Below are 144,179 nucleotides of genomic sequence, written 5' to 3' on the forward strand. Positions count from 1 at the left end.
CCCTGTGCCCAAGAACACTAAGGTAACCTGCCTAAATGACTACCAACCCGTAGCAATCATGTCTGTAGCCATGAAATGCTTTCAAAGGCTGGTCATGGCTCACATCAACACCATTATCCCAGAAACACTAAACCCACTCCGATTTGCATACCATACCAACAGATCCACAGATGATTGCACTCTATTGCACTCCACACTGCCCTTTCCCACCTGGACAAAAGGAACACCTATGTGAGAATGCTAATCATTGACTACAGCTCAGCGTTCCACACCATAGCACCCTCAAAGCTAATTTATAAGCTAAGTACCCTGGGACTAAACACCTCCCTCTGCAACTGGATCCTGGACTTCCTGACAGGCCTCCCCGAGGTGGTAAGGGGAGGCAACAACACATCTGCCACACTGATCCTCAACACTGGGGCCACTCAGTGGTGCGTGCTTAGTCCCCTCCTGTACTCCCTGTTCACCCATGACAGCACGGCCAGGCACGACTCCAACACCATCATTACGTTTGCTGATGAAACAACAGTGGTAGATCTGATCACCGACAACAATGAGACAGCCTATAGGGAGGAGGCCTTGTGGTGCAAGGCTAACAACCTCTCCCTCAACCGTGATCAAGAGAAGGAGATTATTGTGGACCACAGGAAAAGGAGGGCCCAGCATGACCCCATTCTCACCAACGGGGCTGTAGTGGAGCAGGTTGAGACCTTCAAGTTCCTTGGCATCCACATCACCAACAAACTAACATGGTCCAAGACAAAACCTGTTCCTCCTCAGGAGACTGAAAAGATTTGGCATGTGTCCTCAGATCTTCAAAGGTTTTACAGCTGTACCATCGAGAGAATCCTGACGGTTTGCATCACTGCCTGGTATGGCAACTGCAAGGCCTCCGACCGCAAGGCACTACAGAGGGTAGTGCGTACGGCCCAGTACACCACCGGGGCCAAGCTTCCTGCCATCCAGGACCTCTATACCAGGTGGTGTCAGAGAAAGGCCCTAAAAATTGTCAAAGACTCCAGCCACCCTAGTCAGAGACAGGTCTCTCTGCTACCGCACGGCAAGCAGTACCGGAGCGCCAAGTCTAGGTCCAAGAGGCATCTAAACAGCTTCTACCCCCAAGCCATAAGACTACTGAACAGCTAATCAAATGGCTAACCAGACTATTTGCATTGCCTGCTGCTACTCTCTGTTATTATCTATTCATAGCCCCTTTAATAACCCTACCTGCATGTAAATAATTACCTCAATTACCTCGAGACCGGTGCCCCCGCACATTGACACATTGACTCTGTACCGGTACCCCCTGTATAGATCCCCGCTTTGGTTATTTACTGTTGCTATTTCATTATTTGTTATTCTTATCTCTTACATTTTTAGGGATTTTCTTAAGGGCTTGTGAGTAAGCATTTCACTGTAAGGTCTACACTTGTTGTATTCGGCACATGTGACAAATACAAATGTATTTGATATACTCTCATCCTCTAAGTATTCCCCCCCCCCCCCCCCACCGAAGTTCCTGCTCAGTATTAGACGTTTACAATATAGGCTTTATCATTTACAACCCTTAAAAATAATCTCTCCCTCTCCCTCTCCCTCTCCCTCTCCCTCATTCTCTCTCTCTCTCTCTCTCATTCTCTCTCTCTCTCTCTCTCTCTCTCCCTCTCCCTCTCCCTCTCCCTCATTCTCTCTCTCTCTCTCTCCCTCTCCCTCTCCCTCTCCCTCATTCTCTCTCTCTCTCCCTCTCCCTCTCCCTCATTCTCTCTCTCTCTCTCTCCCTCTCCCTCTCCCTCTCCCTCATTCTCTCTCTCTCTCTCTCCCTCTCCCTCTCCCTCTCCCTCATTCTCTCTCTCTCCCTCTCCCTCTCCCTCTCCCTCTCCCTCTCCCTCTCCCTCTCCCTCATTCTCTCTCTCTCTCTCTCCCTCTCCTCTCCCTCATTCTCTCCCTCTCCCTCATTCTCTCTCTCTCTCTCTCTCTCCCTCATTCTCTCTCTCTCCCTGGCCCTCTCCCTCTCTCTCTCTCTCTCTCTCCCTCTCCCTCTCCCTCATTCTCTCTCTCTCCATCTCCCTCTCCCTCTCTTCCTCTCCCTCATTCTCTCTCTCTCCCTCCCCCTCTCCCTCTCCCTCTCCCTCTCCCTCTCCCTCTCCCTCTCCCTCTCCCTCTCCCTCATTCTCTCTCTCCCTCCCCCTCTCCCTAATTCTCTCTCCCTCTCCCTCATTCTCATTCTCTCTCTCTCTCCCTCTCCCTCTCCCTCATTCTCTCTCTCTCTCTCTCCCTCCCTCAATCTTTCTCTCTCCCTCTCCCTCTCCCTCTCTCCCTATCCCTCTCCCTCATTCTCTCTCTCTCCCCCTCCCCCTCTCCCTCTCCCTCTCCCTCATTCTCTCTCTCCCTCCCCCTCTCCCTAATTCTCTCTCCCTCTCCCTCTCCCTCTCCCTCTCCCTCTCCCTCATTCTCATTCTCTCTCCCTCTCCCTCTCCCTCTCCCTCATTCTTTCTCTCTCTCTCTCTCTCTCTCCCTCTCCCTCTCCCTCTCCCTCATTCTCTCTCTCTCTCTCCCTCTCCCTCTCCCTCTCCCTCATTCTCTCCCTCTCCCTCTCCCTCTCCCTCTCCCTCTCCCTCTCCCTCTCCCTCTCCCTCTCCCTCTCCCTCTCCCTCATTCTCTCTCTCTCTCTCCCTCTCCTCTCCCTCATTCTCTCCCTCTCCCTCATTCTCTCTCTCTCTCTCTCCCTCTCCCTCATTCTCTCTCTCTCCCTGACCCTCTCCCTCTCTCTCCATCTCCCGCTCCCTCTCTCCCTCTCCCTCATTCTCTCTCTCTCCATCTCCCTCTCCCTCTCTCCCTCTCCTTCTCCCTCATTCTCTCTCTCTCCCTCCCCCTCTCCCTCTCCCTCATTCTCTCCCTCTCCCTCTCCCTCTCCCTCATTCTCTCTCTCCCTCCCCCTCTCCCTAATTCTCTCTCCCTCTCCCTCATTCTCATTCTCTCTCTCTCTCCCTCTCCCTCTCCCTCTCCCTCATTCTCTCTCTCTCTCTCCCTCTCCCTCAATCTTTCTCTCTCCCTCTCCCTCTCCCTCTCTCCCCCTCCCTCTCCCTCATTCTCTCTCTCCCCCTCCCCCTCTCTCTCTCCCTCATTCTCTCCCTCTCGCTCTCCCTCTCCCTCTCCCTCATTCTCTCTCTCCCTCCCACTCTCCCTAATTCTCTCTCCCTCTCCCTCTCCCTCTCCCTCCCCCTCTCCCTAATTCCCTCTCCCTCTCCCTTTCCCTCTCCCTGTCCCTCTCCCTCTCCCTCTCCCTCTCCCTCTCCCTCTCCCTCTCCCTTTCCCTCTCCCTAATTCTCTCTCCCTCTCCCTCTCCCTCATTATCTCTCTCTCTCTCTCCCTAGTTCTCTCTCTCCCTCCCCCTCTCTCTAATTCTCTCTCCCTCGTTCTCTCTCTCCCTCCCCCTCTCCCTAATTTTCTCTCCCTCTCCCTCTCCCTCATTATCTCTCTCTCTCTCTCCCTTGTTCTCTCTCTCCCTCCCCCTCTCCCTAATTTTCTCTCCCTCTCCCTCTCCCTCATTCTCTCTCTCTCTCTCCCTCTCCCTAGTTCTCTCTCTCTCTCCCTCGTTCTCTCTCTCCCTCGTTCTCTCTCTCCCTCTCCCTCTCCCTCTCTATTTCTCTCTCTCTCGCCCTCATTCTCCCTCTCCCTCTCCCTCATTCTCTCCCTCGTTCTCTCTCTCCCTCTCTCTCTCCCTCTCCCTCTCTCTCTCCCTCGTTCTCATTCTCGTTCCCTCTCCCTCATTCTCTCTCCCTCGTTCTCTCTCTCTCTCTCCCTCTCCCTCATTCTCTCTCTCCCTCTCCCCCGTTCTCTCTCTCCCTCTCCCTCGTTCTCTCTCTCTCTCTCTCTCTCTCCCTCTCCCTCTCCCTAGTTCTCTCTCTCTCTCCCTCGTTCTCTCTCTCCCTCGTTCTCTCTCTCCCTCTCCCTCTCCCTCTCTATTTCTCTCTCTCGCCCTCATTCTCCCTCTCCCTCTCCCTCATTCTCTCCCTCGTTCTCTCTCTCCCTCTCTCTCTCCCTCTCCCTCTCTCTCTCCCTCGTTCTCATTCTCGTTCCCTCTCCCTCATTCTCTCTCCCTCGTTCTCTCTCTCTCTCTCCCTCTCCCTCATTCTCTCTCTCCCTCTCCCCCGTTCTCTCTCTCCCTCTCCCCCGTTCTCTCTCTCCCTCTCCCTCGTTCTCTCTCTCTCTCTCTCTCTCTCTCTCGCTGCAGATGAATTGTTTATTATTATTGCTATCCTGGTATGCAGCTGTGTGCCTGTAACTGTACAGGCAAGACACTGTGCATTGCCTACATGCTCTCCTCTCTTTTCCTGCCAGTACCTTTCTGTGTGTTGTTTCCATTCAGTGGTAGGTGGCTGTATACAGTGGGGTCCGGAATTATTGGGTCGATTGATAAAGCTGATCAAAAAATATTGTATAAAATGAACAATACAAATACTGAGCTATATTGTATGCTCCAAAACATGGAAAGATTAGTATTATATTATATATTATACTAATACAATTCCTTAGAGAATTATTTTATTTAAGAAGTAAAAAATATATAAAGAGATCCCCTGTTTTCAATAATCCAGCACCCCTCCGCCGGCGAGGATAATGACACTGAGACTTTTTTGAAAATGGTTTATGATATTGGAGAACACATTGGGAGGGATCTTAGACCATTCCTCCATACAGAATCTTTCCAGATCGTTAATATGCTTTGTCAACGCTTAGGGACTGTCCTCTTCAGTTCAAACCACAGGTTTTCAATGGGGTTCAAGTCCGGAGACTGAGATGGTCATTGCAAAAAGTTGATTTTGTGTTCAAAGGCTCAGTGTCGTTATCCTCGCAAGGGTAGAGTGGCGTTGTATTGAAAATGGGGGATCCAATCATTTAGACCCATATTACTTCTTAAATCAAATATATTTCTCTGATGAATTGTATAATATTATATTTCCATTTTTTTTAACAGGGTACGGTTGTAGGTGCCAGGCGCACCGGTTTGTGTCAAGAACTGCAATGCTTCTGGGTTTTTCACGTGCAACAGTTTCCCATGTGTATCAAGAATAGTCCACCACAGAAAGGACATCCAGCCAACTTGACACAACTGTGGGAGGCATTGGAATCAACATGGGCCAGCATCCCTGCTTTTGACACCTTGTAGTGTCCATACAATTCAATATTAAGAAGGCAATATTAGGAAGGTGTTCTTAATGTTTTGTACACTCAGTGTAGCTAGTGTTCATATTTGAACAGCTTTAGTAATGACAAAATGAGATATGCCTTCTCGTGGGGATAATCCACTTTTCAAACTCACACCATTCCAGATAAGAATATCTCTATGGACCGAGCAAGGCCCAACACTAATCTGCACTTTAATTAGAACTATGAAAGGCTTTTTAGAAGCATATTTTCTCCTCTTTGCATACCTATTTCTCACCAATCCCCCTTCCATCCATCCTCCATCCCTTCCTCCCACAGCCTCTTCGCACAATAATCGCAGTAACTTGCCCTACTACTGTCATCTCAGTGGCTTCCTCCTCTAGCAGTCACAATCCCTGTAGCTGGCTGGTGTATTAACCCAACGACGGCAAGCAATAATCAGTGGCTTAAGGCTCACTTAAAAAGGATGAAATAATATACATTAAAATAAAGAAAAGATAGATTCAAGGAAGAGGAAGAGGGAACCAAGGGATGTCAATTGTTGTCTCATCCTCATGTGGCTATGGGGGGGGGTAGGAAAAGGTAGGAAGAGTGTGAAGTAGCAAGAGTGTGATGAGACAGAAAATGAGAGAGAGACCAACAGAGAGATGGAGAGAGACAGAGCACATGTGCGAAAGGGGAGGAGGGAGAGCGAGGGAGCAAACAGCGGTGGAAGTGGGTGGCGTTCTCTGCTGCAGGGATCTGTCCAGGAGCAGAGCTAGACAGCGGCAATACACAGTAGTACAGAACCGAACAGAACAGAACAGCACAGACGCAGGGCTCCAGCTATAAGCAGCCCAGAGAGGACCAGGCAACAGAGAGAGAGAGATTGAGAGAGAGGTATATAAAGATAGAGAACCCGCTGTCCACAGAGCCCTCAAGGGGAACACCCCAGAGACTGAGGGAGAGAGAGGGGTGATCAAAAAGACAGAAACACAGAGGGGAGGAGAGAGGAGAGGACACAGGAGAGAGGAGAGGACACAGGAGAGAGGAGTGGACACGGCATCTCCACGGACACAGAGAACTTTCTGCAGCGCACGAATCTCTCTACGATGGTCTGCATTCTACGCCTTCCTGAGCCACTCAATTATTAATCTTTCCCTTCTCATCTGATGTTGAAACATAACTTTTCCTTTTAAAAGTCTGAGAGACCGACGTCTGGGTATTTCTTACCTACCAACATATATTTGTTCCTGATATTGCTGGCTGTTTTTCTGTCTGTGGAACAGAACAGGCTTTGGGTCTTACCAGTGTGCCTGAGTGTGTGTATAAGTTGGTGAGTGTGTGAGTCGGTGAGTGTTAGTGAGAAAGTGTGTAACTGAGCGTTTGAGTGTATAAGTGATTGAGTGAGTGTTAGTCTGAGTGAGTGAAGGGTTGAGTTTTGGATTCAATGTAAGAAAGGCCGGAAGACAGGTACTGTACCTCTAACTTAAAAGCAACTTCATCTTTCCTCACAGTTTTCCCCATGAGGATTCTCTAAATGGGACTTTGAAATCTCTTCTCTAAGGGCCTCATCAAGAAGATATGTGTTTTCACACTGGATCATTTTAAAGGGTACATCTTCTGCGTGTAAGGAGCCAGTGAAGGAGACATTTCTCCACCTTAGGCTCCTGTCAACTCTTTGAAGGAGGCATTCCTGTCACATATAATGAACCTTTGAGAGACACTTTGTTTCTACTCTTCTCTACCCCATCAGGAGTGGGTGAGGAGGACAGTGGCAGATCAGCTCCAGTGAGGCTCCAGTGGCCACGTCGGCCCGTCTCTGTCAGGATGGCTGGCTGTACCTGCCGCTGCAGACAGGGGGTGCTGAAGTTCATTCAGTCTCTACGCAGACTTGTCTCTGGGACGCTTACCAAAGGTACTGCACCCGCCTCATCTAACACGCCTTTACATCCTCTGTTTTCTTTCAGTTCTCTTGTTTTCCTTGGCATCCTCTTTTACTCTCACGCCAGCTATGTACTGTAGATATGATATTGTAAATATTATGCGCGAAAGGAAGTAACTACGTCTGGTCATTTCCATGTAGAAGGACACATGAGCACCAACATGTGAAGTGTATCGGAGCATATCAAATTGGGTGTCAAATGACAGCTAAGAGACTATATATTTATTTTCTTTTAATTAAGGTATATATAACATTTTCAACCATTTGAAATTGTAAAAATGTAGAATAAGCAAAGGTTTAGATTTCTTGTCAAAGACATTGAAAAGGAGGTTTAGAAAACGGGAAAAAGACTAAAAATGTATTACAAATATAGTACCAGTCAAAGGTTTTGGACACACCTACTCATTCAAAGATTTTTCTATATTTTACTATTTTCTACATTGTAGAATAATAGTGAAGACATCAAAACTAAGAAATAACACATATGGAATCATGTAGTCACCAAAAAGGTGTTAAGCAAATCAAAATATATTTTAGATTCTTCAAAGTAGCCACCCATTTCCTTTATGCCAGCTTTGAACACACATTCTCTCAACCAGCTTCACCTGGAATGCTTTTCCAACAGTCTTGAAGGAGTTCCCACACATGCTGAGCACTACTCTTGTTGGCTACTTTTACTTCACTCTGCAGTCCAACTCATCCCAAACCATCTCGATTGGGTTGAGGTTGGGTGATTGTGGAGGCCAGGTCATCTGATGCAGCACTCCATCACTCTCCTTCTTGGTCAAATAGCCCTTACACAGCCTGGATGTGTCTTTTGGTTCATTGTCCTGTTGAAAAACAATTGATAGTACCACTAAGCGCAAACCAGATGGGATGGCGTAGTGCTGCAGAATGCTGTGGTAGCCATGCTGGTTAAGTGTGACTTGAATTATAAATAAATCACTGACAGTGTCACCAGCAAAGCACCCCCACCCCATCACACCTCCTCCTCCATGCTTCACGGTGGGAACCACACATGCGGAGATCATCCTTTCACCTACTCTGCGTCTCACAAAGACATGGCGGTTTGAACCAAAAATCTCAAATTTGGACTCATCAGACCAAAGGACAGATTTCCACCGGTCTAATGTCCATTGCTCGTGTGTCTTGACCCAAGCAAGTCTCTTATTATTATTGTTGTCCTTTAGTAGTGGATTAATGTCAGCAATTCAACCATGAAGGCCTGATTCACGCAGTCTCCTCTGAACTGTTGATTTTGAGATGTCTGTTACCTGAACTCTGTGAAGCATTTATTTGGGCTGCAATTTCTGAGGCTGGTAACTCTAATGAACTTATCCTCTGCAGCAGAGGTAACTCAGGGTCTTCCTTTCCTGTGGTGGTCCTCATGAGAGCCAGTTTCATCATAGTGCCTGATGGTTTTTGCGACTGCACTTGAAGAAACGTTCAAAGTTCTTGACATTTTCCGGATTGACTGACCTTCATGTCTGAAAGTAATGATGGACTGTTGTATCTTTTTGCTTATTTGAGCTGTTCTTGCCATAATATGGACTTGGTCTTTTACCAAATAGGGATATCTTCTGTATACCACCCCTACCTTGCCACAACACAACTGATAGGCTCAAATGTATTAAGAAGGAAAGAAATTCCACAAATTAACTTTTAACAAGGCAATTGAAATGTGGCAATTGAAATCTGTTAATTGAAATGTGACTACCTCATGGTGACTACCTCATTCCAGATGACTACCTCATGAAGCTTTTTGATAGAATGCCAAGAGTGTGCAAAGCTGTCATGAAGCAAAGGGTGGCTACTTTGAAGAATGTCAAATGTAACAAAATATTTTGCTTTGTTTAACAATCCTTTGGTTACTGCATGATTCCATATGTGTTATTTCATAGATATGATGTAGAAAATAGTAAAATCGCAAAACATGGTTGGGTCACCTGCTACTGTCCTACCGTCCACTGCCATACTGTTCAGCTGATAACTGTTTTCTTTCTCTTCTGGTCGTCTGGTGGTCAAAGTAAGAGTATGAAAAGTCTGGACAACCCCTACCTCGCGCTCTTTCTCTTCTCTCTCCCTTCAGTTAATGTCACCTCTCCCATCTCTTACTGACACCTACCCATGAGCCCCCTCTCTTTCCATTTACTTTAACCAGCATCCTCACCCCCTGAGCACCGGCCAACACAGGATGTTCATGGACGTTGAAAAGTTGTTTAAATTTGGGCCGTCCGACCTGGCCTTGATTTCAACGTCCACAGACGTCGCTTTTTGGTCCTTCATTTGGCCCAAACCAAATCTGAACCAATTATAGATGTCTGTATTTCACAAGTTTGGACAGCACAGTACAGTACTGTACAGTACATTGATTTGATGACAGTTCGGTACAGTACAGAAAAGTAGAGTATAGTTCATTACAGTACAGTCCTATACTGTACTGTACTGTTAATTAGAGTATAATATAGTGGAGTAGAGTTCAGTACACAGCAGAGCAAACTAGAGTTGAATACACTATAAAGTACTGTCATGACGTTGGCCCGGGGGGTAGGTTTATGACAGTCATAAATACCTCTTCCCCCCTTTTTCCTCTCTCTACTCTACTGAGGTTAGATTTGCAAAACCTTTGGTTAACATAGAGATTCTGGGAACATCAGAAGGTGGGGGGAAATTAACTATATTCTGGTAATCCGAACAATGGAACATATACGGTGGTACTTAATGAATATGATGTCAGTTCGGTTGTCATCTGAGACATTCTCGTCAATGAAACTTTGACATTAGCTAGGTGCTGGGTCAAGCCTGAGGCTGACAGTAGAGAACAGCAGTATCACATCAAGCCATTGATGCCACTATATGACCACTCTGACTAATACAGCTCCTCTTATCACATACAGTCTATTGTCCATTTCATCTTTGTCTTTCTCACACTGTCCAATCTACCCGGTGTCCTCAGAGGGCTAAGAGACTGGCTGTAGGCATGGGCTCAGGATCCTCAGAGGACTAGGAGACTGGCTGTAAGCACGGGCTCAGGATCCTCAGAGGACTAAGAGACTGGCTGTAAGCACAGGCTTAGGATCCTCAGAGGACCAGAAGACTGGCTGTAGGCACGGCCTCAGGATCCTCAGAGGACTAGGAGACTGGTTGTAAGCACAGGCTCAGGATCCTCAGAGGACTAGGAGACTGGCTGTAGGCACGGGCTCAGGATTCTCAGAGGACTAGGAGACTGGCTGTAGGCACGGGCTCAGGATCCTCAGAGGACTAGGAGACTGGCTGTAGGCACGGGCTCAGGATCCTCAGAGGAAAAGGAGACTGGCTGCAGGCACAGGCTCAAGATCCTCAGAGGACTAGGAGACTGGTTGTAAGCACAGGCTCAGGATCCTCAGAGGACTAGGAGACTGGCTGTAGGCACGGGCTCAGGATCCTCAGAGGACTAGGAGACTGGCTGTAGGCACGGGCTCAGGATCCTCAGAGGACTAGGAGACTGGCTGTAGGCATGGCCTCAGGATCCTCAGAGGACTAGGAGACTGGCTGTAGGCATGGCCTCAGGATCTTCAGAGGACTAGGAGTCTGGCTGTAGGCACGGGCTCAGGATCCTCAGAGGACTAGAAGACTGGCTGTAGGCACGGGCTCAGGATCCTCAGAGGACTAGGAGACGGGCTGTAAGCCCGGGCTCAGGATCCTCAGAGGACTAGGAGACTGGCTGTAAGCACGGGCTCAGGATCCTCAGAGGACTAGGAGACTGGCTGTAAGCACGGGCTCAGGATCCTCAGAGGACTAGGAGACTGGCTGTAGGCACGGGCTCAGGATCCTCAGAGGACTAGGAGACTGGTTGTAGGCACGGGCTCAGGATCCTCAGAGGACTAGGAGACTGGCTGTAGGCACGGGCTCAGGATCTTCAGCTTCAGTTTCTTCAACGAAGACTAATGAAGTCATTCAGCCTCTGGCAACTGGTCTGTGTTCTCAATGATCTCACCTGCTGAATAAGGAGGAAACAACCTGTCCACTTTCTCTCTTACTCTGGGCTGGAACATCTACACTACAGACAATCCATCAGTGCCAAATGAACCAGGCATTATTAGATGGCAGTTCAATTAAAACCCAATTGTGAACCTTTCACTGAAGGGATGTCTAATCAAATGGGGGCCATCGCTCTCTCCCAGAAGTTCGGTTGGTGTGTAAAACCCCTGAATTCAGATTAGCAAATAGGTGTGAGGGGTCCCCAGGAGGGATTTCTGGCAGAGCCTGATAAAACTCACTGGTAGTGTGTCAGGGATGATCATTTCTTCCCTCTCTCTCTAGGTGCCACGGTCGGTTACCATGGTGGTGTGTCTGTGTTGGATGGTGTTTTACGGTGAGCGAAAGCGAGGCTAGCTCTTATTTATCACCCTGGTTTACAGCTCTGTGTGACAGTAAGCTCTGGAAGATAATGAAAAAGTGCTTGCCATTTTCAGAGAATGACAGTGCGATCAATCTGGCTGTTTTGGGAAGGGTACAGGTGTAAAACCACTTCCCTCACGCGTTGGATAAAGCATTGCGTGTGTGAATGTGTGGGTGTGTTTCCTTGTGTTTGAGTCAGTGTGTGTGTTTTGGATTCTAAACCTGAATTCATGCAGGACTAAGACCTTCCTCTCCCTGCCCTCTCCTTGAGGCTGAAGCAGCAATTGAAGTGTCCGTTTACAAAATGTGCCTCACTGCTTCCATTTCAAGGTTCTCTTTCTCTCCCGCTCTCTCCTTCCCACTAAGTACCATTACCTTGTTTACTGTATCCTCTGTCCTTTCATCCTCTCATTACAAATATTCCAATTCCAGCCAAGATGATTCCTTCTTCTCTCATATAGCACCACTGGAATATTCTGGTGCCAAATCGTCTCCGGCAGAGTCTTATGTAAATGTAACATTAGATCCAGCAAGCCTTTATTCAGGCCCACCACACTAGCACGCAACCCCCCTCCCCTCTTCTACCTCTTATCTTTCCTCCCATAATGAGCAAATAATGACTGCATGATGATTATGTGTGTGTATATTTCTGTAGGTTTTTGTGTATTTCTGCAAGAGTGCCTGTAGGTGTATGCCTGGGATGCATCGTAACCTCAGGCATAAGCACAAGCAATGCTGATAGGAGGTATCTCAGGTCAGGTCCTATCTGCAGGCTGCATGGGCCTGGCTGGCGTGCCATGGGACTGCTGCTCTGCTACACCACTCATCCAGTCATCCGCTCAGATACACTCAGAGAGAGCATGGGAGAGATGGAGTGAAAAAAGGAGAGTGCCCTGCCTTCCTGGCCTCTCATGGACTGTATTTGGATTGCTATATATGACGAGTATTGGTGTGTGTGTGTGTGTGTGTGTGTGTGTGTGTGTGTGTGTGTGTGTGTGTGTGTGTGTGTGTGTGTGTGTCTGTGTGTGTGTGTGTGTGTGTGTGTGTGTGTGTGTGTGTGTGTGTGTGTGTGTGTGTGTGTGTGTGTGTGTGTGTGCGAGAGAGAGAGAGAGAGAGAGCCCTTTCTAATCACAGCAGGCCCTAAACAACAGTAAAGGTCTATGTTTTCTATTCAACCCTTTGAGGGTTGTTTGGACCATTAATTAAGGGCATGTTTTTTTTCTCCGTTTAAATGGCTGTATGATATGCAATCTATATATATATTTTATTTTTTTACTTATTTGATCACTTAATTCTCTCCATGTACATTGTGAAGACAAGGTGTAAATATTTCCTGGAACATTATCCAGTGATTGCTGGTGTTCTGTACCTTGTGTTTGGCGCATAACATCCCAGTCTCAAGGTGTTTGTATGAGCAAATGTGTCCATTGGACTGTGGCAGATCTGATTTGTTCAGGCATATCTAAACTGCTGAATTAATAAATAAATAAATGCCAAACTAATTACCATAGACATGTGAGTGAGCTGTAGCAGTTACCATGGTTATGGTTAACAGTTATTTTTTGAAAGACCTTTCAGGGGTCTTGAGGGGAAACTTGAGGGAGTGAAGCGAGACATTGAAGTGAGAGTGAGAGCAACAAGAGAGGCGCTGCTGACTGCACCTTATGCCCAGTCACTCAGCTCTCTCCCAGAGGATTATGGGTAAAGTTGGGCGTCTCTTTCTTTTGAGAGACCAGAGGAGCACAAACTGAACACACACTCACACACTTGGACGCAAACAGAGACAAAGACACATTCTCTCACGAACATGCAAACACAACAAAGAGTCTTACGCACTAATACACACAGATACACACACACACTCACAGAAAAACCCACACGACACACTTCAAATGGGCCCACACTCCTTAATACGGGCACATCTACGTTCCTATAAAGGTTATAAGGTCTGATCACGCACATTGGCATACACTCGGGTGAGTTTAGTTAGAACATCTGGACCCAGGTCCCCACTGGCTGGGGTGTGGGGCCACAGCAAGGTCATTTGTCCCCCTCCGTTATATCCTAGCCCTGCCCCTTACACCCTGGCTAGACTGGCCACATTGCGTGCAAGAGCATTGCACCATAAATGTATGCGTATATGTTATTCAATCATTTCATCTACACTGCTCGCGCACGTCAATGAGCATCTGCGTTGCTAAAATGTAACTCATTTCAATTTGAGACGCTTGACACGCAGCGAGTACTGCCTCTCCCATCTCCTTATTGGTTTTCACAAAGATCCCACGTGGCTGCTTGAAAGATGAACAAGGAGAGATTAATCAAAGACAACTAAATAACAACTCAAATCTGTGGATGAATCATTTTAATAGAGAAACACACAATTGTGTTCTACAAAGAACCAGCTAAAAAGTGGACCATACTGTATGCATGTCAGATATAATAACAAACCAATATTAATCTCCCAGGACAAACTAGCTAGCAACCGCTAGCTAGCTAAATATACATGAATGTTTCATGTGTGCTTCGACCTGCCCTAAAATGAATATAATTGATTCACAGTTGGTTTTGGTATTTTAACTTGATGGTGTCTGGTGAGGCTAGACAAAATCCTCATGTGCACGATGATGTACACGGCATGTTGAACCAAGGTGTTAGGTATTTAATCCCCCTCTCTCTTACCCCCAGTTGCTCTCTGCAGCATCACTCTTCCCCCTCACCATCATGACCATGCTCTCCCTCATCTACCACCGCAGGTACAGTGACATTCTTTGACTCTTCATACTCACTGTGACTCAACCTTCTCTACAGTACATACACCTGAACACCCTGCTCACTTAGATGTACACAGGTGACTTTCCTTTCTTCTCCTCCACTTACACCCTCTCTCTCTCTCTCTCTCTCTACCTCTCTTTCATTGTAGTAGATTGAAGCTGACAGTGTGCACGTCACCACTTTTAATTTTTAAATCCTTTCTCCTCCCTTTTTACGTAATATCATTCCCTCTCAGTTTATTTATATATCTGGCCTCCTCTCTCTCTCTCTCTCTCTCTCTCTCTCTCTCTCTCTCTCTCTCTCCCTCTTTTAAACACTGCCCTCATTTCTATCTCTCTCCTATACATCTTGTTCTTTCTCTCCGTCTCTTTGGCCTATCCTCATTTGCCATCAGTATGGTACTGTATATTACAGTACAGTTTGGTATAGTGTAGTATGGTACGGTACATTACAGTACAGTTTGGTATAGTGTAGTATGGTACGGTACATTACAGTACAGTTTGGTATAGTGTAGTATGGTACGGTACATTACAGTACAGTTTGGTATAGTGTAGTATGGTACGGTACATTACAGTACAGTTTGATATAGTGTAGTATGGTACGGTACATTACAAAATGATATAGTATATAATGAAATAGAGAAAAAATCCACTCTTTGTTTTTTACAATTTCAATAAACTGTATGTACGTCTGGTATTCCATTCGCTTATAAGGAAATGAGATGGCCCTGGCTTGAAGTGGTGGTGACAGGAAGACTACTGTAAAGCTACTGAAATTGTGTGCTATGCTGCCCTCTGTTGGTCATGAATTTGCACCACAGCAACGTGTTACTACAGTAAGTGCGTGTTTTGTGTGTGCTCGGGTGTTTGCATGTGTTTTTGATGTGCTAAGTATGTATGCTTGATTGTAATACAACTCGTAGAATCTCAACAGCTTTGGTAGAGATAAATTGATCTGTTAGAGATGCAACTCTCAAACACAGAAAAATAACCTCTCTGAGTTGACAAAATGTGAAGAAAATGCTCTTTTGCTGTTCTTTGGTGATCATCTCATTTCTATCTCATTTTACCACAGATGGAAATGTGCTCCTGCTCTATCAGGGGCCATGGAGAATGGAGAATGGCATTGAGTGAGAGACAATATCTGAAACAGAGTGAAACCAAACAGAATAGAATACGGAATATGGGGTCATTTGAGTGTATGCTATAGGGTGAGTGTATGCTATAGGGTGAGTGTATGCTATAGGGTGAGTGTATGCTATAGGGTGAGTGTATGCTATAGGGTGAGTGTATGCTATAGGGTGAGTGTATGCTATAGGGTGAGTGTATGCTATAGGGTGAGTGTATGCTATGGGGTGAGTGTATGCTATAGGGTGAGTGTATGCTATAGGGTGAGTGTATGCTATGGGGTGAGTGTATGCTATAGGGTGAGTGTATGCTATAGGGTGAGTGTATGCTATAGGGTGAGTGTATGCTATAGGGTGAGTGTATGCTATAGGGTGAGTGTATGCTATAGGGTGAGTGTATGTTATGGGGTGAGTGTATGCTATAGGGTGAGTGTATGCTATAGGGTGAGTGTATGCTATGGGGTGAGTGTATGTATGTGAGAGAGAGTTTGAATTGGATAGGTGTGAAAAACAAAATGTTTCGACTACGAGAGAGAAAGAAAAAGAGAGAGAGAGAGAGAGAGAGAGAGAGAGTGAACATGAGGATGTAAATAAATGATAAGAAAAAGACAGGAAGGGGGAACATAGAGAGAGCGTCGGGCTACGGGTGAATATTTATGAATGGAGAGCGGAAGCCTAAGTGTACTGTCCCACTCTTCCTGTAGTATTTAACGATTAACCTCCCATTAAAGTGTCTGATTAATCCTGATGGATTTAACTCCCTTAAAATAAAGGTCAAATTAAATTAAATATGTAGAGGGCAAAGACTCAGGGAATCTTGGTTCATGTCTCAACAGTAGTACGTCTGGATGCCTTGTAGAGAGAGGGCAAAGACTCAGGGGATCTTAGTCCATGTCTCAACAGTAGTATGTCTGGATGCCTTGTAGAGAGAGGGAAAAGACTCAGGGGATCTTAGTCCATGTCTCAACAGTAGTACGTCTGGATTCCTTGGTTCTTTTCTCTCGTTCATCCGCTCAGGTATTCATGTCTGATATCACTATTGAATAGCTAGAATCATTCAGAAAGAGTCATGATCCAATAGTAGAGACTAGTAGAGAGCACCGTCATTATAAACCAATTACAGACCCTCTCCTCCTGACTCACCTCTGCTGGTTGGTTTCCCTGTCCTCACTGTCCTCGGGACCCAGTGTGAAGAGAGGGACAACGTGGGCAGAGCAGGAGGGGGAGAGATGTTAAGGTTAAGGTGAGAGCAAGAGGAGAGCGACGGAGAGATGAAAGGACAGATTAAAGGGCGTTTCATGGAGGCCCAGAAGCACTAAGGCTTTGTTACACATTTGGCCTCTGACAGTACCATCCACGTAGACAGGGAAGAAATGAAAACGCTCATATTTCCTCCCTGATCTCTAACACTCCCTCCTCTCTTTGAGGCTATTTTCTCATCTAATCATCGGTTTCTTTATCCCCCTTTCTCAGTCTTTATCTCTTGCCCTCATTGAAATAGTCACTACCAACACATAACCTTTTCTCTCTCACAGCATTACACCACCAAAAGTGAACCAGAGACATGGTCTCAAATGTTATCGGTTTATCCTCCAAATAATCATTGTTCAGTGCGTTCAGGTGCACTCCAATCTGTATTGTCCTGGTGTGTGGTCATCTCTCTGTTCTCACCGTAGGGGGACATCGAGTCAGTGATACAGATGAACACTCCTCCTTTGACCCTCCTCCCAGGGGATTGTAATGAACTATCTCATTTCATCTCTGCTCCGCTCTCTCCTTGGTGTGTGAGGGCCACCGAGTGTGTGTGACCCTGAGAGGTCCATAAAATAGCTAGTGTGGGGCAATGTTCATTGGCAAAGGGTAGAGGAACTATTTCTGTGAAGACTTACAAATGAGCATGTGTGGAGACAAACGACAGGACATGGGCAGGAGCGAGCGTTCAAGGATGTGTTGTTAATTAATCTGCTCACAACTTTTTGTTAGCGCGTCACACTTTAGTGTGCTGCATTTGAATGAGCATGTTACCCATTTGTTTCCAAGTATGTTGTGTTTATTAATGCCGTTGACTTTTATGAATGACAGACAGGCGACAGGAAGGGATGAAGGGTTCTCAAGAGGGAAACTGTGAAGAGAAACCCATTGATTTATCACTCAAATAAATGTCCCCTTCAAGTCTTCAGGGATTGTGTGAGATAGAGGGTAATGGAGAATTGAGGCGAGAAGAAGAACATATGTAATCAAATGTCAAATGTCCCACTTAAATCACAATGTGTGACTTGGCCTGTGTGTGTGTGTGTGTAACTCCCTGTGGACGTGTGACACTTTTATCCATAACCTCCTCTCCTCACTCCCATCTCTCCCACTTATTGCCGTGTGCAACACACACAGCCCTCTTTATCCACAACATAGAAAGTAGAGGAGGAGGAACTAGAGAGGAGGATTCAGAAAGTAGAGGGGGAGGAACTAGAGAGGAGGATTCAGAAAGTAGAGGAGGAGGAACTAGAGAGGAGGATTCAGAAAGTAGAGGAGGAGGAACTAGAGAGGAGGATTCAGAAAGTAGAGGAGGAGGAACTAGAGAGGAGGATTCAGAAAGTAGAGGAGGAACTAGAGAGGAGGATTCAGGGAGCAGAAAAACAAGTTCGGAGAGAGAGGGGGAGAGAGGAAGAGCGAAGATCACAGCATTTTGAAACAAAGACCATGGTTTACCGCAGAGAGAAGCACACACTGGTGTAAGAGAACAGCAGGGGCTGAGACCCGCCTGTAGAGGGGTAGAGAACAGCAGGGGCTGAGACCCGCCTGTAGAGGGGTAGAGAACAGACTAACAGCGAGGAACTCGGAAAGACAGTGAAGGAGAGAGGTCGAGAAATCCAAAGTCTTGAGAAGAGAAGAGGACCTAGACATTGAGATGGGGGTTGTGCTGGGGACTTTCTCCGTGCACACCAAACAGGTCGACTACAGAAGACGAGGTATGAGAACACCTGAACATATGTGTGTGTGTGTGTGTGTGTGTGTGTGTGTGTGTGTGTGTGTGTGTGTGTAGACACATGAGGAGTTCTAGACCAAGTCAATAGCACAGCACTCTCCAAGAGATGCATTTCAGAGGTTTATTATAACCTGTTTACCTATTGATTGTTCATTGATGTTGTTTATGAGGATTCAGCACATCAGTCTTTAAACACATTACAACTTTGATGTGAGAGCACTGTGTGCATTTGTTTTAGAGGAGTTACTTTGTGTTAGTGTGTTTAATGCCGTATGAGGCTGCTGAAGAGTACAGAGCTGGTTACCAAACCAAGCATGTTTTAGGGCAGTTCACGTGACTGTGTGTGTGTGTGTGTGTGTGTGTGTGTGTGTGTGTGTGTGTGTGTGTGTGTGTGTGTGTGTGTGTGTGTGTGTGTGTGTGTGTGTGTGTGTGTGTGTGCGCGCGCGTGCGTGCGTGCGTGCGTGCGTGCGTGCGTCAAGCAATGGTGACACACAGGACGGTGTTAGGAATTAGTGGAGAAACACTGATCTATTGTCAATACTGAGATGCATACAAAGGGCATCTGACAGAGCCCAAGGATAACCAAAACACCAACTGATTTCATGGGAATGCATAATATAGTAGATATTGGCTATTGGACCGCTTCTTATCATAGTTATCAACATCCCTTCCACAGGAATAGAATGCATCATATAACCGTTTGATGTAAATCTGCACTTTGTTGTTGCCCACTTACTCTCTCTATTCTCCAAGCCTTCCAGTCTTTTTGCTATATGAGAGAGAGAGAGAGAGAGAGAGAGAGAGAGAGAGAGAGAGAGAGAGAGAGAGAGAGATCCTTTCAAGTATGAAGAGAAAGTTGAAAGGGGTGTAGAAAAAAAGAGAGGGGATGCATTTTTAAACGATGGGAGGCTTTTTTAGAACACTGACACGCAGACACACGCAGAAAGAGAGAGGTAGAGAGATGTACAGTGTTGGTACAGATCCAATGGGATTAGAAGTTCTGGGCAAAAACACAAAATCCCTCAGAATGTTTGAAGCCCTTTTTTCAAAACCACAAGAGCTTTCTGGTGGAAAATGTCCTGTCCTACTGTAACTCTCTCTGTATGTCTGTCAGTGTCTCAGTCTCTTGCATAGGCAGGAAGGAGATAGGGGTGCTGTTGAATGAGTCCTGGATCCTGTGTAGACTGGTTATGGTTGCTGGCTTTGTTTCTGTGTATGTCTGGTTCAGATGAACTCTTATACTGTGGGGACTGACTCTGATGGCCTGCTTTCAGGACTAAATAAACCAGGTTGGTGTGGTGTGAGAGGACTGGCTATGAATTGAGTAGTAAGATGCAGACACAGCTAACTATGTATTGGCAGGCTCTGAATGCTCTAATATTTATCTTACACCTAATTAAAGCCCAGAGGGGATTCTGTCTGTCTAACTACTGAAGCTCTCCCTATCCCCCCTCTACTTCTCTTCTCTCCCTATCCCCCCTCGACTTCTCTTCTCTCCCTATTCCCCTCTACTTCTCTTCTCTCCCTATACCCCCTCTACTTCTCTTCTCTCCCTATCCCCCCTCGACTTCTCTTCTCTCCCTATTCCCCTCTACTTCTCTTCTCTCCCTATCCCCCCTCTACTTCTCTTCTCTCCCTATACCCCCTCTACTTCTCTTCTCTCCCTATCCTCCCTCTACTTCTCTTCTCTCCCTATACCCCCTCTACTTCTCTTCTCTCCCTATACCCCCTCTACTTCACTTCTCTCCCTATCCCCCCTCTACTTCTCTTCTCTCCCTATTCCCCCTCTACTTCTCTTCTCTCCCTATCCCCCCTCTACTTCTCTTCTCTCCCTATACCCCCTCTACTTCTCTTCTCTCCCTATAACCCCTCTACTTCTCTTCTCTCCCTATACCCCCTCTACTTCTCTTCTCTCCCTATCTCCCCTCTACTTCTCTTCTCTCCCTATTTCCCCTCTACTTCTCTTCTCTCCCTATCCCCCCTCTACTTCTCTTCTCTCCCTATCCCCCCTCTACTTCTCTTCTCTCCCTATACCCCCTCTACTTCTCTTCTCTCCCTATCCCCAGTCTACGTCTCTTCTCTCCCTATCCCCCCTCTACTTCTCTTCTCTCCCGAAACCCCCTCTACTTCTCTTCTCTCCCTATTCCCCCTCTCTATTTCTCTTCTCTCGATCAATCCCCTCTCTGAATACCAATTGTCCCATCATCATACTAAGGCAGTAACATATATATTCTCACAGCATGTAGAACACTGAGAGTTATGCAAAAAATATTCACTACTCAAATGCTACAGAGATAGGGTTGAGTAGAATCCCGCCATGTGCAGAGGAAAGACTGTATTAGTCTCTAATAGGCCGTTCTGTGCTCTGTAGCCAGAAATCCAACATAATTGGGACGAATCGGAATCTCAGTTCCTGAAATAGTTTGTTTTTCTTATAATTAATTAGGATGTGAAGTTTTGATTTAACTTCAGGAAACTCTCTCTCATCTCAAACCTCTCAGTTAATGAGAGCAAACATCAGACAAAGCAGGGAACGAAAACAAGCAGCTATTTATACAGACCATTAGAGACAGAGGAAGCTCCAGCAAAAGGAACTGGGCTCCGAGACACACAAACACAGCGTGAGTTTGTGCATGAGTGTGTGTTTGTGCGTATGTGCATACGTGCTTACGTGCATTCACAACTATGTGTGGGTGATGGGATTTTGTCTACGTTTTTCTACATAATTCTAATTTCCATCATTATCTTTTTTTCTCCTGAAATGGAGAATCCACATCTCCTCTACTCATTCCTCCTCGCTGGCACTGACATGTTGTTCTTCGGGAAAATACACATGCAACAGCAAGGCAGGACCCTGCCATATGTCAAAGCAATCATGCATGAAGGGAAGCAGAGGGGTATTTTAGAGGTCATCGTGTGTGTGTGTGTGTGTGTGTGTGTGTGTGTGTGTGTGTGTGTGTGTGTGTGTGTGTGTGTGTGTGTGTGTGTGTGTGTGTGTGTGTGTGTGTGTGTGAGAGAGAGAGAGAGAGAGAGAGGGGGGGGGGATTTTCCTTTACACCCAGTCACTATAAAGATACAGGCATCCTTCCTAACTCAGTTGCCAGAGAGGAAGGAAACCGCTCAGGGATTTCACTATGAGGACAATGGTGACTTTAAAAGAGTTCAATGGATGTGATAGGAGAAAACTGAGGATGCATCAACAACATTGTAGTTTCTCCACAATACTAACCTATTTGAGAGTGAAAATAAGGTACAGTATAACACATATTCCATAACATGCATCCTGTTTGCAATAACTTTGCAATAATAAATACTGCAAAAAATAAGAAATTAACTTCATATCATGAATACAAAGCATTATGTTTGTGGCAAATCCTACACAACACATCACTGAGTAGGTTAACACGCCGTCATTTATTTTGCCTTGTCTTCCATGAACATTTTGTGGGGTGAGGCTTTCAGGACTGTTGCCGACTCAGCCTTTCTTTTCCTAGGCCTCGCCTTTCTGTAATCCTTGGCCTATTACCTCTGACGCTGTTAGTCGTTGTAGAACTGGTACTTTAAACAAAAATAAACAAACAAATAAACAACAACAAAAACTCATTGGTTCAACAAACACTTCTTTCTAATCACTCTATATGTTACTATATGTTTCAGAGAATTTGTGATGACGTTTTTTTTCTTGCCAACGTTCGGAGCAAGGTCACTGGAGACCTGTGGGTGCTGGCTAGGCTGTGGGGTGGAGGTTGTGGCAGAGGTTGTGGCAGAGGTTGTGGTAGGGGTAGAGGTCATAATGAGGGTGAAGCCAACAGCTCAAACCAGACAGTTCTTTGTGGGATACGGATGGATAATTCTGGGTCTATGCCTGCCAACCACCTTTCTTTACTGAATGCGTTATGGATTCCTGTCCTCTCCGCCAGGTCAAAGGCCAGTTTCCGGACAGCCGAGGGCTCTTTTTATTTCTGGGATATGACTCACCAGGTCACATTCCGAGACGAGACAAGCAGGTCAAAACCCTGAGGCCCTGCCGAGACAAGCAGGTCAAAACCCTGAGGCCCTGCCGAGACAAGCAGGTCAAACCCCTGAGGCCCTGCCGAGACAAGCAGGTCAGAACCCTGAGGCCCTGCCGAGACAAGCAGTTTAAAACCCTGAGGCCCTGCCGAGACAAGCAGGTCAAAACCACCCCAAATGGCTGTGGCCTTGGGTTCTGACCTGCTTGTCTTGGCAGGGCCTCAGGGTTTTGACCTGCTTGTCTCGGCAGGGCCTCAGGGTTTTGACCTGCTTGTCTCGGCAGGGCCTCAGGGTTTTGACCTGCTTGTCTCGGCAGAGACTCAGGGTTTTGACCTGCTTGTCTCGGCAGGGCCTCAGGGTTTTGGGTTTCACATTAAAAGCATGTGCAGTAAATGCCCTGCCCTATTCTGACCCCTAACAATTACCGCTATTCTGACCCTAACCTTCTAACCCTAACCCCTATTCTAACCCTATCCCCTATTCTCACCATAACCTTCTGATCCTAATCCTAACCCCTATTCTGACCCTAACACTTACCCCTATTCTGACCCTAACCTTCAGACCCTAAACCTAACCCCTATTCCTTACAATAGCCCTAATATATTCTCACCCTAACCCTAACCCATATTCTGACAATAACCCTAACCCCTATTCTGACCCTAACCCTAACACCTATTCTGACCCTAACCCTGGCCCCTATTTTAACTCTGACCCCTAACCCTAATTCTAACCCTGCTAACTGGGGGTTATCTGGCTATACTAGCAGACATTACCTTATGCTAACTAGCTGGCTAGTATTTATTTCACCTCAGATTGACTAAATTACTGCTAGAAACAAATGATCAACCATAAGGGGGCATCTCACATCCATTGTGGGGGGGGGGGTCCTCTTGACCCCATCATACTAACCTAAATGATATTTTTCTAAGTGGCAAAACATTTGATAAATGTACCTCAAAATCGTTTAGATGGAATGACTTCAAAAATGTTGATGAAACAGAGGTCATTTATAATTGATCAAGACTAGTGGCAGCTAGAGGAACTGTATAATTATTTTAGGGGGACATCTTGTGGTTTTTCTGAGAATTACGGGACACACACACACACCTAGCACCATAGTACCTTACCATTTTTCATTTTTCAAGCATGGTGGTGGCTGCACCATGTTATGGGTATTCTTGACATCGGCAAGGAATAGGGAGTTTTTTTGTCATAAAAAGAAATGGAATAGACCTAAGCACAGGCTAAATCCTAGATTGAAACCTGGTTCAGTCTGCTTTCCAACAGACACTGGGAGACAAATTCACCATTCACAGGATAATAACCTAAAACACAAGGCCAAATATATACTGGAGTTACTTATTAAGACGACATTGAATGTTCCTGAGTGGCCTAGTTACAGTTTGGACTTAAATCTGCTTGAAAATCTATGGCAAGACTTGAAAATGACTGTCTAGCAGTGATCAACAACCAAGTTGACAGAGCTCGAAGTCATTTTCAAAAGAACATGTGCAAATATTATACAATCCAGGTGTGCAAAACTCTAAGAAACATATGAAGAAAGACTCACAACTGTAATCGCTGCCAAAAGTGATTCTGACATGCCACTCAGGGGGTTGAATACTTGTTTTTCATATTTTCATTACAAATGTTAACATTTGTATTTTGTGTAGATCGTTGACAAAACAGATGTCAATGAAAACCATTTTAGGGGTGTGAATACTTTCTGATGGTACTATCTAGAGAGCTCTCATTTAGCAAGATGAGAGGCCACATAGCTTTAGATATTCCACCCTGTCATAGAGTAGACATGGAGGGAAGGTACGAAGGAGAGAAGATGAAGTAGCATAGTGAATGTGGGTAGTATGGATCACTCTCAGCCTGACATACTCTACATCCATGCCATTCACTAGTCTGGAGGTGTGAGCACAGCAACAGTTACTGACACCGCATAACAACAAGGTATGAGGAGAGAGGGAGGGAAGGATGGAAGAGGGAGGTGGGGGTGAAGAGTGAAAGACAGGGAAAAAGAGAGTGGGGTGACCGAGGAGTGAATGAGCGCAGGGTGGGAGGGGCATGGAGAAGCAGGAGCAGCTTGTGTGCGTTTGGGGAAGGAGAATTTGAGCCATTTTTTCGCTCACTCAGAAACGACGGCAAAAGAACAGGGGCACCACCATAGTGAGGCCCGGCGTGGACCCGACAGAGAAGAGACAGGGGGAGGGCAGAGGTATAGAGAGGGAGAAAGCCATAGAGAGAGGAGGACTGCTCAGTCCTCAGTTTGTTTGAACAGGCGGGTTTCCACGTCGACAACATGGGCGCAGTGGTCGGCACGTTGACCATGCAGACTAAGCAGAGGAGACGACCATCCAGAGGTATGTCAACTACAGTGCATTCGGAAAGTATTCAGACCCCTTGACTTTTTCCACATTTTGTTACGTTACAGCCTTATTCTAAAATGGATTAAATACATATTTTTCCTCATCAATCTACATAGAATACCCCATAATGAGTAAGCGAAAACAGTTTTTATTTTTTTTATTTTTTACAAATGTATTAAATAAAACATGTAAATACCTTATTTGCATAAGTATTCAGACCCTTTGTTATGGGACTCTAAATTCAGCTCAGGTCTATCCTGTTTCCATTGATCATCCTTGAGATGTTTCTACAACTTGATTGGAGTCCATCTGTGGTAAATTCAATTCAATTGAGACTTGATTTTGAAAGGCACACACCTGTCTATATAAAGGTCCCACAGTTGACAGTGCATGTCAGAGCAAAAACCAAGCCATGAGGTCAAAAGAATTTTCCGACACGCTCCGAGACAGGATTGTGTTGATGAACAGACCTGAGGAAGGGTACCAAAAAATGTCTGCAACATTGAAGGTCCTCAAGAACACAGTGGCCTCCATCATTCTTAAATGGAAGAAGTTTGGAACCAACAAGGCTCTTCCTAGAGCTGGCCGCCCAGCCAAACTGAGCAATCGGGGGAGAAGGGCCTTGGTCAGAAATGTGACCAAGAACCTGATGGTCACTCTGACAGAGCTCCAGAGTACCTTTGTGGAGATGGGAGAACCTTCCAGAATCTCTGCAGCACTCCAGCAATCAAGCTATTATGGTAGAGTGGCCAGACGCAAGCCACTCCTCCGCTTGGAGTTTACCAAAGGCACCTAAAGAACTAAGACCATGAGAAACAAGATTCTCTATTCTGATGAAAACAAGATTGAACTATTTGGCTTAAATTCCAAGTGTCACGTCTGGAAGAAACCTGGCACCATCCCTACGGTGAAGCATAGTGGAATCAGCATCATGCTGTGGGAATGTTTTTCAGTGGCAAGGACTGGGAGACTAGACAGGATTGAGGGAAAGATGAACAGAGAAAACTACAGAGAGATCCTTGATGAAAACCTGTTCCAGAGCACTCAGGACCTCAGACTGGAACGAAGGTTCTACTTCCAACAAGACAACGACCCTAAGCACACAGCCAAGATAACACAGGAGTGGCTTCGGGACAAGTCAGGAGTGGACCAGCCAGAGCACGGACTTGAAACCGATCTCGGGAGAGACTTGAAAATAGCTGTGCAGCGACACACCGCATCCAACCTGACAGAGCTTGAGAGTATCCTCAGAAAAGAATGGGAGAAAAGAATGGGAGAAACTTGCATCATTCCCAAGAAGACTCAAGGCTGTAATCGCTGCCTAATGTGCTTCAACAAAGTACTGAGGAAAGGGTCTTGCATTTATTTAAATGTGATATTTCCAAACACTTGTAGAAACCTGTTTTTGCTTTGTCATTATGGGGTATTGTGTATAGATTGGTGACGAGAAAACAAACAATTGAATCCATTTTAGAATAAGGCTTTAACGTAACAAAATGTGGAAAAAGTCAAGGTGTCTGAATACTTTCAGAATGCCCTGTACATCAATCAGACAGACCACAGAGAGACAGAGAGAGAGACAAACTCAAAAGACAGACACATAGAAGTCGACAATGACTGACAAGCAGGGACACCCTAACTGGATAGAGAACCTGAACTACACTCTCATGGTTATGACTGAATAACCATGGTCCTTAACCAGCAGCTAATGATCATGAGTTTGGCTGTGACATGTCTTAGTCTCTATGGGAACTCTAAGATAGCATGTACAGGATAATGCTATTATTATTAGTAGTAGTAGTAGTAGTAGTAAGCAACTTACTTCAAACTGCACAGAGAGACATAAATGGTATCCACAAGTTCATCTGACTCTGGGGAAGTAGATAAATGGCCTCATTGCCAACATCCCAAAGCATCCCTTTAAAAGCATGAGACCTTGCGATGTTTTATTATCAACTAATAATATATTGGATCTTTCTATGTCTTTGTTTAAATCTGATGGTCAACGATGATCGATTCAGATCATAATTCACCATAATAAGATGATAATATGGCAATGCAAGGGAGACATTTTTGCTTAGAACAAGTCTTAGACTGCTTTATTGCAGCATTATAGTGCATTAGAGTTGTGGGGCTCAGGTCAAAGGTTACCTTCTCTAATATGTCTGATAGCTAGAAAAACAGTTGATTCAGTAAAGTGACAAATTAAGTGCTAGGGGGCTACATAAATGGATAACATTATTGTTGAGGAGCAATGTCCCCTCAGACTGCCCTAATGGTTGTGTAGTAACAACAGTGGACAGGAAGATAAGTCAAGGGACAGAGCAATAGAGAAACTGAAAGAGTGAGAGTGACAAAACAGAAAAAGGAGATAGAGATGGATAGCGTGACTGACACAAGTGAACGCAGAGGAGAGCGAGGAACAGTGACCAGGGGAGGACTATGTGTGTGAAATATGTGCCGTCTTTCCTGAGGTGCACATTGCATGCTGTCCCACAGGCACGGTTGAAAGATTGTTGTCATATATAAGGATGCCCTTGAGAAAGACAGGGTTCAGAATCCTTGCTCCTGACTCAAAGGCCTTTTATTACAGTTGGTGTGTGTCAGAGGAGGCTGGTGGGTGGAGCTACGGGAGGAAAGGTTCATTCCAATGGATGGAATGGAATCAATGAAACGGAGTCCACGTGTTTGGTACCATTCCATTAATTCCATTCCAGTCGTTACGATAAGCCTGTCCTCCTATAGCTCCTCCCACCAGCCTTCTCTGGTGCGCACGTGTGAGCATGTGCGTGTGCGCTTGCTTGCGTGTGCACAGATGCACATGCATGTGTTCTCAAGAGAAGCAGAGTGAGAATGTGCGTATGTGTTTTGCATGTGAGCATGTGCATTGACACTCAGCTCACATCTCATACCTCTTCCTGTCCGTATGCTTGAAAGGCTGTTGTCATGGAGACTGCAGGGTTGTGGGGGCATAAGAGGGGAATGTGAACAATCCTCTGTGTTGCCTGATGGATGGATTATGAAGTGATGGTACTATGATATGAAGTAGACACTCCAGGGACTACTGCAATGAGTCACACTGTGTGGTATTACATGAGGGGCACCACCAGAATCATGTTAGGCATGGCTTTCTACAAATACCTCACATGTAGTGGGAGGTTGTATACTGGAGGGATATGGATATTTTGCCCAGACTTATTCTCAGTGATGAAATTCTCTGAATTGTTTGTTTTCTTGTTTTAAAATGGGGTAGTTGTTTAAAATGTGTTTATATTAATGGTAGATGTTAACAGAATTCCAATATACTGCATGTTCTTTTTCAATTAAAAAACCCATTTGGCAATCTTAAAACTGTTAATAGCAATATGAGTTATGGCTTGTGGGTGAGGGGGGAAATTCTGTATTCATACATCATCGCATTGACAATCAATTAGGAGGATTGATCTCCTTGATTAAAATCCTGACATTAATTAAGGCTGACGTTAGTTTTAATCATGTGACCTTGCTTCCCACAGATTAAATGTATTGATATACGCAGCAGCAGGCGGCTGTTGGATTCATCTCAAAAATCACTTGGCAACTCTGGGAAAATTATTTGACCATCACTAACACATCCAATCCCCTTCAGCGGTTTGTGAGAGAAAAATCTCCTTCAAACAGCGTGTTTTCTGAAGAGGAGAGACGGCGTGTGTTTTTCTCCTGGAGAGGAGAGACGGCGTGTGTTTTTCTCCTGGAGAGGAGAGACGCCGTGTGTTTTTCTCCTGGAGAGGAGAGACGCCGTGTGTTTTTCTCCTGGAGAGGGGAGGCGGCGTGTGTTTTTCTCCTTGAGAGGAGAGACAACGTGTGTTTTTCTCCTGGAGAGGAGAGACGGCATGTGTTTTTCTACAGGACAGGAGAGACGCCGTGTGTTTTTCTCCTGGAGAGGAGAGACGCCGTGTGTTTTTCTCCTTGAGAGGAGAGACAACGTGTGTTTTTCTCCTGGAGAGGAGAGACAACGTGTGTTTTTCTCCTGGAGAGGAGAGACGGCGTGTGTTTTTCTACAGGACAGGAGAGATGGAGCGATGAATAGATGGAGTGTGTGACGCAGAGGTTCTGACAGCAGTGTCAGATAAAGAGACATTCCACCTTGGGGATCTAAAACTACTAAACTCAGTGCCTCCTCCTTCACCACTCTCTAAACAGCCATGTCAGAACAGGTGCTGATGAATATTCATTGGATGAGAAACCATGAACCAATTAAGTACTAACCTCAGACAATCTCTCTCTGACTGTCTGATTTGCCCACTGGCCTACGTCCCGTCTGGACCTGGCTGTGACTCATGGGAGATGTCTCCTAATTGTGACTGACTCCTTAAAGACCTATTTCCACAGAGGATGTATCTGGTCCTGATCATCATGGGACTGAGTCACAGGAATTGTTGTCTTTCAGATAATTGGGTTTGTTTTGCAGTGATATGTGGTATTGAAGCTCTGTCCAAAGGCTGTTGTGCATACGTAATCAGACTGTAGTTGTGGCAGTATTCTGCGTATTATAAAAGTATTGAGGCCGTTAGTATTGAGAGGCCTGGTTTCTCTTTGTACCCAGGCTGAGCAGAATGTGGGTATGTCCCTCAACATCATGCTGGGTTTGGTTTCATGGGGTATCTCTTTTTTTTACTCCAATTTAAATGAGGTATGTGTCTAAATCTTCCACCCGCTTCTCCTTATCCCTCCCTGTGCCCTCCAGACATCATCTGGATGCCTTTATTCTTCTCTGCCTCCATGTGTGTTTGTTTGTGTCCTCCTCTCTCTCACTCTCACTCTTTCTTCATCTCCTTTTCTCTTCATCACTTCAGCCTGCTGCCTTTTCACACATTCACTCTATCCTACCACCCACTATCTCCTACCCGCTTTTCATCCTCTATATCATTCCCACCTTTTCTATCTCCCCCTCTTTCCCTAGCTCTTTGTTGAGGACTCTATAGCAGTGAGGGGCAATTTTGATGGGTGTGTGGGCCACAAAAAATCTGAACTCATCATGAGGGGCTTCAGTGGCTTGGGGGTTTGTGTACGGACATCCATACCCCCACATGCAATCATAGCCTTTTGGGGTAACTAAATGAGAAAAAATTGAAGTTTTGGAGTTCATCTCCTGAATTTTTTTTTAAAGTTTTTTATATATCAGTCGGTAAAATCGACCATGATTACTACATGTTTAGATAGCTGGCTAGACTAACTTACTAATAAAAAAAGTTTAGCTGACAAGGGCTAATTGAGTGACTGTCAGTGACTGACATAACATATAGTGTGTGGGTGTGTGCGCGCGTGGGTGCGTGCGTGCGTTACATGTACAGTATCAGTCCAAAGTTTGGACACACCTACTCATTCAAGGGTTTTTCTTTATTTTTTACTTTTTTATACATTGTAGAATAATAGAAGACATCAGAACTATGAAATAACACATATGGAATCACGTAGTAACCAAAAAAGTGTAAAACATAAAAATATATTTAATGTTTGAGATTCTTCAAAGTAGCCACCCTTTGCCTTGATTACAGCTTTCACACTCTTGGCATTCTCTCAACCAGCTTCATGAGTTAGTCACCTGTAATGCATTTCAATTAACAGGTGTGCCTTAAGTTAATTTGTGGAATTTCTTTCATTCTTAATGCATTTGAGACAATCAGTTGTGTTGTGACAAGGTAGGGGTGGTATACAGAAGATGGCCCTATTTGGAAAGAGACCAAGTCCATATTATGTCAACAACAGTTCAAACAAGTAAAGAGAAATGACAGTCCATCATTACTTTAAGGCATGAAGGTCAGTCAAGGTAAAAGAGAAAGATATATCTCGTAGTTAGTGAGGAATGAGTGTCTTTGTGAGAGTCTGTGGGTGAGTGTGTGAAGTCTGTCTCCTGTAGAAGAGCCGTCTAGCCTGTATGTTTCATCTCATCATCTATAATCCAGATGATCATAAACCTGGAGGGCTGTCCTCTTCATCTGCATGATCAGTGTTGGTACTGATACGTGATCTGAATTGACTGACAATCATTTAAATCAGTTCAAGGATGGAATCAAACGAAACCATGTCCACCTGATACAGTAGAGGACCTAACCCTCTAATAACCAAAACACAATTTGTGAAGTTGATCGAATGTAAGGATTGCGTGGAGGATCAAAAAGAAGAGAACACAATTGAATATAAGCTGTACTGCACAAAGGGATTCAAATGATAAAGAAAAGCCTATCCAGCACGGGTGTTCGGGATGGCGGCGAATACACAGTGTGTTCAGGGACCTATTACCATGGAGATGCCAGCAAGAGCTAGGCACTCTGGATCAGCTGATTCAGCTGTAAGGGGATTGAAGCTTTGGGCAGATTCTGTTGGAATGATGTATTATACCAATGAGGTACAGACAGACAAGAACACTCAATGTGATGTAGTAAGATCTGTGAAGTCTGGCTCATTAGGAGTTACAGGTGGGATTTGATCAGTACATCAGTCAGTCGTGTCTCTTCAATCTGAATGATTGGGGGGGGGATCAGTGTCTCCCTCTGTGAATTAAAATGTCAAAAATGTCAAATGTAATTGCCAGCTTCCACTTCCTCTGCAACAGTCCCTTCTTCATTTTAATGTCCCTCCCTTGCACCCCTTCCCAAAGCCTCAGTGATGCTAACACAGTTACTGCTGGACCTGCAGGGTAGGGTGTGTGTGCGTGTGAGATTTGAATATTTTCCAGGTATTTTACAAATGTTCCATCCCAAGGATAAATCACTTTTCTCCCAGGTAACCCAGTGTTTCCCGCCAAACAGGAAGTGTCATGTAAAAGCATTATAAAGCATATAAATAGGCCTGTCTGGATGTGTTTGGAGATTTGATTAAAAAAATCCAAGCCTGATGAGCCCTACATTAAAGACATTTAATGAGCCCAAGCTCAAAAAATACCAAATGATTGGGGGCTTTTGATATATGATATAGGCTACTTATCAGGAATCAAGGTAAGACCCAAATGCAGACTGTGTGAAGTAGCAATGTTTATTGTAACCACAGGGACAGGCAAACGACAGGTCAAGGCAGGCAGGGGTCGATAATCCAGAGCAGAGGCCAAGGTACAGGACGGCAGGCAGGCTCAGTGTCAGAGACAGGCAGTAGTCAGGCGGGCGGGTACAGGCTCAGGACAGGCAAAGGTCAAAAACCAGGATGACGAGAAAAAGAGCGAGTAGGGAAAACCAGGAGCTGAGACAAAACGCTGGTAGGCTTGAACAAACAAGTCGAACTGGCAACAGACAGACAGAAAACACAGGTAATAATACACAGGGGATAATGGGGAAGGTGGGCGACACCTGGAGGGGGGTGGAAACAAGCACAAGGACAGGTGAAACAGATCAGGGCGAGACACTACATATTATGAAAGGTGTGTGTATATGCAGAAGGCTTTCACTTCTCTTCACGAAGATTGAATGGTTAGGGGTCTGAATAAATAACTGCTATAGCCTACCACCACCACACGTTCGCTCTTCTTTCAAACTACTTCTATTGGCTGCTGTATTTAACATTCAGCAAACAAGAGTTAGCGTCCCTCTTCGAATAGTCTACTGATATTAGAAGTGATATGACGTCCAGCAAGCTATTCTAGTCTAGCTTTTCCTGCATGGGACTTCAAGATCTAAGGAGTGTTTTTTAAAGAGTGGGGTCAGCAGCGCACAGGTGTGTGCGTATTGCGCAAGAAACAGAAGTTAGAAGCTTATTATGAAAAACCCATAATTAATTAGCTAAATATACAGTAAGGCTAATACTGCATTGAATGTATTACCTGAAAGAGGTAGGCTAGGAAATCTATACAGTGCCTGTATTCAGACCCCTTGACTTTTTCCACATTTTGTTATTTTACCGCCTTATTCTACATTGGATTCAATTGTTTTTTTCCTCATCAATCTAAACACAATACCCCATAATGACAAAGCAAAAACAGGGGTTTTAGAAATGTTGGTTAATTTATTAAAAATATCACATTTACATAAGTAAATGTACTCAGGACCCTTTACTCAGGACTTTGAATCACCTTTGGAAGCGATAACAGCCTAGAGTCTTCTTGGGTATGACGCTACAAGCTTGGCACACCTGAATTTGGGGAGTTTCTCTCATTCTTTTCTGCAGATCCTCTCAAGCTTTGTCAGGTTGTATAGGGACCGTTGATGCACAGCTATTTTCAGCTCTCCAGAGATGTTTGATCGGGTTCAAGTCTGGGCTGTGGTTGGGCCACTCAAGGACATTCAGAGACTTGTCCCGAAGCAACTCCTGCATTGTTTTGGCTGTGGGCTTAGGGTCGTTGTCCTGTTGGAAGGTGAAACTTCACCCCAGACTGAGGTCCTGAGCACTCTGGAGCAGGCTTTCATTAAGTATCTCTCTGTACTTTTCTCCGTTCATCTTTGCCTCAATCGCGACTAGTCTCCAAGTCCCTGCCGCGGAAAAACATCCACACAGCATGATGCTGCAACCACCATGCTTGACCATAGGGATGGTGCCAGGTTTCCTGACGCTTGGCATTCAGGCCAAACAATCAAGCGGGCTGTCATGTGCCTTTTACTGGTAGAGTGGCTTCTGTCTGGCCACTCTACCATATAGGCCTGATTGGTGGAGTGCTGCAGAGATGGTTGCCCTTCTGGAAGGTTCTCACATCTCCACAGAGGAATTCTAGAGCCCTGTCAGAGTGACCATCGGGTTCTTGGTCACCTACCTGACCAAGGCCCTTCTCTTCCGATTGCTCAATTTGGCCGGCCGGTGTGCCTTTCCAAATCATGTCCAATCAATTGAAGTTACCACAGGTGGACTCCAATCAAGTTGTAGAAACATCTCAATGATGATCAATGGAAACAGGATGCAACTGAGCTTAATTTTGAATCTCATAGCAAAGGGTCTGAATATTTATGTAAATAAGGTTTTTTATTTTATTACATTTGCTAAAATATTTAAAAAACAGTTTTTGCTTTGTCATTATGGGGTATTGTCTGTAGATTGCTGATGTTTTTTTTTTTTATTAAGGCTGTAACGAAACAAAATGTGGAAAAGGTTAACAGGTCTGAATACTTTCCGAAGGCACTGAATATAGGGCTATACATCAATCTAGAACAGGATTATCTATTTTGGGGTTCATGGAGAGAGACAAAGACTGCGAGAGAGTGCTTGAGCGTGCCCTGATTTAAAGCAATGATATTCGATTGATAGGCTGTTTTTAACTCTGCAGATGCAATTAAAAAAGATATATCTTTACAATGAAAAAATAAGGTGACTCCTGAAAGCCATAAATTTGACACTCATTCAGTTTTTATATTACTGTAGCACAGACTATGCTGCAGCAAATGTAGGCCTACCTGTCGCAATAAAAAAAAGTTACTGTGATGAGATAGATGACAGGTCTACATGCATTGTGAACTGCGTCCCATATCGAGATGGGCTGTCTGTCCCCACCCTGAGCGTTGATGATTCATCATGCAGTGGCCGTAGAGATGCCACATTTAGACATTGCTTATCATTTAACAGTTCCAATTTACGCCATGCTGTTCATATAAATCATTTATTATAATTTACCTGTTTCTCAAGGATATTTATCCTGATTAAAGGGAGTGGTTTTGGGTGGTAAATCCCGATAAATTCTGCTCATAGTATAGTTCATACATGCATAATCTATGACACATCCAGCACAAAGCTTGTGTGTGTGTGTGTGTGTGTGTGTGTGTGTGTGTGCTTGCATGTGTGATGGGTTGATGATAGACTCCTTTCATGATATGCAAGAGTCTGTGTTTTGAAATAGCGACGTGTATTTGTGTGTTTTAGTTCTGAGAGGAGCACGTCTGTGCATGTTCCCTAGTCTCCTCCAGTGGGCCAGAGGCTGTCCCTCCCCCGCCCCCTCCTGAGAGGACGCTAGCTCATCACATCATTACCCAACATTCATCTCTCTCTGGCACCCAAAGCACAAAGTTACCATCCGTAGAGTTCCCCAAATCCATAACGGGGAGACCTCTAATCCTCCCTCCCTCCCTCCCACCTCTTCCTCCATACAATCTCCTCTCTTCTGAAACCTTCTCCCCTGGCTCATTTCTGTATTCTTCCTCTCCCAACATCATACTCCCCTTTTCCTCCTCTCATATTGAACTCCTCTTCTGTTTGTTTAACTTGCCATGCCTCATCTTCCTCCATTACATCCCTCTCTCTCTCTGCTCTCACAATCTTCTCTAGAATTCTTCTGTAGGCTTCTCTTAACTTTCCATATGTTTTGCTGTCTGACTCTCTCACCACCTATACAAAGACTCGAGGCGGGGTAACTTTAAAGCTTATTCTTTCTGGCAACAATGATATGATGTACTGTGAAATAAACTGTGATGTTTAAATGATGATGCATCTGTGACATTTCACGCTGGTTTATTTACATAAACACACAATTAATATCTATCTCCCTCCCTCCCTCCCTCACATACTCCCTCATTCCCTCCCTCCTGCCCTCTCTCTCTCTAGACAAGATTGATGATGAGTTGGAGATGACCATGGTGTGTCACAGGCCAGAGGGTCTGGAGCAGTTGGAGGCCCAGACCAACTTCACCAAGAGAGAGCTACAGATCCTCTACCGAGGCTTCAAGAATGTACGCACCTCATCCTCCCTCCTCCCTTCCACTGTCTGTCTTTCTTCATCTTCCTCTCTCTCTCTCTCCCTGTCTTTCCTCCGCTATCTCTCTCCCTGTCTTTCCTTCACTATCTCTCCCTGTCTTTCCTCCGCCATCTCTCTCCCTGTCTTTCCTCTGCTATCTCTCTCTCTGTCTTTCCTTCGCTATCTGTCCCTGTCTTTCCTCCGCTATCTCTCTACCTGTCTTTCCTCCGCTATCTCTCTACCTGTCTTTCCTCCGCTATCTCTCTTCCTGTCTTTCCTCCGCTATCTCTCTACCTGTCTTTCCTCCGCTATCTCTCTACCTGTCTTTCCTCTGCTATCTCTCTCCCTGCCACTCTTAAGTATACATTCCTGCCTATGTTGCCTCTCTTCTTTACAAGTGTTAATGTCAAAGCACTCTTATCTCTTACTCCGATAAGTACAGGCATTCAGCCTCGTGCCGTCATCACTTCATATGCTGCTAATCAGTTTGTACAGGCATGCAGCTAGAGGAACTAAGTCTGTCATACACCATAACAACAATTAAATGCTGCGTTACCCATATACACCCAATGGGAAAATATAGGTAAACATATATTCTCTACACACAAACATGCTCAAACACCCACCGACACATTGACACACCCCCACATACAAGTTATATACAAATTGCTAGTTAATTAGCTGTTAGATTTGATTGTCATGTTAACTCTGTAACCAAGGGTGGTGCCATTTGAGTGTAAATGATTGGTTGATCTGGGCGCTCACCAGAAGAAGCTGCATTATTTCGTTGTTTGAAGTAATGTTCTCACATGGTTTCCACAGGAGTGCCCGAGTGGAGTGGTGAATGAAGAAACATTTAAACACATCTACGCCCAGTTCTTCCCCCACGGAGGTACAGTAAACCAGACACCGCTCATTTAGACACATAACATGCCCTTTCTTGTTTGCGACACATTTACAAGCACTCTGGGATAAAAACAAATCTCCTGCCCGTATCTGGTTGTGTTGCAGATGCCAGCACTTACGCTCATTACCTCTTCAATGCGTTCGACACGACAAGCAATGGATCCATCAAGTTTGAAGTACAAACCGCACACCACCACTATCACTCAGAGAGTGCTTTAAATAAAACATGTCTTTATCTTATTTGTACTGGTGTTATCACTCAGGCCGAACTCAGTATTTTGGTGACTTTAATCTCTCTCCCTATGTGGTGACTCACTCAGGAGTTTGTAATGGGACTGTCTACACTGCTGCGGGGCACTCTGAGAGACAAGCTGGAGTGGACTTTTCATCTGTACGACATCAACAACGATGGCTACATTAACCGAGAGGTCTGTGTGTTTATTTACATGTCAGTTGCATTGAAGGATTTACATATGACGCACTTGTTAATACAGCGTTTTGTATTTCTGTGTTAAAGGAGATGACTGAGATTGTGAGGGCCATTTACGACATGATGGGGAAATATACCTACCCTGCACTCAAGGGAGATGTCCCGAAGCAGCATGTGGATGCTTTCTTCCAGGTGACTTTACCCGACGTCATACAGTACAATGTAATACCAAAACAGATGCTTAATGCAGAGGGTTATGAAACCCTTAGGTGTGCGCAACAGTTTAGACCACATAATAACAATTTCATACGTATTGAAAAAAAATCATGTACAATTCTCTCACCTCTTCCCTCCCCACAGAAAATGGATAAAAACAAAAATGGAGTTGTGACTTTAGAGGAATTCATTGTCGCATGCCAGGAGGTATGTATAGTACAGGCGTATGTTGATACATTTCGATATTGCTGTCGGTGTCTATGTAAGATGCTATCCCTATTTCATGATATGCTATGAGTTCCATCATTGCCCCCCCCCCCCCCCCCCCCCTCTATGGCTTACATAAGAGAACCCTCTGTCTGGCGTAGTGTGAAATGGGGACATCCTGTGGTAAAACAAATGATTTTGAACATTCTGTCTTTACCGTCTTTCTCCTCTTCTCCCCTCAGGATGAAATGATGATGAGATCCATGCAGCTCTTCGAAAATGTGATGTAAAAAGGGCGCCGGGCGGAAGGAAGGAGAGAGTGTTGAAAAAAACGAGAGAGAATTCTGCTTGTGTGCTTCAGTCTGTGCGCTCCTGTGCGTACGTCCGAGCACGCGTTTTGTTTATCTGTGTGTGTCTGTCAGAGTGGATGAATGTGTAAGTATGTCTATCTCTCTCATCCTCTCATCTAACTTGTCAGCGTCCATGTGTTTGCCAAATAATGTCTCTGCCTGGCTCCATGCTGTTCTATGGATCAGATGAAGCCAGAACCGCTCAAATGACCAGCTGAGAGCAACAAGATCTCACAGTCTCACTGCAGAATTAGACATTCATCCACGTTCTCAAAACGTCATATTTCTAAGTGTTTTTGTTGCTCATGCTGCTCTGTATCGTTCCATTTCTCCAAACATCAAATTTAGAAGTTAAGGGTTAAGTTTAGGCACTCATTCTGAATGGTTAAGGTAAGGGTTAAGGTTTGGGATAGGGTTCAAATTAAAAATATAAAACCTATATCCACGACTGTGATCAAACACGCAACCTTCTGATCCAGAGTCACGGGATTTACCCAAGCCTACTTGATGGTAATAGCGCTCTCTGTTGCCCCTAGCGGACAGTTTTGAAGGCATTTCCTAACGTCCTCAAGTCATATTTCCACGTCAATCTTGAACGACCTGGCTGCTGAGAGACCCCTGTTCTTGATTGTCATATTGCTGAGCCCGGGAGCATGCAGGTGAATTATCTGGATAATGCTTCCTGCCTTTTTATGTGACATGAAGGTTTGTAAATCAGATGATCATACAACACAGACTGAAGTGTGAAACAGCTGAGAAATCTCAAACCTATAAGCTGCTCCCAGCTTAATATGTGGAAACCCTACCTCCGGAAACTACACTGGGCTACTTTGGGTTCTTTTGACTTTGTTCTTTTTGCCAAAATAGATGCATGCTTGACCCAGAGGGATCCCTCCCATAGAAATAGAATTGTGATTCTACTCTATGCGCCCGACCATCCATGTGCTTGACCGGGACATGGACCTTTAATAACCTCTTGACCTCTGTATTTAACTCATGCGTCCAGTGAATGATTTATGGACCAATATGATCTACTTATCTACTTGTTTATTAACGTGTTTATGCTGTAAAATATGAGGTTATCCGAATGTATTATTTGTTTGTTTTAAGTCTCATATGTCGTGTCCGTTTTACTATTGTCGCGGTGACCTCCGTACCTCTGTGTTGGCTTTGCTGTTGCTCTCCCGTCTATTCCTGTAGTTGTCTGTCTGTCCCAGACGGATGGATGCCTGTTATAATGTGTGCTTACAAATACACCCAATAGACTTGGTTTATGACTAGGATGATACATAATCTTGTATGTTGGCTGGATCTAACTAATGATGGGAAATGACCATCTGCGTAATGCAATGTGAATGGTGTGACTTATCTGTTGAAGTGTGCATTTACAGTATATATGTGTCTAAACCCATTGAGGAAAACAGAAATGTGAAGTGTTATTATGGAGTGAGGGAATGTGTCAGTAAAACAAAGGTATGGAGAGACACTGAGACACAGTAGTTAGCTATAAAAAATATTAAAAATTATCACAGACCAACGCCACCACTCTTCTAATGTCGAACAATTATTATTTTTCTTCAAGGAATTACTCATTTGTGTTGACTTTGTCGGTTCCTCCTCAGTGTGCAAGATGGTAAACATATTGAATTAGTTTAGCTCCGGGTTTCAAAGGGGCAAAACCAATATGAATATGAATACAAAATGTAAGCAACAGGTGCACCTCATACAAAACTCTATCTCAGACTGGGACCGATGGAAAGATTTAGATTGGAGAGAGTTTCAGCTTTCATGTTATGTTGTACAGTGCAAATGCTATCAATAAAATGTTTTAGAGAATATGTTATGTTCATTCTCTCTGTGTGTGTATGTGTGTGTGTGTGTGTGTGTGTGTGTGTGTGTAGAGAGAGAGAGGGGAGAGAAAGGGGGCTCTCTGAATCAAATAAAACATTAAGATAATGATTGTATATATTAATAAATACGCCTCTTTCCGTCAAAAGCTGTGATGAAAGGACTAGACTAATAAAAATCTTCCTGCATTCTAGAAAGAAGATGTGGTTGGAACAACCTTCCTGAGTTCCAGGAAATGCCCAGTGGGGGTTAAGGGGGTTTGAAATAGGAGGAATCAGGGCTGTCCAGCAGCTCTCTTATGTGGAGGCAGTGCAGATAGTTTAAGGAGTGAGTGGAAATTAGGAAGATATGGCAATGGGATGCCCTGCAGCCTGCAAGAACGTCTTATTCATCAGAAATACTGACAGTGAAGAAAGTAGATTTATTAGAATAGTTTCTGTATTCTGTAAGTGTGTCTACCACAATCCGTGCGCATATTCAACATAACTCACAATCAAAACTTTGAGCTGTGAATATAACATTTTACACAAATTAAACCATAATCTGTGAATGTAAAAATATTTCCCAAATTAAACCATAATATGTAATATTCACGATTAATCACAAATTAATCCATGATCTGTAAATATATTCAACATAGCTCAAAAATAAAGCTACTATTTGATCAAATGTATAACTGATTAGAAATCCCGAACATTTACAACTGTGGAATGTGCATTTGCGCATTCAAAAAGTGCTTGTGGAGCTGTAATTTACGCTTACATAATTTTTTGACAAACTTTCCGTCTGTTGATGTATTACTATCTACAAATCTGTGTTCAAATGAGGGTCAGCTATCTCCATTCATTGAGATAATCTTTGTGTCATTCTCATTCAGTAATTTCTTGGGAGAACACTTTCTAGCTAGATAAACTTCATCAAATGTGAGTATAAGGACGATTATTGATTTTTAGTTTCATTAAATAGTGGTATATAGGTGTAGGGTTAGTTGGTGGTGCACTTTTTTACTTCTCCCCTTCCTTTTGTATATCCCAAAATGTAACGTGATTGACCACACACTACCGCACAGTAGGTGGTGGCATGCACAAACAAAGTGTGAGAAAGCCAAGATACCAAAGAAGGAGAAGAAGAATTTGAGTATAACATTTATTTATTCAAAAAATGATGTTAAAATGTTCAATAAATTACTTTCATATGAATGTTAAATTCGATCATTGGGGCATGCAACACAGAGAGTGTGCTTTCGACATGAGCCCACTAGCCTAGTCTGATTCATCAGGTTGTAATACACCATTAATTGGTATATACAGGCTGAAACATTTGTGGTGTAAATGTTCCTTAGAAGCCAGAATGTTGAATAAAATAAAATGTGAACTTGCTCTACCGGTTGTCTGTGCTGTTTGTCCTTCTGCTGCGGCAAATTTTTGACTAAATATCCACAGAGTAGGGTTATCTAGTGGTGTGGGGGCTGTGCTTTGGCAAAGAGGGTGGGGTTATATCCTTCCTGTTTGGCCCTGTCCGGGGGTGTCCTCGGATGGGGCCACAGTGTCTCCTGACCCCTCCTGTCTCAGCCTCCAGTATTTATGCTGCAGTAGTTTATGTGTCGGGGGGCTAGAAGAGGACTGGCCACCCCACATATGCTCTCTCTAATTCTCTCTTTCTTTCTCTCTCTCGGAGGACCTGAGCCCTAGGACCATGCCCCAGGACTACCTGACATGATAACTCCTTGCTGTCCCCAGTCCACCTGACCGTGCTGCTGCTCCAGTTTCAACTGTTCTGCCTTATTATTATTCGACCATGCTGGTCATTTATGAACATTTGAACATCTTGGCCATGTTCTGTTATAATCTCCACCCGGCACAGCCAGAAGAGGACTGGCCACCCCACATAGCCTGGTTCCTCTCTAGGTTTCTTCCTAGGTTTTGGCCTTTCTAGGGAGTTTTTCCTAGCCACCGTGCTTCTACACCTGCATTGCTTGCTGTTTGGGGTTTTAGGCTGGGTTTCTGTACAGCACTTTGAGATATCAGCTGATGTACGAAGGGCTATATAAATACATTTGATTTGACTAAACCTCTTGAGTGTAGGGGGCAGTATTTTGATGTTTGGTGAAAAACGTACCCAAATTAAACTGCCTATTTCTCAGGCTCAGAATCTAGAATATGCATATAATTGTCCGATTAGGATAGAAAACACTCTAAAGTTTCCAAAACTGTCAAAATATTGTCTGTGAGTATAACAGAACTGATATTGCAGGCAAAAACCTGAGGAAAATCAAACCAGGAAGTGGCCTCTATTTTGAAAGCTCCATGTTCCAAATCAAATCAAATCAAATCAAATTTTATTTGTCACATACACATGGTTAGCAGATGTTAATGCGAGTGTAGCGAAATGCTTGTGCTTCTAGTTCCGACAATGCAGTAATAACCAACAAGTAATCTAACTAACAATTCCAAAACTACTGTCTTGTACACAGTGTAAGGGGATAAAGAATATGTACATAAGGATATATGAATGAGTGATGGTACAGAGCAGCATAGGCAAGATACAGTAGATGGTATCGAGTACAGTATATACATATGAGATGAGTATGTAAACAAAGTGGCATAGTTAAAGTGGCTAGTGATACATGTATTACATAAGGATACAGTCGATGATATAGAGTACAGTATATACGTATGCATATGAGATGAATAATGTAGGGTAAGTAACATTATATAAGGTAGCATTGTTTAAAGTGGCTAGTGATATATTTACATAATTTCCCATCAATTCCCATTATTAAAGTGGCTGGAGTTGAGTCAGTGTCAGTGTGTTGGCAGCAGCCACTCAATGTTAGTGGTGGCTGTTTAACAGTCTGATGGCCTTGAGATAGAAGCTGTTTTTCAGTCTCTCGGTCCCAGCTTTGATGCACCTGTACTGACCTCGCCTTCTGGATGATAGCGGGGTGAACAGGCAGTGGCTCGGGTGGTTGATGTTCTTGATGATCTTTATGGCCTTCCTGTGACATCGGGTGGTGTATGTGTCCTGGAGGGCAGGTAGTTTTCCCCCGGTGATGCGTTGTGCAGACCTCACTACCCTCTGGAGAGCCTTACGGTTGAGGGCGGAGCAGTTGCCGCACCAGGCGGTGATACAGCCCGCCAGGATGCTCTCGATTGTGCATCTGTAGAAGTTTGTGAGTGCTTTTGGTGACAAGCCAAATTTCTTCAGCCTCCTGAGGTTGAAGAGGCGCTGCTGCGCCTTCTTCACAATGCTGTCTGTGTGAGTGGACCAATTCAGTTTGTCTGTGATGTGTATGCCGAGGAACTTAAAACTTGCTACCCTCTCCACTACTGTTCCATCGATGTGGATAGGGGGGTGTTCCCTCTGCTGTTTCCTGAAGTCCACAATCATCTCCTTAGTTTTGTTGACGTTGAGTGTGAGGTTATTTTCCTGACACCACACTCCGAGGGCCCTCACCTCCTCCCTGTAGGCCGTCTCGTCGTTGTTGGTAATCAAGCCTACCACTGTTGTGTCGTCCGCAAACTTGATGATTGAGTTGGAGGCGTGCGTGGCCACGCAGTCGTGGGTGAACAGGGAGTACAGGAGAGGGCTCAGAACGCACCCTTGTGGTGCCCCAGTGTTGAGGATCAGCGGGGAGGAGATGTTGTTGCCTACCCTCACCACCTGGGGCCGGCCCGTCAGGAATTCCAGTACCCAGTTGCACAGGGCGGGGTCGAGACCCAGGGTCTCGAGCTTGATGACGAGCTTGGAGGGTACTATGGTGTTGAATGCCGAGCTATAGTCAATGAACAGCATTCTCACATAGGTATTCCTCTTGTCCAGATGGGTTAGGGCGGTGTGCAGTGTGGTTGAGATTGCATCGTCTGTGGACCTATTTGGGCGGTAAGCAAATTGGAGTGGGTCTAGGGTGTCAGGTAGGGTGGAGGTGATATGGTCCTTGACTAGTCTCTCAAAGCACTTCATGATGACGGAAGTGAGTGCTACAGGGCGGTAGTCGTTTAGCTCAGTTACCTTAGCTTTCTTGGGAACAGGAACAATGGTGGCCCTCTTGAAGCATGTGGGAACAGCAGACTGGTATAGGGATTGATTGAATATGTCCGTAAACACACCGGCCAGCTGGTCTGCGCATGCTCTGAGGGCGCGGCTGGGGATGCCGTCTGGGAGCCTCTTGTTTTAGTTTCTGTCTGTAGGCAGGGATCAACAAAATGGAGTCGTGGTCAGCTTTTCCGAAAGGGGGGCGGGGCAGGGCCTTATATGCGTTGCGGAAGTTAGAGTAACAATGATCCAAGGTCTTTCCACCCCTGGTTGCGCAATCGATATGCTGCTAAAATTTAGGGAGTCTTTTTTTCAGATTAGCCTTGTTAAAATCCCCAGCTACAATGAATGCAGCCTCCGGATAAATGGTTTCCAGTTTGCAAAGAGTCAAATAAAGTTCATTCAGAGCCATCGATGTGTCTGCTTGGGGGGGGATATATACGGCTGTGATTATAATCGAAGAGAATTCTCTTGGTAGATAATGCGGTCTACATTTGATTGTGAGGAATTCTAAATCAGGTGAACAGAAGGATTTGAGTTCCTGTATGTTTCTTTCATCACACCATGTCACGTTAGTCATAAGGCATACGCCCCCGCCCCTCTTCTTACCAGAAAGATGTTTGTTTCTGTCTGCGCGATGCGTGGAGAAACCCGTTGGCTGCACCGCCTCGGATAGCGTCTCTCCAGTGAGCCACGTTTCCGTGAAGCAAAGAACGTTACAGTCTCTGATGTCCCTCTGGAATGCTACCCTTGCTCGGATTTCATCAACCTTGTTGTCAAGAGACTGGACATTGGCAAGAAGAATGCTAGGGAGTGGTGCACGGTGTGCCCGTCTCCGGAGTCTGACCAGAAGACCGCCTCGTTTCCCTCTTTTTCGGAGTTGTTTTTTTGGGGGGGGGTCGCTGCATGGAATCCACTCCGTTGTCCTGTTTGTAAGGCAGAACACAGGATCCGCGTCGCGAAAAACATATTCTTGGTCGTACTGATGGTGAGTTGATGCTGATCTTATATTCAGTAGTTCTTCTCGACTGTATGTAATGAAACCTAAGATGACCTGGGGTACTAATGTAAGAAATAACACGTAAAAAAACAAAAAACTGCATAGTTTCCTAGGAACGCGAAGCGAGGCGGCCATCTCTGTCGGCGCCGGAAGTACCATAGCCTGCCTTCGCTCCATTTAAAGGGGTATTAACCAGATTCCTTTTCCTATGGCTTCCCCATGGTGTGAACCGTCTTTAGACATAGTTTCAGGCTTTCGGGGGGTTAGGGTCAGTTTGTTATATCTGGAGTACTTCTCCTGTCTTATCCGGTGTCCTGTGTGAATTTAAGTATGCTCTCTCTAATTCTCTCTTTCTTTCTCTCTCTCGGAGGACCTGAGCCCGAGGACCATGCCTCAGGACTACCTGGCATGATGACTCCTTGCTGTCCCCAGTCCACCTGGCCGTGCTGCTGCTCCAGTTTCAACTGTTCTGCCTGTGATTATTATTATTTGACCATGCTGGTAATTTATGAACATTTGAACATCTTGGCCGTGTTCTGTTATAATCTCCACCCGGCACAGCCAGAAGAGGACTGGCCACCCCTCATAGCCTGGTTCCTCTCTAGGTTTCTTCCTAGGTTTTGGCCTTTCTAGGGAGTTTTTCCTAGCCACTGTGCTTCTACACCTGCATTGCTTGCTGTTTGGGGTTTTAGGGTGGGTTTCTGTACAGGACTTTGAGATATCAGCTGATGTACGAAGGGCTACATAAATACATTTGATTTTGATTTGATTTTGATTTTCTCTCTCTCTCTGAAGAAGCTACATTCCCGGTTGATATATTATCGATTATATATTGTAAAAACAACCTGAGGATTGATGATAAAAAACGTTTGACATGTTTCTACGAACATTATGAATACTATTTGGAATTTTCGTCTGCGATGTCGTGACCGCTCGAGCCTGTTGATTTCTGAACATAATGCTCCAACCATATGAAGGTATTTTGGATATAAAAATAATCTTTATGGAACAAAAGGAACATTTATTGTGTAACTGGGAGTCTGGTGAGTGCAAACATCCGAAGATCATCAAAGGTAAGCAATTTAATTTTTGCTTTTATGACTTTGTGACCAATCTACTTGGCTGCTAGCTGTTTGTAATATTTTTCCTACTGAGAGAGATGTGCTTACATAAACGCTTGGTATGCTTTCGCCGAAAAGCTTCAGCCAGCTAATGATAAATGTTCAAATCCTATTTTTCAATATGTGATTTGTTTTGCAGGACGAAGCACTCTTTCCCGACTGGTGTGGAGGAAAGAAATTGTACTGTTATCTGATTAAAAACGTTAGAAATTCAGCTAGCTAATTTTCTGTTCCATTTCGGCTTGCTTGCAAGCATTGCCTGGTTTTCAAACCACATGCAACAGCTTGTTAGCCACTCTCAATGCTTTGGGACTGTGCTTTGTCTCTTGAGTGTTCTGACTTCTGAGAAATGGTTTACCGTTTTATTGTCGCTACAACACACTACTGTCAACTTGGGGTGAAGTAGCTAGCTAACCAACAACAACTGGAATGCCACACTCAGCCTTCAAGTGCCTTTTTAAAATATGAGTTTTATTTAACCTTTAACTAGGCAAGTCAGTTAAGAACAAAGCCTTTATCAGCACTGCAGTCAAGTAAACAAACTCACAAATTGCTTCCTTATGTCTAAAATAGCTGGACAACCCATCATTTTTAAATTGACTACTATTTCAGACAACAAAGACTATAGCTATTATTACACACAAAACAAAATACTATAGCTCGTGTGCCATTATTGATTGCATGCACACCCCCTGTTAACCTACAACCAAGCTTACCTAGTTATGAGCTGAGCTGGGGCTAAGTGCTAGCAACCTCTGGCCCTGAAGATCATCCCTCCATGAAGATGCATACATTGTTGGCTAATTTTTAGTTTCGTTTTTTTGCATTTGTATAATTGTTTCTTCCTAAGTTATAGAACAATTAGGGGCCGGTGTGTAGGGGCCATTTTGGCCTGTTTATGAGTTGTGTATACTTTCTTTCAAGGGTTATTTTGACCTGTTTTGTACACTAGAGGAAAGGGTTATCACAACATATGTTGGGGTCACTGGTCTCATGTGTGTATATAGGTAGCACAGGTGACCAGGAAGGGTTATCACAGATGAGAGGAGAGCACATACAGTTGTTACTGTATCACATTGCCTTAACTCCCTTATCTTACCTCATTTGCCCTCACTGTATATATACTTTTTGTTTTCTTTTGTTCTACTGTATTATTGACAATGTTTTGTTTATTCCATGTGTAACTCTGTGTTGTTGTATGTGTCGAATTGCTATGCTTTTTCTTGGCAAGGTCGCAGTTGCAAATGAGATCTTGTTCTCAACTAGCTTACCTGGTTAAATAAAGGTGAAATAAAAAAATAAAAATAAACATATATAGCTCATGGAACGCATCTCTGCACCTTTTGTATAGGAATGTGTTTTGGAGCTATTTATATACGCAATAAATGGGAACTTCGTCCCAAAAGAGTAACGTTAGGAAAGCTGATTTTTGTGGACGCATTATGGAGAGCTCTTCTATGCCAGTGGCAGTTCATATAGAATCGAAACTACGACACCTAATGTCATAACTCAAAGTGGATAAGAAAGGTTTGCTGAAAGAGGTTCTCTTGCAAAGCAAAGACCCTTGAGCAGATTGCTGTATTGTACTCTAGGGTTTTTTCTGGACCACACGATTGTTTTACTGCTTGAGCGACCTGTGTCTGCCTTAAATTATGCCGAATCTTAAAGGGCGGCTGAGCTTCCGGATTTGCCCTTGTTTTAGATTTGGTTCATTAAGAAACACTAGAGGCCATGAGTGAATTCAAAAGTGAATTAATTTCAGGGTGTAGTTTGTCGTGGGTGTTCGTAGGTGGAAAGAGTGCATCACGTGACAAAGTATATCCAAATGAATGGACTGGAGAATTGTCTTATGTTTTATTCTGTAAGCACATAATTGTTTTTATTTAGTTAACCATTATTTCACCATGTAAGTTGACTGAGAAGACATTCTCATTTACAGCAACAAGCTGGGGAATAGTTACAGGGGAGAGGAGGGGGGATGAATGAGCCAATTGTAAACTGGGGATGATTAGGTGACCATGATGGTATGGGGCCAGATTGGGAATTTAGCTAGGACACTGGGATTGACACCCCTACTCTTACAATTAATGCAATGGGATCTTTAGTGACCACAGAGAGTCAGAACACCTGTTTAACATCCCATCCAAAAGTCTGCACCCTACACAGGGCAATGTCCCCAATCATAGCCCTGGGGCATTGGGATATGTTTTAAGACCAGAGGAAAGGGTGCCTCCTAATGGCCCTCCAACAACACTTCCAGGAGCATTTGGTCTCCCATCCAGGGACCAACCAGGACCAAACCTGCTTAGCTTTGGAAGCAAGCCATTTGCTCACATTGTTCTGCATTAGTTCAAATTGTAGTTTTATTCATGAGCTATGTTGAATATATTTACAGAGCATGGATTTATTTGACTTATGGTGAATATTTTTATTTAACTAGGCAAGTCAGTTAAGAACAAATTCTTATTTACAATGACTGCCAAACTCTAACCTGGACAACGCTGGGCCAATTTGTTCGCCGCCCCATAGGCTTCCAAATCCCGGCCAGTTGTGATAGTCTGGAATCGAACCAGGGTCTGTAGTGACACCTCTAGCACTTACACGCAATACGATTTGATTTATCCCTAATTTCCCCGTGTTTATTTTTTTTGCGTTGAAGTTCCCCAGTTTTTCACCCTACATAGTAGGTGGCAGCATGCACCTCTGTGTGTTTGCGGAATGCCATAAATACAATAGAAGAAGAAGAAAGAAAGAAGGCGTGGCGATTGAGCCCGGGTAGTGTGTCTGCGTAGTGAGGGGGCCTGTCAGTTTTTCCATTATCTTCGAAGTGCCCTGTCTCAGCAAAGAAAATGAATGGTCTGGACGAGGAACAAATGGGACCACAAACCTTTCTCTATGGTGAGATACTCTATTTGAACTGACAATAGTTTTTCGGAATCACTTTTATTTAAATAAACATATCAGTAAGCTAGCTACTGTATCGAGGAAAAAACGCTGTTCATCAGACACAAGCAACACGAGGTACAGCAAGCTAATATTAGCACATTTAGATAACGTTACCACTAACGTTAGTTGTAGCTCTAATGGGGGACATGTCGGAGTTTTATCAACGTATGGCCTAAATACCATTGCATTACACTATTTGGTAATGGAACTTGCTTACCCAGTTGTCAACTCTAGTTTATCCACGAGATATCAACTTAGCTAACGTTAGCCAGCTAGCCGATAATTAGCACATGTGAGCTAATTCTAGTTGGCTAGCCATCCTAGCTAGCTAGTCAAGCATCTTGAAACCACATTTGTTGCTTTATATTTTGAAGGTCTTGGTGTCCCGGTTCATTTGTATGTGTTTAACGTTAACTGGGCCAGACATATTTGTGATGGACATTAGCTTCTCACTGGGTACCCCTCCATGCTTATCAAATTTCTCAACACGTGCTTTAGGTTAAAGATGGCGCACAAGGCCCTCTCGATAATGTCCATGCAGCGCAACACGAATTTGTGAACATTGCCCAAATTTCTAGTGTTGGCTAAAGTTATGTTTATCTATAATTATTCCCCTTCATGGAGGTAGTATATTTGAAGTGCATTGATCATGGCATGCTTTGTCAGGGATTTGGGGTTAACCGTTCCAGATTGAAATTGAATGGACACGTTTTTTAAATTAAACGTGGTATGTCTTTGTCAATTGTGTAGTTAAGTGAACCAAAAACGTGTTACTTAAAGGCCTGTCTACCTACCTGTTTGGCTGGCTAGTTTCATTGACATGGTGAGGGTGCACGTGCACATTCAACCACGTGGGTTGGTGACCCACGTTTGCCTCACCTCAGTCTACCTTTTTAAGGAGATCCAACCAGCCAAATAAGAAATCAAACGGATTTAAAAAACAGACTTCTATGGAGTCTTTTTGTATCGGCTATTTAACTGTCTCAAAAAAAGGCCTCAAACCACACCATGGCATCCCACATGTTGCACACCCCAACGTTGTACCCCTTTACTGATAGCAATGCATCATTTTCTCTTCCAACTTTTGTAATTTACTATTTTCCTCAACAGGGTGTGAGTTGAAATCTGGGAAGGATGTTGTCTTCAACCCAGAAGAGGATGACTTTGAGCACCAGCTAGACTTAAGGATGGTGAGTGTTACAGCTGTCTTTTTGCAGAATAAAATATAAATTACTTTCCAGATATCTGTTTTTCCTCATAGGAATGAGAAACAATTTCTAAACTTGGTGTCTCTTGTTGATTGCTCTTAGCTGTGTGTGGACCTCAGCACCAAGGATGAGCTGCACATCGTGGAGGTGGAAGGACAGGACACAGAGGGTCAGAAGGTTAAGGCTGTGCTGGCTTCACTCAAACCTTCCACCCTGCCAAGTGTGAGTAGTCAGACCTAAAGTATCATCAATACTTCTGTGCCATTTCTGTGTGAGAGATTGTGGGTGTATGGCCTGTGTAGAGTTCATGTTAAGTAACAAGTTAATTGTCTTGCAGGTGTGTCTTGGTGGGTTCGCAATCACACCCCCAGCAGTTTTCCGTCTCAAGGCTGGATCTGGGCCAATCCACATCAGTGGCCAGCATCTTGTCAGTGAGTATGACTTTGTTATAGGACAGTGTTCCCATGGTCTCTTTAGTGATGCCATGGCATCTGTTGTCGAAGATGATATTTGTTGTGCTGATTTACTGATGCATTTTCAACACTGCTTACCAAAAGACTGAGACTGAAGATAACCATTCCCTTGTATGGAGAATGTAGCTTGTCTACTCAAAGTTAACTGAAATCATTCTACCAGTGATGGGGGGAGATCAGTCTTTTGATGAGGATGAAGATGATGAAGAGGAAGAAGAGGTACAAACGTCCAAAAAAAGGCCTGCGTCAGCACCGGCTCTTAAATCTCAGGTTAGTCCCGACTACTGGCCTTCAAGCCAACACACTGTCTGGATAATCACTTGTCACCGTGTACATGTCTGCTGTGTTACTGTTGCGTTGGCCTCTGTAGTCAAAGATGATATTTGTTGAGCTGATGATCCACTGAAGCATTTTCAACACTGCTTACCAAAAGACTGAGACTAAAGTCGGCCACTCCCTTTTCTTAGCATGTTCCCAGTCTTTGCTCTTGCTACACACATCCTCACCTCGTCCTTCCCTTTCTCCCCTTCACAGAAAAAGATGAAGATGGATGTTGGTGACGAGGATGATGATGAGGAGTAAGTCTGTTTGACTAAAGCACCTGTTCCTCGCTGAGGTTTTATAAAGAGTTGAGTTGTAACATGTGACTCCTCTTTAGGGATGATGATGAGGATGAAGATAGTGAGGCTGAAGAATCTCCTGTTAAGGTGAGTGCGTTTTATTTAAGCCTATACTTATTCTGCCCTTGAGAAAGCATAGAAAATGTCACAAGAAACCTCGCTGTTTTTATCAGGCTAAGAAGACTCCATCCAAACCTCAGACTCCTGCCCACGGTGGAAAAGGCTCTAAAGCCAACACACCAGCCGGAAAACAGGTTAGTCCTCTTACACATATTTTGCCCTACTGTAAATTGGCATCTCGTCGAAGATGATATTTGTTGAGCTGATATTCTACTGATGCATTTTCAACACTGCTTACCAAAAGACTGAGACTGAAGATGGCCATTTGTGTTTCTGAGAGCATTATTGTAGTGATGCATGTTCTCATGTTGCATGTCTTGTCTAACAATTTGTCTGGTTTTCACAGATAAAGACTAAAAATGGACAGACCCCCAAAGCAACTGGCAAGACCCCCAAACAAACTCTCCATGTTTCTGAGCTCAAGGTCAAGATGATGGCGACTGTGGAGAAGGTTGGTGTCTGTTAGATTATGAGAAACTTAAAGCGTATGATATAATCTGGAAATACACAGGCCTTCAGTAATTAGCTGATCTTATCTGATGTATGCTAAAGAACTGTTAACCGAAAGACTAGGGACACTTCTGAATATCTAGACTAATGTCAAGTCTTGCTATTTCAGGGAGGGAAGTTGCCTAAACTCCAGTCCAAGTTTGAGAGCTTTGTGAGGAACAGCTTCAAAGTCACAGAAACCAAGGTATGTTAATGCTGCTCCAGGACATCATGGTGTTTGTCAAGAACACAGGTTAAATGGAATGTTTGGGAAATGAATGACTGTAGCGCTGTCAGGGAATCGAAACACCCCTAAAGAGCAATGAAGACTATTTTGGTTTTGATCAGCAATGAGAAAAAACACCAATACCTCTAAGAAGTTCTGAGCTCTCATCAATGACATGTTTTCTAACAGTTGCGCAGTTATGATTATGCTTTAGTAAATATTTTCCCCCCAATCTTTTTCAGACCGTAGAGGAACTGTGGCAGTGGAGACAAACTGTTGAAGACGGCAACTAACTTTTTTCTTAAACTATTTTTAGCCATCTCATCAATCCCCCCCCCCCCTGCCTGCCTACTCTGCCCTCTCTTGGCCCTTCCCATGTCTGAATCAATGCTCTGTTACGCTACACTGCTGCAGCATTTCATCTCCAGTGCCCTGCTAGAGTGGAGCTAATGGCACTGAGCCCCATCACCCCTGGCCCTACCAGCATCACCCTCTCCAAGAGGACGGGAGGGGTGGTACTATTCCAGCTTTCATGTGGACGGACCTGGGGAAACCCATTTTCAACTTTGCATTTTGTAAATGTGTAAATTAAATCCTTGCTACTGTGTTGTACGTAGCATTCTGAAGTTTGTCAGAACTGTCCCTCTGGCATTTTGGAAGATATCTGTTCATGTTTGTTTCATTTTGAATTATTTAAATGATGGGTAAAGTGAAATGGCAAGTGTTGTCCATCCATAAGCTGTTGAATTTGTCGAAGATTGTCCTTCCCTTCTAGGTGGTAGGACAACCCAGGTCTGAGACATTAACTTTTGCCCAAGTATTGTATTGAACGGTTTTAAGAAATTCTCAAGTTTATATTTTTTGCAGTAAGGGTAGAGTGAAGCAGCTAGTTCCCTGGTGACATGAATGTCATTTTGAAAGTAAAAATGTTCCTGTTTTATTAGACCTGCATCTCATCTGTTTTAATTGTTATACATGAAGTATATGATCAGTTCTCCATCCACAGAAATATTCTGATCCACAATTAAAGGTTATGGGGAAGATTGTCTCTAAGCTTTGTTATTGATGGTAGAATTTCAGTGTGAAGCCTGTAATGAGATCCTTTACATGAGCCTCTACAGGACATTTTATCCCATAATATAGACCCCGAAGTGTGAACTACATTGTTACATGAAATTATGAAGGTATTTTGAGGATATACTTTTGGTCTACTCTGATTAAATAGGCGCGAACATGAAATAAACCTGGATGTCTGGTAGACATCTGCTTTGCTGTTGGCCCACTGTCTTAAACTATGAGGCGGCACTGTTACTCCTTGTGCAGGCCTGCACGCTCCATGACCTGTCCATTGTTGACAACTCGATAATGCTACGATGCAGAGAGAACTACAGCTGCAATGTGAACTGCACTGTTAAGGGCTTGTAAGCATTTCACGGTAAGGTCTACTCTTGTATTCGGTGCATGTGACAATTGAAGTTTGCTTTGATTCACAGAAATGCAATCTATACTTTTGCATCTCGGACTGCGCTCTGTCATACCTGGCTCCTACCAGGTGACATGGACAGGCCAGTGTCCATACCTTGCCCTCTCGCTGTATACATGTTTTCTCATCTCGAGGTTCACTTAAGTTACTATAAAATTTCATGGGTTAACTATTTAATCTTAAATCAGCCATTACCCCCCTACTGACAGGTAATGGAAGCTTGTGTGCTACAAGGGAGGGTAAAGAAGACAAGCATGACCCTATTGGAGCATTTCTAACCTATTGATCTATGGGTAACTGGGTCAATGTGTAATGCTTAACACAATGTATGCTACCCAACTTGAATGTTTCAGCATTTACACAAACTGAGGGACATAACTTCATGGACTCACACCCTAAGTATGGTTTTATCCCTGTTCAAAGTATCTGACAGGGAGACCTGTTCTCCACTGCATCACTCTGACAAATACAAGACACCAGCCAGTAAACCACCTACCACTATGCATCTTCTTTATTGCTTTGGTCCCAAATAAGGTGGACAGGCTCAAGTCAGTAGGTTTGGAATGTCACCCAATCTCATTCCCCTATGAGTCACTATAGACTCCGGCCAGCAGAGGGGGCTGGTGTATAAGTAAGCCCTTTCCTGACAGTCTTGGTTGTGTTGTATCCCTGAGGGGTGATCTCATCTCATCCTCCCTCCCAGATCTGGAGCAGGTCCAGGAGGTCAGGAGACTTCCTGTATCAATTATCCTGAGCAGAGAGGCTTTATTAATGGCTGCTCTCCCTAATGGCCTCTCAGACTATCAGGAAGAGGGTTCGTCCTCTTGCACCATCACGTCTGCTCAGCTCTAGTGTGTATGAGTATGAATAGGCCTATCTAAATAGCTGTTGATGATTCTGCAGCTTTATATGGCGATGCTGAGATATCTTTTGTGATGTCACATTCTTCACCACATTCATAATGGACACAGCACTGAGACCTATCAATCTCCCCCCAGGTCAGCTGAATGTGAGTCAACAGCACTCAGTGGGGTGGGGGTGGGGGGCTTTAATGGGGAGAGCCTTTTTACGGTCTCTGTGGATCTCCCCCTGTAAGTGCCTTAGATCTGTCGTAGGCTAAATCCTCCCAGGTCAATGTGTTTGTGTGCGAGAGAAGGTTAGTGGTATTGATCTTTCTGCTGCTGTTTTGTTTGCATTGTATTTGAGTGTAATGAGCATGTTCTGCAGACATTCCACTTTCTATGTAAACAATAAAGTAGCTATGGAGACCAACAGAAGGGCATTGAAAAATAAAGAGTGGTTCAAAGCTAAAACAAGAGAATGCTTTTTTTTTATTATTAGGTTTTGTTTAGTTATTTACATATTTGTCAAATATGATACACGGGGAGAGATGCTGTTATCATCCATCTATTTCACCGCGTCAAATATTCTCAGATGACTCATACAACAAAGTCCTTTACACCACATTTGAACTAAGTCAACCAGACTCTCCACCTCTCAGGTCTGATATACCACCCTCATGCACCACACTTCCCAGTAAATGGGTCCAGCCTGGCATGAATAAAACAACACTATAAATAATTAGCTTCCTCTTTTACTGGATTGCTTCTTGTCCCACTGGCAAATGTTATTATTCTAAAATAGCCCTTGAGCTGTGTATTAACCCTTCAATGAGTTTTATATATATATATATATATAGAGAGAAAAAAAGTAGATGTCTTGCTAGTGTTCTGGGTGGCTCCTGTTTGAAGAGGTAGCAGTTATCTGGTTTGTCCAGACATCACTAAACACTTGCCCAATAGAACAGCAAGCAGTTGATTCTACAATATCTCACTTGTGGCTATCTGGTTTTATAGTTTGCCTTCTTATTCAAATGTAATTATTCACCCTAATTGAGCTTTAGAGTGTTAATAGATTGGAATCAAAGCGTGTAATACATTCAGTGGCTTTTTAGGATCAGTGTTTGCCTAAGTCTGTCTCCACCCAGTACAAAAAACATCCTGCTAACCAGCAGTCTAAAGAGGAAACAATTAGATGGAATTCAAGATGGAAAATGAGAGGATGATGAGAATGATTCCATGCAACAACGACATTTTATATATTCTCAGAACATTAGTGTATTCTCTCTCTCTGTTTCCCATCCATTTCTCATCCTTTGCAGACTGGTCGGCTCTGAGATGCAGGGGCACAGAGCTGATAGTGTAACTGTAGTGGTGAAGGAACAGATGGGACGTGGGAGAAACAGATGAGCCAATCTGTGCTGTGTCAGTCAGTCAATATGTCAGTTTGGAATTATAGGGCTGGCTCAGTGACGTGTGTCACGTACATCGCCACAGCTCATAGGCTACCACCCAGGATGCGTCTGACACAAAGGACCCAGCAAACATTCTGCATGTCCAGATCATATCAGGGTACTTAGGAACTGGAGTTTTTGTTTAATCTTCAGACTCCCTCAGACACAATTTGGCTATGTTCTGGATGGACAATAATAAATCATTCATTTCAATTTGCTCACGGATCACCTTTGTGCAGTTTCTTGGATATCAGTCCGAGTGTGTAATGTCCAGAGGGCCCCACCCTGTCCCTGTCACACTAGAGCGGTGACACGGCCCATCTTTGCTGCTTCCTCAGAGGCCCACGGCTGCAGGTTCTGCAGGGCGAACAGGGAGGAGTTGTGGATGCAGAGTGGATCGGACGGAACCGAGTCACTCAAGGACTTCTGGAAGGCATCATGCTGCAGCTGGATCATCAGCCGATTGGCCTGCTGCCGCTCCGCCTCCCTCTCCTCAGCTGTCTGTCGCCTGGCAACGAAGACAGGGCGGGTAGGGAGAGGACAGGGACAGAACAGACATAGGCAGGACACTTATTAAGATCCACTGTTAGAGGAATTGGTTACACAGACAGAAAATGTGATGCACCCAGAGACATGGAGGCCAACATCAGAACAAGAACACTGATGACGACCACCTGTCAGCAGCTATCACATGGTTGATTCAGTAGAGCAGGAGAGACACCACACTGGCATGAGCCATAATGAACCATGGGAGAAACCAGAGAGGACACTGACCTATGTTGCCAAACAGAACATGATTGCACATTATTGCACTCAAGATGGAGCAACTCTTGCAGATAATATAGATAACAGAACCTTCTGTGTACATTTTATATTTTGCAGACACCACTATAAGAAATACTATTATTATTCATTCTAAAAATAGTAACGTGTTGATTATTTGCAAACGTGTCAAATTGTTAATTTATTATTCGTATTTGACCTTTGACATTTTCCAGTGGCAACCTGTGCAGTAGCTAGACTAGACGACAGTATCATCACGTAAGCACATTTTTCTGGAAATATAAGACAGTTCAGTGTAATTTCAGTGGCATTAATCGTGCACCAAATTGTTTCATAACAGGCTGCAATGTTGCATGTATTTACGTTTGATAAATTTGTACTGAGCCTGACATCTTTTTTCGACCGTGTGTAGGCCAAAGCTACTGTGAGCGCAACAGTGTGTCCACAGCTGATGACCTGGCAAAATAAATTCTTAGCCTATACGGTAGGTTAGGATAGGATACGTTTCATAATGATATTACCCACTGGCATATGCCTCCCCCTTTCAAAATACAAAATTATCTCAGCCTCATTGAAAAATGTGTAGAATAGCATGAGATTAGCTATAAAACTGCAAATGTCTCTCTCTGCTCCAAATGATACTTGAATGTAATGAAATTCCAAAGATCTGGAAATCATCATTTGTCCTACCACTTATAAAAGGGGGAGATCCAACTCTTTAAATAATTATAGGCCAATATCAAAGCTGTCACCCCTGGCGAAAATACCTGAAACCCTTGTTAGTGAGCAGCTAAAATAATTTTTATACACTAACTCTATTTTATCAATGTACCAATTCAGCTTCAGGAAGAAGCATAGCACAATTACAGCAGCCATGAAGGTTTTAAATGATACCACTGAAGCCCGTGACAAAAAACAGCACTGTGTTTCACTTTTTATTGATCTCTCTAAGGATTTTGATACAGTTGATCATGCTATACTGAGGCAGAGATTGTCGAGCGTAGGTCAGTTGCATGGTTTGCTAACTATCTGTCTGACAGAACTCAGTTCACTCAATTTGATGGGTTCAAGTCTGTTAAATTGTCTGTCTGTAATGGTGTGCCCATAGCTCTGTACTTGGTCCCCTCTTATTCACTATTTATATAAATAATTTAGACAAAAATGTGCAAAATGCGCAACTTCACTTTTATACTGATGATACTGTTATTTACTGTTGTGCCTCGTCTCTCACAAAAGCTTTACAGAACGTGCAAACTGCTTTTTATACTGTTCAACACACTTTGTGTCAATTGAAGCTTATCCTCAATACTGACAAAACTAAACTAACTGTGTTTTCTAAAGCAAGAATAGACCTCTGAACCTTTCACCTATTACTACCTGTCAGGACAATGAGATTGAGACTGTAACCTCATATAAATATCTTGGAATTTTAATTGATGACTGCCTCTCTTTTAAATGGCATATTCAACAAATGACAAAAAAATTGAAGCTGAAGTTTTATTTCAGGAATGAGGCCTGTTGTTCTTTTGAAGCCAGAAAGAGGTTAGTATCAGCTATATTTATGCCTTTACTAGACTATGGGGATATTTTATATATGAATGCTTCCACTCAGTGTTGAGATCAATTGACACCGTTTACCAGGGAGCATTGAGATTTATTTTAAACTGCAAAACCCTTACGCACCACTGCACTTTATATACAACGATTGGCTGGCCTTCTCTAGTCAATCGTAGGCTCAGTCACTGGAATACTTTATTTACAAAGCCATTTTGGGTTTACTACCATTTTATTTGGGCATTTTTATTGTTCAGAAATGTGGTGGGTACTCTCTTCGTTCGCAGGACTTTATCCTGCTAAGTGTTCGAAATGTCCGAACTGAATTTGGTAAAAGGGCTTTTATGTACTCTGCGCCATAGACTTTTGAGGAGGATTTTGAGGCTGATTCCCTGACCTGTCAATGTTTTTAATTAGCTGTTTTATGATTTTGTTATACTCTGGTGAATTCTATGTTGTTTTGTTTACTATATTACCTGTAGTTTTTCTGCAGGTACTACTAGATTACCTGATTTCCTGTAGTTGTTGTCTGTTTGTAATTGTGTAATGACTTGGTGCTGCCTATCTTTTTTTATTTGTGTTTATTTATTTCACCTTTATTTAACCAGGTAGGCTAGTTGAGAACAAGTTCTCATTTGCAACTGCGACCTGGCCAAGATAAAGCATAGCAATTGGCCAGGACGCTCTTGAAAAAGACATTTCAAATCTCAATGAGCCCTTCCAGGTTAAATAAAGATTAAATATATAAAAATGGCAACATGTGGAATTGCAGGAAATTATTAAAAAACTGCAGCCTTTTCTCTCAGTGTCATGGCAAAATGTGTAAAATAACATGAGATCAGCTATAAAACAAATCTTTCTGTTTGCCCCTTAGCAAAGTGTGTAGAATTTTGGAAAGTTAGCTGTCCCTCCCTTCTCTCAGACCTTGCGGAAACTGCCGGTACACAGCTGATATTACCAAAGTTGTAGGCTAGTTGTACACTTTTTGGCTATATAACCTATGGTTTTCTTCATCAAATAAATGCAGATATTTGTGTCAACATAGCTCACATAGATTTAGCCTAGTCCTACATAAGACAAGCTAATTCATTTTTGTTATGAGTCAAATGATAAGCCTACGTCAGTAGGCACATCTTAATACTGACCCAATCCAACACATATGACACCAGAGCCATGCCTGTGCAATACTCATAAAGCTAGCTCTTTCAAACTAACTCTCTTAACACTGTTTATTGTACTCAGGCTTATTGCTCCAAGAATGCTCCTTCGTGATATAACATCACAATTTATTTTGTGTCCCTACATTACATTTGATTGTGTGGGTGTGCAAGCGATCCACTTAATACTTTATAGGTTAAGCTATTACATCTGAATGTTTTATCTCCGAAACTGTCAAGCCATGTTTTACATATGTCACAAGATCTTTGATCCAAACACCTTTGTCCAATATTACTGATACTCTATAGAGCTGAGTGAACGGTGTTAGGAAAACCATAATCCACGAACTGTCCCTAGACTTGTGTCCTGACTGCAGAGCGGAGTGGGCAAACTATGGTCCGTGGGCCAGATCCGGCCCACAAGCTCATTCAATCTGGCCCGCTCGAGGTTTGAGTAAAGAAAATATGCCATGTTGGGTTAGAAAAACACTCCCGGCCACTCTTCAACGTCTAAAACTAAATAGAAAGTATGGAGAAATTATAATGGACTTTTATATATTCTAATGACTGCCCTTTTTCTGGCACGCAAATTGATTTTGACAAACAGTGCGGTCCTCTGTTGAATTTCGAAATCTCAATGTGGCCCTTGAGCCCAAAAGTTTGCCCAGCCCTGCTGTCGAGGGTCATGGTTGTGTTTGTGAGGCTGAGCTGTCCAGTAACATAAAGCGGAGTGAATATGCCTGTTTGCGTACCTGAGTTATTGGGTACCCATTAGCATTGATGCACAATTAGCTCGGGACCTAACACACCTCTATAACATGTATTAGAAGTCAAAGTTACTGCGGATATTGTATTCAAGCTATCATTTCTAAAATTGAAAATTAACTTCAGAAAGTAGTAACTGATTATATGTTTCTCTGCTGACCACTCTAGAGTAAAATGTAGACTAGATCCTCATCTTTCTCCAGAGAAAGCACTCAGAAAACAACTCATCTTTCCCCTCCTACCCCTCTCCAGCCCAGTGTCTCACCTCCACTTGGTCCTGCGGTTCTGGAACCAGGTCTTGACCTGTGCGTCGGTCATCTTGAGGGTCTTGGCGAGAGCGGCCCGTTCAGCGCTGGCCAGGTACTTCTGTCTATGAAAGCGTTTCTCCAGCTCACAGATCTGCACCCGGGAGAAAGATGTCCGCGGCTTCTTCCTCTTCGGAGGGGTGCGGTTCTGATAGGGGTGACCAATCCGCCGGGTCACTGTGAATGGCGTCAGTGCAGCTGTGTGTGTGTGTGTGTGTGTGTGTGTGTGTGTGTGTGTGTGTGTGTGTGTGTGTGTGTGTGTGTGTGTGTGAGAGAGACATTGGACAAACAAAGAAAGCAGGTCATGAACAGGTTCACAAGATCTTATGTTGTGTTCAATTTGTTGAAGGACATTGTAGTCCGCATGAGAATCTCTAAATTGATACTATAAAAGAAATGTACAAGCTCATTGGTTTGACCTATATACCACCCGTCCCTCTCTCTCTCGCATAGAGGTGGAATGTTGGAGTACAGCTGAATATGTTTTATAGGTGTTTTATGGGTCTTTAGAGGCCATGTTTTTTCATTGAGTAACTCTAATCTAATTCTAATCAACGCAAAATCCAAGTTGAGCATATGTTTAAATTATTCGTATTTATTTTGAAACATGGCTAAATGATCAATTCAGTGTTAGTCCATGGTTAGTTGATAAAAGTACTGCTCAAAAGATTGTTGTATTATATTTCCTCCGACACAGTGGGTTATTGCCTAGTAGTAGCAGACCTTGCTGTAATAGTCAGGAAAATAAGATGTGTTGACAGTCAATAAGGCTGATGATGTCGATGAAAAGAGTCTTTTTCCCCATTCAATTCTGATGTGGAGAGTTTCTTCCTTTTGTCACAAAACACTGACAGGCAATCATCTATAACCCTTCTGCAATATTAATGACACTTTACATAGTGCCCCCCGGAAGATAAACAAAGGTTCTGATGCATGTTATAGGACATCCACTGAGACAGACTGGGAAAAATTATTTACGTTACAGATTTACTTTTTTTCCTGAAGTGTCCCATTTACAATTATTTTATTACAACGCGACAATGGCAAACAGTAGGCCTACCATAAGTATTGGCCAATTATCTCATTTCTGTCAATGTAGGAATACCTTAGTAACTTTCAAGTATTTTCTACTGTTAATTCATTTAGATGTTCCATGTAAACATTTAGTTTGAATAAATAGAAACAGAAAGGCTTTAACCCTTCTAGTACCCCAAATTATGGTTTACAATACTGCAATAACTGTATATGTTCTGTGGAAATAATAATAATAATTATTATTATTATTAACTATAGGCCACATTTGAGTAATAATAACAATAATAATAATCATCATCATAATACACTTAGCATTATAATATGTCCCGTTTAGCAAGACACACACACACACATAGGATTCAAAATCCAAGCAAAAACTGTTCCTTCAGTAGTAACAAAATTAGGTCGAGTTGCTAAAGACAAGTGATGTAGCTAATACCCTACGAAGAAGTCTGAAACACTTGTGCAACGTATCTGAGCACTTTCGATTACAGCACACCCCTCCTATTGATCTAAATCGAAATATTAATTCCACATTTGGATAAAATGTGTTTATTTTCATAAACGGTACTAAATTGATGAAAATGTAAATAGTTATAGTTTAATGCGAGTATACAGTTTTGGTCTTCCGGTGAAATAGGCCTGTGTTTATTTATTAGAATAACACGGGTTGCATTTTTATATTTGTGATCAGTTCATATTTTCTTGTTCAATTGTGTGGTAAAACCTGTATGAAAAGTGTGCTTATTGTTATATTGACATAGTTTTAATGGTGCAGCTTGCAAAGTATCGTTGTGCCCAACGCATCGCTTTGAGAGAACGAACCTAACTCGGGTAGTATTTCTACCGCATGTTTTAAAGTTGTTTTCATGTTAGTCTTTCGCCTTTGAGTTAGGCTAAACCTTACTTTGAAATATGAAATAATATAGTATAATGAATAATTCAGTGTTTCCTTATTTGGATCTGTTTGCATTTTCTTTGCATGCTATGTTCCTGTTGATTTTATTTATATCCGTGTTTTCCCTCAATAGAAAGCTTTCAGAATTAGGCTACAATTCAAGTTAATCTGGTGACCTGATTCGACTAGTCCTGTATAATTTATTTGTGGAACTGGGTAAATCCATGTAAACTCCACGAGTGAAACGAAAATTCCCCTTTGAAAAATAATAGGCTAAAACTTATGAAAACACTGAATTTACCGAGTTGAAATGGAAATGACCACAGCCTGGTGATGATCAGGTCTGCTGCAGTACATCCCAACTATGTGATTGTAGGGCCGGTTCCCCAGTCCCAGATTAAGCCGCCCCTGGACTAAAATAGCCTACACATTGAATGGAGATAGTTTACCTGTGAATCTTTCCTTTGCGAATCTTTGGCTGCTCTCCATCCAGGGGAAACTGATGCTGCCTAGCCCTGGTACCGCGCTGGCTATAGGAGGAGGCACTGCGGCGGCCAGCGGCCTGTGCGCCGGGACTCGTATCACCCCTCCTGGGGTGAAAGTCAAGTTCACTCCGTATGCACTTGATTCCTCGTATGATGATGCGATTCCATGGAAAGAACCGGAAAGCGAAGTGAAGGGCGCTGCACTGGCTCCACTTGGACTAACGAGGTGGTAACTTCCTCCACTTGTGAAGTTCCCAGTATCCGAACCACTCCGGGTGGTGTTCTGTGAACCGTCCTGGTCGGTACCACTGAGAATCTGGTCAATGCCGAAACTAATAGGTTCATGCTGGGGAGGTTGTGAGGGCTGATTTACGCCGCTGGGGCTTGAGCTTGGCGCCCGCTTCATTCTCGCTCCCAAAACCTTTCCAGTACCTTTACGCAGTCCTCGGACAGAGCCGATGTTGCATAAGGTTATGATGTAGCCTAAGAGTAAAAATGTGTTATGTTGAGTTAAGCATCCAGCTCTTTCCCGATTAAATCTCGTGTTGGATAGTTTGCATTCTATGGCTTTCTATGGCAGCGAGTTTTCCACCATCCTTCGCGGCTCTGACGGATCCGTCCATTTGCGATTTGCTGATGTTTGGCACACTGACTTTGCAGGGCAATCGCAGTTCGGATCAATTCTATTTCGCCCACTACACCCCACAGAACGCAATAGTGTTTCCTCTGTCCCTCTTCCGATTGGTTAGAGTAGCTTTCCTGCACCTTATTGGTTGAAGTTTTAACTTTAATTTGCTGAATTGAATGGGAGCTGAGGGAACATTCCAAAGTGACATCATTTCTTAAAAAGCGCTCGCAATGAGCGGATTCATTATTATGTTGGCTGTAGGCCTATTGTCTACCACCAATGGTGTGTTGTTATAGTCCAACATAACCACGGCTTATGAAAAAAGGGAATGCTTTCAGAGATTTAATGACAATGCTTTGATAGGCTTAATGATTAGCATGCATATTCCAATTTAGCGTATTTCTACATCAGTGGCAACCCAATGGGCACAGACAACATTTCAACTTCTAGTTTTGATTTACATTTGGTTAAGTTGTCAACTAACATGAATTCAAAGTGAAATCAACAAAATACGTCAGCATGTCATTGGATTCAGGACACAAGTTGGGTGAAAAAAAGATTAAATGTCTTTAAAGATGACTAAGCAGAAATCGCTCCACCATTTCCTTGTTGCTACAATTCTAATACTTCGCTTAATTTCAGTGTATGTAACAAAACAAGCAAGTACAGTGTAGAGAATAATTGTACCATCTAAACCACTGTGAAATATATTTTCCATAAACAAAGATATTGTATTTTCAGCTGTTTGAAGCTGGTATACAAAACCAAAAGTGTACATAGAACATATCTACCACATTTTAGACGTGCTTTCAACGAGAATGACAGATCTATAACACACAGTCTATGCGAATTAGGTTGGTTCATTCAAAAAGTTAAACATTGCAGCTTTAAATTGATGACTTTCTCAAATCCAATCAGTTTTCCACGTTGATTTAATGTCATCACATTGCATTTTTTTTATTAAACTGACCTGGAAACAACGTTGATTCAATGTCATCACATTGCATTTTTTTATTAAACTGACCTGGAAACAACGTTGATTCAATGTCATCACATTGCATTTTTTTGTTAAATTGATCTGGAAACAACGTTGATTCAATGTCATCACATTGCATTTTTTTGTTAAATTGATCTGGAAACAACGTTGATTCAATGTCATCACATTGCATTTTTTTTGTTAAATTGACCTGGAAACAACGTTGATTCAATGTCATCACATTGCATTGTTTTTGTTAAATTGATCTGGAAACAACGTTGATTCAATGTCGTCACATTGCATTGTTTTTGTTAAATTGATCTGGAAACAACGTTGATTCAATGTCATCACATTGCATTGTTTTTGTTAAATTGACCTGGAAACAACGTTGATTCAATGTCGTCACATTGCATTGTTTTTGTTAAATTGATCTGGAAACAACGTTGATTCAATGTCATCACATTGCATTGTTTTTGTTAAATTGATCTGGAAACAACGTTGATTCAATGTCGTCACATTGCATTTTTTTTGTTAAATTGACCTGGAAACAACGTTGATTCAATGTCATCACATTGCATTTTTTTTGTTAAACTGACGGGGAAACAACGTTGATTCAATGTCATCACATTGTTTTGTTTTTTTGTTAAACTGACGTGGAAACAACGTTGATTCAACCCGTTTTTGCGCAGTGGAAATGAGGGAACTGAGACTTGCAGAACTCCTCATCAACAGCCACTCATTTGTTGATTGGACACAACCATAGACTTTTCACCGGGGCCGAGGTAAACTTGATTCAATTCAGAGTGGAAGTTCGATGGTTTTCATACAACGAAAATGAACTGATTTGATTTACTATAAAACATTAAGCTCTATTATTATTATTATTATTATTATTATTATTATTATTGCTATTATTATTATTATTATTATTATTATTATTATTACTGTTATTATCATCCTATTAGGCTGTTATTAATTATATACATAGCGTAGAATATTGATTCGATGAAGAGCTGAGATGGTTTTCACGTGCCTTATACGGTTGATCTGAAGATGGGATATCATAGGCCTATTTTGTAAAAAAAAATATATATATATATATATGTGTATATGTTTCATTCACTTAAACTGTCGATTCATATCAGTAGCGAATTTGAGCTTTGATCTTGGAACCCAGATTTGTATAATGCCTTATACGTCGGCTATAGCCTAATAGTAGATCAGCTACTTCTAAATTCTAAACTCCATGCACTCCAACGAAGTAGCTGGTCGTTTCAATGCTAAATATTAGCCTGAAGGGCACGGGCCTATTTACTATTCTGTGTGCATAAAAGCCATGATTTCTTTTTGTTTTCAAAAGGCATGTTTTTCAGATTCAGTGAAAACAACTAGCTTATTAAAAATCACACGCATCGCAACGGTTTATTATGCCAATGTTTCAGGTTAGGATATAGGCTAAAATTAGACCTGGTATTTGTTCAAAATGATGAATTGAAAATATTGCCATTATTAGGCCTATTAGTTCGTTATACGAATTCATGTTAAACAGGGCTCAAGTTCAGTTTTTAAAGATTTTGTGGGGTTACTTTGTGCTGGCGGTCAAGAGTGGTACGGGGACACCGTTTATTTATACCGGAGGAAAACAGTTTCCACTCCACGCGCTAACTGAACGGGGAGCGCCAGGACACCGGATCTGCTGACATGGGATCTAAGTGGTTCCTTGTAATCTGCCGCGTAAAAGCGATTATGCTCCTAGGGCCTGGCCACCGCGTTTGATTAGCTTCAGGGGATTCAAGCTGACCGAGGAAAAATCCGTTTACTTTGAAGTAGTTGATATTTTAATAGACCATTAGTGAGTGCTGATGCTAGGAAGCACCATTCCACTGAGACCTGCGCTCAGCCAGTGGCTGAGGACACTTACGTCATCCCATGGCGCTTAGTGGTGAACATGGATAACCCTTCACGGCCAGCCCAGAGCCCTCTCTGACCCTTGCTTAATGTGCATGTTTAAAGCATCTATTGTGTCCAATGCATATTGCATAACCCCCAATTATTTATATTTTATTTATTAAAAAACGTAAAATACTGCACTCATTCGCCATCCTCATCACCATCCCCATTAGACCTATGCTTACTATTGGGGCATTGACAACGACCAGAAGACATGAAGAAAACTGAAGGACTAGGAAAAAACATGCCATATTCTGTATACTCGACCATTGATCTCAGATCCCGGAGTAAAATTTGTCAGTCTGCCTGCACACCGCAGAAGGCGCATATGACGCACAATGTAAACCAAATTAAAAGCAGCTCCATTAAAGCCCAGAAAATAATATGGTAGAGAACGACAAGAAAAACAATGGCAAAATATGAAAGGGCATTAAGCGTTAGAGCTTTATATAAAAACGTAGTTAATATTTCATAAGAGGAGACAAGAGTGGCAAAGAAAAAAAACGAGAGACGGTAAACTTTCATTAAGCAGGTTATTTCGCTGGGAGGGAATTTCGGCGTTTTTCTCTTCCATTCCTTTTATTGCAATCATACTGATATCTCTCTCACTCCAACCCCTCCTCATTCAACCCATTTCCCCCTCCCCGTCTCCCTCATTCTCGGCTTTTTTTAAACGTAGTAATAAAAATATACTAGATCCTTTTTAAATGCACTATTACTTATCATAGCCTTTTCATATTGTACCATCAGAGGCGTTTTAGAGGCGCTATAAAAGCGCATCATTTATTATTCAAAAGCAGCATCGTCTTTTTGCATATTGTCTGCTGCGCTTTAGCTGCGAGCCTGCCAGACTTCCCATTACCCATGCATGGCGAAATTGATAAAGGCAGACACACGCAATAAAAACAGCACCAGGGGCGGTCCGGCACGCGCACCCTCATATGCAGATCGCAGTAATTACTCTAGCATCTCGCATGCCTCTGTTTCTTATCTTTTTTTGTGGAAGATGGAGGGATTTCATGCTTTCATTTATTTTGGGTCAATCCATCGGTTTGATCGCCCATTTCTCAGTGGGTTTCAAAAGTTGTGGAGGGAAAATAACAGTCTGTCTCACAAGCACACCCAAGGTTAAACACTTTGGCATGCTGGAGGTATGAGGCAACTTCAATGTGTGTTTTAATCATGTAAAGTAATATGTGTTTGGCCTCAACTCCGGATTACATCCAACACAATGGCATACAGTTATGTAATATGGAGTCGCTGGCACAGTAATAAACCTAAAAAAGCTCAGTGCGGTGTTTGTGTGAATATTGCCTTTCTTACCACAGCTTGTGTTAGCTTATCCCATTGGTGGCCAGTGTCAATAGTACAATATTGATAATTGTACAGAAGAAGTAGTGAACAAAGCAGTCACCAGATGAACAATGACATAGAGAACTGATTAGATTGAACGTTGCTGCATTTTCTAAATTTAACCTTTATCATACTAGGCAAGTCAGTTAAGAACAAATTCATCTAGGAACAGTGGGTTAATTGGCAGAACAGATTTGTACCTTGTCAGCTCGGGGGCTTGAACTTGCAACCTTCCGGTAACTAGTCCAACGCTCTAACCACTAGGCAACCCTGCCACCCCATTTGAGGACCAGGTCGCTCTGGATAAGAGCCTAAAATGTCATATGTAAATCTAATGAATGAAAGTTTGTGTTAATGAACTACAATTAGCTGCACACATGCGCACCAGCACCTGCACAAACATGCACAAACATGCACACACACACACACACACACACACACACACACACACACACACACACACATCCTCCCCCACTCGCCCTTCCTGAGGTCATCAATCCCAAGGATGTTTTCTCTATGGCCATCAGTCTGGAAGTATCTGCTGCTGTTGCAGACTTTCCATTACCCACACATATGCCAATGGACTCACTCAGAGTACTCACAGCTGCACAGACATTAGCAGAAAATAGACATACACACACACAAATGCACTTACATACCGACATATGCACGCACGCACGCACAGTTGTTCAAACAGCATCTGCTCTTAAAACAAGGCCTCCATTACTTATTAATGGACTGCAAATGACATGCAACCAGACACACTCACACAATTTAAAGCCAAAACAAACACATTCACGGCATCAATTGTCCTCCAGTTTTATTAATTGATTCATATTTACAGTAGTCTGCAAAAAAAAAAAAGTAATTTATGGTGTTTTTCAATTCTAATCTTATGTTGCATCTGCCGCTGAGATGCTGAGAGTAAAACAAATCTAATTGCCCTGTTTACAGAGGGGTTTAGAGGGTAATATGACACCTCAAGGATATGTAGGACCTCAGAAATGTTCACACCAATCCTAGAATCTCCAGGAAGAATAAATAGCAGGCCTACCCTCTCATATATTGAATTGTATAAATGTCTCCAATGTATATGCAGTCCTGTTAGTTATAGCTAGCAAAAATGCTTTCATTTGTGTTCTGAAACATTCATTTAGTAATTGTATCACGAATAAAATATAATTGACATACAATGGCTGTAAAGCATAAGGGAAGGATTTAATACAAACACCAGTTGTGTTGTTTTACAGCTGTTCGGTCAGTCTGATTACCTGTTTATACAGGCATTGGACACCATTCAAGTTCATTTGGGAAATTAGGGACATAGTGCCATGTTGTTGTACTGTATGAGTATAGTTATAAAGTGTTATAAAAGTTACAATTAGTCAACTAAGGGAATTAGAATTTAAAGGTAATGTAAACTGTCAATGTGTTTCCCAATGTGATCAAATTGATTTTGAAATTTTAGCGTGAAAGGATGAACCCAACATTAAACTTTTCTCAAGAAAGCAGGAATGTGATTTAGATTAGCAGCAAGTCTGTTTTCACCGGGGCACAATGTTGACCATTACCCTGGATGTTTACAGAGTAATTCAACTACAGTGACGGTGATGGTTCAATGGACAAAAACGGGTAAATGTGCCTCGTGGTCTTCTAACTCCGTCCCAGGGGTGAGGGAGAGGAGGAGGAGAGACGGGGAGGCAGAGGAGGAAGGAGGAATAAGAGGAAGCAGACCTCAGCATTTGCGGCCTCCAGCAGAGTCCAGTCAGACAGTTAGGGTTGCAGAAATGCCTGCTGCACTTGATTATGGAGGCTGAAAGAAAAAAGGGATGGCTAAACACAGTGGAGGGGAGACAGATAATGATAGTGAGACTGACAGCTGTTTAAGACAATGGTCCCTGCTCCAGAGTAACCTGCTAGTTGGGAGTATTTAAGGAACAAAGAGCAGAAAGAGGGTCTGCCTGAGGGAGGAAATGTATACCCTCTCTGCCCACTACCCCCTGGAGAGATGCTCTGCCTCTCTCTCTCTCTCTCTCTCTTGCGACAGGGTACGAGGGCTGGCGGGGGGGGGATAGACGCTCAGACAGGCAGACAGACAGTAACATAGCAATCATGTTCACAGGGCTGAGTGTGTGTGTATCACATTACCAGGCTGGACCCCCCCCCCCCCCCCCCTTGCCCCGCTCAGCAGAGCCACGCTTGATTGAGCCGAGTTTAACGCGCCACGCTCTGTGGAGACGAGCTGCAATCGGAAGCGATCTCCTTGTCTTCCTCATGGTTGATTGTGTGTCTTGTAACCTCACTAAACAGAGGGGTACAGGGCTTTGGTTTCACATAACGGCCCGGTCGCGTGAGAGGGCTTAACATGTCATGCTCTGCAGATTGACGACACTAACGCAGGGTTGGTTATGTCTCTTGTCCGGATTTGGATATTGAAGTTTGTCTTCAGTCCTTTTCAGCTTGTTGTCATTGTCGAAGAGGGTTTAGTGTCCAAGAGTAGTGTGTATACTTGGGTAGAGTTTGATACTTGGGTAAGTGGAGATTAGTTTTAAAATGCACATGTTTGAGTGTCTCTGAGCTCTGTAACACAATAGAGCATGATGGGGGAGAGAGGGGAAGGGTGTTGGGTCTGTAGGACAGGGTTATGGGACAACAGTGATGGAAAGGTGAGAGGCATGATACGAGAGGTACGGTGTTGATACGAAAATAAATCCTTGGATCACATTGTGTGTGTTGTAGGAAAAGGCTTTTACATGAGAATGAAGGATTCATTCGTTTTTTGAATTTCTAGATTTGGATCATGTAAAGAGTAGTGAGGTGGATTTAGGTAGAATGTAGTTCTCGATGATAGGTCCGTGAAGGACATGACGCAGATCGCTGATGTTAAGTGCTGTGGAGTGCAGAACCGCTCCCCTGATGGTTGAACGCGTGGCTGCTTACCACGCTAATGAAAAACAAGGAGGAAGGGGTGAGGGGTCGTGGGGTGGGGTGGTGCGCTGAAAAGCATACGAGGAGATGGGTCATAATGACAGATATGGAGCAATAATGTGTGTTATTGTGTGTGTGCTTGAGTGTGTGCACGAGTGTGCGTGCTCGTGTGTGAGTGTTCATGTGTGTCTGTGTGCATTCGTGTGTTTGTGTTTTGCTCACGCCCACCCGCGGGGCAAGGGATGTCTGTGTGTGTGGTGTCAGTGTCGGCAGCACTGTAAGCCTTGTCAACGGCACTCAATAAAAGCCGATTATCCTCTCTTGTCGCTGTGCCTCCCTTTGTCCTCCTAACGACTGGCTTTTGACCTTCTCACCCTGCCTGCTGCCTGCTGGTGGGGGGGAGCCAGGACCAGCTGCCACCAGCAGTGGCCTCCCTCTCCTTGGCAGCAGCGTTACTTCAGCCCCCTGCTTTTTCCTGGCCTGCTGGGCCCTCAGGGTGGAGCAAGCTGTTGAGCCACCAGTTTCCCCCTGCTGTCCCACCTGCCCTGCCTGGGGGCAGTAGCCCAGAGCCCTGCCCTCTACCTCTTCTGGCTCCATCCCCTCTCTGAGTGCCTCGCCTGGGGCTCCCAGTAGCCCACAACCTCCCTCATCTATCCATCTCTTTCCTTTCTCTCTCTCTCGCCCTCCATCTACTCATAAACGCTCTCTTTATTCCACCCTTTTAGCGCTTTGTTTGTTTACGATAGGCCTCATCCATCTCTTTCTCTCCCTTTTTCTCTCTCAATGCTCCCCTCCATTTTTCCTCTTAGCTTGAAATATCCCTCAGAGAGAGATGGCTAATATATCTGATAGAGGTAACGTCAGTCCATCCAAACACTCTGGATTTTGGATCCTGTGTGTGTGTGTGTGTGAGTGTGTGTGTGTGTGTAAGAGTATGGGGGCTAGTCACCTAACCTGGCGCAGAGGTTAGTGAAGGGGATTTGTGACTGGGAATATTCTTAAATAAGGGGTTTTGTGAATATCATCATACTAAATGGATGGAGTAGTCATTAAAGCCCAATACAACCAGCCATGAACTCCACCGATAATGTTTTGTAAATGCAGGATATCATCAGCTATCACCTGCTTATTGCGTTTGAGGTTTGCAGGCACACACAAATGTACTTTCATGCGTACATACCACAGGAGGTTGGTGGCACCTTAATTGGGGAGGACGGGCTTGTGGTAATGACTGGAGCAGAATCAGTGGAACGGTATCAAATACATCGTTCGCTCTGTTCCAGCCATTATTATGAGCCGCCCTCAGCAGCCTCCTGTGGTACGTACACATCACTTTTTCAAAACACAGACACTTTCATATCAGGAATGGAGTCGACCACAACCCCAATGACACACGCAAGCAGACACACGTGCACACGTGCACACACACACGCACGCACAGACACACACCGCCCACACTTGTTTTAGTCCTGTCTCACTCTCCTCCCCTCCCTCTCTCACACAAGCATGATGGATGGGTCTCAAACACACACTTTATGAGCTCTGGATTCATCTGGAGTCAGAGCACTCTGGTAGAGGGAGAGAGGGAGGGAGGTAGTTGTAGCTGTGAATGGAGGGGTAAGGACTTAGGAAATAGCCTGAGATATTAGTGGATCAAATGTAGAATACCTTTTTTTGAAAGTTCACAAAAATGCAGAAAAATGAAAAAAACATGTTTCCCTTTATGTTGACTATTTGGACTCATACATAAAAATGCTATCCTAAAGAGTACCTACTGTACTTAGACTAGCCATTTCCCTGGTGTGTCTGAGGCAGTGTGTAACTTGGTTGACTTATGTAAATTTGACATTTTAGTCATTTAGCAGATGCTCTTATCCAGAGCGACTTACAGTTAGTTAGTGCTTTCATCTGAAGATAGCTAGGTGGGACAACCACATTTCACAGGCATAATAAGAACACTTTTCCTCAATAAAGTAGGTATCAGCGAAGTCTACACTAGAAGGGGGGGGAGAGGGGTCGAGGTGAGGAGGGTGATTATTTAAGATACTGTTTGAAGAGGTAGGGTTTCAGGTGTTTTTGGAAGATGGGCAGGGACTCTGTAGTCCTAGCTTCAAGGAGAAGCTGGTTCCACCATTGGAGTGCCAGGACAGAGAAGAGCTTGGACTGGGCTGAGCGGGAGCTGACCTCCGGTAGGGGTGGGAGGGCCAAGAGACCAGAGGTGGCAGAACGGAGTGCTCGGGTGTAGGGTTTGAGCATAGCCTGACGGTAGTCAATGGCAGGTCCTCTTGCCATTGAAACCTAGGTGGGCTGCAGCATTCTGAATAAGTTGCAGGGATTTGATGCCACAAGTGGGGAACCCAGACGGGAGATGACAAGTGCCTGGATTAGGACCTGTGCCACTTCCTGTGTGAAGTAGGGTCGTACTCTACGGATGTTGTAGAGCATGAACCCTCAGGAGCGAGTCACTGCTTTGATGTTTACAGAGAATGACCATGTGTTGTCCAGCGTCATGCCAAAGTTTTTTGCACTCTGGGAGGGCGACACTGTGGAGTTGTCAACCGTGACGGAGAGGACTTTGAGCCGACAGGCCTACCCAGGGAAGAAGAGGAGCTCCGTCTTGTCGAGGTTGAGCTTTAGGTGGTGGGCCGACATCCATGAGATATCTGCCAGGCATTCAGAGATGTGTGTCATCTCCTGGGTATTAGAAGGGGGAAGGGGGAAAGGAGAAAAGTAGATGGGTATCATCGTCATAGTAATAATAGGAGAGACCATGTGAGGATATGAGGGAGCCAAGTGACTTGGTGCATAGAGAGAAGAGGAGAGGGCCTAGGACCGAGTCCTGGGAGACACCAGTAGTGAAAGTAGTTGGTGCAGACACAGATCCTCTCCATGTCACCTGGTAGGAGTGGCCTGCAAGGTAGAATGTAATCCAAGAGTGTGCAGAGCCTGAGACGCCCAGTCCTGAGAGGGTGGAGAGGAGGATCTGATGATTCATGGTGTCGAAGGCAGCGGATATATCTAGGAGGATGAGAACAGAGGAGAGAGAGTCAACTTTGGAAGTGCGGAGAGTCTCCATGACACAGAAAAGAGCAGTCTCGGTTGAGTGACCCGTCTTGAAGCCTGACTGGTTAGGGTCAAGAAGATCGAGCTGGGAGAGATAACGAGAGAGTTGATCAGAGCACGCTCAAGTGTTTTGGAAAGAAAAGAAGGAAGGGATACAGGCCTTGTTTTTTACGTCAGATGAGTCGAATGTTGGTTTCTTGAGGAGGGGACTGGGGCCATTTTTAAGTTAGAGGGGACGTAGCCAGTGGTCAGGGATGAGTTGATGAGGGAAGTGAGGAACGGGAGATGGTCTCCAGAGGTGTCTGGAGAAGGGAGGAGGGGATGGGGTCGAGCGGGCAGGTTGTCGGGTGGCCAGACCTCATTAGTCACAGGAGGGGAGAAAGAGGTCAAAGCATAGGGAAGTTATGTGTGAGTGAGACCCGTGGACTCAATAGGCTGAGTGAATGAGGAGTGCATGTCATTAACCTTCTTTTCAAATTTGTTGACTAAGTCATCCGCAGAGATTGGGGGTAGAGGATTGGGGGTAGAGGATTAAGGAGGGAGGATAAGGTGGAAAAAAGTTTTCTAGGGTTAGAGGCAGAGGCTTGAAATTTAGAGTGGTAAAACACGGATGGATTTAGCAGCAGATACAGAGGAAGAGGATGGTAGAGAGGTGGGGGAGAAAGGATGATAAAGTCTCAGGAAGTTTAGTTTTTCAGCAGCCCTGTTCTATAAACTAGCAACAAGTCACTCAGCTATGGAGCAGGAGGGGAGTACTGAACTGGCCAGGAGGAAAGGGGATAGTGCGAGTCATAGGATGCAGAAAGGGAGGAGAGTAGGGTCGACATTGCATGACTCTTCAGTCACTGAGCCACTGAACTTTGCCTGAACAAAGTTTCATCTAGTCTCCGCCATCACTGGGTCTCAGAGACACGAACAGGCAATGAAAACTCAGTTACTGTTGGTTACAAAGGACCTAAGAAGCCTGGGTCTTAAGTCTGCTGCTGATTCAACGTGTGTGTGTGTGTGCATGTGTGTGTGTGTGTGTGCACGTGTTTGTGTGTGTGTGTGCGCGTGTTTGTGTGTGTGTGTGGGGGGGGGGGGGGGGGGGGGTCTCTCTCTCCTCTTTCCTTTCCTCTTTTATTTCTCTCCCTCTCACAGCGATTAATGCCCGGAGGAAAAGACAATAAATCCAGGACGTGCTGAATGAACGCGATTCATCATATTCATTTTCCTGTCGATACAATTATGAAAAGCCTCTGGCCTTTCTCTCTTCCTCTGGAACTCAATTCTACTCTGGGAAAACGCAATTAGCGCAGTATGAGTGGGAGAGGGCTATCTCAAAATCCCTCGCCCTCTCCTCCTCCAAAACTATGTCCTGTTCCCTCTCTCTCTCTCTCTCTCTCTCTCTCTCTCGCTCTCTGTCTCTCTCTCTCACTTCCTCAAAAATGTGAATTCAGATATTCCATATTGGTTGGAAATACATTGTGTAAATATTGTCAGTGCATATTGTTTGATGCTGAGTTTCTCCCTCTGTCCCACCAGTGTCTGCCCTTCTCCTGAGAATATGTGGAGCAGAAAAACTGAGCACTGCCCCAGACGGACTGACACCCACTGGTCCTCTGTAGTATTGCAGTAAGTGCTAGGATTTCCTCTCTAAGGCACGTCAATATTAATTGAGCGTTATGTGGATCTCTGGCTGTGCTTCTCTGTCAGCCACTGCATCCTAGCTTGTCAATTAGTGTGTTTGTTAATGGGTCAGTAGATCTCTGAGCGTCTAAGTGATTATCACCCAGTAATGGCCTGAGTGATCAATACCATCTTAATCCACAGAGAGAGAGAGAGAGAGAGAGAGAGAGAGAGAGAGAGAGAGAGAGAGAGAGAGTCCAGCTCTCTGACCACTTACCATACTTTATCACTTGTTCATGAAGCTGCACTTTACCAAAGTATGATGCAAGTTGCGTTACAGTTACTGTGAGATGCAACACATAGGAACATATTACTGAGGTAAAATAAATCAAGGAATGGATATGGAGGAATTCTGGAAGTCCCTTTGCAAGCTAAATTATTCATCCCTTGCTTTCTGAAGAGAGAGAGAGAGAGAGAGAGTGGGAGAGAGAGTGAGAGAAAAGAGAGAGAGCGAGAGAGAGAGAGATGGGCCAAGGTGAGAATGAAAGAGGAGAGGAAAGATAGATGGTGGAGTGAGAGAGCGAGAGATGGACAGAGAGATGGAAAGAGGAGGAAGCTGGGCGGATGGGTAAGCAATAAGAGAGGCGACTCCAGGCCCTCTAGCTGTTCTCTGAAAGACGATTTAACATTCATTAACACACATCTTTAACTGGTTTCAATTGTACTTTCAGCAGCAATAAAGACCAAGTGTTCCTTAAGCCATCTCTCTCATGTTCACTCCTCCGCTGTCCTAAAGTCTTCCTCTCATCTCAGGTAATTCATGAGGTCCACACTCTGACTCTATACTTCAGTTTTATCTCTCTCCCCTCTCATAATATGTTCCTCTTTCATACCATTATTAATGAAGACCGAGATGGGGGGGGGGGGGGGGGGGAAATAGGGAGATTGTTAACCATTGAAAAGACGGATGAGAAAAATAAGATCATTAGAGAGGGAGTATAAGACACAGTAGTGATAGAACTGGGGGGAGAGGAGAGGAGAACAGATGGGATCAGGGAGGAGAGGGAGAGGACAGAAAGAGAGAGAGGAGGTTGGATCACAGGAAAGTGAGGTGAGGTGCTGCGTGGAGGCTTTGGGGGTGCTGGAGTGAGACAGTGTCCAGAGACAGGGCCATGTGTGGGGACAGTCGTCCTCTGTGGGTCCTTGCCCCCCTCTCCCCATCTCGTCCACCCCCCTCCCGGTGCTAATTGATTCTGGCTGGGCAGGGCTGATTGGTGTGAGGACTCCTGGGGGTGGTCGGAGGGGAGAGACAGCTGTCCCTGAGTAGGGTGGCAGGGGACGTCTCCCTCACTGTGACATGGCCACACCAGCGCCCTCTATTGGGCTGGAGCAGAACTGCCCCAACCCCAGATCTGCCCCAATCCCAGAACTGCTAGACAGACAGACAGACAGACAGACAGACAGACAGACAGACAGACAGACAGACAGACAGACAGACAGACAGACAGACAGAGAGTGAAATAATAAAAATTAGAATGAGAGAGAAGAGAATAAGAAGAATTTAAAAGATCTTGTTTGTGATGATCTGAATAGTGACTCAGACCTTGAAACCAACTAAATCCACTGGAGCCACCTGTGCATAAACTAAACGGTCTGGTAATAATGACAGTGATTATAGAGGCTAGACAAAAATGAGCAGGTTAAACCAGATGAGGGTTATGTTATGATGGAATCCGGTAAATTACAGAAATGGGGTACCGCAAACAAGACCATGTGAATGATACATTTGATGCCTTAAATTGAGTTTATCAATCAATCAAATGTATTTATAAAGCCCTTCTTACATCAGCTGATGTCACAAAGTGCTGTACAGAAACCCAGCCTAAAACCCCAAACAGCAAGCAATGCAGGAATAGAAGCACACGGTGGCTTCTAAAAACTTCCTAGAAAGGCCAGAGGAACCAGGCTATGAGGGGTGGCCAGTCCTCTTCTGGCTGTGCCGGGTGGAGATTATAACAGAACATGGTCAAGATGTTCAAACGTTCATAGATGACCAGCAGGGTGAAATAATAATAATCACAGTGGTTGTCGAGTGTTCAACAGGTCAGCACCTCAGGAGTAAATGTCAGTTGGCTTTTCATAGCCGATCATTCAGAGTTTCTCTACCTCTCCTGCTGTCTCTAGAGAGTTGAAAACAGTCCGGGACAAGGTAGCACGTCCGGTGAACAGGTCAGGGTCCCATAGCCGCAGGCTGCACAGTTGAAACTGGAGCAGCAGCACGACCAGGTGGACTGGGGACAGCAAGGAGTCATCAGGCCAGGTAGTCCTGAGGCATGGTCCAAGGGCTCAGGTCCTCCGAGAGAGAGAAAGAAAGAAAGAAAGAGAGAAAGAGAATTAGAGAGAGCATACTTAAATTCACACAGGACACCGGAGAAGATAGGAGATATAACAGACTGACCCTATCCCCCTGACACATAAACTACTGCAGCATAAATACTGGAGGCTGAGACAGGAGGGGTCGGGAGACCCCCGGACAGGGCCAAACAGGCAGGATATAACCTTTATTAGCTATGTATAATTGTTCTGTGGGAAATGTCTGAACATGACTGGGAAAGTATGGGTTGTACGTAGACACTCAGCTTCATCTCCAACAAGGTGTTCAAATCGCATCATCAGGCAATAAAATGAACTTGTTTAAACCGGTTGAAATCAAAGTATGAACAGATCAGTTGATGCGATGGTGTGTACCAAGTGAATCAATGCATGGAATTCACAAGTGTGAAAGGAAACAAAGCAAAACAGAGAAATACAGAGTGCGTGTGTGCTATTTGTCTGGAGATTGTTTGTGTGTGTGTTTAGTAATTGGCTGAATATGGAAGATAGTTTTGGTGCTGCCCTCACTAACATGGCAATAAAGCCCAAATAAGCAGCATTATTAAGAAACACCCAGTTGAAAGGCACAGAGGGGGTGGGAAAGAAAAAAATAGAAAACGGAAAAGTATTGGACTTTTTCTTTGCTCATTTTTTGTCTTTAAAAGTCCAAATGACCACTCAAATTGGGTAGTGCATCATTTCCTGTCAAGCTGGTGAAAGGGTGGCGGACAGCCCTAATTCATCATTTAGTGATTTAATAGCTCAGAAATATATTAAAATAATAAAAAGAAGGCTGAAATGCCCTGGATCTGCGGTGATAAATAGCCCTCCCTGTACTGATCGGATTAGGGGCGCTAACAGATATATTGCGGTCAGGATTCACGCAGGCACGCGCAATTGTTTTCCAATAAAAAGTTGCATATTAAATTCCGACACAGAAAAGGAGGGGAGAGGTCCCTCCATCTCCAAAGCCGAAAGGAAAAGAGAGGGAAGGAAGAGAAAAGAAAGAAAAAAATGACGAAGTCAGTCTTCAAAAGAATGTGTTGGTTATGTTTTCTCACCATCTTGTGCTCACGCACACTCTTGTGCGTAACGTGTTGTGTGTAACGTGTTGTGTGTGGTCTCACGCCAGGGATACTCTAATTGTACACAGACTCATCGGGATGAGCTTAATTGTAATTAATTAGTTCATTTGTTTATGCAAATGTACGCAATTAAGTCGTATTGTTTACTAAACAGATCATTGTCTAAATCAGGGAGGTATGTTGTGAATCTGAAAGCAAATTATGTTCCGGTAATTAAGCCCATTAGTCCAAAAGTGTAATTAACAGTTCCTAATTAGGAAAATCTTCAATTCTGAGGATACCTAATATGTATGGACTCCTCAGTTGGCAGCTGACAGACAGAGAGACTGTAAAGATAGCCAGGATTGGAAAGTAACCAAGTACATGTAATCAGTTACATGCTATCTGATTTTTTAAAATGTATTATCAGATTACAGATGCTTTAAACAAAACTAGATGATTACTTCTTGGATTACTAATTCAGAAAGGATGTTTGTGAAAAAAAGAAAGAAAAGAAAGTACATTATGACACATTTCTGTTTTTGAAAATGACATTCAATTCAGGATTGAAAAAAGGTGCCAATTTGTTACCCCTGAGCGAGTCTGACCACAAGTCAGAGACCACTATGATGTCAGAGACCAATATGATGACACATCCAATGTGTTTGATGGATCCTTCTTGTCTTCTTCGTATGGCTCTTAAGGGGAAAGCCATCCAAAAGTAACTGAAATTAATCAGATTACATTACTACAATTTGGTAATCCAAAAGTTACGTTACTGATTAAATGTTTGGACAGTTAACTTGTAACTGTAAGAGATTACATTTAGAAAGTAACCTACCCAACCCTGAAGTTAGTTACAAAGAAAGAGGGGTAATCCTGACGTTTTCTATGCCAAAATAATGCATATTTTGCTCTTCATATTATAGTTAAATAGGAGATGAAGAGTAGTATAGTGTGTGTGTGTGTGTGTGTGTGTGTGTGTGTGTGTGTGTGTGTGTGTGTGTGTGTGTGTGTGTGTGTGTGTGTGTGTGTGTGTGTGTGTGTGTGTGTGTGTGTGTGTGTGTGCATGCTTGCATGCATGTGTGTGACTGAGGTCAGAGGTGTTGGCCACATAGGGGTTAAATCATTTTCATTATTACTTCTGAGATCGGCCTGAGGGGATGCAAGTATGAACGATTAGAGGAAGACGGAGAGAACGAGAGAGAGAGGGAGGGAGAAAAAGAGCGACTGCAGGGTCTTATAAATCATAAGAATCATAACCCCGGGACACACGATGACAAAGAGGGGGGAGACGAGACACAGTGCAGGAGGAGAGGACGACCCAGAGAAAAGAAGGATGGATAACGGAGAGAGCAGACAAAGACCGGTGTGTTTTAGAAAGAGAAGGGAAAACAACTGGGGGGAGAAAGAAAGGCAGAGGGGAGGGTCTTATGTCTAAGGGATGCCAATTTGGGTGTAGACCATTCATCTGGTGTTGGTGAATAATCAGTAATATAATCTGAGTTGTTCAGCTAGTCTGTGTGTGTGTGTGTGCATGCGTGTGTGTGTGCGTGCGTGTGTGTGCGTGCGGGTGTGTGTGAGAGAGAGGTGCTCAGATATGAGCTATTTCATGCTTCAACTCAATCTAACAGATCTTGATAAAAATACATGTTTGAAAAGCACAAAGAGAATGGTGTTAGTGTGTTGTGGCTTACATTCTGTGTGATAAACACTGAACCTGCACAGTAGGGTGGACATAGAGAATGACATTTAACACTGTGTGTGGAGTAATGTTTGTGAATATCTCGGAGAGTGAGAGCGAGCACATTATTAGACCATGGAACATGAAATGAAAAATCTTCACATCTCTTCCTCATAATAACAAATGAAATCAGGACGACAGTAGGCACAGCTTAAGACTGGTAGAGAACATGCTGAACGTAGACTTCGAGTCAATTATTTTTACCGCTCTCTCGTAAGACTCGTTATACCAGACACCATCCACATTAGGGAAGTGAAGAGCCCAATTTGTTTCAACGCAAGGACTTTGAGAAGAGTGGAATGGAAATGGGGCGAGAGGGGGCAGTTGAAGAGGAGAGGAGAAATGAGGAGTAAGGATGACTTGTTTTGGGACAGTGAGCGGCCCTAAAGGAATTTAGACAGGAGGATTTCATGTGAGAAACAAATCAACAACAAGTTAACTGTTATGGAAACAGTTGACAGACGTGTAATACTGAGCGAGGATAAAAGAGGTGTGTTTGTGTGAGTGTGTGTGGGCGTGCGTGTGTGTCAGTCAGTGAAAGGGTTTTGAGAGTGACAGGGAAGATCAATGTGGCGATATGAATGGTCAGGCTTGGAGGGAAGGGTTTGATCGTGGTGTCTTACTCAAATTGGTTTTCAGTTTTAATCTCTTCATGGTTCAAACAACTAGGGCAGTTTGATTAGCACTAAGTAGGCTGCTGTAATACGTTTCCGTGACCTGCAGGATTCCTCATCGCTTGAGTACAGGCTACCTTGCTATCTTAAACTGCTATTAAGACCATCTCTCTCTCTCTCTCTCTCTCTCTCTCTCTCTCTCTCTCTCTCTCTCTCTCTCTCTCTCTCTCTCTCTCTCTCTCTCTCTCTCTCTCTCTCTCTCTCTCTCTCTCCCTCCCTCGCTCTCTCCCCCGCTCTCTCTCTCTCTCTCTCCCTCTCCCCCGCTGTCTCTCTCTCTATCTGTGTTTGTGTATGCCTACTTGCGGACTTGTCCCTTCCCACTTTCTCTCCCTCTCTTAAGACTAATGAGCTAATGAAAACAGCAATTTGTGAGAGCAGCGTCTTCATTGCTATTCCCATCATCTCCGACCAACCGGGGGGTAGGAGGGGAGGAAGAGGAGGGTAGAGGGAATGAGGGAGAGACAGCTTATAATGAGATAAGAGGAGTCATTAGAAACTTACATTAGTGACTACAGTCCTTCTCAGTGTACATCTTCAGTTAGCTACAGTGATATCTCTTCATTCTACATCCTTCAATCTCTTTATTTGCATGTGTTTTTTTCCATATGTATTTTTTCTCATATGAACACTTCATCCAAGCTAGTCATCTATGTATGAACAGATGGGGCGGTAGGTAGCCTAGTGGTTAGAGCATTGGACTAGTAACCGAAAGGTTGCTAGATCAAATCCCAGAGCTGACAAGGTAAAAATCTGTCTTTCTACCCCTGAACAATGCAGTTAACCCGCTGTCATTGTGAATAAGGATTAGTTTTTAACTGACTTGCCTAGTTAAATAAAGGTACAATTAATGTTTGACTCTGAAAGATGAAAGCTCACTGTAGGGATCTCATCTGATGTGTTACTCTGTCTCCCTCTGCTGGTGATTTTAGGATAACACAAATATCCCTTGCAGTCAGTCATATTTCTCTGAAATCACGTCATTAAATGATTAATGTTTTTACTCTCCATAAATAGCGAACTTGAAAATGGGTGGAAAACGTGGTTAAGGTTAGTTAGGTGAGTTCATGCTTGCTGTAATTTGATTATTCAATTTGAGTTCAATTTGTAATGACAAAAGCAACCTTTTATTTAACTAGGCAAGTCAGTTAAGAACAAATTCTTATTTCAATGACGGAACAGTGGGTTAACTGCCAGGGGCCAGTGGGTCAGCTCGGGGGTTTGAACTTGTAACCTTCCGGTTACTAGTCCAACGCTCTAACCACTAGGCTACCCTGTCACCCCTTAAGAGGTGATGCTGCATAACAGAGGGACAAGTAGAGTATGTAAGGGTGAATGAACTAGAGAAGGGAGGAAAATGGGAAAAAACTAACAGAAACTAAGGTAAGAAAAAGGAAACGGAATGGGACAAGGATGGAGAGACTGGAAGAAAGTGAAAAAATATTCAATGAAGTAGTAGATAAGAGAAAATAAAAGTTTTAAGTTGATTGGGATTGCCAAGACAAGCATTTCATAGCACTCACACAGCAGAGTTCCTCTCAGGTTTTAGTCCTGCTCTGGTGAGAAGCGTCGGTTGGTGTTGTCGATGAAATCTCTGAACACTGACACACGGGTGTAGACAGACGGATTTGCTCCCCAGCCTCTTACAAAACTTGAAATCCTGGCCAGTACAAAATGGCAGTGATTTTGACAAATCAGAGGTCCCCCAGAGTCTCCCTGCAAATACAGTATAACACACACACCGGAAAATGAAAGGAGAATAAATGCATTGCATTGGTATCGTACCTATACATTGGACGCAATTACTGTAATCACTGTATATTTTATGCATAAGAAATACATGCCTTTCTCTCCTCAGTAACTATCAATCAATCATTTCTCCACTGAGTGATAGACTAACAAAGCAGATGCCATTCCCCATCCGTCCAGCACACATTATGGATGGTGTGACTTCAGGGTGTGTCCTCAAACAGACATCATTGGCCTCAAATAGGGCATACTCTTCTTGAAGAATGTTTTGGAGGTGTCAAAACGACTGAAAAAAAATAGGGAATAACAAATGTTGAAGAGAAAACCTATGACGCCTCATAGGTTCTTATTTTCTTTTGTCATTGTGTAGTTTCTGTTATTGGTACTTGCAAAGCACATTCAATTTACAGACAGTGCTCAGGTCTCTGATGTGCTCTGAGATACAGTGTCACTGCTGTGTGGAGAGACGGACCAAGGCGCAGCGTGCTCTGAGTTCCACACCTTTATTTTTGTGAAACTTACAAAACAAAAAGGAAACAAACAAGGAACTGTAACATAAGCAGTGCAACATGCACTAACTCAAAACAAGATCCCACAAAACACAGTGGGGAAATGGCTGCCTAAATATGATCCCCAATCAGAGACAACAATAAGCAGCTGCCTCTGATTGGGAACCATACCAGGCCAACATGGAAATAAAACACCTAGATAGGAACACCCCCCCCTAGTCACACCCCGACCTAACCAAAATAGAGAATAAAAAGGCTCTCTATGGACATACAGTATACCTGTCACTGTGTTGTCCCTATCTGTGTCTTGGGATACTTTCGTAGATTGAAACTTAATAGTACCATAATAGTAAACATAAATATACCAGTTTACTACACATACTGGAGTCAATATTCAGCCTTGGAGATGCAGTAAGAGATGATGAGTACTGTAGAGTCAGAAGGACAACAGGTGAGGGAAATTAGTGCCATTGTGGATGTTACAAAGAGTTGAACGGTCAATATGGAGTACTATAACAATAAACATGCTTTCTCGACAACCCCCAATCACGTAGTTTTGACTGGTCTTTAATTTAAAAATTAACACATACTGTTGTGTGTGTGTGTGTGTGTGTGTGTGTGTGTGTGTGAGTGAGTGAGTGAGTAAGTGTGTGTGTGTGTGTGTGCGCGCGCGAGAGAGAGAGAAAGAAAAGATTGAGATACTTTACTGAGGAATCAAGTGAATGCAACACCAGTTACCACATAACTGATCATGGTCAACTATCACGCTGATTAATGCAAAATAGGTGTAGATATCAAAGACCAAACTGACTGTGGTGGTTGTGGCAGCTGAGACAGCTGAGAACCACGATGTACACTTCATTTTCAGTAAGCCGACACAGCAATGTTCATGCAGTAGCAGTGGAGGCTCCTCAGAGGAGGAAGGGGAGGACCATCCTCCTCAGTGAATTTCATAAAAATAAAAATAGTAAAACATTAAAAAAGTTATCCTTTTTAGATAAAACTATACTAAATATATTCACATGTCACCAAATAGTTGATTGAAGCACACTGTATTGCAAGAACGGTCTACAGTAGCCTCAACAGCACTTCGTAGGGTAGCACCATGGTGTACCCGGAGGACAGCTAGCTTCCGTCCTCCTCTTGGTACATAGACTTCAATACAAAACCTAGAAGGCTCTTGGTTCTCACCCCCTTCCATAGACTCACACAGTAATTATGAAAACTTTCAGAGGACATCCTCCAACCCATCAGACCTCTTGCAGCATGAACTGACATGTTGTCCACCCAATCAAAGTATCAGAGAATGAATCTAGCACTGAAAGCATAAGCTACAGCTAGCTAGCACTGCAGTGCATAAAATGCGGTGAGTAGATGACTCAAAGAGAGAAAGACAATAACAGTTGAACAGTTTAGAACAAATTAATTTCTTAAAAAATGAAGGAGAAGCGAGAGAGAGTTATTATTTTTTTCACTTTCAGTTTCACTTAGCTAGCAAATGCAGCTAGCTAGTTTAATCTACTCAAAACACCCTGCTCAAACAGAGGGATGCTAAGTTAGCTAGCTGGCCATGACTATCCAACACAACACGGGTACTCTTCCAAGTCAAGGTAAGCTTTTAGTTTTATGAAATTATTGCCACAGGGGTCTGCCAGTTTAACCGCTAAACTGCTTAGTAACTGTAACGTAACTGCATGATTGCAGCGGATCTACTAACGCATTAGTTCTATTAGCTATGTTGACTAGGACGTTACTTTAGCTAGTATGGTGACAACGATGTAGGCTGTGTGTAGTGGTTATGATATGGTTTGGCTTGGAAAGGTTTTTTCACCTGGTTACATAGAGCTGATGTGCTGTGCATTGAAGTCCACAAACAAAGGGAAAATGTGAGAGCAGGAGAGAGCATAGATGTGAGAAGGAATGCAAAGTGGTTGCTATGAAAGTGAACTCTGTTTATGCCTGATCAGGGGTGTATTTATTCCACCAATTCTGTTGAAAACATTTCTTAAACGGAAGCAAACAGAAAAAAACACGGATGAACATACAGCTAGAAGAGGCAGTATTGAATGTGTCACTGTCTTTCCACGTGTCACTGTCTGTAACCTCAAAATGTTCTCCCGACCTGTGTGCAACGACATTGTAAACTCTCATTTATCGGTTGTAACAACCTCATGATGGGTGCAGGGGAAATTAGAGTATCACGTAGTAGCCTAAACCTATCGATGTTACATTGAACTGGGTGAATAGAATATGAATGACAGTCATCTAATATGCTGTAATAGAAATAAGGCAATGCTCATGAGAAAAATGTTGTCCTCCCTCATCATAAACGGCACTGACCGCCACTGTTGAAATCATAAACAATCACTTCAGATGTTATTAGATGCATTGTTAAGCCATCATGAATTGACTTAAAATACATAAATCCCATTATGATTTTTTTTTATTCATGCACTCAAAAACAAATGTATCAGTTTCTACATATCATTTTGTTTTTAGATTCGTCTTAGAACATGGACAAAACAATACTAGACAATCTTATTTCCAGCAAGATCCATGCTGCTCTGTACTTTTTAGACAGGTATTTTGTCTCTGGTGAGATAAGCTTTGTTTCAGCAAACAACTGAAAGTGACAGCAATCAAATGTATGGGACAATGCACTATGCAACCTGTATTATGTACCAGTATTGTTTATCAAATCAAATCAATGTCTAAAGCCCTTTTTACATCAGCAGATGTCACAAAGTGCTTATACAGAAACCCAGCCTAAAACCCCCAAAAGCAAGCAATGCAGATGTAGAAGCACCTTTTTGCATATGATCCACAGAGAATTGTGAGTGAGAAATACAGTACAACTTTTGTTTGACTTAGTTTTTAAAAATCTACATCAAAACATCTGTATCTTAGGACCAGGTCTCCCAGTTTCCCGTGCTTTGCTCTTCACTATCTGGGTTTTCTCTGTTTTTTCCTATCCGCATGTGACATTTTCTCTGTTTTCCTTTCATCTAGTTGTGTGTTTTCTACTTTTTTTCCCTTTGTTTTAGGTTTGTCCTCTATCTTTGTGTTCTCTGGTTGGGGCATTGACTTCTTGGACCTTCGTTTGAGTAGCACTCTGAAAAAGGAGAACAGAGCCCCTACAGAGCCCAGTGGGATGGTCAGTAGTACAGCCAGCACATAAATACCAGGGCATGTTGTAGGCCTCAGTACGGAGGTGGGCATCTCCTTCGTTCCTGATCACATACTCCACCCAGAAGGCAGCACGCTCCAGGGCGTGGAGAAGCTGGTCCCGGTTTAGGGTGCAGAGTCTCTCCATGCTGCGCTGGTAAGAGGGGTTCTTCTTGCAGCGCCTCCAGGAACTCCCATTCAGTGAGCATGGCTGCATCCAGCAACCGGGCCGCACTGCTGGCCTTGCCAATGCACCAGGTAGTCCTGCTGGTCAAACAGGCAGGCCCAGCACAGGGACACCTTGGTAAATGGCCTCATAGACACCGTTGGTGCCTCCATGGGCCACAAATGCAAAGGTCTTTGGGTGGCCCAGGAGGTCATTCTGGAGGAGCCGTCCAGCAGTAGGATGTTGTTCCCTAGAGAGGACAGTTTTTCTCCCATGAACCTCCACACCACCTCCTGTGGCAGTTGGGCGAAGGCGGCAGCGACAGCCTCAGTCACCTCCTTAGGCTGGAGCAGAGATGAGGGTTCCCAGGGACAACCCAACCACACCCTGCTCCCCAGAGCTCTGTATGAACCCCCTTATGTAGACCACATTAGGCATACTGGGCCACAGAAACTCAAACATAAGTCCACCCTCATCAGCCACACATCAACCATGCAGCAGGTCACTCCCTCGGGGGAATATTGATCCAGTATGTCACTGTAAATGGGTTGGAACAACAGGAGGAGGTTGATGATGTAATGTAGGAGGTTCTGTGATCTCTGGAGGAGACCCATATTGTCAGTGAGCCCAGAGCCTGGTACAGGCACATACGAGATAGGAGAGGAGGCTTTATAGAAATGGTCCTCTCCAAAGCTCATTCAGTACACATTGTAGAGCATGGTTGAAGAAATTCGCTAAGATGAAACCAGCATGCATGCCAAGGTCTGTGAGCATGAGGTCAAAGCTTGAGTCCTTGAGCTGTGCCATCAGGGCCCGGAGAGCATGGTTATGGTGGCGCTGTCAGCAGCTCTCTGATCTGGATCAGGCCTGTGTCCCTCCAGGACATTACGCACAGCCTGCTCAAAAAGGTTGAACTCTGTATCCTCCGGCTTCACCGTGACTGAGGTGTAGTGGGGTGAGGTCTCCCTGACAAAACCAGCTGTCAGCCTGTCGTATGACAGTCATCTGTTGGCCCCGCCCATTGAGTTCCTTCACCAGCACCTCCATGTTGACCCAGTGGCTACCATCCATAGGGAACACCAGGATACTGCTGCCATGGCAACTAGGGGCTGGTGTGAGAAGGAGGAGCAACAACGATAGGAGGAGCCAGACAAAGACACGCTCAGACATTTCTTTCACCTGAATAGAAACAGTATCGTAGTCATGGGAAATGGAAATAATTTACAGAAAAGTGTAAAAAAAAGAAAAAAAATCACAAAAAAAATCCCCCAAAAAAAGTACAGTATTTTATGGTGTAGAATATATATTTGGAAGGCTGGAATGAGTTGTAAATAAACTTTCAATGTTTTATATCATTCTTACAAATGAATGATTACATTCTGTATGTTGATTTTGATTGCTGTGTTGTCAAGGTTTTTCTAGCTAGGACAGACTTGCGGGTGGCACACAGATGTGCACCTGAAAAGCAACCAACCAAGCAGGGCCATGAGCTCCAGTAAAGGCAGACAGGTACTCTATCTAAACTCTCCCAAGGTGGAGTAGGCAAAGCAAGGACAACACCAGAAACCATAGAAACCTACACAAACAGTCAGACACACCTCATCAACAGAGAGAGCAACAACAATACCACTCTTTTGAGACACAAATAGTTTTGTAACTCTTACTACAAGGAGTAAAAACAGTCATAGCCTGATCGTGTCTGTTATTCATCAGTGTTGCAGTGGTGGCTTTGTGAAGGATACTCAGAGCATAGGGGCTGATGGGATATGATTTCCAATGGATACTCACAGGAAGGAATGTCCAGACAGCAGTCGAAGAGGCCAGTATTCCAGCCCTTCAAAGAAGGTGCTGCCACCTGCTGATGAACTATGATATTTGCTGCATGGTGTTTAGACCTGCCTGCAGACACAATGACACAGAAGACAACACTCTTAATAGTCCTTTTCTTGTGGGGGAAAATATGTCTTGTAATAACGCAGAAGTAGCGACATACAACAGACTTTACATATGATGCATATTGTTGGCTTTTTACTCGTGACCCAAGGATTTTGTTTTTGTTTACATAGCATCAGCATGGTTGAGGGAACAACAATGGATGGGGTTGGAATGCTGTTAACAAGCCTAAACCACTATTATTAACCACAACTATTGCCTCAACATGCCTCAGCAGTATGCTTCCTCAGGCTCTAAATGTCAACTTTGTATTGTTCTCTGAGCTCTAGCAGGACATACCTGGCATCTTGTGGGTTGGTTTGGCTTTTTAAAATGGTTTTTCAGCGTCAAGTTCAAGCCTAATTATTGGCTGCGCTGTAAATCATTCAAGGTGAGTTCCACTTCTTTTTGAACTTCACCTAACATTTGTGTTGCATGTAATTCACATTTGACCAACACTTTTTCTGAGTCAATGAGACAAGTTGGGAAATAGCAAGTGATAGACAGATGACTGATAAAAAATAAATACAGTTTTCTACAGTTCAGTCATGGTCCAATCATGGACCAGATGGAGGGTTCTGTCAAATCTATCCAACCAGATAAACAGGTGCAAAAATATCACTAATAATGAGAACAAATCCCCATTCTTGCTCTTTGGTTAAAAGCATCATATTTCAACTGATATCTATGTTTTGAATTGTAAATGTTCCTTAATTATCAAGTAAATTGAATAAAATAAAGTACTTGCTGAAAGGCACAATGGGCAATATGTTTATTAAACTCATGTATCTTAAGCCAACATAGCATTTTAAATTGCGAGTCTTGGTAAAATAAACTTGTTCTGTGAGTAACTAGTTGCTAAATCCTATTTAGTTCGCACCCCTCAGAGTTTTTTTTTTTTTACAGTGTACAGAAGTAAACTCATAAAAATGTTGCCAGGAATGTATAGCAGCGTGACACAATTGTGGCTTCCTGTTTACTCATTCACAGTCCAGCTGTAACCCTGTAGAGATATGACCAAATCTTCCACAAAATAACTGCACTCTTTTTACACTATTATCAATTATTTATAGATTTTATTATAAAGAAACATTTTTGGATCTATACCAAGCTAGCACATTTGGTTCCTTGGAAGTTGTGGGAACGTGTGTTTTTGGTTTCACATTGCTTGTGGGAACGAAGCCATAAGCTTCCTGACTGGTAAAACTGAATTTATATATTTTTTTTTAATCTGAGAACAGAAGTGAACATTTTGACTGTTCTGGGAACGATTATTTTTTAGGTTGAATGGAGGTTCTGAGAATGTTTTACTCTTGTTACTTGAAAGGTTACTAGGAGGTTTTTATTAGCACTCAGAGAAATTCAATTATGGGTTATGTGGAGGTTAAAACCTTCACTGAATGCTTCAATAACACTTTAAATAACACTGCTAGCTTATTTTGGGTTCACTTTTTTAAAAACCAAGCACAGATAGGACACATGGAAATGCATTTCCTTGGGCATTAATCATGTGAACACATTTCTTTTTTATTGTGACACAGCATCAGTGAGATTCAAACCTATGATGTTCTGGTCTCTATCCATTGAATTAGTACACTGTGGCACCAGGATTAGTTGATGCTGAGAACGGAACACATATGTTTTTAAATAGCATTCTTAGAACATTCTCAGAACGCTCGTTAAGTTTTCTTCACCATCTAAAAATGGAATTTAAAGCTTATTGATGTTTATGTGCGCACTTCTATTTTGTAGAACACTCCCCGAATATTGCTATGAACTGACATAAAAGAGAACCATACATTCTCTGAACGTTCTGAGAACGTTCCCAGGATTTAGTAAAAATATGACAATAAATTGAACCACATGGGAACTTGTGTGGATTGTGGTAAGAAAATGTCAGTACTTACACAGAACACTCCACACACGTTCCCATGTGGTTCTACTTAAGAACGTTGTTTCTTAAAGTTCTCTGAACAATTTGAGAACATGACTTTTAATGGAACCATGAAGAAGCCTGTAGGAAACGTTATGCTGAAGTCCTGAAATTCCCACAGAACAATGTTGTTGTTTAAAGTTCTCTGAACAATTTGAGAACATGACTTTAGGAGAATATTCCATCAACGTGGTTGCCATGTCGCTTGCAATGTTCTCAGAATATAAGATCATGTTCTAGACACGTTTCGTGAGAACATTGCAAAGAACATTCATGTTTCCAGTTTTCTGAGGGTTAGAAGAATTTTCCATCAACGTCCCACCAAACATGGTTGAGGTTTTTGCTTCCATACATCCTAACTAATAGAAAACTGGACACTCAAACATCTGGGGAACATTACGGGTTACGGGTTACATTACAAATACATTCTCTCTCCCTGGAATTGTTAGCTGGGATGACAGGAGACGAATTTGACTTAGTCATGAAGCACAATACAATATGTCTGGAATAACTGCAGGTATATATGTCTGGAATAACTGCAGGTAGATATGTCTGGAATAACTGCAGGTATATATGTCTGGAATAACTGCAGGTATATATGTCTGGAATAACTTCAGGTATATATGTCTGGAATAACTGCAGGTGTGCAAGCTACTTAACGGAAAGCTCACACAAAAGCTGCAAAACCTGAATGAGGGCCTTTCGTTTTGATTAACGGAAAACAAAAGTGTTACAACTGGAATTAGGTTGGTGCTTTGAGTATAAATGTAGAAAAAGTGCGTTTACAAATAAAGTTCAGATCAGTTCAGATCTGTTTAAACTGAGATAAATTCAAATGTAGTTTGATTGAGAGGGCATTGTGGCAGTGGAGATTAACAGCAGACTGGGCCAATGACGGATATATACAGTATGCCTTGACTCAAGCAGCATTCACACTATGCCTATCTGCCCGCCACTGGGAACAGACGTCAATTCAATGACTATATCACGTTGGTTCAATGTAATTTCATTGAAATGACGTGGAAACAACATTGATTCAACCAGTGTGTGCCCAGTGGGAATCATCTGAGGGGCCAATGTGCTGCTCTGGTCATTGGATTACTACTGTTGTTTTCATAGTAGTAGTAGACTACCTGTAGGTTATCTGCCACCATGAATGTCTGGATGACAGATTAAGTTATTTCTCCATGAAAAGGATAATTCAAATGATCCAACAGGAAATACAGAAAGGATCAGTTTTAACAAGGCCAAAAGACGGAACCAGGGCCGGCATGAAAATACTATGCAAATGAGAGGGTTGAGTTGAGTAACATAATGACATAGCCAAGATGAATACCAACTCCAAGGCAATGGAGAGAAACATACATTTTAGAGAGGTGGAGAAACAATTTGTTTTACGCCTCTAAGGTGTTATGCAATCATTGTCACAAAATGGCCCCCCTGGACAGTCAGAACAGACATCTTCCTGCAGATACAGACATACATACCTACAGTTGAAGTTAGAAGTTTACATACACCTTAGCCAAATACATTTAAACTCAGTTGTTCACAATTCCTGACATTTAATCCTGGTAAAGATTCCCTGTCTTTAAGAATGTGAAATGTCAGAATAATAGTAGAGAGAATGATTTATTCCAGCTTTTATTTCTTTCATCACATTCCCAGTGGGTCAGAAGTTTACATACACTCAATTAGTATTTGGTAGCATTGCCTTTAAATTGTTTAATTTGTGTCAAATGTTTCAGGTAGCCTTCCACAAGCTTCCCACAATAATTTAGGTGAATTTTGGCCCATTCCTCCTGGCAGAGCTGGTGTAACTGAGTCAGGTTTGTAGGCCTCCTTGCTCACACAAGCTTTTTCAGTTCTGCCCACAGATTTTCTGTAGGATTGAGGTCAGGGCTTTGTGATGGCCTCTCCAACTTTGGAAGTATGGTTGGGGTCATTGTCCATTTGGAAGACCCATTTGCGACCAAGCTTCCTGACTGATGTCTTGAGATGTTGCTTCAATATATCCACATAATTTCCCCTCCCCATGATGCCATCTATTTTGTGAAGTGAACCAGTCCCTCCTGCAGCACGGTTGGGATGGTGTTCTTCGGCTTGTAAGCCTCTTCCTTTTCCCTCAAAACATAACGATGGTCATTATGGCCAAACAGTTAGATTTTTGTTTCATCAGACCAGAGGACATTTCTCCAAAAAGTACGATCTTTGTCCCCATGTGCAGTTGCAAAAGTAGTCAGGCTTTTTTATGGCGGTTTTGGAGCAGTGGCTTCTTCCTTGCTGAGCAGCCTTTCATGTTATGTCGATATAGGACTCGTTTTACTGTGGATATAGATACTTTTGTACCTGTTTCTTCTAGCATCTTCACAAGGTCCTTTGCTGTTGTTCTGGGATTTACTTGCACTTTTCACACCAAAGTACATTCATCTCTAGGAAACAGAACGCGTCTCCATCCTGAGCTGTATGACAGCTGCATGGTCACATGGTGTTTATACTTGCGTACTATTGTTTGTACAGATGAACATGGTGCCTTCAGGCATTTGGAAATTGCTCCCAAGGATGAACCAGACTTGTGGAGGTCTACAATTTATTTTCTGAGGTCTTGGCTAATTTCTTTTGACTTTCCAATGATGTCAAGCAAAGAGGCACTGAGTTTGAACGTGGGCCTTGAAATATATCAACAGGTACACCTCCGATTGACTAAAAAGGATGTAAATTACCATATCAGTAGCTTCTAAGGCCATGACATAATTTTCTGGAATTTTCCAAGCTGTTTAAAACTTGTTTTTCAACCACTCCACAAATTTCTTATGAACAAACTATAGTTTTGGCAAGTCGGTTAGGACATCTACTTTGTGCATGACACAAGTAATTTTTCCAACAATTGTTTACAGACAGATTATTGCACTTATAATTCACTGTATCACAATTCCAGTGGGTCAGAAGTGTACATACACTAAGTTGACTGCGCCTTTAATGACTCCAACCTAAGTGTATGTAAACTTCCGACTTCAACTGTATGTATCAACATGGGTTACTTACACAGTGGCACTCCACTCTAATACTTAAGTTAATCATGAAAAGATGCAGCCTAACAGCAGGAGGGAGAGACAAACACATTGATATTTAAGTCTGACTGACTTAATGAGAAACTGACTGACAGGCAGAGACAGTCATTACTGAGCTGCAAACAGAGAGACTGATATACTGTACACAGACATAGCTGACACACAGGGGTTCAACCTAAATTAATTTGATTTGTTTCATACTGATCTACACAACCTTCTCCACATATATATATATATATATATATACACACACACTACCTTTCAAACGTTTGGACACACATTCTCATTCAAGGGTTTTCCTTTATTTTGACATTATTATGATTTCTATCATTTAGGGTTTAGGCATATAGCCTGCAGTTATTCCAGTTGTGTTATCCAGCTAGCGTTATACTAATAATGGGGCTTGCTAATACTAACAAGCTAGCTAGTGTTTACATTGAAAATGAACTACTCTTAATACTAGTGTTGACACAAGTAGCTAGCTAGCTAGCTAATGTTAACATGCTGGGTGTGTCTTATGTAACACCCTTGCGTAAAGATACCCTGAGAACAAGGTTCAGGGAAGATAAGACCATTGAGGCCAGTTAGTGTTATATAAATATTCATACACATAGCTCATATAAATAAAGACATTCCGTCGTAAGAACACATACACCAAGCCATAAGACTGACCCCCTCTTCCTTATATAAACACACATCTCATCTCCCTCTAACTGGCCGGTCCCAAGCGCAAAGGACTTTTGCTGTGCACCAATGGGGCCCGCTCTGGCTAGAGCAAGGCCCGCCTCCAACCCTCCGACCAGTCAAGAAGACCGAAACGACAAGACTCCACCTACTGTATTCTATGTATAAAAATGAATGTAACCGTAGTATAAGGCCTCTTTTTCACCTGGCTCCTTGCCGAGTTATGTGAACTAGGTCCGTGCACGTAAAACTGCGGGACAAGATATCTCTGACTCATTAAAACTGTCTTTTGTTACAACTGAAATCCACTCTGTCCAGCGTCCGTGATTTGGTCTCAACTCTCCAGAATTTAAACACTAACATTAGCTAACCTAGCTAGCTAGCTAATGTTAGCGGTCAAGGCATAGAAAGTATATTCTGTATGTTAAAGACATGCTCCGGAATTTAGTTCATACATGCGTAATCTATGAGCAGAATTACTGTTTTACCTCACTTAGCCACAAAATCCCTAGTTTGAAAGTGACTGTTTATTGGAAACTGTGTGGCGCCATTTTCCCCCACATGGGACAGCCCCTAGCAATTTGAGTTCCAGCCAATGAGATTCAGCCCCTCGACATTTGAGTGACAGCTAGCAAGATGCACATACAGCAGAGCGAGAGAGAGCAATGATGTGGTGCACGCATGTGATGTGGTACGCAATTTTGGGACCACTTTTGGCTCATGAGCACTACTTTCAGAACTACAACCTCTTTAACTAAGTTAGCTAGCTAGCCTAGTTGGTAGGCCTACCAAAAAGAGCAGCTAATGTTTGCTAGCTAGCTTGGGTATTATGCTGGATGATTTAACTTAAGTAGTTCGCTAGCTAGCTAGCGTTTGCCAGCTAGCAAGCTATTGTTCGTTAGCTAGCCAACCCCAGACTAGATAGCTGGCAAACGCTAGCTAACTACCTATAGGCTAAATCATTCAGCACAATTTCTGTATTCGAAAAGCCAAACAAATTGCATCTATCTTTGTGGATATTTGTGTCTCCTCTACAACACTCTCTTTCATGACAATCTCATGTCTGGATTTTGCACACTGTCACTATGCACGATCAACATAAATTGTGGGCACGTCATCGTTATTTTGAGCATGTTGCACAGATGAGCAGATCGTGTCGTGATACCTTATTTCCTGGGATAAATATATAAGTGCACCAATGCATCCCATCCAAGAGTGAGAATGTTCCTCAACCGTGAAACCCTTGCAAGGTTCCATGATGAAATAAGAGGTTGTCTTATGACCATTTTAAGTACATTTATAAACCGTTATTCAACCAAGCTTAATAGGCTCACAATTTGTCAAGCACTGAATGACTATCTCACAATTTTAGCCATACCTGTTTACTAACGTGTTAAATCTTTTTGAATTACGCTTAACCCAATGAGTCCCACCGTATTGCCGGTGCGCTTTGGACTTATAACTCCTTTTAAACATTGTATGGTTGAGCTACCGACTTCTGGGTTGAACAATTGGATGTGTTTATCCCTTCCGCATCCATAGATACCATTAGTCTGTGTGATTAACGAGGGTAGAGCTGCGTTTGGGAGACAAGGGCGGAATCCGAAGGAGACCGAATGGTTTGAGCTACAAACTCTGGCGAACATGCACATGTAACAAGCTCACATAGTTGCTGTCACGAATTCCAAACTCCACACAGTTCTCACTGACTGGTTGGATATTCATTTCCCAGTGGGCAAATCATGTCTGTACTTACAGCATTCATATACATTTACTTTATCAGGTTTTTGCTTTATTTATTTTATTTTTTTTACATTTTATTTTAATTTGAACTTTATCTGTCAATAAAACGTATGAATGCAACTGTTTATGTCAAAATGTTTTGTGTTCTACTTGTAGCCCTGGTTGTCCTGAAAAGAAAAGGGTAAAGCCATAGCTGCAGGAAGACGTTTTGAGTAGAGGGTGCTGAGTGCAAGGGAGATGTTTTGAGTAGAGAGTGCTGAGTGCAGGAAGATGTTTTGAGTAGAGGGTGCTGAGTGCAGGAAGATGTTTTGAGTAGAGGGTGCTGAGTGCAGGAAGATGTTTTGAGTAGAGGGTGCTGAGTGCAGGAAGATGTTTTGAGTAGAGGGTGCTGAATGCAGGAAGATGTTTTGAGTAGAGGGTGCTGAGTGCAAGGAAGATGTTTTGAGTAGAGGGTGCTGAGTGCAGGAAGATGTTTTGAGTAGAGGGTGCTGAGTGCAGGAAGATGTTTTGAGTAGAGGGTGCTGAGTGCAAGGAAGATGTTTTGAGTAGAGGGTGCTGAGTGCAGGAAGATGTTTTGAGTAGAGGGTGCTGAGTGCAGGAAGATGTTTTGAGTAGAGGGTGCTGAGTGCAGGAAGATGTTTTGAGTAGAGGGTGCTGAGTGCAGAAAGATGTTTTGAGTAGAGGGTGCTGAGTGCAGGGGGGGAAATCCTCTTTATAATGAAGTAGTTGTAGGCTAACAATGAAATAAAATTCCTAATGTGATGAGTAGCCTAAGCATAGGACAAAATTCGGTAACAGTTTCACTGCAACCTAAAGCAAATTGAAATAAATTTGCCAAAATGATATAGGCTTAATTACTCTATACAGAAATAAATAATAATTCAAAGTACTTTTCCAGACAGCATGATTTCCACCGCTTCTTTTAAAGCAGTGGAATTTTTCAAGCCTATATGCCTAGTTGGGAAGCCAACAATTTGAAGCTGTCAATGAAATGCAATGCATCTAATATATGTGTGAAGATAATGTGTCTTGAGTATATTTTGAAATGGTACTTGAACTCCGTGAAGCTTTTATTTGGGCTGCAATTTCTGAGGCTGGTAACTGGAATGAACTTATCCTCTGCAGCAGAGGTTACTATGGGTCTTCCATTCCTGTGGCGGTCCTCATGAGAGCCAGTTTCATCATAGCGCTTGATGGTTTTTGCGACTGCACTTGAAGAAACTTTCAAAGTTCTTGAAATGTTCTGGATTGACTGACCTTCATGTCTTAAAGTATTGATGGACTGCCGTTTCTCTTTAATTGAGCTGTTCTTGCCATAATATGGACTTGGACTCTTATGGACTCTTTTACCAAATAGGGCTATCTTCTGTATACCTCCCCTACCTTGACACAACACAACTGATTGGCTCAAATGCATTAATTAAGAAGGAAAGAAATTCCAGTTAAATGAACTTTTAAGAAGGCACACCTGTTAATTGAAATGCATTCCAGGTGACTGCCTTATGAAGCTGGTTGAGAGAATGCCAAGAGTGTGCAAAGCTGAGGCAAAGGGTGGCTATTTGAAGAATCTCAAATAGAACATATTTTATTTTTAACACTTTTTTGGTTACTACATGATTCCATGTGTGTTATTTCATAGTTTTGATGTCTTCACTATTATTCTACAATGTAGAAAATAGTAAAAATAAAGAAAAACCCTTGTGTTCTAAAACTTTTTACCGGTAGTGTTCACTGAGTGTACAAAACATTAAGAGCACCTGCTCTTTCCACGACAGATTGTCCAGGTGAATCCAAGGGAAAGCTATGATCCCTTATTGATATCACTTGTTAAATCCACTTTAAATCAGTGTAGATGACGGGGAGGAGACAGGTTAAAGAAGGATTTTTAAGCTTTGAGACAATTGAGACATGGATTATGTCTGTGTGCCAGTCAGAGCGTGAATGAGTAAGACAAAAGATTCAAGTGCCTTTGAACGGGGTATGGTAGTTGGTGCTAGGCACACTAGTTTTTTCACACTTAACAGTTTCCTGTATGTATCAAGAATAGTCCACCACCCAAAGGGCATGCAGTCAATTTATTATTTATTAGGACAGTGTTTTTTGTGTTGTACACAGTAATTGGGCCAAAGAGGGGGGGGGGGGGGGCAACTCAATATTAGGAAGGTGTTTCTTTAATGTTTTCTGCACAGTAATTGGGCCGGACCCACACTCATTTGATTGATTTCATACAATATTGCACTTCACTAGCGATAGCAAACGTTAAGACAGATAGAAAGGGAGCCAGACAGGAGGAATATAGATTAATGTGATTTAAAGAACCTGTATTTTCATCAAGATGACGCTTGAACAGAAGGGGAAACTAACAGAGTCACTAACAACCAAAACGAAACAGGAGGGGTTCTGAAAGACACTCGGGGGTGTCCACTGAAAGTTGACGAGCAACAACAACTGTAACCTAAGACACCCACCATGAACGCCCACTAAATCTGCCCAAGTAGAGGCAACCAAAATAAAACCCAAACAATTTAAAGACAGGAAGCAAACAAAAAAGGAGAGCAAAATGAAAACAGAGATTTTAGAAATCAAATAGGGAGAGCCATCCACTCTTAAATATCACCTGTGCCAGTACAGCTGAAACACCTTCTGACTAACGAGATGACAAGCTAGCACAGATGTAATACATATTGACTAATGAGGTGATGCCAATCGGTGTGCCCAACGTGCTAATGTTCAACCTCTAAATATAAATGGTTAAATCAAAGCCTGTAACAAGGCCTACTGCAAAATTACAACGAGAGAGAGATAATGAGAGGGGTGTTGTAACTAAGATTGTGCCTATTGAAACTCGGCTTATCCATCGCGGCGATCCATCACGGAGAAAAGCGCTCACCTCAATCCAGCACCAACGGATGGATGGAGATAAGAGAAGAGGAGAGAGATGGAGAAAGAGATATCTGACTTAACTCAAACTAAACTGTGTTAAACTGAGATAACAGGAAGGAAAAATGTTAGCATTTGTAAATATATTTATTTGACATATATATTTTATAGAATAAAACATTTATAATATATGTCCTTATTGGGGGCATAATAGTTCATAGAATGACGTATATACATCACTTTAAGCATGCATAAATATTGTTTTAATATACACTGTTTACAATGACTTCTTGTCAAACAATCTGACAATTCGGGCATGTAGGAATAAATATACATTCTATAAACACAGAAACATGACTCTGAAAAAGGTTATGGCTGTATTGGGATGACTACGGTGATATTGAGGTTATGGTAACATGTTGGTCATCCGTTCCTACTTCCTAGCACTGACCAGGACAATGGGGATGATGCGGCTCTTCATCTCTCTGGACATCTGGCACCAGACACAGCAGTTGCAGCAGGTGGCGTTCACACAGTCGTTACAGATAGTGCCCTGGAGACAAAGAGTAAGGGTAACATGACATAGTAAAAGCAAATCACCAGAACTATCACACCACACAGGATGACACAAAATCGAAGCTAGCCATGTTCGATGGAAATTAAAATGAGGAGTCCTTTCTGTTCCATTCAAACGGCAGGCTAGGAAGTGTGGCTGGAATGGTGCTCAGCGGGTTGACCGGCTACACTACAGCCATCAGAAATGTATGTTCACTGCCTGAGTAAATTCGGGAGGACTATAACCTTCTCAAGGAGCGGCTGAACCAGCTTTTTGGTCAGTGGAACCCCCCGTCCACAGTCAGAAGGAAGTTGGGAGAGCTTTGCCAATCCAAGGAGTCGTCGGCTGAATTTGCAGAGGAAGTGCGCTGGCTGGTCACACTTACCGATCCTGGTGTAAACTGTCATGGCCAAAAATATTAGATGCAATGGTTGTAAAGGTGGAGAGAGGTCTGTTCGTAATCAAGAGATGTTCTACTTTTTTGACACCACACTCCACAAAGCAAATCCAGCACGCTCCAGTTTTATCTTGTCTTGATAACTGTCCAGTCATAAGGTCAAGTGCTGCAAAGAAAGACCTAATTAAGCTGCAGCTGGCCCAGAACAGAGTGGCACGTATTGCTCTTCATTGTAATCAAGGGGTTAATATTAATACTATGGATTGCCAGTCTCTCTTGGCTAAGAGTTGAGGAAAGACTGACTGCGTCAAGTTCTTGTTTAAATTAGAAACATTAATGTGTTGGAAATTCCAAATTGTTTGCATAGTCAACTTACACACAGCACTGACACACACACTTACCCCACCACACATGCCACCAGGGGTCTTTTCACAGTCCCCAGGTCCAGAACAAATTCAAGGAAGCGTACAGTATTATACAGAGCCATGATTGAATGGAACTCCCTTCCATCTCATATAGCGCAAGTGAACAGCAAACCTGGTTTAAAAAATAATGAAATAACACTCACGGCACAATGCCTCTCCTTCCCTATGTGACCTACTTGTTGTGTGTATGTACTGACATGTATGTGGAACTGATAGATGCGCACACACACACACACTACATGTTAATGTTTTTGAACATATGTAAATTGTAAAGTATTTTGTCTGTAATGTCTTTTTCGTTATATGTCGGACTCCAGTAAGACTAGCTGTCACCGTTGGCGTCGGCTAATGGGGAGCCTAATGAATCAAAACAAATCAAAAACTAGATCTGCGAGATCAACTAGCAACCAACGCATTCCCCAAGGGCCTCAGGAACCAGAATGTGGCTTATGAGGTAATGAATCAAGATCCCAGCTCACTTGTGGAGGCTTAGACTTGCAGAAGATGAATAAGCTACAGCTAAAGCTTGAGCAGGCTGCCGCTGTGGACCACAGGATCCAGGAGTTGCCAGAGTACTCTCTCAGGCAGTTCGAGGGCAGCAGTCTTGAGAGTCAGGAGAGGAGACAAGGACGTTTAGCACTGCAGTAGGTTAACAGGACGAGAGTCCGCTCATCAAGTCCCACCCGCACTGCTACAGGGCCGTGTTACCAATGTGGTGAGGAAGGACACTTCCGGAGAGAATGTGTGAGGCCCCTCAGCCTAACCCCTCCCCATACCCGTGGTGGTAAAGAACTTGGCCAAGCTACTTCTGCAGGTGGGCTTGTCAGCCAATGGAGCCAGTCCCCTACTGTACAAGTCAGCTGTTCTACAGAGCTGTTCTACAGAGATCAGATATCTCTGACAGTCAACGGCATCCCAGTTCAAGCTGTTGTAGAGACTGGAGCTGAAACAACAATCCTCTCTGAGAGCTTTACCAGCAGTTCCCTGTGAGTGAGCAGACAGCACTCAAGAAGAAACTCCTTTGGAATGCTGAGTCGGGGAAAGACATGACTGCCATGGGTGGACTGAAACTTAGATTTAAGATCTGCACCAGGAGCTTTGAATGGGAGGTGTACATGGCCCCTATACATGACACTTTCCTCCTCAGCCTGGACCTGTTGAGAGCTGCAAATGTAACTATTCATGCCAATGGAAGAGTCTTCATCGAGGGGGAACTTTTGCCTGACAAAATCGTTGGAAGCGACAGACCAGACTACTTCGTAGCTCGGGTGCTCCTGGAGAAAGACACAACCTTCCTACCAGAATGTGAATGTTTAGTCTGGGGTGAAGTTGACCATCCAAAGCCCGGTGTCTCTACTGTACCTGAGCCTCTAAGTATCAACGAAGCAGTGTCCTCCAGAAGTGTCGTCACAACCATGGAGCAGAGGGTGCCTGTCAGGCTCTGCAACCTTTCGAGCAACAAGGCCACTCTACCAAGAGGAGCTTGCCTTGGTTTCCTGGTCGAAACATTCACTGATGACCCCTCCAGTCCATCTTGTCCAGCTGAGCAGAAAGTGCCCAGCGACCAGAAATGAGAAGAGTGACTGCTGCCACAGACCTACCTGAACATCTCCGGGCCATGTTTGCTGCTTCATGTAACAAACTCAGTGGGGAACAACAACACAGGATGATTGAGCTCCTGCTGGAGTACAAGTCCCTTTTTGAAATGACCAACACTGACTTAGGTTACATGTCTGCTGTCACCCACAAGATAGACACTGGAGTGGCTAGGCCAGTACGTCAACAGGTTCGACAGACAACTCTTGGGTTCCAAGGAGAAGAGGAAACGCACCTCAAAGCCATGCTGGAAGCAGGTGTCGTCACACCATCCTCCTCAAAGTGGGTATCCCCCGTCATCTTAGCTTGTAAGAAGGATGGTGGAGTCCCCTGGTGTGTCAATTACCGCTGCCTCAACAACCTGACAGCCAAGGATGCATACCCCTTGCCCAAGATTGAAGAGTGTCTTGACATCCTTGTTGGAGAAAATGTTTTCTCCACATTAGATCTTCAATCCGGGTATTGGCAGATAACAGTCGATGAAAAGGACCAGGAGAAGACGGTGTTTATCACTAGATATGGGCTCTACCAATACACCTGTATACCATTCAGCCTTTGCAATGCCCCAAGTACGTTTCAGAGGGCCATGGAGCTCGTCCTCTGTGGACCCTAATGGGAAACTCCTACTGCTCTATCTGGATGACACCATCATCCTGGGGAGAAGAGTTGACGAGAGCCTAGAACGGCTTGCAGATGTCTTCCAATCCCTTCACAGCTACGGACTAAAGCTGATGTAATCTAAGGATCAAGTTACCCTGGAGAGCCCTGCACTAAGAAAGTACTGGCTGTGCTGTCCTCAAGTTGAACTATGCCAAGGTGTTCTCTACTACCACTGGGAGAAAGCTGGTGGACTCAGCCCATCTTCATTGTTGCTGGTGCCAGCCTCAATGCAGACTGAAGTGTTGCAGGCTTGCAACGACCTGTCAGAGCTTGCCACGACCCTTCTCCACCAGAGCTACCACTTGTATGGAATGGGAGGAGATGTCCACCTGTTTATAGAGAGATGTCAGCACTGCAATTCTCATAAATCTGCAGGTCCCATTAAAAGAGCCAAGATTCAAACTAACAGCTGGAGCACCTCTGGATCGTCTCCATGTGATCATGCTAGACCCATTTCCAGGATCCAGTTCCGGAAACAAGTACATCCTCAACATCATCGACCAGTTTACTCTGTGGGTTGAATCTTTTCCTGTTCCTGACAAAGGAGCTTAAAACAGCTACTAAGAGACTGGTATATTACTTCAATGCCAAACTCGAGGTGCACACAGACCAAGTTTTTGGTTCAAGAGTGTGTGCAGGCTCTTGCAGATCTCAAAGACAAGGACAACCCCCTATCATCCGGCTTCCAACGGTTAGGTTGAGCGGTTCAACCGCATACTACTCCAGATGATCTGCTGCTACGTGGACCAGAATCAGCAAAACTGGGATGAACACTTGCAGCTCCTGACATCAGCGTACCCCAGCTCCCTTTAGGCAATCACTGGGTTCACTCCAAACCGACTGATGCTTGGAAGAGAGATCCATCAACCTCAGGATATCTGGTCTGGTGCAGCAGAGGTAAAGTATGACAGGATGGAAGGCCCAGCATTCCTCTACGACCTGGAGAAGGTCTAAAGGAAGCACAAAGAACTGCAAGGGAGCATTTCCGAGCAGCTCAGCAGAGTCAAAATAAAATATATGAGAGAGGACTTACACTGTCGGAGATCTTGTCTACAGTTGAAGTTGGAAGTTTACATACACTTAGGTTGGAGTCATTAAAACTTGTTTTTCTCCACATATTTCTAGTTAACAAACTATAGTTTTGGCAAGTCGGTTAGGACATCTACTTTGTGCATGACACAAGTAATTTTTCCAACAATTGTTTACAGACAGATAATTTAACTTAAAGTTCTCTGTATCACAATTCCAGTGGAAGAAGCCACAGCTTGCTTTCTTCCGTGGAGTTTCCAGTCAAGTTATAAGTCAGAGAGACTGTGGACTTTGTTTATTTATATTTATTGTTTAAGCCAGTCTACAGCAAGTTTAGACCGTAATGACGGTAGTTATGCCATACTGTAGGTTAAGGAGTTCGGGTTATGGCATTTGTGCCCAACCTTCTTTGACTTGAGATCTACTTTTTCATTTGCCAGCCTGATGAGATCTACCAGTCTCTAAATCTAAACCAACCAACAAAATGTATGAAACGCAACACACCACTGAGTATGGACCTGCTGCTATGATACCTATTTGGTACCCAAATATAATTTGGACCAATAACATGTTTTCCACAAATAAGTGCACTCATTTAATTTCCTACCTTAGTGTGACTTTTGGCATTGTGTGGAGGCAAGTAGGTTTCATAGTCAGGGCTGTAGCAGCTTGTTGCAAGTCCCATGCAGGCCACAAGGTGGTCACCAGACATAGTAGGTCTGTACTTAGACTTTATTATCTTCATGTGAGAAAATGCAGATTCACAGAGGTAGGTTGATCCAAAAAGGGCTGATACGTTGAGAGCACATCTTCTTATGTTGGTATACTTCTCCTCTAGCAGTAGCTCCCTGAACTCTTCCTTTCTCAGTGGTTGCCCTGGATTTCAGCTGAATGTCATTTTGAAGGGTGAGAAATTTAGTTTCTGCTATTGTTGTGTCCAACTGAAAAGGTGATTCCATTTTGGATTCAATGACCTCCAGATTTATGTCTGTGCCAAACGGAAAGCACATATACTGTAAGTGGCAATAGGCTCAAGTGATGCAAAGTCAGTGAAACGGCTGTCAAACTCAGATAAGATGCTCTGGACTTGCTCCACATAACATGCACTGTCAAGCTGTGCTGTGTCCTTGCCCTGACGTTCAAGTTCTGAATGTATGTGTTGAAAGAAGTGCAGGTCCTTATGTTGCAGCTTTCTTGTGAGCAGTTGTAGTTTGCATTTAAAAGTGTTCACAGAGCAGATCATGTCGATTACGTTTGCCTTTTCCTTGCAGCTCTACATTTAATTCATTAAGCATGTAAGTTAGGTCAGTGAGAAAAGCTAAATCCAGGAGCCACTGTGTGTCCTCTAGCTGTGCATATTCTGCATGTTTGGAGACCTTGAGAAACTCCTTGATTTCAGGCATCAAGTCACTGAATCTCCCTAAAAATGTATCTCGGCTCAGCCACCGCACATCTGTGTGGAGCAGCAGGCCTGTGTGCTCCGCTTCAGTCTCTTCTAAGTGAGCCCGAAATAGCCTCCGCTGTAGGCTTCTTGCTTGAGTAGAACACACAATCTTCATCGCAACATCCATCACTTTTTTCATGTTTAACATCTTCCTGCACAAAGCTTGTTGATAAATTACACAGTGATAACTAAGGAAATCCGGGAAAGAATCATCCTGTTTGCACAATGCAACGAACCCACTAATGCGGCCAAGCATAGCGGATGCCCCATAGGTAGGAATGAAAACTAGCTTACAAAATGGGCATTTGGAATTTATTAGCAAACCTCATAAAAGCTTGAAAAATATATTTGCCCCTTGTGTGCTGTGCCACCAGAGACTCTGGGTTTGAGCTCAGGCTCTGTCGCAGCCGGCTGCGACCGGGAGGTCCATGGGGCGACGCACAATTGGCCTAGCGTCGTCGGGGTTAGGGAGGGTTTGGCCGGTAGGGATATCCTTGTCTCATTGCGCACTAGCGACTCCTGTGGCGGGCCGGGCGCAGTGCACACTAGCCAGGTGTACAGTGTTTCCTTCGGGCTGGCTTCCGGGTTGCATGCGCACTGTGTTAAGAAGAAGTGCGGCTTGGTTGGGTTGTGTTCCGGAGGACGCATGGCTTTCGACCTTCGTCTCTTCCTCGCCCGTACGGGAGTGGTAGCGATGAGACAAGATAGTAACTAATAACAATTGGATACCATGAAATTAGGGGGTAAAATTGATAAAATAATAATGATTTAAAAAAAATGCATAACTGTGCCACATCTACCATATCTGTGGACTCGTCAAACTGGAGGGAATAACACTTGCAGTTGTCAGTTGATTCTAGAGGTTCTCTGCTATTCCCTCACATCTTCTTGTCACCGTTTTTCTGGACAACTGAATGTCATTGATGGCAGCCTCAATAAATGCTTCATTGATTGCCTCCCCATCTTTGAATGACTTTTTATGCTTAGCAAGAACGCGACTCACACGATAAGATGTTGCCGCCTTCCCAACTGCTGCGCTGTCAGTTTTTTCTTTTTTTTGTACCTTTCTTCTTCGTAATTCAGTCTTTGCTGGAAAATCTATTTCCTGGGTTTTGTGTGGTTTTAAACTGTTGTTCTATGTTACTTTTCTTTGGGATAACGATGCTATTTTGGCAGATGAGACACACACATTTTAATAATAATAAAATAAAATAATTATTTGTGGAAATGACCCATTTTCTGTTTTTTCTTTGTATTCTTCCCTTCACTCATTATTGGTGCTGTCGACCACACAACTTAAGAACAATTTAACAACGAATCTGACTACAAAGTTTGCTAGCTAGCTACCTGCCTGGCATCACTGTTACCTCGACTTGGAGTTGGCGGGCGGCATCTGACCGCGCTAACTAAGCATACGTAAATAAGTGGGCAGGGACGGGTCCTATTTTACGTAAATCACGTGACTTTTCAGACATTGCTGTGAATGGAGGATTGTCGAAACATTAAAACAGAGATTATAGGCATTGTGTGGCTGAATTTGAGTAGATATATAATCATCTCACGATCGACTGGCAAGCACTCCACGATAGACCAGTAGATTGCGATCGACTGGTTGGGCACCCCTGGGTTAGGGGAAGGGATAGCTAACATGCTAAGTAGTTGCAAAGTAGCTAAAAAGTTTAAAGTAGTTGTAAAGTTGCTTAAATTGTCTGTGATGAGATTCGAACACGCAACCTTTGGGTTGCTAGTCGTTCGTGTTAAATATCATACTAATTTGGGTGCCCCTGATTTATGTTTACTATGTTGCATCTATTCTTAAGGCTAAGCAGGTAGCTTAGCGGTTTAGAGTGCTATACCAGTAATTGAAAAGTTGCTGGTTCAAATCCCTAGATCAACTAGGCACTTAACTCTAATTGCTCTTATAGGTCACTCTGGATAATAGTGACTGCTAAATGATGTAAAAGTAAAAGAAACCAGACTGGGTAACTAGTCTGACCTAAGAACAATGTCCAATTGCTGGTACAAGTATGTTGTTTTTAGAAAAGGGGCGTACCAGGGCAACTGATTATAAATAAATGTTTCTAAATGACCAAATATTTGATCAACTTACCTCATAATAATTTTATTAGAGTGACTTAAAAAATGTTGATTAGCATTTTAACTCTTGTGCACCCAACATGTTCAGGAAGATATTAGGGTCACAACACCAAAACACTTCATTGCATTTCCCCCTTTTATCGACCTCTCATTTCCAGGAACTGAGGATGTCCAGGAAGGACATTAATAATGGAGATGTGATAATCAAACATAGAACTGTCCTACTACTTTGACAAATCCTTTCACACGTGGGCTATAATTGAAGCAGGGGAGTGAATGGACAGACATGTTGGACATTAGTGTGTTGCAACAACAACAACAAAACAGCTAGTCCTGCAACGTACTACACCAAGTCTTTCCAACATTCTCTCACCATGCGAAGCAGGATATTACCTTCATCAGAGAAGTTTGATGACTCATACAAACAGAAAGACCAATTTAACACATCTAAATGAATAAGGCCAGATGTCTGAACAATGTCTCTTCTACCTCCACCCAGTCAGCTAAATGGAGGCACTTGTTTAATGCTGTGACTATGATCAGATTCACAACCTCTTTAGTCTCTTTATTATTTGCCTGTTTGTAATGGAATTCCATAAATACGAGTGTGTGAGTAATCTCATACTCATACATCGATTTTTTATTTTATTTTATTTTACATGTTGCCACAATTCCTGCAACTTCAATTCGTTCATCATGACGCTATCAGGTGCGGGTTTGGGAAATCCCGGATTGTAATAACGCATTTATCATTGACGGTCTACACCTTTAAGACGTCGAAACTGTGCGTACTGGGAGTGGGCATATGTTCAACTGTAAAATCACAACAACACATCGCAATTGGGGGGTATGTGAAGAGGACTCTCTTCAGTGACCACTAGTTATTTAAAAGGTTTGAAATAATGTACACCAATATTTTACCAGATTAACTGAAAAGTGAATCATACTGAAACAATATTGATGGGGAAATGCATTTGGGATAAGTTTTGCGCAATGGTCGAGCAAGCGTCTTGGTCTGCAGACGTCAACACATTTAGTGTGACAGTTTCACGAGCTGATATTTTTCGTTTTGATTTGCCTCTAGAATGTTGTAATTTAATAGTCTGACATTTATGGCATAAATGTGTTGTGGATCAGCAGGGATACTGTGCCGGCAAAGTGTGAACAATTTATTCAGTTGATTTTTTATGAGTTTTGTTATGTACCACATTCTCCATTTTAACTACGTCTTCAGCCAAGAATAACGACATTTATCTCATCAACACTAAAATATCTGCCGGTATCCTGCATGCTGTACTGTTGTGGAAGCAAGGACAAGGAGAAGCAGCGCTCGGACGCTGCTGAGGTGTCGAGAATTCTAGAGACAGAGAAAAACCGAAAGAACCGTGAAAGCGCACCTCAACCACTGGAAATGTACGGAATAGCGGGAATACCCGAGTTTCTACCCCCCTCTGGCGTACTCCAGCCCAGCTCAGTAATCCCACTCGAGTCTGGTGAGGTGCCTGGTTTGGGGAGTCGATTCAACAGGGGTGTGCTGAGCTTTGACTCCCCCCAGCGGAGACGAGGCCAACGGGCCCCGAAGCTAGGGCAAATAGGACGTTCGAAGAGAGGTGAGTGCGGCAGATGAAGCAAGCAAAAGATAAGGAACGAGAATTGAGACGAAAGAAACTGAAAATATAGTTGGTCTAAAATATAGTTTCATTCTAGGTTTATCGATAAAATAACTAAGTTAGTCTGACCAGAATATGTACTTATTTTAATTGTATGATTATACAGAATCAGACGAACCTTGCATGTCTTTTCTCCTGCTTTTAATATATATATATATATATCATGTTTTTTTTACAGTGGTGATAGAGGATGAGGACTTGGATGACGTCATGAACAACAATGGCCTCCCCATATCAATCAATATCTCTCCTGTTGCCTAAACACTGTCAGACTGTCCAGACCTCAAGAAGCTATCGTGCACATTTGTGAAATTCTGAGGCGAGTACCACTTGTTCTGGACCATACCCAGTTCAGGTGCCCATTGCAAAGTTTACAATAGCAGCATGCGCATCACCAGTAGTTTAGCTCTTCCCGGAGGGAAGGTGGGTGTCCCAAGGAAATAGAGAGAACACGGTGCATCTCTGCTGCTGTTCTGGTTTTGAACGGGAGGGGAGCAAGTTGGATAGATTTGGAGCCAGACAGTCTGAAACATAAGCACACACGAGAAGGCCCTACCCATCAAGACCTGCCCCTTAAAAATGAGTTGACCTATGCTTTTTCATTGTTTCACATATTATTTTGACAAATACACTTTATTTTAGCCTTTGATGGTCGACAACACTGTCTCGTTTTGGTGCAAGTGAAGTGTCTGTAAAATCTGTTCTAAAACATGATAGATAGATACACTGATAGACTTTCATTTGTCATGCACATCCTAATTAGAAACTTAGTAAGCCTATACCCTGCCTATGTTGTAATGTATTTCATTTTTACCCTTGAGTTACTAGACAAAGGAGTTCTCACTGTGAACTAGTGAACTTCTATGTATCCCTGAATAGAGGTGTAAAGACATTTTTTTTTTGAATTAGCTTCTTGTCCAATGTCCTTCACCAATCACCATAATAATCTAATCTGGTCTAAAAAAAAAAAATCGTATGACATTCAGACAAGACCTCTGCTCTTGGAGTATGGAGTATCATTCATTTTGGTGGTTCATGTAAAACCCAGTTACGAATCAGAATGATGAAGTAGATCGCAACATGGAGGAGAAATGTGGTATTTGGTGCATGACTGACCGAGCTGTGAGGAATACATTGTTTTGATATGGAACCATTGGTCAGTTTGGCTCAGACTTTTTCCCGATAGCTGTAAAGTTATACAATTATATCACTAAAAGGGTTAGGCCTACTTCAACTCCAGTTACAGTAATTCAATTCTCATTAAAACAAAAATAAATTATATGCTTGGACTGATACTAAAGTGAGTGTTTGTTTTTTTACTCTTTGCATGAAAGAGTGGCATGTGTTATTGTAAAACCTTGATTATACTTCTTGGAATGTGATATGCTGTTGTACAGTGATAGTACCACAAGATGGAGATAAAGTCGAATGAACAGTGCTCTGCCCAGAACTTTTGTCTCACTCAACTAGTACAGACTTGTAATTCATTTGGAATAAAAACCTGTTTGGGTAGTCTTTGGAAATGAACCTATTTTTGGGTAGTCTTTGAAAATTAACCTAAGTCACAAGATCACTGTTGAAGACAATGAGAACATTTTTGGTTTGAGGAGAAGTGTTATTTTGGCAAAATTGAGATCTGAGAGAACTTTGTGGATGTACCCTCCCCTACATATTTATTTGGACAGTGAAGCTAAAACATTTAACTTGGCTCCATATTCCAGCATTTTGGTTTTGAGCTCAAATGTTTCAAATGAGGCGACAGTACAAAATGTCACCTCTTATTTGAGGGTATTTCAAATCAAAGTTTATTGGTTGCATACACAGATTTGCAGCTGTTATGGCAGCAACTAAACTAGTGGTTAGAGCGTTAGGCCAGTAACCGAAGGTCGCTAGTTTGAATACCCAAGCCGACAACGTGAAAAAACATTTTGATGTGCCCTTGATCAAGGCACTTAATCCTAATTCGCTCCAGGGGGCGCCGTACTACCAAGGCTAACCTGAGAATACAGTATATACTTAAACAGTGAGTAAACAACAGAATATGAGGTGTATGACTCTGACTCTCCCCATGACTCTGTAAATGGGGAATTAGTCTCAAGGTGCAGGGCAGAGTACCGGGCAGGCAGCCGGCTAGTGATGGCTGTTCAACAGTGATGACATGGAGATAAACTGCTTCTTTCAGTCTCTCGGTCTCTGCTAGAAGGGTGACTGAGGTCCTTGATGATGTTATTGGCCTTTCTTTGACACTGAGTGCAGCGTGCACCCGGTGATGCGTGCCCCCGATGATGCATTTTTTCATACATACACTATGTGACCAAAAGTACATGGACATCTGCTCTGAGAATATCTCGTTCCAAAATCAACGGCATTAACATGGAGTTGGTCTCCCCTTTGCTGCTATAACAGTCTCCACTCTTCTGGGAAGGCTTTCCACTAGATGTTGGAACGTTTCTGCGGGGACTTGCTTCCATTCAGCCACAAGAGCATTAGTGAGGTTGGGCACTAATGTTGGGCGATTCGGCCTGGCTTGCAGTCGGCGTTCCAATTCATCACAAAGGTATAGGGTTAAGTTCTTCCACGCCGATTTCAACAAACTATTTCTGTATGGACCTCGCTTTGTGCATGGGGGCATTGTCATGCTGAAACTGGAGGGGCCTAGCCCGAACCATGAAAAACAGCCCCCGATCTTTAGTCCTCTTCCACCAAACTTTACAGTTGGCACTATGCACTGGGGCAGGTAGCATTCTTCATGCGTCCATTGGACTGCCAGATGGTGAAGCGTGATTCATCACTCTAGAGAACGTGTTTCCACTGCTCCAGAGTACAATGGAGGAGAGCTTTACACCACTCCAGCTGAAGCTTGGCATTGCCATTGGTGATCTTAAGCTTGTGTGTGGCTGATCGGCCATAGAAACCCATTTCTTGATTTGTTGGAAAGGAGGCATCCTATGACAGTGCCAAGTTGAAAGTCAGGGCTCTTCAGTAAGGCCATTCTACTGCCAATGTTTGTCTATGGCGATTGTATGGTTGTGCGCTCAACTTTATATACCTGTCAGCAACAGGTGTGGCTGAAATAGACGAATCCACTAATTTGAAGGGGTGTCTGGATACTTTTGGATATAGTGTATCCGTTTACAAATCAAGCACTTTATTTATCTAGTCCTCCCATCTGAAGGTGTCATAGATATTTGGACAAATTCCAAATACTATAAAGCAGTCAAACGTTCAGTATTGGGTTCCATATTCTTAGCACACAATGACTACATCAAGCTTTGAAGTTTGTTTTGGTTGCGTTTCAGATTGTTCCCAATAGAAACTAATGGTAAACAATTGTATTGTGTCATTTTGGAGTCACTTTTATTTAAAGAATAGGTTTCTGAACACTTCTCCATTAATGTGGATGCTACCATGGATACAGATAATGAATGAATCGTGAATAATGAGAAAGTCTGAGGAACTAGAAAAAGGGACTCCAAAATGACAATACATTATTTACCGTTCATTTCTATTTGACACAATCTGAAACACAACCAAAACAAACTGCAGATGCATCCAAGTTTGTAGTCACAAGCATGACATACTGCTAGGAACAATGGGACCAAGTAGGCCTGTTGTAAGGCAGGTCCTCACCAGACATCACCAGCAACAACGTTGCCTATAGGCACAAACCCACCGTCACTGGACCAGACAGGACTGGCAAAAAGTGCTCTTCACTGACGAGTCGTGGTTTTGCCTCACCAGGGGTGATGTCAGATTTGCGTTTATTGTTGAAGGAATGACCGTTACTCTGTACACTGTACTCCATTTGGAGGTGGAGGGTCCATCATGGTCTGGGGCGGTGTGTCACAGCATCATCGGACTGAGCTTGTCATTGCAGGCAATCTCAACGCTGTGCGTTACAGGGAAGACATCCTTGTCCCTCATGTGGTACCCTTCCTGCTGGCTCATCCTGACATGACCCTCCAGCATGATAATGCCACTAGCCATACTGCTCATTTTGTAAGTGATTTCCTGAATGACAGTAATGTCAGTGTTCTGCCATGGTCAGCAAAGAGCCTGGATTTCAATCCCATTGAGCACGTCTGGGATCTGTTGGATCAGAGGCTGAGGGCTAGGGCCATTCCCCCCAGAAATGTCCGGGAACTTGCAGGTGCCTTGGTGGAGGAGTGGGGTAACATCTCACAACAAGAACTGGCAAATCTGGTGCGGTCCATGAAGAGGAGATGCACTGCAGTACTTAATGCAGCTGGTGGCCACACCAGATTACTTTTGATTTTTTTTTTCTACCTACCTCATCCCCATATTTGTTTTTCCTGCTTTTTTGTACACCAGTATTTGTACATCCTCATCTGCACATATCACGCCAGTGTAAATTGTAATTACGTCACCACTATTGGCCTAACTCATTTGCACACAGATTGTTCTATTGTGTGTTATTGGCTGTACTTTGTTTATCCCATGTGTAACTGTTGTTTTTGTCACACTGCTTTGCTTTATCTTGGCCAGGTCGCGGTTGTAAATGAGAACTTGTTCGCAACTGACCTACCTGGTTAAATAAAAGAATATTTCAGCCGAGTTCACATCTGGTTGGTTACAAAGCAACCTAGCTAGTCAGGATAGGACTAGACAAGACTTATAGCAACAGCTCTGCATTTCTTGTATTGAATCCCAAAGTATGCCCAAAACCACAACTTTATTTACAGAAGCCAAATCTCATAACAATAACTAAAATAAAATCTCTTAAAATAAACACAAAAAACAAGTTGAATATTCTGAATGTGACAAAGGATTACAATTTTACCATCTTTGAAGCACACCTACTGTAGGCTACTAGCTAATAAAACAAACAAGTACTTGACCAAAGGGAGAGTATGGAGTCAAATGTTTTACCAAATGACTCACACTGATTTCCTTTACCACTGATAATAGCAATAACTGAACTACAGCAAATAGTCTGTCAATCTTGTAAAGATTTGGGGGACTCCGTCCCAGACCTTCAAATCATACAAGTCTTAACTGGTACCTCATAGTTTGTGTTGTCTTAGGCATTGAAATAAAAATATCTAGCATAAACATTAAGTCAGACAATAGATGTCCCATCTGGCTCCTAGAAGATGTTGTGGGAGGTTTGGCTATTGTAATGCAATACCAAATCATGGTGGCCCTTTCATCATTACAATCATCTGGCTTGTCCATGTAGCCTACAGTAATAGACATGGGGAAAAGTGGAGTAATGGTATGAGGGGGATATAAAACATTCTCACAGAGGCAGACGCTCACCATCTGCTCTCCCTTACAAGTAAATATCATGAGTAGTCCTCGAAAACAGTCACATAAAAAAAAACAGATCTTAAAATTACAGCCTTACAATATCAGTAATTGAGGGTACACCGCAGATGAAATGTAAAACATACGTAGTTCAAAATAAGACAATGCTATCTAGGTGGACTTGACAGAGACCAAATGACATGTTGAGTTGGACTGATGCACAGTACATGTGGGTGCCTTTCCTTCAGCCTCCAGGCAGCAGGGCAGACAGAGGGGGGGAGGGAGGGGTCTCCTGCTCAGACAAATTCCTTGGTGCTGCTAGGGGGGCGGGTGGCGGCGATGGGGTATTTGGGTGTAGGTTTGCCCTTGGGGCATGATGCTGCGAGCATGGCACCGCCGATTATGTCCAGGAAGGCTCCAGCCCAGGCAATGAAGATGGCTAAACCAAACTCATACCTAGAGGAGAAGAGGGTTTGTGTTGGTATCAGTACAATAACATACGTGACAGAAAATGGACCGCAACTTATATCATTCACCAACTCCAAGACGGTGAGTTAATGATTCCAGGTAACTAGAGGGGCAATAAAGAACGGAAGGAGGCCATAGAGGGATTCAGCAGTACTTACTTGGAGTTGACAGGGGCGAATGGATTGTAGAACTCTTTGATGATGTTATGAGCAAACCACGAGCAGGCAATAGTTGCAGACAGAGCTATGGAGAGGAGGGAAAATGTTAGAGGTTAAAATATCCAACCATACAGAGAATTTAGAGCAAATGACATATCCGCCAATTTCAAGGTAACTCACATCCAATCAGCAGGATGATGCCTCCAGTCATGGTGATGCGAGACTTCTTTATTTTGTCATCTCCTCCACAGTTGCTGCACTTCATTCCCATGGTTGCCACCCCCAGTCCAGCCACGGTCACAATGATGCCCACAATCATCAGGGCACGCGTTGCCTGGAGCGCACCTGTAGAGGTGGGGAGGACAGAGTTAATACACCAGATTATCCCTTTAGGGTGATATGCCCTACTAAACTTTTTTTTCTTTCTTCTTTTCAACAGAGACGAGTTAAAGTTTATAGAGGAAGGAGAAGTACAAATGGTCTAGTGAATGAATGACCATGTTAGTTGACAAAATGTTTGATTTATCCACAGACTTTAGAGGACTCTGCGACAAGTTGTTTTGGTCATAGGAATAAAAGGCTTAACTTGATTTTATAGGCATGTTTAGCTTTAATAGCCAGGTTATTAAGACCAGAAAGCAGTAGCCACTGAAACTCTTCCACACTGAACTCGTCTCTGCCTCAACCACTCTCTCTCCACCAATGTAGGCAGGTGTATAACCCGGTTTTGCATGAACATTGCCATTAAGAGCTTCCGCCATTTTAAAGTTGTCAAGTGGGTGGGGAGTGATCAGACAATGATCAGAGCATAGTCTTCTTCAAATTGCTTTGCCTAGTTTGTAAATGGCTTTAAGCTATATGTCCACTGTCTAGTGGCCACAATAAATGAATGGCAAGATTTGGTTCAAATCTTCAGCACTGCAGGTGGTGTGGTAAGTCACCAATATTAGCTTCAAACATCAAAAGAAGATGTACTACTTTTAGAATTAGATTGCATCAATGGTGCTGCCCATGCAGTCACAGCTACAACATTGCGATCTCTATAAATCTCTATGGGTGCAACAGAAACCATATTCAACGGAAACCCTCAAGGGTGGAGTGTGTGTGGGTGGGTGATTCTCATGAAACCAGTTTTAAAAAATATGTCTGTAGCAAATTGAGAAACAAACCGTGATGCATCTGCAAATAATCAACTACCATTCTGGAGGACTAAGATCTCATTTTAGGGAAAGTGTTATTTTAAATACATAAATGTGCCTGAATTGTACAATTTCACCTCAAATTCCCGTAAAGCGTCCGGATTAAAACTCAGGTATTTTTTTAACACTTTAGAAAAACCTAATTTTAATATAACACCAAATATGTTGAGGTAGTTTGTCCATAAATCATAAAAATGGTTTACTAGTTGAAGTTTACATGAAACTAATATTTATGCCTACAAACAGTGTGAACGTGTGTCATTGCCATAACACTTAAGTTCCTGTAAAATACTCCAATGAGTTTCTAATTAAGTTTTAGTCACCCATGATGCATCATCTAGGAGTAGCATAATAGTAGAATAGTAGAATACATCTTCATTTTTACAGTTCCGTAAGAATGACCTGTGTTTGTGTGTTTGTGTGCAACCCCTCCCTGGCTCAGTCAGTAAGTCAGGAACCGGTCAGACCAGTCTTGAGACCTGGGGGAATTGGGTTTCACTAAGGGAGACACTCCCTCTCCATGCCGCTAAAAACATTTCCTTCCTCTATTGGCTAGCTAGACCCTCTTACAGCAGATAGATATGGATTTAGCTTACAACTGACATTGAGCACATTCACAAGAGCCCAAATCAAAATGGCTGCCTTGAAGTCAGCAAAGTTCTCCAATATTGCATTATAACACCCCAAACAATTCAGGAACCATTTAGACAACATAGCAACATTTGAAACTACTATTAAAATGTGGCTGTGGTTCTGAAAAGCTCCAATCAGTATTGGCATGAGAAAAACTGTAGGCATACTCTGCAATCTTCACTTACCAGGACAACATGAGGACATTAAAGTAAGCAGTTGGCACAACCTAACGCCTTATTCATTTCTGGCCATATTTAATCTCCTGGCTATCAGCGCAATGAAATTGATATCAAACTATTATTTTCTGACTTGTTACATCCGACCACTGGTTTGATAACAGTGCTTATCAGAACTGGCTTGTGTTCATGTTTGCAGATACAATAAAGCATACAAGCAAAAGAGAGTAAGCGATAAGGAGTCTAAAACAATACAGCCTTATCAAAAGGTGTTGATACACAAGTCAAACAAAGTACTTTACAGACACTAAAAAAAACTACCATAAACAGTTTAGGGAACTCAAGCAGCCGGAGTCTGGGAGCATAGGGAACTTCACAGGTGTACCATAGGTGAAGTGTCAGAAGACATGAGTGGACTAGATGGCACACTGGCAGTAAGCCACACACTTAACTCTACATCTACATCTAGACAGCACAGGGTGTATACTGATGAAGAGTAATGGAGGACACATTTTTACATTGCGATATAGTGGATAGAGAAATGACCATAGAATACATTTACATTTTGAAAGACTAATTGATAAGATACAGGATCAAGCAATTTAAAAATCAGGGAGAAGTGTTCAGTAAGTGTACTGTAGTCAGAGGTTAACATGTAGCTGTAGCTCCATGTCTAAAATATTTTAATGTCATGATTTACAGTGTTTTGGTATAGGCTAATCATATTCTAACACGCCCGGACATTTAGCTGAAGAGACCGTGCAGAGGAAAGGCTGTAAAAGTGAGCGGGCTATTGAAAAACAAGGGACGAGCAGGTGTACGATTACCCTTGGACACTGAGTTGAGTACTAATTCTCCCCATAATACAACAGGGCCCAGTTTCCCAAAAGTATCTTAAGGCTAAATTCATCGTTATAACCTTTGTCGGAGCAACGTTAAATCTCCGAGCTGTTTCCCCAAAACCATCGTTATTAACGTTGCACTTCAAAACATTGGTAATCAAATGCCTGCCTCGCCACTCGTAGAACAGCGAAGTGCGCAATTAGATGCTTTTTTTACCCTCCCCCGTCACTACACAACGCTAAACATGACTCAGTCCCTCTGAAAGCCGATAACTTCAGAACAAAGTTGACAAAGTCGCAAATAATACAAAGGTGCTTCAAATTAGGCTAATGTAAACAGCAGGCTATAGGTCCATTTTCATCATATTGAAATAGCCTACATTTAGTGTCCAACTAATTGAGGTATATTTTGTTACTTGTAGGTACACTATCTCAATATATTTCACGATGTGTAGCCTAACGTGCCGGTGTTTTAATGCATTTGTTATTGGGTAGCCTAAGCTTTACAATTAGCTTCAATATTTGCAGCCATGGGTGGTATATCTCTAGGAAACTGATCCGTTGTCAGTACTGTGAATTGTGACGTTAAAGGAAAGATTACGGGAGAAAACGGATCCAAAAGCAGCGCTCACTTTCTTTCGATCCTACCAGTATCGACATGTTCCAATGACGCACTTAGCGACCTCTCTCTGCGTGGTGTTTTGGTAAACGCATGTTACGTCGGCCGTTGTAGGAAGCGCCATCACTTTAGGGAAACCGGGCCCTAGTCATTATCAGGTCATATGCATACTAAATTGATCTTGGTCTTTAGTGGGGTAGGATGAAAAAGGATAACATTGCTGTCAGGTTTATTCAATATTAGGTTATAGAATGTATAATGTGTGGTCCTTGCTAACAGTTCTCTGTGCACGCAGTTTCATACAGTGCCACCCTTGCATATTCACTGGCGTGTTGACTAAACAGAGCACGATAAACGTGATATTTACCCCCCATGCCTGCAGCTCGCACACCCTCGATCACCAACTTGGTCTCAGTATTTCCTATTATTTTATATGTAAATCCAAGACACTCCATTTAGTATATTACGTTTCGAATAGTATGTATTAATTTGTGGATATCCATTACCCATTTCATATGGCATGTTACAAATTGCAAGCTGTACAATATTCCAATTTGTTGTGGCTAATGTTAACTAGGGGTTCGGGTTAAGATTAAAAGTTAAGGGAAAGGCTAGCCAACATGTTAAGTATACTGAACAAAACATGTAAAGTGTTGGTCCCATGTTTCATTAACTGAAACAAGATCCCAGAAATTTTACTTACGCACAAAAAGCTTCTCATTTTGTGCACATCCCTGTTCGTGAGCATTTCTCTTTTGCCAAGATAATCCATCCACCTGACAGGTGTGACAAAGACGCTGATTAAACAGCATGATCATTCAGAACTTGCAACCCCCGCACATTTTCCGGGTGGCGCACACATTGCCTTCATTGTTGTTTTCCTTCCTAACAATAGCTTTTGACATGTGCGTTGCCATCAAAGTGCCTTATTATGTTATCATTCTAATTTCTGTATATTGGTGTTGTCACTTCTATTGTAGCACACCATATGTTTGGAGAATAATATGTTTACATGTTTTCAAGTAATGTTGACAAATCTTGCATTCCGATTCTTGCATAGATTGTAATGGACACGTGTGTAAAATACTTTGAAGGTTGTACGAATTATGATGAGCTAATTAACAGCCATGTGTGTTGACATCATACAAGATGTATAACAAAATGAGGTGAAGGTAAGTGAATGATGGTAGATGACATACCCCCTTCAACTTGCATGCTGCAAACAGACCCAAATTATTTTGTAACCTGTGGTTGATGCATAAAAAATTTTAAACGCATGGTGGTGCGCACAAACTACCCATCGTCGGCTTGCTTGACATTTTTAGTGCTTCTTCTTATTTTGATCACTGTTGAGCTCACTCGTGATGTGATGAATAGTACCTAGTAATTGCTATTAGGGAAATCATATTATGATTTCTGTCAGCCAAGAGTTGGCTAAATACGACTGCTTGTGTTAGGCCACTTTCCACAGTTAGCACTATGACAAATGTAGCCTACATTTTCCAGTTTGGATGAGAACAGTGTTATTCTGTCGCTTCTGTGAATTTCTGAACATTGCATCCAAAAATAAACTGGTGACATTGAAAAGACTTTGCTTTTATTTTTTACAGAAAAATGTTGCAGTGTCCAGCTCAACACGTAATAATTTGAGCATTCCAGATTTACGTTTATTATGTTACGTCTAATCTATGAGACTAGTCTGCAACACGCCCATGGAGCACTAGCCTATAAGGATTTTTCCCACAGGCAGAAGAGGACATGGCATCATAGCCCGGTACAGGACAAGGAATGACTGGATAATCATTACCGTGTTAACAGCACAAACCAGCCATAGCCAAAGTCATTCATTCATTCAGTGGCCTGTGTTTGATTATATCCCCAGATTGCTGTATTCTCAGAGTTTAGATAGTGAACTGAAAGTGAGATTAAAAATTTAATATATCAACCCCATAGAGAACGGGATAAAAAAAATTAAAATGTTTAAGATGGATAGCACGCAGAGGGTCTGAGTTGAATAGTAAATGGACAAAGCAACCAAAAGTTTACAATTGAGCATGGACACTAAATATGAGTCATAAATCCAGCAACAAGGTGTGTCAATTGCATAATATTATCAGGTTTCCAATAATACATGGCGCATGCTAGCCCTTGTCATGAATCTGTTCCATCAAATTACACAAGTGTCAAAGAAGGAATCTTCTGTAGGGGGCAGTTTTGTTAAGAGAAGCGATGCTCGGTCTGAACATTAACACGCATCGCTTGCAGTAGGTTTTGAGAGCATAAGGACATTTCATATATCGGTGCGAAAATATTTTCAAAAACAAAAAGGTTAAATTCATACACCTTTACACGTTTAGGGTTCCCTCACGACCATAGTTCTAAGTTACAACGCTTGTTTACTGAAAACAAATATTTGACTACCTGTGCTAATTATCTGTCTCTGAACACCTGTGTGTAAACGAGAGGCCAGCCATTTTTTGTCAATGAAAAATAGGGTCTGCTGCAAGTGTTAAGTATACAGTAAGTGTGTAGTTTGCATTTCTGAAGTTGATTTGATATGGAAGTAGAGGAATGTGTGTTTCTAGAACCATAACGCAATTAAATCAATTCACGTTTAGATGGAGTATTTGGCAGGTTTGGCCTCGAGCCAATTCGCCTTTTAAAAACAGAACATGTAAGACTCCTAAGTTTTAACGTTAGTTTCCTTTAGTCCAATATTGGGCAATGCCTCATCCACATAGCGTTAATTCCGTCGCCTTCAACATTCATACAGCATGTTCAACATAATACGTTATATTGCACTCATAGCTCTAAGACCCATACAGGGGCAAGGCAAACGTTCAATACACACACGTTTATATATTAAAACAAATTCATTAGCCTACTTACTGTCAAGTTGCAGAATTGAGTCGTAGACTTTGCATTGGATCTGACCGGTGCTCTGAAATGCACAAGACATCCATAATCCCTGGTACATAGACACTGCTGTGATGATGTTGTCCCCGACATAGGCGGACATCTTCCACTGGGGCAGGATTGTGCCTACAATTAACCCGATCAGACCTAGTAGCGACAGGGCAAACCCCAAAATCTGGAGTCCCGAGTTGGCCATTATGAACTCCTTGAATCAAACTGAGTTTTAGGAAAGTCAGTGTTCTTGTAAAACCTGTAGAAAGTCTAATTGTTTTGTAGGAACAAAAAATAAATCACTGTCCACTTGGTTGTGACTAGCAGTCCTCCACGCGTTCACACAATGGATGTCTTAAAAAAAAATAAGCTGTTGTTGTAAAATTGTTTTAGAAAGAAGTCCGCGAAATATAAACCCAATTTGGTAGTTTTGCCTGTAAAATGCAAAAGGGACTATTTCTCAGACACCTGTTGAATAGCCGCACCTTGAATATAATGAGGATTTGTCTGCGAATGGGCGTTTTTTAAAGTAGCTTCCTCCTCACAAGGGGCGGGGGACGCGCACAGTTTCGAGTCATCAACAGGTATCTTGAAGACCTGAGGTTTCATGATGTCATGGTATCAGTCACAGCAGAATAGACGCCAACCGCAATCGTTTTTTTTTACGAATGCGATATGGCGAATTTAGTGCATTTCTTGTATTGTTTTCCATAAATCAATGGCTGCAACTCCTGTGCTCAGACATAGGCTAGCTAGGGCATATCCCAGGGCACAATGAATGATATTTTCCAGTTTGCCATTTAAAGTAATGGGATATTTTTTCTCTCCACTGCATTGGATGACGAAAGATGCCTCCAGAGAACACTGTTTGCAAAGATGGTGAGTTTATCGCCCCAAAACATCCCATACTGAAACGTAATATTTTAAATACATATATGTAATATATGTACTAGAATTTTAAATAAATATATATAAATACATTTATTACTCATGTCACACATATTTCATAAATATATTTTCTTATATTCCATTTAGCCCATCTAAAAAAAATATACGTTGTAATATTTGACATATGTACATATATTTACATGTATTACTTATCCATATGTGGTAATATGCATTTTACATACATGTATTATTCAGATAATTATTGACCATATATGCAAATGTGCGGGCTAGAAATACATGTTGACAACATGCTGTGGTAGCTAGCAAAATATATCCCAAAATATATTTCATAAGTATATGTTGACATTTATTTTTATGAAATACAAGATGTATATAATTTACCTTAGATACAGTAGTTAGGCAACATTAAAATGCAACGCATGACACTAAAAAGTTCAACACTATTACACAATAGCATGCTGTAGTATACTTTGAAAAGTTTTAATAAATGACTCATGACTGACAACTAAAGGAGTGCTTTTAATAATCTTTATTTTCAGCTCAAATAACTTGGTCCATTGTTGAATTGTGGCATAGGAGTCACTGGAAGGTTGCATCTGGATAAAAATAAAAAAAAGTACAAATTACCTCTGTGCACTTCTCATCTGTATTTGAAAATAAGGTATTTAAAGATCAAATTGATACTTACAATGCAGATTCCTTCTCCTGGTCCATTACCAGACTAAGGGTGCGTTCGTAAATTCACTCTGCGGTGCCAGAGTGCGCTCAGAGTGCGCTCTGGACATTTCTAATTCAGAATTGTCAGATTGTAAATTAGTAAATTCAGAGCGTTTTGCTCTCGGATTGTTCAGAGCGCACACTGGACGCTCTGGCCGAGGAGAAGGGTTGATCTGATCGTTCTGACCTCACAACGGCAGTCAAGCTAACTGGACTAACTACTTCCAGATATAAATGAGAGAACACCTCACTCTGACCATTTTACTCGCCCTAGCAGAGCTGGTTAGGCAGTGTTCATGTTACCCAGAGCTTTGATGACTGTAACTGTGCGAATGGCAACAATTGAAATATGTTTTTTTTGTCGACGTTTACTGACACCAGCCATATTCAACGGGTGTTGAGAGTTCGTAAATGTATCAGTTATCAGTTATTCTGTGCTCTGGCACACTGAGACGAGAGTGCTCTGAAATCGGAGTAGATAGCCAGAGCGAATTTACGAACGTGCCCTAAGTTAACAGTTACCCTGTGGATAATGCAGAGGCGGAGAGTCAGTAAAACATTTCCACAAGATGAAGAATAAGGTGTTAATGTTCATGAACACATTTGTATTTAATTGGGAACTAGCTAGCTAAATGAAACAAAATAATAACTTATATTGGCTGAGGTCTATGCATAGGCCTTGATCCTTCAAACCAGAAGGATCCACTGCAGGGAAAAATATGATTATTTTTTGCTCGAAATAATCATATTTTTCCCTGCAGTGGATCCTTCTGGTTTGAAAGATCAACGGCCTATGCATAGACCTCAGCCAATATAAGTTATTATTTTGTTTCATTTAGCTAGCTAGTTAGTTACAGTCATCAAATGTGATCTTTAAATACCTTATTTTCAAATATAGATGAGAAGTGTAGCTAGCGATGTTGCTGTCAGAGAAACCCCAGATAGAACAAGGAGCTAGGATTAGTTGTGAAAATCTTTGGAGAAACCCAGCCCTCACTATAAAGCTATGTAGCTAGCTAGCTAGTAACAAGCAACACATTGCTTGGCAGGCATCATTTAATGAAAGGCCTAACCCAACTAAAATGTTTTGTATTGTTACCCTAATGTTTGAGTGTCCAGTTTTCCTTTAGTTAGGGGAGCATTCTATCTATGTTAGCAAAAACCTTCTGAGAACCTTTTTAGAATGTTTTGATGTTAAAGTTAGGAGAACATTCCCTTAATATCAAGCATGACTTACCTAGAATGTGGTTACAATGTCCTCAGAATATACAACATTCATGTTTATGGGACATTGCAAGAACATTCATGTCTCCAGTTTTCTGAGGGTTAGAACAATAATCCATCAACGTCACATCAAACGTACACAAAAAAATGCTTTCCATGTTCTTAGAATATAAGATTTGAATGTTCTAGACATGTTAAATGAGAACATGTATGTTTGGTGGGAATTTGATGGAAGATTCTCCTAACCCACAGAAAACTGGACACATTAATGTTCTAGTGAGACTCTTAGGGGAACATTCTCTACATTTGTGGGAACGTTTGATGTCATGATTATTTGCATCAATCCAGCTGCCATTTATTTGGCAAACTCCATCACCTGAGCTACAGAAAGGGTAACTACACACATTTCTTAGATTTTTCCCAGACCTTAAAAGTTGACTCCAAATGTGGTTCAAGCATTGTTGTGGACTTAGAACATCCATTTTTTTATTAAAAAGTGTAACTTTGAAAGCAAAAACCTGAAAAAATGGAGGAATTGCTGACCAAAAGTATGTGGACACCTGCTTGTCGAACATCTCATTCCAAAATCATAGGAATTAATATGGAATTGGTCCCCCTTTTGCTGCCATAACAGCTTCCACTCTTCTGGGAAGGCTTTTCACTAGATGTTGGAACATTGCTGCAGTGACTTGCTTCAGTTCAGTTGCAAGAGGATTAGTGAGGTCGGGCACTGATGTTGGGCAATTAGACTTGGCTCACAGTCAGCATTCCAATTCATCCCAAAGGTGTTCGATGGGGTTGAGGTCAGGGCTCAGTGCAGGCTAGTCAAGTTCTTACACACTGATCTCGACAACCATTTCTGTATGAACCTTGCTTTGTGCACAGGGGCATTGTCATGCTGTAACAGGAAAGGGCCTTCCCTAAAATGTTGCCACAAAGTTGGAAGCACAGAATCGTCTAGAATGTCATTGAATGCTTTGGAAGTTAAGATTTCCCTTCACTGGAACTTGCCCCAACCATGAAAAACAACCCCAGACCATTATTCCTCCACCAAATTTTACAGTTGGCACTATGCATTGGAGCAGGTAGAGTTTTCCTGGCATCTGCCAAACCCAGATTTGTCCATCGGACTGCCAGATGGGGAAGCGTGATTCAGCACACCAGAGAACGCAATCCACTGCTCAAGAGTCCAATGACAGTGAGCTTTACACCACTCCAGCCGACGCTTGGCCATACGCATGGTAATCTTAGGCTTGTGTGCGTCTGCTCGGCCATGGAAACCCATTTCATGAAGCTCCCGTCCAACAGTTCTTGTGCTGACGTTGCTTCCAGAGGCACTTTGAAACTCGGTAGGGAGTGTTGCAACCGAGGACAGACGATTTTTACGCATTAAGCGCTTCAACACTCGGCGGTCCCAAGCTTGTGTGGCCTACCACTTCGTGGCTGAGCCTTTGTTGCTCCTAGACATTTCCACTTCACAATAACATCACTTACAGGCAGTTCTAGCAAGGCAGAAATTAGACTAACTGACTTGTCGGAGAGGTGGCATCCTATGACGGTGCCACATTGAAAGACTGAGGTCTTCAGTAAGGCCATTCTACTGCCAATGTTTGTCTATGGAGATTGCATGGCTATGCGATCCATGTAATACACCTGTCAGCAACGGGTGTGCCTGAAATAGCCGAATCCACTAATTTGAAGGTGTCCACATACTTTTGTATAAATAGTGTATTTCAGTAGTAAGTCTACCATTACCTACCTGCACAGTACAGCTTGGGTTTGCCTGAATGTGAAATACTAATATGGGATTAATCATTTTAGGTCATTCAGAGTACATAACTGTTTTTCATATAATTTTTCACACAGGGCGCCCTTCCTTTGAACCGTTGTGAAATTTTAGCTACATTTGAGTATTCACACTTCTCCAGGCACCACAGCACCACTGACTAGAGTAAAATAGTAGCCTATGTTTTATTATGTTTGTAATTGGGGCTGTTGTTGTTCCTGCATGTCTCTCTTTCTCAACATCTCATTAATATCTTGTCACTAAACACTTCTTTAATACAAGGCAACACAACATTCAAAGACGAGGTACGTTATTTGCATATAAGAGTAGGATAATGAATACACCCTAGGCAAAGACCATGGCAGAGACTGACCTGGGGTGTATTCATTACGTCTTACAATGGAAAACGTTCACTGTTTAAGAACAGAAGCAAATGGAACCAAATGGGGAGGGACCTATATGAATTTGTCCAATAGAAACTCTTGTTTTCGTTGCAAAACATTTTCCATTTGGGTTAAACAGTATTTGTTGCAAAACGTTTCGCAACAGACAGAATTGGTATGCCACCCAAAGCACAAGAATTTAGCAAGCAAACGTACAGGAGGGATACAAGTTAATCACCCTAAAGACGTGTTGCCCCAAGCCAGGATTAATGAGAACACAGTTCATGTTGAAGTTGTGGAGATTACCTTCCAATCACCAGTGGTTTAAAGTACTTAAGTAGTTTTGGGGGGTATCTGTACTTTACGTTATTATTGAAATGTTTGACAACATTTACTTCACTACATTCCTAAAAAAGATGATGTACTTCTTACTCAATACATTTTCCCTGACACCCAAAAGTACTCCTTACATTTTGAATGCTTAGCAGGACAGGAAAATTGTCAAATTCCATACACTAATCAAGAAAACATCCCTGATCATCCCTACTGTCTCTTATCTGGTTGACTCACAAAACACAAGCTCTTCGTTTGTAAATGATGTCTGAGTGTTGGAGAATCCCCTGGCTATCCTTAAATGTTTTAAAATGAAAATACATTTGGCCATCTGGTTTGCTTAATATAAGAAATGTGAAATTATTTATGTTGCTTTTGATACTTAAGTATCAAAACTAAGTGCAATTGATAAAATATACTTAAGTATACAGTTGAAGTCAAAAGTTTACATACACCTCAGCCAAATACATTTAAACTCAGTTTTTCACAATTCCTGACATTTAATCGTGATAAAAAATCCCTGTCTTAGGTCAGTTAGGATCACCACTTTATTTTAAGAATGTGAAATGTCAGAATAATAGTAGAGAGAATGATTTATTTCAGCTTTTATTTCTGTCATCACATTCCCAGTGGGTCAAAAGTTTACATACATAATTAGTATTTGGTAGCATTGCCTTTATATTGTTTAACTTGGGTCAAATGTTTCGGATATCCTTCCACAATAAGTTGGGTGAATTTTGGCCCATTCCTCCTGACAGAGCTGGTGTAACTGAGTCAGGTTTGTAGGTCTCCTTGCTTGCACACACTATTCCAGTTCTGCCAAAACATTTTCTATAGGATTGAGGTCAGGGCTTTGTGATGGGCACTCCAAGCTTTAACTTCCTGACTGATGTCTTGAGATGTTGCTTCAATATATCCACATAATTCCTCATAATGCCATCTATTTTGTGAAGTGCACCGGTCCCTCCTGCAGCAATGCACCCCCACAACATTATGCTACCACCCCTGTGCTTCACGGTTGGGATGGTATTCTTCAGCTTGCAAGCATCCCAATTTTTCCTCCAAACATAAGGATGGTCATTATGGCCAAATAGTTCTATTTTTGTATCATCAGACTAGAGGACATTTCTCAAAAAATATGATCTTTGTCCCCATGTGCAGTTGCAAACAGTAGTCTGGCATTTTTATGGCGGTTTTGGAGCAGTGGCTTCTTCCCTGCTGAGCAGCCTTTCAGGTTATGTCGATATACGACTTGTTTTACTGTGGATATAGATATACCTGTTTCCTCCAGCATCTTCACAAGGTACTTTGCTGTTGTTCTGCGATTGATTTGTACTTTTCGCACCAAAGTACGTTCATCTCTAGGACACAGAACGCGTCTTTATCCTGAACGGTATGACGGCTGCGTGGTCCCATGGTGTTTATACTTGCGTACTATTGTTTGTACAGATGAACGTGGTACCTTCAGGCATTTGGAAATTCCTCCCAAGGATGAACCAGACTTGTGGAGGCCTACAATTATTTTTCTGAGGTCTTGGCTGATTTCTTTTGATTTTCCCATAATGTCAAGCAAAGAGGCACTGAGTTTGAAGGTTGGACTTGAAATACATCCACAGATACGCCTCCAATTGCCTCAAATTATCAGAAGTTAAATAAACTGAAGTTAAATTATCATATTATAAGTTAAATAAACTGTCTGCAAACAATTGTTGGAAAGATGACTTGTGTCATGCACAAATGAGATGTCCTAACCGACTTGCCAAAACTATAGTTTGTTAACAAGAAATTTGTGGAGTGGTTGAAAAACAAGTTTTAATGACTCCAACCTAAGTGTATATGTACTTCCGACTTCAACTGTATTTAAAAAAAATACTTTTACTCAAGTAGTATTTTACTGGGTGACTCATTTTCTGTGAAGGTATCTTTACTTTTCTCAAATATGACAAATGGGTACACCATTCTACTTCCTGATGAAGCATGTTCTAAACTACAGGACTGTTTTGCTAGCACAGACTGGAATATGTTCCGGGATTCTTCCGATGGCATTGAGGAGTACACCACATCAGTCACTGGCTTCATCAATAAGTGCGTCGATGACGTTGTCCCCACAGTGACTGTACGTACATACCCCAACCAGAAGCCATGGATTACAGGCAACATTCGCACTGAGCTAAAGGGTAGAGCTGCCACTATCAAGGAGCGGGACTCTAACCAAAAAGCTTATAAGAAATCCCGGTATGCCTTCCAACGAACCATCAAACAGGCAAAGCATCAATACAGGACTAAGATCGAATCGTACTACACTGGCTCCAACACTCGTCAGATGTGGCAGGGTTGCAAACTATAACAGACTCCAAAGGGAAGCACAGCCGGGAGCTGCCCAGTGACATGAGCTTACCAGATGAGCTAAATAACTTCTATGCTCGCTTCGAGGCAAGTAACACTGAAACATGCATGAGAGCATCAGCTGTTCTGGACGACTGTGTAATCAAGCTCTCCGCGGCCAATGTGATTACGACCTTTAAACAGGGCAACGTTCACAAGGCCTCAGGGCCAGATGGATTACCAGGTCATGTACTCCGATTATGCGCTGACCAACTGGCAGGTGTCTTCACTGACATTTTCATCCTCTCCCTGTCCGAGTCTGTAATACCAACATGTTTCAAGCAGACCACCATAGTACCTGTGCCCAAGAACACTTAGATAACCTGCCTAAATGACTACTGACTTGTAGCACTCACGTCTGTAGCTATGCAATGCTTTGAAAGGCTTGTCATGGCTCACATCAACACCATTATCCCAGAAACTCTAGACCTACTCATATTTGCATAACGCCTCAACAAATCATACAATGTGGTTTTCTGGATTTTTGTTTTAGATTCCGTCTCTCACAGTTGAAGTGTACCTATGATAAAAATGACAGACCTCTACATGCTTTGTAAGTAGGAAAACCTGCAAAATCGGCAGTGTATCAAATACTTGTTCTCCCCACTGTATGTGAGAATGATATTCATTGACTAAAGCTCAGAGTTCAACACCATAGTGCCCTTATCACTAAGCTGAGGACCCTGGGACTAAACACCTCCCTCTGCAACTGGATCCTGGACTTCCTGACGGTCCGCCCCCAGGTGGTAAGGGTAGGTAACAACACATCCGCCACGCTGATCCTCAACGTGGGGGCCCCTCAGGGGGGTGCGTGCTCTGTCCCCTCCTGTACTCCCTGTTCACTCATGACTGAAAGAAAGTCTAAGAAGCCTTAGATATGTTCTATGTGCGCTATTTCTATGCTTCCCATTCTTACATTTCCTTTGTCTTTAACTTTCGGTTTTGTAACACTATTTTCTAACAGATGGTTCAGATGGTACAATGTTTCTATTCACTATACTTTATGTTTTGTCACATAAACTGAAATGATTAGACTATTAGAATTTTAGCAACCAGGAAATGGCAGAGCAATTTCGGGATAGTGCATCTTTAATCCGTCTATTTATCAAACTAACTCCATCTCCTATCAAAACACACTCTCCCATTCAAAATGCGCTCCTTTTTGCTGCAACATTTATCTGTACAGTGTGGATTGTGTAAAGATATAAAAAAAAAGTGGAAAATCCTACCTGAATTGTCACTGTCTGCTGAAAGTAGCTACCAAAAGGCATTCTTATGGAGGACCAAACCTGCCATAATTGGACATAAATACATAAATATATGAATACGTAAATAAATGCATATATTAATAAATGCACACGTAAATAGATAAATACATAAATATATGAATACGTAAATAAATGCATATATTAATAAATGCACACGTAAATAGATAAATACATAAATGGATGAATGCTCTCTCTAATTCTCTCTTTCTATCTTTCTTTCTCTCTCTCGGAGGACCTGAGCTCTAGGACCATGCCTCAGGACTACCTGACATGATGACTCCTTGCTGTCCCCAGTCCACCTGGCTGTGCTGCTGCTCCAGTTTAAACTGTTCTGCCTGTGATTATTATTATTTGACCATGCTGGTCATTTATGAACACTTGAACATCTTGGCCATGTTCTGTTATAATCTCCACCCGGCACAGCCAGAAGAGGACTGGCCACCCCACATAGCCTGGTTCCTCTCTAGGTTTCTTCCTAGGTTTTGGCCTTTCTAGGGAGTTTTTCCTAGCCACCGTGCTTCTACACCTGCATTGCTTGCTTTTTGGGGTTTTAGGCTGGGTTTCTGTACAGCACTTTGAGATATCAGCTGATGTACGAAGGGCTATATAAACACATTTGAATTGATTTTTGATTTGATTTGATGAATGAATGCACACAGAAATATATAAATAATTATTTAAATTATGAATCCCACTTTCATTATTTTTATTAATTTATATTATTTCTTCATTTATTTATTTATGTATTTCTTCCTCCAATATGATAATGAAGGGGTGTCAGGCAAACTTATGTGGGTGGTATCTAACACAACATGGTTGATCAATGTCACGGTGCATTACTTGATTGTGTTTGCCTGGGGTGCATTCAACATGACAGAATGGTGTTCAATGTTTAATTAAATGGAAATGGTACTGTACTGAATTACCCACTGGTGTGCTGCACTTTCAAGTCTCTGGCTACCGCTCGCCTAATTGCAGCCATACTACTTACCAGGATAACTGGGCTGCTATAGTTATCTACCTGTTGTACATCTCTCAAGTGTGTAGTTTGATTATTTACTTTTCAGACCATCAGAGCCAGATAACGCAATGGTGTGTTAGATACCACCCACATACATTTGATTGACACCACCTCATAATCATATTGGAGGAATAAATAAATATATATGAATAAAATGAATGAAAGTGTGAATAATTAGATAGATAAAGAACTGGATCAGCTAGAAAACAAATCAAGACAAAACAATATGAGAATATTGTCCCTACCGGAAGTCAAGGAAAAAGGCGACCTTTCCACCTATATGATCAAGCGGATATCGGAGGAGCTTGGTGTGGATGTATCACCAAAGGATCTGGAGTGATGCCATCGGTTTAGCATGAAGCAGAAGAATGCACTCCCAGGAATCCTAGTTCCACAATAAATGCTTGATTTGTTCGATAGTGTCCATTATTTATGTACAAGAAGCTAGTTTTGTTAGCGCGTTTAGTACACAAATCCAAACACTCGTGCAGGTCCATCCGAACGTCGGACGAAAACTTCAAAAAGTTATATTACAGGTCGAAGAAACTTGTCAAACTAAGTATAGAATCAATCTTTAGGGTGTTATCATACATCTTCAATAAAGTTCCAACCGGAGAATTCCGTTGTGTGTAGAGAAGCCATGGAACGCAGGTCGCTATCATGTGAATTGCGTGTGACCAGGCCCTGGCTCTCTGCCAGACACCTGGCTCATTCAGCTCCCATTCAGCCCCACAACACAGTACAAGCCTCATTCAAGTTTCTAAAGACGGTTGACATGTAGTGGAAGTCCTAGGAAGTGCAACTACATCCATATCCCACTGTGAATTCAATAGGGGCTGGGTTGAAAATCGACCAACCTCAGATTCCTCACTTCCTGTTTGGATTTCTTCTGAGGTTTTTGCCTGTTATACTCACAGATATCATTCAAACAGTTTTAGAAACTTAAGAGTGTTTTCTATCCAATACTAATAATAATATGCATATATTAGCAACTGGGACCGAGGAGCAGGCCGTTGACTCTGGGCACCTTTCAACCAAGCTACTCAATACTGCCCCTGCAGCCATAAGAAGTTAACCTTGGCACATCTAGCCACTGGGATTTTTGTCTTAACACAGATTCTCAATTGGATTGAGGTCTGGGCTTTGACTAGGCCATTCCAAGACAATTAAATGTTTCCCCTTAAACCACTCAAGTGTTGCTTTAGCAGTATGCTTAGGGCCATTGTCCTGCTGGAAGGTGAACCTCCGTCCCAGTCTTAAATCTCTGGAAGACTGAAACAGGTTTCCCTCAAGAACTTCCCTATATTTAGCGCCATCCATCATTCCTTCAATTCTGACCCTGTGGCGATGGTGTTCTCGGGGTGATGTGAGATGTTGAGTTTGCACCAGACATAGCGTTTTGGCCAAAAAGCTCAATTTTAGTTTTAGTACCTTCTTCCATATGTTTGAGGAGTCTCCCACATGCCTTTTGGAAAACAGCAAACATGTTTTCTTTAACTTCTTGGATATAGGGGGCGCTATTTAACTTTTGGGATGAAAAATGTTCCCGTTTTAAACAAGTTATTTTGACACGAAAAGATGCTCGACTATGCATATAATTGACAGCTTTGGAAAGAAAACACTGCAAAGATATTGTCTGTGAGTGCCACAGAACTGATGTTACAGGCAAAACCCAGATAAAAATCCAATCAGGAAGTGCCGCATTTTTTGAAACCGCCTCATGCCAATGACTCCTTATATGGCTGTGAATGGGCCACGAATGAGCTTAGGCTTTCTGTCGCTTCCCCAATGTGTCGACAGCATTGTGACGTATTTGTAGGCATATCATTGGAAGATTGACCATAAGAGACTACATCTACCAGGTGGTCGCTTGGTGTCCTCCGTTGCAATTATTATTGCGTAATCTCCAGCTGCAGTATTTTTCCGTTCGCTTCTGATGAGAAACCAACTGTCACAACTGATATATTATCGAATAGATATGTGAAAAACACCTTGAGGATTGATTCTAAACAACGTTTGCCATGTTTCTGTCGATATTATGGAGCTAATTTGGAAAAAAGTTTGACGTTGTAGTGACTGCATTTTCCGGTCTTTTTCTTAGCCAAATGTGATGAACAAAACGGAGCTATTTCGCAAACACAAATAATATTTTTGGAAAAAATAACATTTGCTATCTAACTGAGAGTCTCGTCATTGAAATCATCCGAAGTTCTACAAAGGTAAATTATTTTATTTGAATGCTTTTCTTGTTTTTGTGAAAATGTTGCCTGCTGAATGCTAGGCTTAATGCTATGCTAGGCTATCAATACTCTTACACAAATGCTTGTGTAGCTTTGGTTGAAAAGCATATTTTGAAAATCTGAGATGACAGTGTTGTTAACAAAAGGCTAAGCTTGTGTTTCAATATATTTACAGTGCCTTGCGAAAGTATTCGGCCCCCTTGAACTTTGCGACCTTTTGCCACATTTCAGGCTTCAAACATAAAGATATAAAACTGTATTTTTTTGTGAAGAATCAACAACAAGTGGGACACAATCATGAAGTGGAACGACATTTATTGGATATTTCAAACTTTTTTAACAAATCAAAAACTGAAAAATTGGGCGTGTAAAATTATTCAGCCCCCTTAAGTTAATACTTTGTAGCGCCACCTTTTGCTGCGATTACAGCTGTAAGTCGCTTGGGGTATGTCTCTATCAGTTTTGCACATCGAGAGACTGAATTTTTTTCCCATTCCTCCTCGCAAAACAGCTCGAGCTCAGTGAGGTTGGATGGAGAGCATTTGTGAACAGCAGTTTTCAGTTCTTTCTACAGATTCTCGATTGGATTCAGGTCTGGACTTTGACTTGGCCATTCTAACAACTGGATATGTTTATTTTTGAACCATTCCATTGTAGATTTTGCTTTATGTTTTGGATCATTGTCTTGTTGGAAGACAAATCTCCGTCCCAGTCTCAGGTCTTTTGCAGACTCCATCAGGTTTTCCTCCAGAATGGTCCTGTATTTGGCTCCATCCATCTTCCCATCAATTTCAACCATCTTCCCTGTCCCTGCTGAAGAAAAGCAGGCCCAAACCATGATGCTGCCACCACCATGTTTGACAGTGGGGATGGTGTGTTCAGGGGGATGAGCTGTGTTGCTTTTACGCCAAACATAACGTTTTGCATTGTTGCCAAAAAGTTACATTTTGGTTTCATCTGACCAGAGCACCTTCTTCCACATGTTTGGTGTGTCTCCCAGGTGGCTTGAGGCAAACTTTAAACAACACTTTTTATGGATATCTTTAAGAAATGGCTTTCTTCTTGCCACTCTTCCATGAAGGCCAGATTTGTGCAATATACGACTGATTGTTGTCCTATGGACAGAGTCTCCCACCTCAGCTGTAGATCTCTGCAGTTCATCCAGAGTGATCATGGGCCTCTTGGCTGCATCTCTGATTAGTCTTCTCCTTGTATGAGCTGAAAGTTTAGAGGGACGGCCAGGTCTTGGTAGATTTGCAGTGGTCTGATACTCCTTCCATTTCAATATTATCGCTTGCACAGTGCTCCTTGGGATGTTTAAAGCTTGGGAAATCTTTTTGTATCCAAATCCGGCTTTAAACTTCTTCACAACAGTATCTCGGACCTGCCTGGTGTGTTCCTTGTTCTTCATGATGCTCTCTGCGCTTTTAACGGACCTCTGAGACTATCACAGTGCAGGTGCATTTATACGGAGACTTGATTACACACAGGTGGATTGTATGTATCATCATTAGTCATTTAGGTCAACATTGGATCATTCAGAGATCCTCACTGAACTTCTGGAGAGAGTTTGCTGCACTGAAAGTAAAGGGGCTGAATAATTTTGCACGCCCAATTTTTCAGTTTTTGATTTGTTAAAAAAGTTTTAAATATCCAATAAATGTCGTTCCACTTCATGATTGTGTCCCACTTGTTGTTGATTCTTCACAAAAAAATACAGTTTTATATCTTTATGTTTGAAGCCTGAAATGTGGCATATACGTATAAATCTCCGTATAAATGCACCTGCACTGTGATAGTCTCAGAGGTCGCAAAGTTCAAGGGGGCCGAATACTTTCGCAAGGCACTGTATTTCATTTCATTTGCGATTTTCATGAATAGGAAACGTTGCGTTATGGTAATGCACTTGAGGCTATGATTACGCTCCCGGATACGGGATTGCTCGTCGCTAGAGGTTAAGCAATGGCTTTTTTTTCTGTCCACGCTTCCTTAAAGCCCAGCTCTGTGGAGTGAATGGCTTAAAGTGGTATTATGGACAGATACTACAATCTCCTCTGTGGAGCTTTGCAGCTCCTTCAGGGTTATCTTTGGTTTCTTTGTTGCCTCTCTGGTTAATGCCCTCCTTGCCTGGTCAGAGATTTTTGGTGGGTGGTCCTCTCTTGACAGGTTTGTTGTGGTGCCATATTCTTTCCATTTTTTAAGAATGGATTGAATGGTGCTCCGGGGGATGTTCAGAGTTTCGGGTATTTTTTTATAACCCACTTCCTGATCTGTACTTCTCCACAACTTTGTCCCTGACCTGTTTGGAGAGCTCCTTGGTCTTCATGGTGCCTTGCTTGGTGCCGCCCCTTGTTTAGTGGTGTTGCAGACCCTGGGGCCTTTCAGATCAGGTGTATACTGAGATCATGTGACAGATCATGTGAAACTTAGATTGCACACAGCTGGACTTTATTTAACTAATTTTGTGGCTTCTGAAGGCAATTGGTTGCACCAGATCTTATTTAGGGGCTTCATAGCAAAGTGGTGAATACAAATGCACGCAACACTTTTTCATTTTTTTTATTTTTATTTTTTAAAACAAGTTCCCTTTTTCATTTCACTTCAAGAATTTGGGCTATTTTGTGTATGTCCGTTACATGAAATCCAAATAAAAATCCATTTAAATTACAGGTTGTAATGCAACAAAATAGGAAAAACACCAAGGGGGATGAATACTTTTGCAAGGCACTGTATCTTTTATCAGGTGTTTGCCAGTCTCACAGCTGAGCTGCAGAGGCGTTTTTCAAAGAAGTATTGTGAGATAATGCAAGGGGTCCAGTCTCTCAACCCAAAGAGCACAACATTCTTGAATGAGGAGCCTCTGTTTGCCTTTGCTCAGACCTTCTCGTCAGATTTAGAGGACCTCAAACATGAGGTTCATCAAACCAAGCGGCTTCTTGAAAGGAGAGAGAAAAGTGGAAGGGACAGACCGTCTAGTCTCCTTGACTTTGTTGTGTTTGTAGAACCATATAAAGAGGTCTTCAATGAGCTATTTTGACTTTAGAAGATTTCTGTTGTTACACCAGTCAGCAGTACTTCTTGCGAGAGAAGCTTCTCAGCTTTACAACCCATTAAAACCCACCTTTGGACAACAATGGTTGATGACAGGTTAAGTCATCTCGGAATTCTCAGTGTTGAGTCAAGGAGGGCAGGCTCCCTCAACATGGATGAGGTTGTGAAACATTTTGACAGTTTTCAACAGAACCGCAGAATATTGCTGTTTTAAATCTACCTAGGATAATTTGGCACTTAGGTGGTCCCTCTGGTCATGATTAAAACCTGCACTGTGTACTAACTAGTACACTGACATTTTAAAACGACAAATTCAAAGGGTACCATGTCACATAGATTCAATTTGCTCTTTATTAGACCAATTCCAAAACTTTTCTTTGCTATAAACCTAATATATATGATACTGTAAGTTTGTAATATTGATGGGCACCAATATTATTTATATTTTTCAAGTCCATTTCTGCTTGATACCTGGTTTGTCAAATTGCAGTGTTTTTTGTTGCTGTTGTAAATTTAATTTTGTAAATAAAACTATGCAATTTATGTAACACACAAATGCTCTTATCTCCTTGGTGCTTGAGCTTTATTTTCTGAAAATATTTTGGATGTTCAACACTTACAGACCCAGGTAATATATTCATGAAAACAGAGTGACCCAAGTGTCTCCAGTATGTGAGTACAGTACTGTGTGTGTGTGTGTGTGTGAGAGAGAAAGAAAGAAAGAAATTGAGCTGCAGTTCCGAGGTAGAGACACTGACTATTCATAGTATGTTAAAGAATTCTAGTGAAGTAACCCTTTTGGACCACACTATCTGTCACATTGAAGAACTCCGGGTTAAGTGAATTATCACTTCTACCTCTAATCAGCAATCATAGGATTCATTCATGCTCCTTAGATACCAGGTTAGCGTGACACACACGTTTTCTGTCATGGTCTATGGACCCCCTGAAGTAGCCTTGGCCACCCCCTGCGCATCCCATGTATAAAAGGAGTTCCACCACTGGGTGGAGAGGGGTGGATTTGGTTTGTAAAATGAATAAGAGTTCTGGACAGATTAGGAAAGGATGCCGAATCATTATCACTCCTTGTTTGTCATTACAACTAAGATTTCATAGTGGTTATTAGTGAGAATGGAGAGGGGCTATGTCCGGGGGCTTGGGATGGGGTGACTGGGAAGGCATCAGACACTTCTCAGAGGTGTGCTTGGGGCCTCCACTCATCCCATTTCAGTCTCTCAGAGGACCCACTCACCCCAAGTAGACCCCCCCAACCACTATACTTTCATTTATAAGGTAAGACTAACCAACCACAGTACTTAAGTGGCAGTCTTTCTTCAAATGTATGTCAATGTATGTATCCACAGTTTTTTGGGGGGTTCATTAGAAGAGGAGTTGGAATTAAAAATCCCTAAAAAGGCATAGTGCCTCAAGTACAAAGATGTACTTTGCATGATGTTTATTTTTTATGTAATGTCTGCTCAGCCCACATGCTCTATATGTAATGTATACAATATCTATATATTTATACTACGATCCTCCCATTCTATTGGGATGCCCACCACCCGCATATGTCATGCCTGCTAAAATGTTTTACTTGGTTCTTCAATGATAAACAAAACAGATAAGTTTACCTTAGAATCAAAGTAAAGACCAACAAAATCCAACTTATCACATGGAATATGCACAGGCTCCATAATGGGGAAAAAATAACATTATTCTTAAACACTTAGAGATTTCAGCAAATGTGGTTTTCTTGCAAGAGTTCCTTTTAAAAAAAACAAGTAATTTAACATTTAAAGTGGAGTAACATCAGAGGAGTAGACATCCTGATAAATAAGAATACACCATTTCCCCTTATTTCTAAGCACATGGACCAAGAAGGCTGAATTGTTCCTTACATGGTGGAAAATCAACATTGATTTCATTGTATATCCCACCACGGGCCAATCTGGTGTTTGTTCATAGAATTCAAATCCAGACAGGAACTATTATTTTAGCAGATGACCTAAATTATACATTCGATAAGAGTGACAGATGTAGTAATAAAAATGTCCAAAGAGGCTGAAAATGTTTATCTCTCAAATCATTTACAGGCCACCTGGAGGTTATTATTCCCAGCTACAAAAGACTATGACTTTTTTTTTCAAAGTAAGAAAAGCTATTCAAGAATTTACTACAATTCTATTTCCAAAATTGCACTCAACAATTCACTGGATTCATAAATGAATGATGCAGTGCATTCGGAAAGTATTCAGACCCCTTGAATTTTTGCACATTTTGTTAAATTACCGCCTTATTCTAAAATGGATCAAGGTGTTTTTTTCCCTCATAAATCTACACACAATACTCCACAATGACAAAGTGAAAACCGGTTTTTAGAAATGTTTGCAAAGGGTGCAATAGGTCAGCACCTCAGGAGTACTGTCAGTTGGCTTTTCATAGCCGATCATTCAGAGTATCGCTCCTGCTGTCTCTAGAGAGTTGAAAACAGCAGGTCTGGGACAGGTAGCACGTCCGGTGAACAGGTCAGGGTTCCATAGCTGAAGGCAGAACATTTTAAACTGGAGCAGCAGCACAACCAGGTGAACTGGGGACAGCAAGGAGTCATCAGGCCAGGTAGTCCTGAGGCATGGTCCTAGGGCTCAGGTCCTCCGAGAGAGAGGAGAGAAGAATGAAAGAAAAAGAGAATTAGAGAGAGCATACTTAAATTCACACAGGACACCGGATAAGACAGGAGAAATACTCCAGATATAACAGACTGATCCTAGCCCCCTGACACAAACTATTACAGCATAAATACTGGAGGCTGAGACAGGAGGGGTCGAGAGACACTGTGGCCCCGTCCGATGATACCCCCGGACAGGGCCGAACAGGCAGGATATAACCACACCCACTTCGCCAAAGCACAGCCCCCACACCACTAGAGGGATATATCCAACTTACCATCCTGAGACAAGGCCGAGTATAGCCCACGAAGATCTCCCCACGGCACAACCCAAGGGTGGGCACCAATCCGGACAGGAAGATCACGTCAGTGACTCAACCCACTCAAGTGACGCACCCCTCCTAGGGATAGCATGGTAGACCACCAGTAAGCCAGTGACTTAGCCCCTGTAATAGGGTTTAAGGCAGAGAATCCCAGTGGAGAGAGGGGATCCGGCCAGGCAGAGACAGCAAGGGCGGTTCGTCGCTCCAGTGCCTTTCCGTTCACCTTCACACTCCTGGGCCAGACTACACTCAATCATATGACCCACTGAAGAGATGAGAGATGAGATGAGTCTTCAATAAAGACTTAAAGGTTGAGACCGAGTTTGCGTCTCTCACATGGATAGGCAGCACATTCCATAAAAATGGAGCTCTATAGGAGAAAGCCCTGCCTCCAGCTATTTGCTAAGAAATTCTAGGGACAATTAGGAGGCCTGCGTCTTGTGACCGTAGCGTACGTGTAGGTATGTACGGCAGGACCATTTCAGAAAGATAGGTAGGAGCAAGCCCATGTAATACTTTGTAGGTTAGCAGTGAAACCTTGAAATCAGCCCTTGCCTTAACAGGAAGCCAGTGTAGAGAGGCTAGCACTGGAGTAATATGATGTCACGGCTGTCGTCAGGGTGGAAATGACCGGACCAAGGTGCAGCTTGGTGAGCGTACATTTTCCTTTATTAATGTAAATGTCAGCAACAAAACAAGAAACAAAGAAACGACCGTGAAGCTTACGAGGGCTATAGTGCCACTAACAAAGACAACTTCCCACAATAACAAAAGGGAAAAAGGCTGCCTAAGTATGATTCCCAATCAGAGACAACGATAGACAGCTGTCCCTGATTGAGAACCATACCCGGCCAAAACATAGAAATACAAAAACATAGAAAACAGAACATAGAATGCCCACCCAAATCACACCCTGAACAAACCAAGTAGAAACATAAAAAGGCTCTCTAAGGTCAGGGCGTGACATATGATCATGTTTTTTGGTTCTAGCAGCCGTGTTTATTTATTGCTTTATCCGAGTAGCCGGAAAGTAGAGCATTGCAGTAGTCTTAACCTAGAAGTGACAAAAGCATGTGGTTGTCGTAAGAACGGTTGTCATAAGAACGGGACCAAGGCGCAGCGGATGTTGAGTGAAACAAAAATATACCAATAAACAAACAACTAAACGTGACTACGTGATGCAAATGCACAAACACAAAACAATATCCCACAAACACAGGTGGGAGAAATATCTACTTAAATTTGATCCCCAATTAGAGACAACGATTAACAGCTGCCTCTAATTGGGAATCATACAAAACACCAACATAGAAAATATAAACTATAACACAACATAGAAATTATAAACTAGAATACCCCCTAGTCACGCCCTGATCTACTACACCATAGAGAAACAAGGGCTCTCTATGGTCAGAGCGAGACAGTACCCCCTCTCTTTGTTTCGTGGGACCTAGAACTAGCATCTCTGTTTTGTCTGAGTTTAAAAGTAGAACATTTGTTGTCCGCATAGCAGTGAAAGTTAACATTATGTTTCTGAATGACATCACCAAGAGGTAAAAATATATAGTGAAAACAATAGTGGTCCTAAAACGGAGCCTTGATGAACACCGACATTTACAGTTGATTTGTCAGAGGACAAACCATCCACAGAGACAAACATATCTTTCCGACAGATAAGATCTAAACCAGGCCAGAACTTGTCTGTGTAAACCAATTTGGGTTTCCAATCTCTCCAAAAGAATGTGGTGATTGATAGTATCAAAAGCAGCACTAAGGTCTAGGAGCATGAGGACAGATGCAGAGCCTCGGTCTGATGCCATTAAAATGTAATTTGCCACCCCCACAAGTGCAGTCTCAGTGCTATGATGGGGTCTAAAACCAGACTGAAGCGTTTTGTATACGTTGTATGTCTTCAGGAAGGCAGTGAGTTGCTGCACAACAGCTTTTCCAAACATTGAGAGGAATGGGAGATTCGATATAGGCCGATAGTTTTTAATATTTTCTGGTTCAAGGTTTGGCTTTTTCAAGAGAGGCTTTATTACTTCCACTTTTAGTGAGTTTGGTACACATCTGGTGGATAGAGAGCCATTATGTTCAACATAGGAGGTCCAAGCACAGGAAGAATGCTCTTTCAGTAGTTAGGTTGGAATAAGGTCCAGTATGCAGCTTGAAGGTTTCGAGGCCATGATTATTTTCATCAATGTGTCAAAAGATATAGTATTAAAAAACTTGAGTGTCTACCTTGATCCTAAGTCCTGGCAGAGTTGGGAAGACTCAGGACAACTGAGCTTTGGAGGAATATGCAGATTTAAAAAGGAGTCCGTAATTTGCTTGCTAATGATCATGATCTTTTGCTCAAAGACGTTCATGAATTTATCACTGCTGAAGTGAAAGCCATCCTCTCTTGGGGAATTCTGCTTTTTAGTTCGCTTTGAGACAGTATCAAAAATACATTTTGGAGTGTTCTTATTTTCCTCAATTAAGTTGGAAAAATAGGATGATCGAGGGTTCTTCGATACTGCACAGTACTGTCTTTCCTAGCTAGTCAGAAGACTTCCAGTTTGGTGTAGCGCCAATTCCGTTCCAATTTTCTGGAAGCTTGCTTCAGAGCTCGGTATCTTCAGAGCTAGTTCCTTATTGTTAAAGTAATTTAAATGTTGAAAGATAATGATGAAATAATTCCACTCTGAAACTTTATAACTGTATGAAATTGATTAGAATCATAAAAGTATTAATGATGGGTGTAGTTTTAGTCAGAATTAGGGTAAAACAGTATATCTGTACAATGTCTCTATAGTATCTTAAACACAGACTGTCTGAGCACAATTCGGTGCCGACCTTAGCTAGGAGCCACTGAGAGATTTGAGAGAGGGCAGGGAGTACTTCTCACGGCCTCCCTAATCTTGGGGGAGGACAGGGAGTGCTTCTCGCGGTCTCCATAATCTTTGTCTGCTGGGTAGTGATACAGTATGTACGTAGGATACCTACTGTTTGTGTGTGAATGTATGTGCGCCGCTATAAAATGCATGTCTTTGTATTGTGGACTTCAGAACGTTCTCGGGAATAAACTGTACTAACCTAGTCTTTGACTCATTATTATTAAACCCATGGTCTTACAAACCTCAGGGATTGGTCAAAGCTATTGATGGATTGTTATTATCATTGGGATGGAAAATTCTCGTGACACTTATGACAAATGTTTTTTGTTTTTAGGGGTGCGACTGCATCTAGGGTATTGCGCAACGTTAAATTGAGTTCCTCAGTTAGGTGATTAACTGATTTTTGTACTCTGACGTCCTTGGGTAGATGGAGGGAGTCTGGAAGGGCATCTAGGAATCTTTGGGTTGTCCGAGAATTTATAGCACAGCTTTTGATGATCCTTGTTTGGGGTCTGAGCAGATTATTTTTTGCAATTGCAAATAAAATAAAATGTTGGTACAATATTTCAGGATTATGAGGAAAAACATTAAGATGCACAACATTTATTCCTCGGGACAAAACTAGGTCCAGAGTATGACTGTGGCAGTGAGTAGGTCCGGAGACATGTTGGACATGTCTCAAGCTCTGTTAGGCTGGATGGGGAGCGTTGCTGCACAGCTATTTTCAGGTCTCTCCAGAGCTGTTTGATCGGGTTTCGGTCTGGACTCTGACTGGGCCACTCAAAGACATTCAAAGACTTGTCCCGAAGCCACTCCTGCGTTGTCTTGGCTGTATGCTTAGGGTTGTTGCCCTGTTGGAAGGTGGACCTTCACCTCAGTCTGAGCGCTCTGGAGCAGATTTTCATCAAGGATCTCTCTGCGCTTTGCTCTATTCATCTTTCCCTCAATCCTGACTAGTCTCCGAGTCCCTCCGCTGAAAAACATCCCCACAGCATGATGCTGCCATCACAATGTTTCACCGTAGGGATGGCGCCAGGTTTCCTCCAGATGTGTTGTTTGGCATTCAGGCCAAAGTGTTCAATCTTGGTTTCATCAGACCAGAGAATATTGTTTCTCATGGTCTGAGAGTCCTTTAGGTGCCCTTTGGCAAACTCCAAGTGGGCTGTCATGTACCTTTCACTGAGGAGTGGATTCCATCTGGCCATTCTACCATAAAGGTCTGATTGGTGGAGTGCTGCAAAGAGTGTTGTCCTTTTGGAAGGTTCTCTCATCTCCACAGAGGAATTCTGGAGCTCTGTTAGAGTGACCTTCCTGACCAAGGCCTTTCCGCCTTTCTCCCCCGATTGCTCAGTTTGGCTGGGCGGCCAGCTCTAGGAAGAGTCTTGGTGGTTCCAAACTTTTTCCATTTAAGAATAAGGGAGGCCACTGTGTTCTTGGGGACCTTCAATGCTGCAGAAATGTTTTGGTACCCTTCCCCAGATCTGTGCCACGATAGAATCCTGTCTCAGCGCTCTACAGAAAATTCCTTCGACCTCATGGCTTGGTTTTTGCTCTGACCTGCACTGTCAACTGTGGGACCGTATATGGATAGGTGTGTGCCTTTCCAAATCATGTCCAATCAATTGAATTTACCACAGGTGGACTCCAATCAAGTTGTAGAAACATCTCAAGGTTGATCAACGGAAACAGGATCCACCTGAGCTCAAATACTTATGTAAATAAGGTATTTCTGTTTTTTATGTTTAGTAAATGTGCAAACATCTTAAAAAAATGTTTCGCTTTGTCATTATGGGGTATTGTGTGTAGATTGATGAGAAAAATACATATTTTAATACATTTTAGAATAAGGCTGTACTGTAACAAAATGTGGGAAAAGGGAAGGGGTCTGAATACTTTCCGAATGCACTGTATTGTGATATCGGATCATTCTCCGATATCATGTTTAATTACACCAATAGATAATGAACTTAGCGACAGAGTTTGGACCCGAAATGTATTTAATACATTTATTTCCGTGATGGAATTGAAATGTCATTTTGAACTGACCAATGTCGATAGTTTCAAATACATGCTTACATTTAAAAGTTGCATATCACAAAATTTCGATTTGAAATCTTTTGGACATCAGAGCAACCTTGACAGAATCTTATTTGAGTCAGAAAATTATGTTCATCTGATAGGTAAGATATACAAAACCTTACAGAGAGCATATCCAACTGTATAAACTATTGGAACCAATATTTTAAAATAACTGATGTTGGCACAAAATGGAGGGAATGTTGGAACATAACTAATGAAATTACAGCTAACAAAAATGTATGCTTAATCCAGTATAAAATAATGT

The 144,179-nt window shown here is 42.7% G+C and overlaps 4 protein-coding genes, 1 long non-coding RNA gene, 1 other non-coding gene and 1 pseudogene across 8 annotated transcripts; 4 read left to right on the plus strand and 3 right to left on the minus strand.

Annotated features, from left to right (window-relative positions):
- The first annotated feature begins 6,155 nt into the window (after positions 1-6,155).
- On the plus strand, positions 6,156-39,312 carry LOC139418484 (A-type potassium channel modulatory protein KCNIP1-like). Of its 3 annotated transcripts, XM_071167993.1 has the most exons (9): positions 6,156-6,263; positions 6,905-7,066; positions 35,238-35,362; positions 36,190-36,259; positions 36,379-36,449; positions 36,594-36,701; positions 36,791-36,895; positions 37,064-37,126; positions 37,369-39,312. In XM_071167993.1, the coding sequence occupies exons 2-9, from the start codon at positions 6,979-6,981 to the stop codon at positions 37,414-37,416; spliced, it is 678 nt and encodes a 225-aa protein (XP_071024094.1). In that variant the 5' UTR covers positions 6,156-6,263; positions 6,905-6,978; the 3' UTR covers positions 37,417-39,312. The 3 variants fall into 3 exon arrangements, with proteins under 3 accessions (XP_071024094.1, XP_071024095.1, XP_071024096.1); XM_071167994.1 differs by lacking the exons at positions 6,156-6,263; positions 6,905-7,066 and adding an exon at positions 17,890-18,340; XM_071167995.1 differs by lacking the exons at positions 6,156-6,263; positions 6,905-7,066 and adding an exon at positions 24,524-24,740.
- An 8,916-nt stretch (positions 39,313-48,228) lies between these two features.
- On the plus strand, positions 48,229-52,603 carry LOC139418486 (nucleophosmin 1a). The gene is made up of 11 exons (XM_071167997.1): positions 48,229-48,378; positions 49,537-49,616; positions 49,737-49,856; positions 49,972-50,065; positions 50,271-50,377; positions 50,642-50,685; positions 50,766-50,814; positions 50,901-50,981; positions 51,194-51,298; positions 51,467-51,541; positions 51,805-52,603. Exons 1-11 carry the CDS (start codon positions 48,330-48,332, stop codon positions 51,853-51,855), a joined length of 855 nt encoding a protein of 284 aa, XP_071024098.1. The 5' UTR covers positions 48,229-48,329; the 3' UTR covers positions 51,856-52,603.
- LOC139419844 (small nucleolar RNA SNORD61) lies at positions 51,656-51,726 on the plus strand. Its single transcript, XR_011635456.1, has one exon. It is a non-coding gene; the product is annotated as a small nucleolar RNA SNORD61 (small nucleolar RNA).
- A 1,831-nt stretch (positions 52,604-54,434) lies between the features above and the next one.
- On the minus strand, positions 54,435-62,925 carry LOC139418485 (T-cell leukemia homeobox protein 3-like). Its single transcript, XM_071167996.1, has 3 exons — positions 62,285-62,925; positions 59,863-60,100; positions 54,435-55,846 (listed from the first exon to the last, which is right to left on the minus strand). Exons 1-3 carry the CDS (start codon positions 62,724-62,726, stop codon positions 55,633-55,635), a joined length of 894 nt encoding a protein of 297 aa, XP_071024097.1. The 5' UTR covers positions 62,727-62,925; the 3' UTR covers positions 54,435-55,632.
- A 9,819-nt stretch (positions 62,926-72,744) lies between these two features.
- LOC139419775 (UDP-glucuronosyltransferase 2B15-like) lies at positions 72,745-88,506 on the minus strand (annotated as a pseudogene).
- A 19,002-nt stretch (positions 88,507-107,508) lies between these two features.
- LOC139418488 (uncharacterized) lies at positions 107,509-109,676 on the plus strand. Its single transcript, XR_011635330.1, has 3 exons — positions 107,509-107,603; positions 107,946-108,321; positions 108,560-109,676. It is a non-coding gene; the product is annotated as an uncharacterized lncRNA (long non-coding RNA).
- Positions 109,677-113,057: 3,381 nt separating this feature from the next.
- LOC139419557 (claudin-7-B-like) lies at positions 113,058-121,148 on the minus strand. The gene is made up of 4 exons (XM_071169528.1): positions 120,634-121,148; positions 114,456-114,620; positions 114,276-114,360; positions 113,058-114,105 (listed from the first exon to the last, which is right to left on the minus strand). The coding sequence occupies exons 1-4, from the start codon at positions 120,854-120,856 to the stop codon at positions 113,946-113,948; spliced, it is 633 nt and encodes a 210-aa protein (XP_071025629.1). The 5' UTR covers positions 120,857-121,148; the 3' UTR covers positions 113,058-113,945.
- Between the last annotated feature and the right edge of the window lie 23,031 nt (positions 121,149-144,179).

The sequence above is a fragment of the Oncorhynchus clarkii genome, chromosome 10, assembly GCF_045791955.1.
Source record: "Oncorhynchus clarkii lewisi isolate Uvic-CL-2024 chromosome 10, UVic_Ocla_1.0, whole genome shotgun sequence".
Taxonomy (NCBI): Eukaryota; Metazoa; Chordata; class Actinopteri; order Salmoniformes; family Salmonidae; genus Oncorhynchus; species Oncorhynchus clarkii.

Coding starts and splice junctions, on each gene's coding strand:
- LOC139418484 (XM_071167993.1), top strand. CDS start 6,979: ATGGCTGGCTGTACCTGCCGCTGCAGACAGGGGGTGCTGAAGTTCATT. Junction 7,067..35,237: donor CTCTGGGACGCTTACCAAAG/GTACTGCACCCG, acceptor CTCTCTCTCTAG/ACAAGATTGATGATGAGTTG. Junction 35,363..36,189: donor TCTACCGAGGCTTCAAGAAT/GTACGCACCTCA, acceptor TGGTTTCCACAG/GAGTGCCCGAGTGGAGTGGT.
- LOC139418486 (XM_071167997.1), top strand. CDS start 48,330: ATGAATGGTCTGGACGAGGAACAAATGGGACCACAAACCTTTCTCTAT. Junction 48,379..49,536: donor ACCACAAACCTTTCTCTATG/GTGAGATACTCT, acceptor TTTCCTCAACAG/GGTGTGAGTTGAAATCTGGG. Junction 50,982..51,193: donor ACACACCAGCCGGAAAACAG/GTTAGTCCTCTT, acceptor TGGTTTTCACAG/ATAAAGACTAAAAATGGACA.
- LOC139418485 (XM_071167996.1), bottom strand. CDS start 62,726: ATGAAGCGGGCGCCAAGCTCAAGCCCCAGCGGCGTAAATCAGCCCTCA. Junction 60,101..62,284: donor CGCAAAGGAAAGATTCACAG/GTAAACTATCTC, acceptor ACACACACACAG/CTGCACTGACGCCATTCACA. Junction 55,847..59,862: donor AACCGCAGGACCAAGTGGAG/GTGAGACACTGG, acceptor CTTCGTTGCCAG/GCGACAGACAGCTGAGGAGA.
- LOC139419557 (XM_071169528.1), bottom strand. CDS start 120,856: ATGGCCAACTCGGGACTCCAGATTTTGGGGTTTGCCCTGTCGCTACTA. Junction 114,621..120,633: donor CTCAATTCTGCAACTTGACA/GTAAGTAGGCTA, acceptor CCACCTCTACAG/GTGCGCTCCAGGCAACGCGT. Junction 114,106..114,275: donor TTCGCCCCTGTCAACTCCAA/GTAAGTACTGCT, acceptor CTTCTCCTCTAG/GTATGAGTTTGGTTTAGCCA.